The following is a 144,179-nucleotide window of genomic DNA, read 5'->3' on the forward strand; positions in this document are numbered from 1 at the left end:
TTTAGGGAGTGAACCAATGGATGGAATCTCTCTCTTCCTCTGTGTGTGGTGTTGTCTTTCAAATAAATAAGTACATCTTAAAAAAAAAAAAAAAAAAGGAGTAGCCTTTTACTTAGTCCTTCCCTCAGCTGGCAAGCCCAGGAAAGAATAAGGCCTATGGAGGAACTAGGTCCTGAATATCTGTAGCTTATTATTCTGTTCCACTCATGTGACTTATTATAAAATAATATAAAAATTTAAAATAAAAAGGAAGTCTACTAGTAAAATTCTGATTTTTCCTATGGTAACAATTTTGATACTTTGTTAAAAATAAGTTATTTTTTCACACAGTCTTCCTGATGGAAAATCTAGCTAGCATTAAAATCATTTTATAGTGGAATTTAAGAGCCCAACATGGCCTCTGTGAGGGCTAACTTCTCATACCTTGATGGAGGGCCTGTCTGTAGAAAGTGCAACCAATGTTTTAAGCCAGCTGAGTTCAAGACCCACAGAAAGGGTGTCTTCAGATTCACATAAGCCTGGTTCCTACAGTTCAGGGAGAACACACTGGGGTTATAGGTTCTCTGGAAACCTGTTTGATTCTGATTTCCAGACTTTCAACATTAGCTTCGAGGGTCACATTGGTTATGTGAGTTAAGTGATCATGCTTATCCATACATCTTTAATCGGCAGGCTCTGTGCCTTCTTGGGTGGATGCCAGAGATTGTTTAGGAGCTAACTTAGAACTGGCAGTCATCACTGATGAGGCTGCCTCTGGGACATTCCACTTAAGGGCATTCAAAGGAGTTTCCCCAGCCTTCATTCCCTGTCCTGAAGACCACCTGCAAGAGACAAAATGGATGGAACTGGAGGGTACTATGTTAAATGAAATAAGCCAGACATAGAAAGACAAATATTGCATGTTCTGTTCACGTGAGGAAGCTAAAAAATAGTCAGTCTGAACACAGTGTAGTTATTGCTAGGGACTGGAAGAATGAGAGGGCAGAAAGTTGCAAAGAGACTGGATAATAAGTATTAGATAATAGATAAAATGAATAAGTCGTGGAGTTCCACAGCACAGTAAAGAGAGTCTAGCTCAAAATATTGTGTTTTGAACTATTATATATTTTCTGAACAAACACAAGAGAGGAGTCTAAAGGCTCCAATCACAAAGTAGTTTTAATGAGAGGAGATTATTAATTACAGTGACTTGATCCATACCCAATTGAGTTCATTTATTGCAATATCACACCATACCCCATAAACTCATACAACTATTTTAAATTAGAAAGTTACCTGTTTAAAGAGATAGGAATGATAATAACCTAATTTGATTGTTATACATTGACTTATCATGCTATGCCTCATAAATATGTACAATGAAAAAAATAATTTATGGGGCTAGTGGTTAATATGCCTCCATCCCACATCATAGTGCCTGGATTCAATTCCCAGTTTAGGTTTCAGATTGCAACATCCCAACAAAGCAGACCCTGGGAGACAGAAGGTGATAGCTGAAGTAGTTGGGGTTTTGCCACCCACATGGGAGCACTGCAATGAGTTTCTTGATCCTGGCTCTGGCCTGGCCCAGTGCCAGCCATTGTAAGCATTTGGAGAGTTAGTTGGCAGATGGGAGCTATGTCTGTCTCTATTTTTCTCTGCCTCCCAAATATATAAAAGGGAAAAATCTATATAGGGGACAAGATGTAGAATTAGTTGAACTCACAGAATTTGAATTCAGAATTTGGGCTCTTACCCAGTCTTCTGGACCATCTTATGGTGTGCTGGGCTGCCAAGACTGCTTTTCTATATTTCCATTTCCCATTTTTCATTCTCTGTGGCTGTTGTGACATTGGCCTCTCATGACCATATATGATTGATTTAGGCAACTTCATTATCTACCCCTCATCTCCTCACCAATAATTCCTGATTTGATTCTGAATATGTATTTCCTACTTTCCCAGAATATAGAACGATGTTCTACTACAAATTAATGTAGGTACATGAACTGTGACTTGTAGTGAAGTCTTGCTTAAAATACTAACCCCTGACAATCCCACTATGAACACTACATTACAAGGTAGAAATCATGTTTCCAAATTCAGAGGCAATGTTTTCTACATCTTTTTTGTCTTGTAGGGCATTTTAGTGTGTTTTACTATACTCTTTGGTTGTATTTTTTCTAATTAAGATATCTCATATAACACTCTGTAAACTTTCAGAACTTATTATTTGCATTTTAGAGATAAAGAATGAAGACTTGTAAAGATGAGTAATTTCCCCAAGGTCACTCAATTAGTAAATGATTGAATCTATATTTGAATTAAGGTTTGCCTAACTCTAAAGCCTCTGCTCTTCTTCTTACCAATAGACCAAAATATCATTTCTGTGATTTTTCTCAACAATTTCAAATAAATTGCCTCCATGAGACTGTTTATGTACCTTTTGACACTTACTTTAAAAACAGAAAGACAAAAGAAAGCAAAAATGCTTATAGCATTTTATGCTATTTCTTCTCAAAATGTAGTAGAGTGACCAATTTATACTGGAATCTAAGATGCTAGTGTGGAAGGGGAGAGATAGTCAAGCCTTTTAAATCTATAGATTACCTGGGACCCAAACCAAGACTTACTGTATTTGATTCTCTGGTTATAGATATTAGGGATTTGTATCTTGAGCAAACTCTCCAACTGATAAAGAAGGATGGAAATCTTGGGGAAAATCTAATTTCGATACATTTTTCAAGTTTTGAATGGGAAACGATGCATTTTCATGACTATGGAGTACAACTGTGTATGCTCATTAACTGCTTGTTGTAACTGTGGAACAGAGATGGAATGACCCAGCTTTCTGAGTCTTGTTTTGTTTTGGATTTTGTTGTGTTGGCAAGAAGGAAACACAAATAATTCATGGTCCTCAGACCCTGCTAAAAGAGTCAAAAGATCTGGCAAGGTCTCTCCTTGGAAAGACAAGTGAATAGAATTATGCAGATTGAATTGGCAAAGTAATGGCCTCTGAAACAAACCCAAAAGCCACAGTTACCCATCAAGTTGCACCAAATGAATCTGTGGCCCAGAGACATGACATTGCACTTAACAAATGTAGTTGAATAAAACACTACCATTAAGCTGCTGGTATATCAGCATAGCTAGTAAAAGAGTCAGTTACTCCTTCAGGACTGTAAAAGGTCATATGCTATATCAGAAGTACTGTCAACACTATTCTTTCTCAAGGAAACAAATATTAAGGAAAAAGGAACAAAACTGAGTAAGACCTAAGAAGATGAGGCCATAGCTATTAAGTGTTTGAAATGGAGATTTGAGCTTTCTCATTTAAAAAATGGTATAAATTGGGGCTGGCGCCGTCACTCACTTGGTTAATCCTCCACCTGTGGCGCCTGTTTCCCATATGGGCGCCGGGTTCTAGTCCTGGTTGCTCCTCTTCCAGTCCAGCTCTCTGCTGTGGCCCGGGAGTGCAGTGGAGGATGGCACAAGTACTTGGGCCCTGCACCCACATGGGAGACCAGGAGGAAGCACCTGGCTCCTGGCTTGTGATCGGCATAGCGCGCCAGCCGTAGTGGCCATTTTGGGGGTGAACCAACAGAAGGAAGACCTTTCTCCTTTCTCTCTGTCTCTCTCTCTCACTGTCTAACTCTGCCTGTCAAAAAAAAAAAAAAAAAAAGGAAAAGAAGGATTTGGAAAGGTAAGCTGTTTGTCCCTTGCCACATTCCTTTATGAATACTCATTTTAATCAAACTTTCTTTCCACTGTTTTGAAAATGGCCAATAACTAGAATTTTAAAATCCCTTTCAGTTCATTTACCCCATACTTATTTACTTTCTGGTGGAAAAGGAAGGTATCAGGTGTAGATTTCCTTCTTTTTAGTAATGATTGGCATGGTTAGGATAATGTGAGTTTAAAACCTGCTGTCATGAATTCTAACTGTGAGAAGGTGATTTGGGGAAAGTTACTTAACCTCTCTACTCCTCAGTTTCCTAATTTGTAAAATACATCTGAGAGTGATGCTATAATAAATTAATATATGTTTTGAACATTATTGCCAAGTAAACATCTAATGATACTGCATTTGTTGTTATTGTTAAAGATTAATAATTTGGAACTTTGTGAAAATTACATGAAATTTTTGGAGCTCCCTTGTGTATAACATAACTCAAACAATCCACAAAAAATTAAACCAATGGTAACTTTGGGTTACTTGCTTAATTTTCTTTTAAATATATAATTTATTATTTGAAAGGCAGAGTAACAGAGAAGCATAGTCAGAGAGAGAGAGAGAGAGAGGGAGAATGTATTCCATCCGCTGGTTAACTCCCCAAATGGCCACACTGACTGGAGCTGGGCTGATAGAAAGCCAGGAGCCAGGAGTTTCTTCCAGCTCTCCCATGCAAGTGCAGGGGCCCAAGGACTTGAACCATCTTCTACTGTATTCTCAGGCCATAGCAAGGAGCTGGATTGGAAGTGGAGCAGCAGGGTCTCAAACCAGTGCCCATATGGGATGCTGGCACTGCAGGTGGCAGCTGTACTCACTATGCTATAGTTCCAGCCCCTAATTTTTTCTTTGTACCTCAATTTTCTTATGTGAAAACTGGTGATAATAGTAGTATTTACCTCACAGGTAAATGTTAAGATGAAAAAACAAGATAGAATTTTAAAACGTTAAAGGCCTTAGTAGCTCACTTGGTCATACATAAGAGTAAAAATTGATCCTTTGTGAGAAATGGAGGAAAAACTCATGTTTGTGAATTAGTTCTGTGACCATCAAGAATGTATGTAGTGAGGCTGGAGCTGTGACTCAGCAGGTTAAAGCCAAGACTTGCCATGCCGGCATCCGATATGGGCACTGTTTTGAGTCTTGGCGGCTCCACTTCCAATCCAACTCCTTGCTTATGTGCCTGGGAAAGTGGCAGAAGATGGCCCAAGTCCTTGGATCCCTATACCCAAGTGGCAGATGCTGAAGAAGCTGCTGGCTCCTAGCTTCAGCCTGGCCTACCCCGAGTCGTTGTAGTCATTTGAAAAAGTGTATGGAAGATCTCTCTCTCTCTCTGTGTAATTCTGCTTCATATATATATATATATATATATATATTTATTTATATTTATATATTAACGAAAGCATGTAGCTTGACATAGGTCATAGAATACACTTTGAGAAATTCAGGTCTGCGTGAACTTCCTCTGTCTATGTGTAAACACCCCTTGCTATTCTGGGAAGTGTACAAAGAATATGGCAGTATATGCAGCCAATAGTGATGGATATCAGTCACTGCCTGTGGCAACTACAGAGAGAACATCATTTGGCAATGCTTAAACCCAGAAAAATACCCAGTGAGTCTGAGTATTTGTGTGAATGCCTCTCTAGGACACCTCTTTTGGTAAAAAATAGCTTAGATTTTGGAGTCATTCGAGGATGCATTAAATTGCTGACCCATCACTCATAATCCATGGAACCTAGAAAGATTGACTAAGACCATCTGAGCCTCTGTTTCCTCAACCTTAATATGGGAATGATAATGCCTACTTATAACATCATTTTGCTGTTTTAGTAAAAGAATGTGTACAATGCATCTAACACAGTAAATGAAACACAGACTGATTCCCATGATCAACAATAATAGGTACTATTTATTGTGTGCTTTCTAAGTACACAGCACTCTGGTAGGCATTTATGATGCTTTATTTACCTTTCTCTCCATGAGGTCCTATGGGATAGGTTCTATTAACCCTGTTTTTCCATAAATGAAGAAACATAGTCTTGGCAAGGTTAACTTACCTAAACTCCCATGGCCAGGAGCTGGTGAGGATATGATTTGTTCCTGTGTTTGTCTTGTGTCTAAACTCCTACACTTTCCCACACATTCATGCTACCTGCTCCTCTTCATCCCCTCTATCTTGCTCCAATTCCTTTACATCATCAAAGTGACCACAGGCAATGGAGAACACTCACCTTAAAATAAATAAAACAATTACACTATTAGTTTTCATAAACTTAATCCAGGTTAGTTGTTCATTATCAGGACTTCCCTGAACGCCAGGGCAGTATGGCCTGAACCTATCAGAGCCAGGTGACAAACCTGATTGAACACTTTGATGCATTGTCTCCAAAGAATAATGCATTTGGGGGCCTAAACTTCAACTCTCTTCATTTAATAGTTCTGAAACAATATGCTACTGAAAAGGCAGGAGGAGTTTTACTGCCCATCACTGATTTGGAGGTTTCAGATTGTCTTACTCTGAGGTCTCTCATTCAAACTAAAGTAAACAATCATCAGTGATTTTTTCTCTGAATGAGATTCACCAGCACCCTCCAATATCTCTGGGAATGTTAGCACCTCCTTGATTTCTACTTATTAGTAAACACCAGGAAGACCAATGGGCCTCCATGTTTGAAACCTAATGCACATGGCATTCAGTGAAAGATTAGTTTTATAGTTTTGTAAGAGTGACTCATTGGAGCAGTTATTCTTCCTAAGTAATAGAGTCCACTTGCTCTAGCCTAGGAGGGAAATAAAGATGAAATAGCAGCCAACTATCCCCATAGCCTTTGCAATGTTCTCTAATGGGCTTTAAGATTCAAGACATCTTCCCTAAACTTGAAACTAGAAGTAAATTATCAGGGACAGCATATACACATACCTGATTGAGTGAGATGCTTTCATTTATAGTCAGGAGTACCTTTGTATAGAAATAAGAACATTTTCTCCTGAAAGGACTCGGGATACTTAATCTACCATTCTAGAGGTAGGTAGAAATTGCAATTGTAGTCTTACCTTTATAATAGACACACTGCTAAATGTGAATCACCACTTGCTACCCTCACAACCTACCACCTCTCTCCACATTAAATGGATTTAAAACACCAATATAAGCTGGGCAAATCTTTCTAGTGACTACTAGCATCCCTCTTCATAATTGCTTCAAGCCAATTCCCATGAACTTGTTCTGCTCTATTTTATGTTGCCTTTTCCTCTGCTTACAGCATGCTCTGTTTTGACTACATACTATGGCCCCTGCTTTCCTCTTGAACTTTTGGACCCATGACCCAGTTTCAGTTTATTGTTGATGGCAGATTCTGTCAGTGTCTCCCACATCCCCTTGATATTCATTATTACGTTGCATGTAGATACTTCTTACTAACAGCATCACTGCTCTTTCCTGGGTGCTTTCTCATGCAAGGGAGAACCTGAGCCTCCTTCCTTTCAGGCATAAATCCCAGGGAGTGAACATTCCCATGAGAACCATCACCAGTGATATGTGACTTGGATACATTCCCCAGGTTCCTTTCTCTAGAATGAACAGATTCTGACTCGTGTTTTAAAGCCTTGCAGAGGCTCTCTTTGATTCAATTGCTTCATAGCATCACCTCCCTAGTAAACTAATCCTACTGAAGTCGCCTCTCAGGGTTTGCTCTTTTGGATACCCAACCTACAACACTATCCAAACTTTCAACAGGAGCATCCTCTAATACCTGAATTTCTATCTGCCTTCTGAGACCTAGGATAAGAGATAATCAGTCCTTAAGCCCTACCATAGTTTCAGGCCGGGTCAGAGCTGATCTACACACAAATTCCTTGAGGTAAAAGGTGTTTGATCCATTACAAGGGACTAAATTGGTGAGGAATTTCATGATTAATGCAAGTAAGTATGTTAAGCAGACAGTTTATAAGAACTTTCTCAAATTGTTTGGTTGTTTCAGCAATCATTTTGAATAAATCTGGCTTGGTATGCAGAGGCAGTACAATATAGTAGATAAGAGTTTAAGCTCTTGACTCACATAGAACTGGGTTCAAATTCTGCCATTGATAAAACCTTTAGGCAAAGTACTTAAGCACTCTGGGTCACAATTTCCTTATCTATGAAATGTGAATGTTAATAGAACGTATCTTGGAATTGTTGTGAGACCTAAATGCTCCAATACTAAAGTCCTTTTACAGCCTAGCAAGTTGTATGTTTTCAATAAGTTTTAGCAATCATTACCATGCCTGCTATAATATGGACAAGATTAGGCTCCTGAATCACGTAGATATTAATCTCCAAGGTCATAGGAGGGTGGATACATAATCCAATCATGATGTTTAGGAGGAAGGTCTAGTAGGAGGTCCTTGGGTAATTAGGGGTGTGCCCTTGAAAGGCAAATCCTGAGAGTTGGTTATACAAGCTGAGTTGGACCTCACCACTCTTTTCACTTCCTGTCTTGTGATATAATCTCTCTTCCATATATATTACACCATTGCCACCCTCTGACCTTACCAGACAACTGTGAAACTCCAAAATTGTAAGTCAAAGTAACTTGTTTCCTGTCAGGTATTTATAATGACAAAAATGGATTAATATATTCCTTATAATATGCCATAATATGCCTGATAGAGAAAAACAGTTTTGGAATAAATTCATGACTCATGATTTTTTTCTAAAAAGTGTAGCTTTTGAGGGCAAAATATGATGCCTTTGGATTAATACATTGTTCCTTTAATATGATTTTAGGTATCATTTCCTGGAAGCAGAGCCTGATGTGGGAATTGTTATATAAGTGATTTATTTCAGGAGAGCTCTCAGGTGAAACTTTTATGGGAGTGAGGTAAGAAAGATAAGGCAGAAAAGGGTGCTAAGCAAAGAAGTGTATTAATATAAATCTGTAAGTCAGACTAGTCCCTGATTCCAGAGAGCTCTGGAGTTTGAATGGCTCTACAAAGTTATTCTACCTTGAAGCAAAGGGAAGCCCTTTTGTACCTCATACTATCCAGTTTGGCACATTTCTAGGGGAAGGTACCAGCTCCCAAATATTTTCAGGGGAGGGGACTTTCATTACTGAGGATGATTTTCAGCAGGTGGGTGCACCTGCAAGCTGTTAGCAACCAACACTCTCAGAAGTTGGGGGTGGGGTACACTGTTTGCTAAAGAGGATCTAAATGAAACTTCAATAGTTACTATAGCACTCCTCTATTTCCACAAAATATGTCACATGTTTAATAGCACATTTTATAGAAATTTTGTTATAGCAATTATTAAAATGTCAATGCTTATTCTGCTTCTTTATCAATTGGTTATGTGAAGTATACCAATAGTCAGCTTCCTTCACCTCCAGCCCCCAAGGGTGTTACTTTTGTTGGATACAGTGGTCTTAGGCAATTATCAAGGAAGACTTGTATGAGCATCTCTACTTCTTGTATTCTCTATAACTTACTGCAGAGTTTGAGGATTCTGAATTTGCTCTCAGATCTCGTTCGGTTAGTATTTTTGCACTGAAAAAAGTCTTGGAGTGGAGAAGCAATTTCCCTGTCCAACGATCTTATATGAAGCCAACCAGTCTAATTTTAGATGGGATATTTACCTACAATACTCAACAACATGTGTTGGGCACAGGAAATAAAATATTGAACCCATCTCATACTTTCTCTAAAAATAAAATTTCTGGTAATCTTCCCCTTCATGCCAATACCTTCTGACTGTTTATTGATGGCTTACAGAGTTGGTAAGCAAAATAGGATAGTGAGAGATCACTGAATTAAGAATTAGGAGGCATGAGTGTGAGCTATAGTTTTCTACCTACCATTTGTGTGATCCTGAGAACATCAGAATTTATTTATAACTCAAACATTTATTGACTATTTTATGTTTCTTCTAGGCCTTGACCTAGAAGAAAAGAAACAATCCCAGTTTTGAAAGAAATACAATATAGGAAATGTGACTGGAAAGATAAAACATGGGAAGAAGCCAAGATGGTGAGGAGGAAGGAGGAACATGCTGAACAGGGGATTAGGACATGGTTCGTCAGCAGTGACATACCAGATTAGCTAGTGTTCTGCCACACAGAGGCTCCATGGAAATCTTAGTAGGGTAGCATATTAGAACATGAAAATTGTTATCTGGTGTTGAAGAAAAATGGGTGGGTCAAATAAAGGGTTTTATTTCTATTAGCACAGGTCATATGAAGCCTTGTCACTCATAGTGTGGCTCACAGACAAGCAGCCTTGGCATCACTGTTAAATATGCAAGATTCTAGGCCCTACTCCAGAGGCGCTGAGTTGCAATTGTTATAATAAAAAGGCCTCAGGAGGGGTACACATTTGACACAGTAGTTAAAATGTTGCTCAGGATGCTCTCATCCCTTATCAGAGTGCCTGGTCCATGTCCCAGTGTGTCTGCTTCCAATCCAGCTTTTTACCAGTGTGTACCTTGGGATATAGCAGATGATAGCTCTAGTACTTGGGTCCCTGACACCTACATGGGAGACCCAAATTGACCCAAGACACCCAGGCTTTGTCCTGGCCCAGTCCTGGCTGATGCAGGTATACAGGGAATGAGCCAGAGGATGGAAGATTTTTCTCTCTCTCTCTCTCTCTTCTCTTTTTAATTTTCTCCCTGTCTCTCTGCTTTCAAATGGAATAAAATTTTTCGTTTTAAAAAGCAACTACCTGAAGGCTCTGGAGAATTGACAAAAGTAGGCAAATTTCAGATTAAGGACAAAAGAGAGCATCAAAAGTGATTTTTATCTGGACAGCTTTAAACAGGAGGGCAAGTTGTGTCCGGCAATGCTGGAGAAACTAAGTTGATAGAAAACCCATATTATTTTTCCAGCCTGATGAACCACACAATAGCATTCAGGGCAGTCATGGCTATTTAAAAAGTGCAATTACTGGAAAGAAGAATGTGATGGAGATAGGGCCTCAAATTCTTTGTGTAAATTCTTTCACAATCTCAGACTGATGCTTGAGTCACTTACACAGAGAGGAAATTCAAAATACCCAACTAAGATATGATGACTTAGTAGAGATTGGAAATGCTACCCCAAGACAGCTTTCAGTTTAATCCCAGCCAATTTGATTGCCTTTTAAGACAAAAATAGCAGCACAATTGAGAGGGTTATAATAGAATCTGGCATAGTAGCACTGCATCTACAATAGCCAGGATTTAATCCAAAACTACTCAGTATTTGAAGGAATAGGAAAGTTGACTCATCCAATAAGGAAAATACAACCAACAGAGGACATACCCAAGGAAATTTAGAAATTGGAAATAGCAGATAGGGACTCTAAAGCAGCCATTATAGCTATGCTCAATGTAGCAAAGAAAGGCATATTCACAATTATGTAGAAACTATAAAAGAGAGTTATATAGAAAATCTTGAACTAAAATGAAAAATATGTATAGTAAGAAATGTACTTGATAGGCCTAATAGAAGAATGAGGATGACAGATGAAAGTCAATGAACTTGAAAATAGATCAATAAGAATGGACCAATCTGAAGAGACAAATAAAAAGACTATAAAAACAAAACAACAAGTAATAACAACAAAACAGCAAACACTTAGCAGAGACAAGGGATCCAGGGGATAATACAGAAAACAAACATATATGTAATTAGAGTCTCAGAAGAAGGGGAAAGAGAGTAATGGGGCAGAAAAATGTTTAAGTAGTAATGGTTGAATTTGGTGAAACAATTAAGCAGATTCAAGAAGCTCAGTTAATCCTAAGAGCCGGATCTCAAACTGGCGCCCATATGGGATGCCAGCGCTTCAGGCCAGGGAGTTAACCCACTGCACCACAGTGCCAGCCCCTTAACATCATTTTTTCTATATCTGAGAAGAATGCTGTTGATATTTTGATTTGGACTGCATTGAATCTATAAATTGTTTTTGATGATATGGACATTTTGAAGATGTTGATTCTTCCAATACATGAACATGGAAGATTTTTCCACTTTTTTATGTCTTCATCCATTTCTTTCTTTAATGTTTCATAATTTTCATGGTAGAGATCTTTCATGTTCTTAGTTAAGTTTATTCCAAGGTATTTAAATTTTTTGTAGCTATTCTGTGTCTTTTTCTGGTTTAGGAATTAAGGTGATGCAGGCTTCATAGAAGGAGTTTGGGAGGACTCCCTTCTTTTTGATTGTTTTGAGTAGCTTGAGAAGAATTGGGATTAGTACTTATTCATTTTTACAAACTTTTCCCCCTAATTTTGTCCAATCATGGATCTCTGTCCTCCCAAGAACCTATGTCACTGTTTTGTGAGTTTTTCTGGGATTCTGCAGAAAGAAATGGCTTGCATTTCTTCAGAATCTCTTTTTTTTTGAATTGTCTGAGAAATTATTTTATTTCAGAAGTGTAAGCCTTTTACATTTGGCATCAGATTGCGATCTATTGCTGTAAAAATGACCTGGCTGTAGAGGATGACAACATAAGTTGTACACTTAGATAAAGAGTCATTTGTACTGATTAGGTGGTCTAAATGGTGGATTTAGATCCACTTCTTTTTTTTTTTTAACTTTTATTTAATGAATATAAATTTCCAAAGTACGACTTATGGATTACAATGGCTTCCCCCCCATACCGTCCCTCCCACCCACAACCCTCCCCTTTCCCACTCCCTCTCCCCTTCCATTCACATCAAGATTCATTTTCGATTATCTTAATATACAGAAGATCAGCTTAGTATACATTAAGTAAGGATTTCAACAGTTTGCTCCCACACAGAAACATAAAGTGAAAAATAATAGATGATTTTTTTTAAATGATGATGAAATCAGATCAGACCTATTGTCTTGTTTAATCCCAGTGAGAGTCAAGTTGGGAATTGATAATTTCTTTTTTTTTTTTTTTACAGAAGATCAGTTTAGTATGCAGAATCTCTTTTTGTAGGCTCTTGAGCTTTACTTTGTTTATTCTGGCAAATTGGATTCCCTTATTATTTTCACTTTCCTTCTCACAATTAAGCATAAATGTTTTGTTCTACAAGTATTTGTTACATGCCTACCTTAGTCAGTATTTTTAGGTGTTAAGAATATAACAGAGATAAAGCACCTGTAATCTTGAATATTAAATAGATTGAAGGAAGCAATCAAGTCATAAAAGCATTATTTATGGCATGTCCAGTAGTACAAAGAGAGATACATAAGATAATAATGCTACAGTCTATTTTCTATTGACAAAACAAAAGACTCAAGTTTTAGTAGGTTTTAATGAAAGATTTCTTTAGCTCAGTTTTGGAGACTGGAAGTCCAAGATTAGGTGGACCATTGTGAGAACCTCACAGGTGGGTGGCATCACAAAGACAGGGCCATTTGTGAGAGAAATCACATGATGGATTGGGAAGCCAGGGAGAAGGGTAAGAGCCAATCTTGCTTTTTCATGACAACCCATTCTAATAGGAACTAATTGAAGTCCTAAGAGTGTTATGTAATCCTTTCTGAGAGGAGTGACTCCAATGACATAATTACCCTGCACTTTGTCCCACCTCATAAAGGCTGCACGAACACCACCCCACACACAACATTGCCACATTGGTCTGAACTTTAAACACATGAACCTTTGGGGGATACCTTAGAACCATATAAAACCTTAGCATAGAGGCTACTATAGGGTTTGAAGATTTGGGCTGCTGTTTTATTCATGTCGGTCAGAAGTTCTCTCTAATAAGTGTTCTTTCTCAACTGCCATATTTTTCTGTTTAATATTTTGAATGTGCTTTTTTAAAGAAAACTTCCTAATCATTCTAGTGAGATTTTATGAGAACAAAGGTAAATACATACATTTAATCTACTAAGGTTGAAAATCTAGCTGCATTTTCTTACGTAATTATTAATCTCCTTGTCTTCTCTAAATCTGTTTAGCTAAACAGACTTGTGAAATATTTTGATATCACTAACTGGACTTAGTTTTAAATGAGATCCATTACTCAAGGGTTCTTCTGATCCCTCAAGATCCTTGCCATAAACATTAAATTCTATTAGGAGATATTAATCTAAAAACAGAGAATAGCTTCTTCAAATTTAATTTATTTGACTTTGAAATCAATGTTCCAATGGTACTAAGCTCTTCATATTCTCTTAATCTTATAAATATTTCCATATAAAAATTGATATTCAGTCTACCTAGCATTATTATCAAGCCTATTTAAATGCATGAAACTCAAAATTCTATTGTGGAGTTGAAGTTTTTCACCAAGTATTTAGCACTTAAAATTTCTAGGATGAATAGTTTCCTTCTATTACCTTCTCACCATATGCATCCCATGGAATTGTATTCTGTTATATATATGGCAAACACTCATTATTTTTAGCTCTTTCCCAAGGGACATTAACTTGTCATGAAGAAGACACATTAATATGATGTATAAATAAATGGAATAATTATTAATGGGATGATAATGGGGTGTCAGACTTTAGTAGCCTGAAGACCACTTAATATGGAAGTTAACAGCAGGAGAGAAATGGAATCTCATGTCTACTTTTATTCTGAGGAAAAGTAAAAAGTAATGTGTTAAAGCTGTAGCTTCAGAAAGTTAAAACAGCATCATTTTCCCTTTGTGGTGAAACATCCCTTTTTGAAATCATCTTTAAATGATAAGGTTGGTCATTTGGCTTATAGTTAGGACACCAGTTAAGACACTGCCATTCCACATCAGGTACATGGGTTCATTAACTGGCTCCAGTTCTTGACTCCAGCTTCATGCTGATGCAGACCCTGGGATGCAGCAGTGATAGCTCAAGTACTTGGGTTCCTGATACCCACATGGGAGACTTGGAGTCAGATTCTGGCTCCTGGTTTTGGGCCAACCCCAGGTGTTTTGGGCATTTGGGGAATTAATCTGAAGATAGGGCGCTCACTTTTCTCTCTCACTTCCTCTGTGTGTGTGTCTGTCTGTCTGTCTCTCATTCCGTTTCTCTGCCTAGCAAGTAAATAAATAAAATTATAAATTAAAAAATAAAGTACCAGAACACACTATACCATAAATTTTGATAATTGATTGCAAAATATTTACATGTGCTTTTTGGTGGAGTGAGTGCCCTAATGAGCACAGATGGAAGTATTCAGTTCCACAGACACTTGCTTAATTCTGATAATCATTTTCTTATCTACGCAACAACTATTTATTTATTTTTAATTAAAAAAATTTTTTTTGACAGGCAGAGTGGACAGTGAGAGAGAGAGAGAGAGAGAAAGGTCTTCCTTTGCCAAAGGTTCACCCTCCAATGGTTGCTGCGGCCGGCGCACCGTGCTGATCCGATGGCAGGAGCCAGGTACTTATCCTGGTCTCCCTTGGGGTGCAGGGCCCAAGCACTTGGGCCATCCTCCACTGCACTCCCGGGCCACAGCAGAGAGCTGGCCTGGTAGAGGCAACTGGGACAGAATCCGGCACCCCGACTGGGACTAGAACCCGGTGTGCCGGCGCCGCAAGGTGGAGGATTAGCCTAGTGAGCCGCGGGGCAGGCCCTCAACAATTATTTATTTAGTACCCCTTTTCACTAGGCACTGTTTCAGCATTTGGAAACACAAATAAAAGACATCTTGTTTTTCCAGTTCATAGTAAAGTGAAGTGGAGAAATTAGTTGATATTAAACAGTATGATATGTCATGCAGGTATAGATATTCAGTTCTAGAGACATCAGACCTTTCTTTTAGCAGTTAGCAAGAATTCTCAGGAAGGATCAATGAGTTTTCAGAGTTCTCCACCTGTTTGTATAGTACTGATGATAGACATTCTAGGAGAATGAAAATCAGATGGTAGTAGAATCTATTCCATGCCCATTCTATTAATTAGCACAGCATCTACATACTGTAAACTACTAATACTTTTTAAAGGAAGGAACAACATGAGACACAGTAGATTTGAATACAATGTGAAAATAATTTGTATCTGAAGCTACTAATGCTAACTGGCATAGACCCACCTGTGGGGAGCAACCCGGACTGGACTAAGTTACTGGAATTAAGACTTATTCTATGCATCTGCTCTCCCACAATATGGCGCTGGGAGAGGAGGAAACAGCTTCTACGCAGCTGCCTCTTGCCAACTTGAGTGATGACCTCCAGGAGCTGATCCTGCTCCTGATTGGAGGAGAGCAGCGTACTCGGCGTGTGGGCAGCCGAGTTAGGATTGGCGGAGGAGGACTATAAAGGAGGAGAGAGACGGCATGCACCAGGAACATCTAAGGGGAACACCTGTGCAGCCCCCGAGAGAGCCGGCCGGCGGTGTGCCGCTCCCCCGCGGAAGTGGGGAATGTGGCAGGGGGAACCACCCTTCCACGGAGGTGGAAGGGTCGGCAGCCAACCCGGGAAGGACCAGCAGCAAACCCGGGGAGGGCCGAGCAGACAAAAGAACAGCGCAGGGTCCTGTGTCGTTCCTCCACAAAGATGGAGAGCAACACCCACCCCCCTCAGCCCTCTAGGATTTCTTTTTTTTCCTCAACGGCAGTAACTAATTGATACTCCATGCTTAAGTAATGGACTTAAGAGTGAATGCTAACAATTCAAATGGATCATAAAAATAAGTTATCATATTTATTTTTGCTTTTCAGGTGACTAAATAAGGTCACTCTAGCTCACCCATTCCATATTTTCCATACATCACAGTGTTATTAATGAATAGAATATAATTCTGACAAAATTTCAAAATTAAATTATATATTCATCAAATATCTATTGAGACTTTATTAAGTGCCAGATTCTGTGAAAAGTCTATGAGATAAGAAGATGGAAAGTCAGTTTTTGTCCCCAAGAGTACAAAGGGAAAACACAGACTGTAAGGGAGACAGATGCTAAAATAAACCATTATACTGTGGCTTAAGTATGATTTATGATTAAGGTCTGAGAAAGATGCTGAGACTACAGAGGAAGGAAAGCTATCAGAGTATATGAAATAACGGTGGAGTTGGTGATCAGAGGAAGTGATGCCTTGGTTGAACATTATAAAGTTAGGGTTGGGCCAGCACCGTGGCACACTAGGTTAATCCTCTGCCTGTGGCGCTGGCATCCCATATGGGTGCTGGGTTCTAGTCCCGGTTGTTCCTTTTCCAGTCCAGCTCTCTTCTGTGGCCTGGGATGTCAGTGGAGGATGACCCAAGTACTTGCCCCTGAATCCGCGTGGGAGACTGGGAAGAAACTCTTGGCTCCTGGCTTTGGATCCGCTCAGCTCTGGCCGTTGTGTCCATTTGGAGAGTGAACCAACAGAAGATCTTTCTCTCTGTCTCTCTCTTTCACTGTCTGTAAACTATACCTGTCAAATAAATAAATTTAAAAAAATCATAAAGTAAGTTAGGGTTAGACAATGGGAAGGAAAGCTATTTCTTACAAATGGTGGGAGATGGGTGATTATGATATGTATTAGCAATGAAAAGTCATTGTAGTGTACAGGGTACAGGTAAGGAGAGGAAGGAGGCTGGCAAGAGATGGTGGGAAATGGGAGCAGAGAGATAATTGGAGTCAAACCTTAAGGAAGTATGCCATGCAAAAAACATGTTGCATTCTTTGGAGAATGTGCAGGTTTTGAGTAACTAATCTGACCAGCTTTGTATTTTAGCGGTTTGGTACTGGCTGCATAGGCAATCATGCATGGAGATAAGGAAATGACTCAGAAGATTGTTGTAGTCCTCCATAGGATGTGTGATGACGATCAGAAAGTGATGCGTGTGCTGAATAGTGACCATATTTTGAAGAACATTTCAAAAAGAGTGGGAGAATTTGAGGAGGAGATAATTACTGGAGTTCCCAAAGAGTCAGAAGGGAATCGAGTCTAGAATTTTCACAGGAATCAGTTCTGAGTTAAATTTGTCAACTATCAATGAATATAATAATGAGGTAAGAAGTTCATTATTGTGCAATTCTTGATGCAAAATAGCTAGACTATCACAGCCATTCTCACCAAACCATAGTATTCCTGTAAGTAGAATCTATGTCTTCTTATTTTTAATATACTCTTACCTGGTATAGTAAATGTGGCATTGTAGTAATCAGTAGACTTTCTTTCTTTCTTTCTTTCTTTCTTTCTTTCTTTCTTTCTTTCTTTCTTTCTTTCTTTCTTTCTTTCTTTCTTTCTTTCTTTCTTTTTGACAGGCAGAGTTAGTGAGAGAGAGAGAGAGAGAGAGACAGAGAGAAAGGTCTTCCTTTTTCCATTGGTTCACCCCCCGGATGGCTGCTACAGCCGGCACGCTGTGCCAATCCAAAGCCAGGAGCCAGGTGCTTCCTCCTGGTCTCCCATGCCAGTGCAGGGCCCAAGGACCTGGGCCATCCTCCACTGCCTTCCTGGGCCACAGCAGAGAGCTGGACTGGAAGAGGAGCAACTGAGACAGAATCCGGCGCCCCAACTGGGACTAGAACCCGGGGTGCTGGTGCTGCAGGCAGAGGATTAGCCAAGTGAGCCGCAGAGCCGGCCAACACATGCTTTCTTTCTTGAATCAGTATTTGGCCAGTATCTCACCTTGATTTGGTGTGTGAGTAAATGTGTATTTATTCCATAAATAAGTGCAGTAGTGTTTGAGATTATCCACAATCATAACTGTTCTTGAGGCATGATTATATCCAGGTACCACAAATAAAGGAAATATCTTTTTGTGTTATTTTATGCAGATTTGTTCCTTTTCAAAACATGGGTAAAAAGGTAAATAGAGGGAGTTTTTGTTGTTTTGCAGTTGATCTCAAGTAAATCAGGAATATGCACAGGAGTAATCATGAGGATTTTTCCTACTGGAATTTCTATGTCATGTCTTCAGCACTTCAGTATGTGTCTGGAAGGCATAAGACACTCTGCAAGGGTGGGATTACAGTAGAGGTATTTGTGTTCATGTAAAGGATTCTTTCAAAAATCTAATTCAAAGGGCTCCAGAATGCGTTTTTGATCTCCAAGAACCACTATCAAACAGAATGAGAATTTAAAGCTTCCATGGGATTCAATTCAACTTTAAAAAGTATATATGTTGGGCACCTATTAAGTGCGATAGACTACTCAGTATTACTGTGCTTTGGTGGAATTGACAAAAAGGTACTATCTCCAGGAAGATAAATTTTGAGATAAGGCCTTTGGCAGAAAAAAAATAGAAAAAAACTCATGTCATTCTTCAAACCCTGGACCAAGGAACAATGCTTGGCTTATAGACCTAGTGATAATGTTTAACCTTAACTCATCTTCTTAATAAGACATCTAGGTGTAATATATAAACTGCACAGGCCTGACAGTTTTGGAAACCCAGAACACAAAACTGAAAGATACCAGTCCCTGACTTCTTAGTAGTCCCTTCCTAGTGGAAGGAAGCATACCCAGTCAAGCTTTCATAAGTGAGGCTCACACATGGTTGTAGAGATAGTCCTGACACAATAGGAAATCTATCCCCACAGAGGCATGGTGCTTTAAGGAGTCTGTCAAAGGATTTATTCAGCCCAACAACAAATATAGACATCTGACAATGGAGGGGAACCATCTGTGCAATATGAGCAGACCCATTACATGCAAATACTTATTGTATTTTAATTAGAGTTTCACGGCACTGGAAGTACAGAGCTAAAAATATATCTACAGGGAGAGTATAAAGACTGTATAAAATGCTATAGTAAGCATTGGCTAGAATTGTGGACAGAGAAGCCCAGCCACATAACAGCTAATTATGGGGATTAAGAGTTATTTTTCAAAAATAAGTGATGCTTCACACATTGCCTAGTGAACATACAGTAACAATAACCTCTAGACATAGTAAAGTTTATAGATATGTCAAGAAAAATATCTACTACAAAAGTACATATAATAGATATTTAAATGGAGATCAAATTTTTAAAGACTTTTTTTATATGAAAAAGTTACAGAGAGAGAGAAAGAGAGATATTCCATCCATTGGTTCATTTCCCAAATGTCTGCAATGGCCTGGGTTGGCCCAGATTGAAGCCGGGAGCATGGAACTCCATCCAGGTCTCCCATGTGGGTGGCAAGAGCCCAAGTAGTGGGAACCATCATATGCTGCTTTCCCTGGCACATTAGAAGGGAGGTGGATGGCAAGAGGAGCATCTGGGACACAAACTGGTGCCTATGTGGGATACCAGCATTGCAGGCCATGAACTAACCCACAGCATAATGTCAGTCCTGAGATGAGAATTTTATAGCATTGGTGGTTAATGTCAAAATTAACCCTTACTCCTTCTAAGATTTTGGTATAACAATGTTTGAAATCCAAGAACAACTTTTTCATAATATGCATTTTCCATGAACTTTTCGAAGAGTCCTTACATGATATGATATCTGGGCCTTCAATCTGAGATATAATGTTGGAATAGATGGGTTATAGATCTCTTCAAGGATGCATCTCTTCAGTTCTAAAATTGTTTTTGTAGGCAGGAAACACAAGAGACTATCACTCTCACTGTAGCAACCAAGACAATTTGGATAAGCAACAAAATAGCTTTAAAATTTTTAACTCATCACTTAACTAAGGATATGATATGAAGAAACCTAATTGAAGTAGCCTCCAAAAAATTAAAAGTATTTCATAGATGACAAAAGAGCATGACTGCTCTCATCCAAGATCATCTATCGTAAATAGTTAAAATGAGAAATTATTTGACACTTTTAAGAAGCTTACAATCCCACTCATTCTCCAACTCCTTCTCTCATGGGTTAACTAAGTATTCTGAGACAGTACCCTACAGGCTGTAAAAAGAACAGGGCAACTGAGAGTTACCCTCCTTGAATCACACCGGGCTTTTCTCCACATATGCATCATCCACCCTTCATAGAGGAGGAAAGGATGGAAGACCTGAGAGAAACCCTCTTTGAGGCATTAAATGCCTTCATCAAATGCAAAGTGGTTGTGCTATAAACCACTGGCTATGGAGCACTAGGAATGAAAGCGATGTGTAAGGTATAGAAATCTGATGGTGGTACCAGAGAGAAATTAAAACTTTCCAGTTACTTAATAAGCAGATAGACAGCTATAAAAGAAAGAAGGAGATCTATGGTGAACAAAGCTGGAAGATCAACTGTAAATCACAGAGAAAACTCTCCAAAGTCCTTAGTGCTCCTATCTTAAGTCTTACAGAAAAGAAAACCATGATTCTACCATTAGAATATTTGTAGGTAATGGAGAACTGAATTTTGAGTTACATATTTGGGTTACATATTCGTGAGAGTATATGATAAAAATAATAAAAACAAACTCTTCTTCATGGAGTAACATTAAATAACAAATATAAAAGAAGTGAGAGAAATACAAGTTGAGTGTCCCAGATCCAAAATGCTTGGAACAGAAGTCTTTCAGACTTTGGAAGATTTACATGCTGGTCCTCAAAATGTTTTGGATTTGAGAGCACATCAGATTTTGATTTTTGGATTAGGAATTCTCAACATATAAAATAATCATTAGGCAAATATGTTAAAAATAAATGTACACAACATCCACTAATGATGCTGACATCAGCAAAAATTTGAGGAGATTATCGTAGTTTCAAAATGCCTCTTCTGAAAAATAAATCTGCTATAAACATCCATGTAAAGGTTTTTGTGTGAGCATAACTTTTACTTTCTCTGGAACAAATGCATAGCAGTCACTACCCTTAGTGATGGAAGTTAATGAAACTATTAATAAGACACATCAACATTTTTCTCTTCCCTAATAAAATGCATAGGCTGTGAGTAAAGAATTAATATAGCAGATTTGCCTTGCTCAGTTCGTGCTTATCTCTATAATTATAGTGGTGACTATTAGTCAAATTCTGAGAACTACTGCAGTGATCACAAGTTACTGGGTCATGATGTTACTCCATATTCCTAAAGCAATGAGTCAAGATGAATCAGGACACCATAATATTTAATGTGGAGAGTTGTGAATTATGATGTCTAATATGGAGTGCATATTGTATCTAGCCACATCATGGGTGTGTACATATGTCACCAACTCCCTGTAAGAACGTTGGACTTCCTAGTCAAGGACATCTCACACATATGCCTGAACTTCAAAGCTGGAAAGAAAGATATATCTGTGCATCTTTGTTCTGCAGAGGGTAGGAAGACCCCTTATTTGACTTTTATTGCCTATGTCTCTATATATAATTTTGCTGATATTCCTGCACACATCAGTTTATGGGTATTTTTATCAAAAATGCACAATTTCTGTATAATCATAACAGACAAACCTAAACAATGAAATGTTCTGAGAATAACTGACCAGGACTTATAAAAAATTCCAAACTCATGAAAATCAAAACAAATGAATAAACAACAACAAAAAGCAAGAAGCTGTCACTTGTTGTAGGAGACCTATGATCCTAAAAATTGAGTGCAACGTAAGATACTGAATTGAATCCTGAGAAAGCAAAATGACATTGACAAAATTTGAAAAGATATGCAGAGTTTGTATGTGTACACACACACATACACACACACACATAGTACTGTATGAGTTATAACTTCTCAATTTTTGTGATCTCCTGGCTTTCTTGCTATGTAAGTATTAACATTAGGGGAAATTGAGTAAATTGTACATATGAGCCCCCTGCATTATTTTTGAAACTTTCAACTATTTCAAAATCCAAAGTCCAAGCAGAAATAAACATAAAATAAAGATATTTTAAAACAAGCCAAAATTGAGAATTTTTCCCAACAAGCCTGTTTATAAGAGATGTAGAAAAATATTTTTAAATTAAACTTGAAAGGAAATGATACCATATGATACTTTATATCTACCAGTAAGAAGTAATAGCACCAAAAATAATAAATATAAAAAATGTAAAGTGTATGTTAAAAGCCATTGGGTATTTAAAATAAGAAGCAACAACAATATAAAATGGGTTCTATCACACATGAAGAAAACAATAAAGGATTAAATGCAGGGAGAGTAACTCAAAATATAAATTTAGTTTCTTATACTCTACTTAACATAGTATAAAGCTGAAGAAAGGCTGTGATCACTGGAAGATGCCTATAGTAATCTCTATGGCAAGATTAAAAATTGAAATGTCAATAAAAGAAATAAAGCAGAATATAAATTTAAAACATGGGAAATTTGGATGGAGTTCCTGATGCCTGGATTTGGCTTTGTCTAGTCCCCGCCACTACAGGTTTTTGGGGAGTGAATCAGTGGATGAAATCTGAGTCTCAAATTTTAAAATCAATGTAAGCAATAAGAAAAATAATGGGTTATTTAATATATTGAAGAAGAAATCCAGCACCAACCTAGAAATCTATATCCAGCAAAAATATTACAAAATTTTTGTCTAGAAGAAATCCTGTATAGTAGTGAAGACAAGCTAAAAATAAACATATGGAGAAATATGAACTAAGACTAATGCTAACAAGAAAGTTAGATCAACTCCAAGCCAGACAAAACAGGCTTCAGGAAAATGAAAATTACCAGGAATTACAAAATGATAAAGGGCCAATTCTCCATGAAAAATAAACTTTAAAATGTATTTCCTGGCCGGTGCTGTGGCTCACATGGCTAATCCTCTGCTTGCGGTGCCGGCACACTGGGTTTTAGTCCCAGTTGGGGCACTGGGTACTAGTCCCTTCCTCTTCCAGTCCAGCTCTCTGCTGTGGCCTGGGAGGGTGGTGGAGGATGGCCCAAGTCCTTGGGCCCTGCACCCGCATGGGAGACCGGGAGGAAGCACCTGGCTCCTGGCTTCGGACTGGCACAGCACTGGCCGTAGTGGCCTTTAGGGGAGTGAACCAACAGAAGGAAGACCTTTCTCTCTGTCTCTTTCTCACTGTCTACAACTCTACCTGTCAAATAAAAATAAAAATTAAAAAATGTATTTATCTTTTAGCATTGTGCCAAAATACGTGAGACAAAACTGACAGAACTGAAAGCAGAAATATGAAAGTTGGAACTACAAGCACCTCTCTTTCAGTAATTGATCTATCAAGCTGAGAGAAGACTATTAAGAAAGTACTTGACATGGTCAGTGCCATCAATCAACATGATCTAATTGATGTTTTATAGAATACTCTTCCCCAAAACAGAGGAACACACTTTTATCTCAAGCCCACACTGAACATTAATCAAGACAGATCACACAGTTGACCGTAATACAGAAATTTAAATTAATAGGAATCTTACATGATATGTTCTCAGATTATAATGGAGCTCAACTAAAAATCAATGCCAGAAAAATAGCTGGGCTGTTGTCAAATATATGGAAATTAATACCTAACAAAATGTGTCAAATAGGAGGTCTCAAAAGAAATTAAAACAACAATTCGAACTAAAAGTAGAAATGTTACATAATACAACATAGCAAAAATACAACAAAAGCAACGCTTAGAGGCAAATTTATAGTTTTAACGCATTCAAATGAGAAGATCTCAAATGAACAACTTAGCTTTACAACTTAAGAGATCTAGAAAAAGAAAAAACTCAAGGAAGGAAATATAAAGATTAGAGCAGATGAGAAAAAAACAAGACAGAAAATCAATGGGAACTGAGTTGATTTTTTAAAAAAAATAGTCAACAAAATTGAAAACCTTTTAGCTATAACAACAAATCTGAAAGAGAACACACAAATAATGAAAGGCATAAATAAAATAGAGGGCATTACTATCCACCTTACAGAAATAGAGAGGATTAAGAGAGAACATTATGAATCGTCATGTGCTAACAAATCTGATAACCTAGATAATATGGAAAATTTCTTAAAATGTGTAAGTTATTTAAACTTATTAAAGAAGAAAAGTAAAATCTCAGTAGACTTATAACAGGTAATGAGATAAAAATCAGTCATCAAATCTACCACCAAACAAATCCAACAGATTATTTTTTAAAGATTATTTATTTTTTTTTCTTTTTCTTTCTCTCTCTCTCTCTCTCTCTTTTTTTTTTTTTTTTTTTTTTTTTTTTTTTTTTTTTTTTTTTGACTGGCAGAGTGGACATTGAGAGAGAGAGACAGAGAGAAAGGTCTTCCTTTGCCATTGGTTCACCCCCTAGTGGCCGCTGCGGCCGGCACACTGCAGCCAGTGCTTATCTGAAGCCAGGAGCCAGCTGCTTCTCCTGGTCTCCCATGAGGGCGCAGGGCCCAAGCACTTGGGCCAGCCTCCACTGCACTCCCAGGCCACAGCAGAGAGCTGGACTGGAAGAGGGGCAACCGGGACAGAATCCGGCACCCCAACCTGGACTAGAACCCGGTGTGCCAGTGCCGCAAGGCGGAGGATTAGCCTATTGAGCCAGAGCACCAGCCTATTTATTTATTTTTAAATATTTATTTTATTTATTTGAATGACAGAGTTACAGAGAGAGGTAGAGACAGAGAGAGAGGTCTTCCATCTCCTGGTTCACTCCACATGGCCACAATGGCTGGAGCTGCGCCAATCCGAAGCCAGGATCCAGGAGCTTCTTCTAGGCCATCCTCTACTGCTTTCCCGGGCTGTAGCAGAGAGCTGGATTGGAAGAGGAGCAACTGAAAATAGAACTGGTGCCCATATGGGATGCCGGTGCTTCAGGCCAGGGCTTTAACCCCAATTTATTTATTTGAAAGTCTAAGTTACACAAAGAGAGGAGAGGCAGAGAGAGAGAGAGAGAGAGAGAGAGAGAGAGAGATCGTGCATCCACTGGTTCACTCCCCAGTTGGCTGCCAATTAGAAGCCAGGAGCCAGGAGCTTCTTCCAGGTCTCCCATGTGGGTGCAGGGGCCCAAAGACTTGGGCCATCTTCTACAGCTTTCCCAGGCCATAGCAAAGAGCTGGATCAGAAATGGAGAAGCCGGGTCTCAATCCGGCTCCCATATGGGATGATGGCACTGCAGATGGTGGCTTTACCCACTGCACCATAGACCCGTCCCCCAACAGATTACTTTAATGGTGAATGTTACCAAACATATTTTAAAAAATTTATTAAGTGGCAAGTGTTGTGGTACAGCAGGTTATAGCCCCTGCCTGTGGTTCCAGCATCCCATATCGGTGCCAGTTTGAGTCCCAGTTGCTCTACTTCCAATCTAGAGCCCTGCTAATGTGCCTGAGAAAGCAGCAGAGGATGGCCCAAGTCCTTGGGCCCCTGCACCCATGTGGCAAACCCAGAAAAAACTCCTGGCTCCTGGCTTTGGATTGGCTCAGCCTCAGCCATTGTGACCATTTGGGGAATGAATCATCAGATAGGAGACCTCTCACTCTCCCTGTCCCTACCTCTCTCAGTAACACTGTCTTTCAAATAAGTAAAATAGACTTTTTTTTTATTTGAGGTATACAAATTTCACATATTTCATGTATACACATTTAGGAACATAGTTATACATCCCAACCTACCTTCTCTCCTGCAAAAGAAGACTTAGTAAAACTTTTTTGAAATCCCTTCAAAAAATTGAAGAGAAGGGAACATTTCTTAAGTCATTATTGGAGCCCAGCACAACACTGATATCAAAGCTAGATAAAAGCTTAACAAGAAAATAAAATTACTGTTGACTATCCTTTATGTACATAGATTCAGAAAACACTAGTCCAGCAACATATTAAAAAGATTATACACTGTAATCAAGAGGGCTTTTTCTCAGAAATTTAAGGATAGTTCAACATCAGAAAACCAATCAATGCAATAGACTACATTAATAGAAAAAAGAATGAGGAAACAAATAATCGTCTCATTTGATACAAAAAAGTTTACACCCTTTTATAATAAAAGTGCCCTGAAAACTATGACTATAAGTAAAATTCTTCAATATGATAGAGAAAATTTTTGAAGAAATCACAGTTAACATTATGCTTAATGGTAGAAAAACTGTAACCCTAATTGGGAAAAGACAAGGATGGCCACTTTCACCAGTGCTACACAATATCTAACTGGGAGTTCCATCCAAGGCAATTAGCAAAGAAAATAAATAAAACGCATCCAACTGAAAAGAAAAAGTAAAACTATCTTTAGTTACAGATGATGCAATTCTCTATGTAGAAAATTTCAAAGAATTTACAATGAAGCTCTGGATTCTAAAGCTAATAATTTATCAATTTTTTAAGGTTCATGATCAACATACAACAATTGATTGTATAGCTATACATAGCTATACATCTGCAATAACTACTCTAAAAAGAAAGCTAAGAAAGTAATTCCATTTATAGCAGTTATAAACAATAACTAGAGATAAATTTGACCAAGGAGGGAAAAGACATGTACCTGGAAAATGACAAAACATTACTTTAAGAAACTTAAAAGAATCTAAATAAATAGAAAGATATCCTGGGTTCGTGGGCAGGGATACTTAATAATGTTAAGGTATATATATATATATATATATATACACACACACACACACACACACACACATACACACAGATTCAGTGCAATTGCAATACAATTCCAACAGTTTTAAAGCAAACATGCAAAAACCAATCTTCAAATTTATATGAAACTGAAATGGGCCCCAAATATCAAGACTATTTTGAAACATAGGAACAGAATTGGAAGATACACACTTCCTGATATCAAAACTTACTAAAAAACCCAAGTAATCAAATAGTATACTACTGGTATGTAGAGATGCATAGGTAGACCAATGCAATGTAACTGAGGGTCCAGAAACATTTGTGACCAAGTAATTTTTGACATTGAAGCCAAATTTTTTGAAGGGGAGAAAGAATGATTTCTTCAACAGTTGGTGCAGGACAAGTGACCTTTCATATGGAAAAGAATAAATTTGGACCTCTATCTCACACCATATACACAACTTAATTATAACTAGGTAAATGAGCAAAAATATTAAAACCACCAAATTCTTATAAGAAACACAAGAGTAATTCTTAGTGATCTTGGATTTGGCAATGGGTTTTAAGATAAGACAACAAAAGATGAACAACAAAATAAAAATTGGACTTTATTAAAATTAAACACTTTTGTGCTCAAGTGACATCAAGTAAGTAAAAAGACACCCTAAAACTAGGAGAAATTATCTATAAATCGTGTTTCTTATAAGGGCATAATATAACAATGTATAACAATACAATGCAAGCACTCAACACCAGATGAGTGAATGAACAAAATATAGCATATATATAATGGAATATTTTAAGCCACAAAATGGAATGTAGTTCTGTTTTTCCTTTTTAAAAAATTTTATCTGTTTTTTTCTATTCATTTAAAAAACAGAGTGACAGAGGGGGAGAGAGAGAGGGAGAGAGAGGGAGAGAGAAGGGAGAGAGAGAGAGAGAGAAATTCTTTCATCTGCTAATACATTTTCCCAAATGGCCACAATGGATGGGACTGGGCTGGGATGAAGCCAGAAGATAGAAACTCACCTGGGTCAACCACATAGGTGGCAGAGACCCAAGTACTTGAGCCATCACCATCTTCCTCTCAGGGTGTACAGCAGCATGAAACTGGATCAGAAGCAGGGGCAGGACTTGTTCCCAGATACTCCAGTATGGAATATGGGTAATCCAAATAGGAGCTTAACAAGCTACATCCAATATCCACCCCAAGAAAGAAGTTCTGATACATACTATGACCCAGGTAAATCTTGAAGTCATTGTACTACATAAAGTAAGCCAGAGACAAAAGGACAAATATTATATGATTTCACTTATATGAAATATCTAGAATAGGCAAACTTAGAGACAGAAAGTATGGTAGAGATTATCAGGGGCTAGAGGAAGCAGGGATGGGTTGTTAATGCTTAATGATTGTAGATTTTCTGTTTGAAGTTGGTAAAAATGTTTTGGAACTCATGATGATTGCTGAGGAACATTGCTTATGTAATTAGTGCTATGGATTTGTACACTTAAAATAACAAAAACAGCAAATTTTATATACTTCTCAAAAAATTTAAATAACTTTATCAAACTCTTATGCACTTCAATATTCTCTTAGTAGAGTCTTTTGGTCCCCCTATATATAGAATCATGTCACTTGCAAATAGATAATTTGACTTCTTCCTTTCTAATTTATATCCCTTTGAGCTCTTTTTCTTTCCTAATGGCTCTGCCTAAAACTACTAGGACTATACTGAATAGTGATGGTGAAAGTGGGCATTCTGTCTGGTACTGCAACTTAGTGGAAATGCTTCCAACTTTTCCTTATTCAATAGGATGCTGGCTGTGGTTTTGTCATAAATTGCCTTGATTGTGTTGAGGAATGTTCCTTCTATACCCAATTGCTTAATTTTGTAATGAAAGAATGCTGTGTTTTATCAAATGTTTTTTCTGTGTTTATTGAGGTAATCACATAGTTTTATTTCTTCAGTTTTTTGATGTAATGTATCATGTTTATTGATTTGTATGTGTTGAATCACCCCTGCATACCAGAGATAAATCCCACTTGGTCTGGGTGAATGATCTTTCTATATGTTGTTATAGGATGTGATTAGCTAGTATTTTGTTAAGGACTTTGTATCTATGTTTATAATGAAATTTGGTCTGTAGTCCTCTTTCTTTGTTGTATCTCTTTCCGATTTTGTATTTAAGGTGATGCTGGTCTCATAGAAGGAGTTTGGAAGAATTCCCTCCCTTTCAATTATTTTAAGTAGTTTGAGAAGAATTGGAATTAGTTATTTTTAAAAGTATGATAGAATTTAGCAGCAGGATCAAGATCCAGAGCATTTCTTTGAATTATAACAAGAGATGAAATTTGACTTTACTAGTACAGTTCTGCACAAAAAGCACAATCAAAGCAATGGCTGCAAAGAGGTAAAATTGGTCTACTAAAAGTAAAAGTGGATTGAATAAGAGTCAAGGTCATGGCAACATGGTGTTATACTCAAGATATTTTGTTATTGACCTTCTGGAGGTCCAAATAACTACAATATCAGTTTATCAAGAGAGTTTTTGAGAAAGTTAGCCAAAGGTTTAGGAGGAAAATTCCTGGGAAATCTTTAGCAGAGAGTGCTCTTCCACCCAACAATGCACCTGCTCCTTCCTGTCATCAAGCAAGGATAATTTGCCAGAGTTGATGGGACATCATTAGTCATTCAATCTGCAGTCCTGATTTGTCTCCATATGACTTATTTTTGTGTCCTAAGCTTAAAAAATATTTAAAGGGAATCCAGCTTTCTTTAGTCAATAATGTGAAAAAGACCGCATTCACATTGTTAAATACTCGTGCTATTAGTTCTTTAGGGATGGGCTAAAAAACTGGCATCATTGCTTACAAAAGTGTTACAGACTTGATGGAGGTTATGTTGACAAAGTTTACATTCTTGTTGTCTTTTAATTCCATTTTCCCATAAACTTTTTGAAGTTTCATAAATTACACTCATTAAGAATTAAAAATAATTTGGGTTTCAAATTTACATGTAGATTTTGTAAATGTATGACTTTAAACTTTTTGAAGATGCTAAGGAACATGGTTGGACTATTGGCACCATATGTTATTACTCATTACATTTAGATCATATTCACATACTATATAACATCGTCTCAGTCAATGATGGAACACTTTTGAAATGGTGAAACTGCGATAGGCTATAACATATAGGATAGATGTGAGGTAAGTTTTACCATCTAGATTTGTGTAAGTACACTATGATGTATGCACAGCAACAAAAGTGTTTGCTGAGGTAATTCTAAAAATATATCCCTGCTGTTAAGTGATGTGTGACTATATATGTGAATTTTTTATTTTGTTATTTGTTTTACTTAATTAATTGTTTCTTGATAATGATTTTCCATATTCACTTCATATGTTAACACTCTATATACAGATTCATATTTTTGGTAAAATTTATTTTTACCATCAAGCTTAAAATATTCAGCTTTGATTCTTTATAATTTTTTTCTTTTTTTAACTTTTATTTAATGAATATAAATTTCCAAAGTACAGCTTATGGATTACAATGGCTTCCCCCCGTAATGTCCCTCCCACCCGCAACCCTCCCCTTTCCCACTCCCTCTCCCCTTCCATTCACATTAAGATTCATTTTCGATTCTCTTTATATACAGAAGATCAGTTTAGCATACATTAAGTAAAGATTTCAACAGTTTGCTCCCACACAGAAACATAAAGTGAAAAATACTGTTTGAGTACTAGTTATAGCATTAAATCTCAATGTACAGCACACTAAGGACAGAGATCCTACATGAGGAGTAAGTGCACAGTGACTCCTGTTGTTGACTTAACAAATTGACACTCTTGTTTATGGCATCAGTAATCACCCTAGGCTCTTGTCATGAGTTGCCAAGGCTATGGAAGCCCCCTGAGTTCACTGACTCTGATCATATTTAGACAAGGCCATGGTCAAAGTGGAAGTTCTCTCCTCCCTTCAGAGAAAGGTACCTCCTTCTTTGATGACCCGTTCTTTCCACTGGGATCTCACTCACAGAGATCTTTCATTTAGGTTTTTTATTTTTCCCCCAGAGTGTCTTAGCTTTCCATGCCTGAAATACTCTCATGGGCTTTTCAGCCGGATCCGCATGCCTTAAGGGCTGATTCTGAGGCCTGAGTGCTGTTTAGGACATCTGCCATTCTATGGGTCTGCTGTGCATCTCACCTCCCATGTTGGATCGTTCTCTCCCTTTTTTATTCTATCAGCTAGTATTTGCAGACACTATTCTTGTCCATATGATCCCTTTGGTTCTTAGTCCCATCATTATGATCAATTGTGAACAGAAATTGATCACTGGGACCAGTGAGATGGCATTGGTACATGCCACTCTGATGGGATTGAATTGGAATCCCCTGGTATGTTTCCAACTCTACCGTTTGAGGCAAGTCAGCCTGAGCATGTCCCGAATTGCACATCTCTTCCCTCTCTTATTCCCACTCTTATATTTAACAGCGATCACTTTTCAGTTAAGTTTCAGCACTTAAGAAGAATTGTGTATTGATTACAGTATTCAACCAAAAGTATTAAGTAGAACAAACAAACAAAAAATACTAAGAGGGATAACATATTAAGCTTCTCATCAACAATCAGGGTGAGGGCTGATCAAGTCACCATTTCTCATAGTGTTCATTTCACTTTAACAGGTTTCCTTTTTGGTGCTCAGTTAGTTGTCACCTATCAAGGAGAACAAGTGGTATTTGTCCCTTTGGGATTGGCTTATTTCACTCAACATAATGTTTTCCAAATTCCTAACAGGGATCACTTCTCAGTTAGAATTTAAACACCTAAGAATAATTGTGTGTTAATTACAGAGTTCAACCAACGGTATTAGAACAAAAAAAATACTAAAATGGATAAAGTAATAATTAATGTGAAACAGCACCAGAAAAATATCTTCCAAGGAAATGCTATTTATTGTTTTAAATTCTTATTGACATTTTTAGATTATTTAGGAAATATTATACTAAAAATGTAAAAGTGAGGAAAATATTTAGCTTTCTTGTACAGGTCATTGTTCTCTGATGATGTGGCATGGTTGCCATGTAACAGGATTTGGAGTTGAGGTTATTGTATTTTGCTATACTGCTAATTTGTTGGGTAATGAAGCAAATAATGCAGTGTCTTATCCAAGATCATTTCCTCTGGTTGAATGAATTCACCTTCCTTGGAAATAAAACAAGAAATTATCCAAGAGTCACTACTCTAACCTGAAAAACTGAAAGTATTTGTTTATGAGCAGGACTAGGGAATCAATTTCTGTAGAAAATTACTGATGCCTATTGGTCTAACCTTTACTAGTTGGTATAAAGTAGGGAAAATCCATGAATATGATTGCAGTCCTCAGGAACTTACAGTCTTTTTTAGAGTAGACATGTGATGTGAAGTGGTGACAAGTATAAAAAGGTGGGGAATAAAATATGCAAATATGATACAACTAAATGAAAATGCAAAGTAAATATAATGAGGAAGAAGAAAGAAAGGTCATTTGGAGTTAGAAATAGTTTTTGCCCTTGAGAAAGCAAGTGTTTTGATGTGTGTGCATGGGGCATGGGGATGGAGGGGAGGAGGAAGCAGAGTACTACAATAGTCTTACACAGACCCAGTCTGGCAAACAACCCATACTTTGGCTTACATCTTTTTTATTAAATTTATTTTCACTGATTTCTTATAATAATCAATAGTGTGGTTCTCATTGGTAAGTGAGGAAATGCAGTCTAAATGAGTTACCTAACTAAAACTTGTACAAGTGAGATAAGATTTTTTTTTTAAGTTAGATCTGCACAACTATAAATTGTAAGCATTGTATTGTGGTCTTTTTGATTTCTTCCAATTCAAATACTGATAGTCTATGAAATTTTTCACTCCCAGTGACAAACCTAAAATAGTTTCAAAATACTGCATATTTTCCCTGATATGTGAAAGTTAAAATGAAAGGAAGGATAGACAGTAGGAAGAAAGGAAGAAAAAAAAAAGAGGAGAAGAAAAGAGAAAATAAGGGAGAAAGAAATGCCTGAGAATATCAGTTTTACTGCAAATGTAGTGTTTTTTCCAAACTTTGTTTTAAATATTTGTGAAACAAATTGATAGGTATTGTATACTACTATAGTTTTAATTATTTTGTGAATATTTTCAAATTTATTTTATATGAGTGAAGTTGACCATCTTTTCCTTTGATTATTGTATATAGCCCTTGCCTATGTTCCTGCTGGACTAAATCTTTTTACTTTTTATTTGCTGAACACTTTATTTAATGGTGCCGATAAGCCTTTGATTATAATGTAAATTAAAGTATGTTATCTCAAAAAATTAAATAAATATTTAAAATAATATAAAAAGGGAAAAGAGAATTCAAGGCACATGAAATTATCGGGAGTCATTCAAGGATACAAGTGCAGTATATTACTCCATTTATTGTAAAACCTGTTGGTGTGTTGGTCTCAAATAACCATCAGAGAAATCTCTTTTGTGTGCTTTGCCCCTGTGATCACCAAGGCAATGTTGAGCCACAGGAGACTAATGATGTGAGAATCTGATCCACTCAGGTCACAGGGCTTAAAGTAAATTCAGACTTAATAGTTATCTTTAAAAATATCTTGCAGGTCTTAGAGAGGATGAGCCCCTGTATTTGCTAAACTCTCAAATTGTATTTAAATTAATGAAAATCTATCCTATAAAAATGGTACTTGCATAGTGTCTGGAACAACAACAAATCAGTGTTATGTTAAAATGGCTTGAAGAATCCTATCAATCAATTAAAGTTTCAATTTTGCCAGCTGGTTAAACAAAGTCACCATTAAAAATTAAATTATATAAATGTATCACTAAATCTGATATTTTAAATAAAATGACACTCAAAACCTGACATCCCCTAATCACATTTCTCCATTTTACTATTATATGTGCTCTTGAGCTTGTTCAGGTCTACTGAATCTCATGGATGGGAATAATAATGTGCTTTTATTGTGCATCTCTTCACAGCTTTGTGTTGAGTGATATTATTTCAGTAGTTTGAAGTTAGCCAGAGTAGGAGTATTTACACCATAGAAACTGGCAAACATTACATTTCAGGGTAAAATGTATAGTTTTTTTGGTTGTATACATTTAAGAAAGTGGTAGAGAAAATGTTAATGTAGATTAAACTTAATAGTATATCTTACCTGAACTTTTACATTGCATATAGGCCAAAAGATTAAGAAAATATTCTTCCTTTGTTCAAAACCAGTGTCCAAATCAGCAGTCACTAGTAGCACTGAAAAATAAGTTAACTTCTACCATACAGCTACTGTGTTTCACTTTCAACTTGTTAACACAGTGTCAACCACCATTTATGTCAGAAATAACACTTGTTCTGATCCAGCAATTCCACTACTGAGTATATATCCAAGGGAAAAGAAATCAGTATGTCTAGGAGCTATCTACACTACCATGTTTGTTGAGGCAGTATATATTCCCAAGATAGGGAATCAACATAAATGTCTATCATTGGGTGAGTGGCTAAAGAAAGTATGGTATACAATTCATCTTTAAAAAAGAAGGGAATCCTGTTATTTGTGACAGCACAGATGAACCCAGAGCACATTATGGTAAATGGAAAATAAACAGGAATATATAATTTCAGTTTCAAGTGTAATTTTGTGAAGTTGAATACACAAAAGTAGAGAGTGGAATGGTGGAGGGATTGGATAGATCTTGGTAAAAGGATATAAAAGTTCAGTTAGGAGGACCAAGTTTAAGAGATTTATTGTACAAAAAGATTAATAACCAGTGTTACATTCTTGAAAGTTGCTAAGAGAGTGGATTTTAAGTGTTCTCACCAAAAGCAGAAAGGAAAAAGAAAGGAAAAAAAGTGTTAATAAATGGCAAACATAGTTACAGATACAAAATCCATCAAAAACCAAAGTATTTCCTGGGAATTAATTGATAATCTGACATTCACAATAAAGTTATATATTTTATATATATTTTAAATGGGAAAGCAAGACAATTTTAATGTCAATAAAAATTCAATGTTTCACATACTTATTCTTAGAGTGGGATGTTAACCCATTATAGGGCATACTTTATATCAAGGCAATCAATAACAACAAGTAAAAGATAAATGTTCATGCAGTATTATTTTCATTTTGATTGAGTAAGCATTTATTAAGCACCTACAATGTGTTAGACAATGGGAATTGCTAGCATCACAGAAATTCAGGATGCTCACATAAATGACTCGAATACAATCTGATCAGCTTTACAAATGGAGACATAGGCATGTGATGTAAGTCTTATATGAGGAGTTGTTTTCTGATTTGCAAAGGAGAAAAGAATACACCAGACAATTCAGTCTGTAAGCAATTCTGTTTGGGAGAATATGGTGAGAGGTTAGACTAAAATATGAGTAATGGCCCAAAGGAACAAAAAGAGGTATCCAGGAATTGTGGAAAGATGAACTTACGGAAAATTATAACACTAACTTGAGGAAAATAATCCCACAGTTGTGTGGAGGACAGTTTAGAGTCAAGAACAGAGGCAGCAATGCCTACAACAAGGCCATATATCATATTTCCAACCAATATTCCAAAGAAAAGGTAATAAGGGTCTGATCCTTGTTGATGGGCAAGACAAGGAAAAAAAGGAAGGTAAGGATGCAAGAAACGGTGTATACTTGAAAAGATTTGGAAATTTATTGACTGATCGGCTCAGTCAAATTTGATTCTGCAGTTTTGTACCAGGAAGTCAAGAGCCTGCTGTAATGGCTAAATCTATTCTAGGTATGCCTATGTTTCCATATTTGCTCATGGGTTCTCAGAGCTCAACCAATGTTTTATTTATCACAGAACTCAGATCTTTGCCCTTGTACAAACACATTAGCTTCATAAACCTCCGTGTGGTTGTGATCAATTATGTCACATTGCTTTTATGAAGTAGAATAACAGTTTGCTTAGCTGGCTGATTCTGAAAGAGCAGTCCCTCTGTGTTTTCTGCAAGGCTTCATTGACCAGGTTATAGTCTTACCTGATTTGTATACCCAAGTACACTCTATGAAGACCTGCTGTGGGTCTAATCCAATAGGAGCTGATGAGGGCCATCTGGGTTTTGTGATGAATTTCTTTCATATTGTATTTGATATTAGTTCATTTCTCCTAAAACATAAATGGTATGTCCTCTGATAAATGAACTGAAATGTAACCTAATTTAATTGAAATTCAATGAGCAATAACTAACAGGCAGTTCTGGAGTTTTTAACTGTTTGTTTTTCAAATAGCACACATAATAATTCTTTTATAGCTAAGTTACTGTCTTGATGACAGGAAAATATTCTAAAGAGTGTTCCATTGACCTGGGTTTTGAAGAAAATGCAACAGAGAATGAACTCATAGCAAGATAATGATGGCTATGAAGAGTATGTGAAAACCAACATTGATTATAAGTCACTGGATGGGGCCAGCACTGTGGCGTAGAAGGTAAAGCTGCCGCCTGCAGTGCTGGTATTCCAATGGGCGCTAGTTCAAGTCCCAGCTGCTCCACTTTCAATCCAGCTCCCTGTTAATGGCCTTGTAAAGGCAACAGAAGATGGCCCAAGTCCTTGAGCCCCTGCATCCGCATAGGAGACGCGGAAGATGCTCCTGGCTCCTGGCTCCTGGCTTTGGATCGGCGCAGCTCCAGCCGTTGTGGCCAACTGGGGAGTGAACCAGCGAATGGAAGACCTCTCTCTCTCTCTCTCTCTGCCTCTCCTTCTCTTTGTTTAACTTTGACTTTCAAATAAAATAAATAAATCTTTTTAAAAAATGTCACTGGAAACCTAGCTAAGTTACAGCTGTTTCCAATAAAAATTTAATACAGTCATGAGAGGGTTGACTTTTTCCTTTCTCCCATAGATGAAAACCATTGGTACTTTTTTCTCTACGACTAGTTAGGCCATGTAGTTTAAACATAAATATGATGTTTTCATGCCTCACTATTCTATAAATCAATCTATACCTTTCCTTTATTTACTTATTAATTTATTTAAATGTATTGAAGACTCTAGTTTTCTTATAAAACTATATTATTCCTATGAGAATGAACTGATCACAAGACGGCTGTGTCACACAGACTCATAGCCCAGTCACAGCAAGATGAACAAAGAACTGCAGAATAATTATGACAATGGCAAAGATACCAAAACTGTCTTAAACACATAGCATTATAGATACAGTATCCCTACAGAAATTACAGTTAAAACAAGTTCATAGAGACTTTTTTAAAATTTTTTTAATTTATTTATTTATTTATTTTTTCAGAAAATGCAAATATATTTATTATTTGCTGTTAGGAGCCTGACTTCCAAGGAGATTTCAGTTTCACAATGGATTGTTTGTTTCACTCCAATTCAGAGATAATGATTTTTTAAATAGGTTTCCCCTGAGAGGAGAATAAGCCTTATAGTTTTTTTGTTTGTTTGTTTTGTTTTTTTAAACTTTTATTTAATGAATATAAATTTCCAAAGTACGACTTATGGATTACAATGGCTTCCCCCCCATACCGTCCTTCCCACCCACAACCCTCCCCTTTCCCACTCCCTCTCCCCTTCCATTCACATCAAGATTCATTTTCGATTATCTTAGTATACAGAAGATCAGCTTAGTATACATTAAGTATGGATTTCAACAGTTTGCTCCCACACAGAAACATAAAGTGAAAAATAATAGATGATTTTTTTTAAATGATGATGAAATCAGATCAGACTTATTGTCATGTTTAATCCCAGTGAGAGTCAAGTTGGGAATTGATAATTTCTTTTTTTTTTTATTTACAGAGGATCAGTTTAGTATGCATTAAGTAAGGATTTCAACAGTTTGCACCCCCATAGAGACACAAAGTGAAATATATTGTTTGAGTACTCGTTATAGCATTAAATCTCAGTGTACAGCACATTAAGGACAGAGATCCTACATGAGGAGTAAGTGCACAGTGACTCCTGTTGTTGACTTTACAAATTGACACTCCTGTTTATGGCATCAGTAATCTCCCTATGCACCAGTCATGAGTTTCCAAGGCTATGGAAGCCCTCTGAGTTCTCCGACTCTTATCTTGTTTAGACAAGGTCATAGTCAAAGTGGAGGTTCTCTCCTCCCTTCAGGGAAAGGTACCTCCTTCTTTGATGACCTGTTCTTTCCACTGGGATCTCACTCACAGAGATCTTTTGCCAGAGTGTCTTTGCTTTCCATGCCTGAAATACTCTCATGAGCTTTTCAGCCAGCTCCGAATGCCTTTAGGGCTGATTCTGAGGCCAGAGTGCTATTTAGGACATCTGCCATTCTATGAGTCTGCTGAGTATCTCACTTCCCATGTTGGATCACTCTCCCCTTTATTTACTCCATCAGTTAGCGTTAGCAGGTACTAGACTTGTCTATGTGCTCCCTTTGACTCCCAGTCCCTCCACCATGACCAACTGTGAACTGAAATTGATCACCTGGAACAGTGAGATGGCATTGGTACATGCCACCTCGATGGGATTGAATTGGAATCCCCTGGTATGCTTCCAACTCCACCACTTGGGGCAAGTCAGCCTGAGCATGTCCCAAATTATACATCTCTTCCCTCTCCCATTCCCACTCCCATGTTCAACAGGGATCACATTTCATTTAATTTTCAACACTTAAGAATAACTGTGCATCAATTACAGAACTAAACCAGTCATATTAAGTAGAACAGATAAAAAAACTACTAAGAGGGATAATGTATTAAGTTGTTCATTAACAGTCAGGGCTATGCTGATCAAGCCACCGTTTCCCATAGTGTCCACCTCACTCCAACAGGTTTCCCTCTTGGTGTTCAGTCAGTTGTCACCGATCAGGGAGAACATATGGTATTTGTCCCTTTGGGACTGGCTTATTTCACTCAGCATGATGTGTTCCAGATTCCTCCATTTTGTTGCAAATGACTGGATTTCGTTGTTTCTTACTGCGGTATAGTATTCTAAAGAGTACATATCCCATAATTTCTTTATCCAGTCTATCGTTGATGGGCATTTAGGTTGGTTCCAGGTCTTAGCTATTGTGAATTGAGCTGCAATAAACATTAGGGTGCAGACCTCTTTTTTGTTTGCCAATTTAAATTCCTTTGGGTAAATTCCAAGGAGTGGGATGGCTTGGTCGAACGGTAGGGTTATCTTCAGGTTTCTGAGGAATCTCCAGACTGACTTCCATAGTGGCTTGACCAGTTTGCATTCCCACCAACAGTGGGTTAGTGTCCCTTTTTCCCCACATCCACGCCAGCATCTGTTGTTGGTAGATTTCTGAATGTGAGCCATTCTAACCGGGGTGAGGTGAAACCTCATTGTGGTTTTGATTTGCATTTCCCTGATTGCTAATGACCTTGAACATTTTTTCATGTGCCTGTTGGCCATTTGGATTTCTTCTTTTGAAAAATGTCTATTGAGGTCCTTGGCCCATCTCTTAAGTGGGTTGTTGGTTTTGTTTTTGTGGAGTTTCTTGATCTCTTTGTAGATTCTGGTTATTAACCCTTTATCTGTTGCATAGTTTGCAAATATTTTTTCCCATTCTGTCGGTTGTCTCTTCACTTTCCTGACTGTTTCTTTTGCAGTACAGAAACTTCTCAATTGGATGCAATCCCAATAGTTGATTTTGGCTTTGACTGCCTGTGCCTCCCGGGTCTTTTCCATAAATTCTTTGCCTGTGCCAATATCTTGAAGGGTTTCTCCAATGTTCTCTAGTAACTTGATGGTGTCAGGTCGTAGATTTAGGTCTTTAATCCATGTTGAGTGGATTTTTGTGTAAGGTGTAAGGTAGGGGTCTTGCTTCATGCTTCTGCACGTGGAAATCCAATTTTCCCAGCACCATTTATTGAATAGACTGTCCTTGCTCCAGGAATTAGTTTTAGATCCTTGATCAAATATAAGTTGGCTGTAGATGTTTGGGTTGATTTCTGGTGTTTCAATTCTGTTCCATTGGTCTATCCATCTGTTTCTGTACCAGTACCATGCTGTTTTGATTACAACTGCCCTGTAGTAGGTCCTGAAATCTGGTATTGTGATGCCTCCAGCTTTGTTTTTGTTGTACAAGATTGCTTTAGCTATTCGAGGTCTCTTGTGCCTCCATATGAATTTCAGCACCAATTTTTCCAGATCTGAGAAGAAGGTCTTCGGTATCTTGATTGGTATTGCATTGAATCTGTAAATTGCTTTTGGGAGAATGGACATTTTGATGATATTGATTCTTCCAATCCATGAGCATGGAAGATTTTTCCATTTCTTGGTATCCTCTTCTATTTCTTTCTTTAAGGTTTTGTAATTTTCATCTTAGAGATCTTTAACGTCTTTGGTTAAGTTTATTCCAAGGTATTTGATTGTTTTTGTAGCTATTGTGAATGGGATTGATCTTAGAAGTTCTTCCTCAGCCATGGCATTGTCTGTGTATACACCCCAATTCAAGATTATGAAGATGATGACATAGAAGAAATGCAAGAAGCAGATCTCAAAAAATTGATAAGAGCATTAAGAAGTTCTCAAAAACAAATTCTGGTACTACACAAATCCTTAATGGACAAGATAGAAAATCTCTCTCGTGAAAATGAAATATTAAGGAGGAATCAAAATGAAATGAAACAACTAGTACAACAGGAAACTGGGATAGAGACTGAAGTGAAGAATTCAATAGATCAAATGAAAAACACAATAGAGAGCCTTACAAACAGAATGGGTGAAGCAGAAGAGAGAATATCAGACTTAGAAGACAGAGAACAGGAAAGGATACAGTCAGACCAAAGAAAAGAAGAGGAAATTAGAAATCTAAAACATATTGTCGGGAATCTTCAGGATACTATTAAAAAACCCAACATTCGGGTTCTAGGAGTTCCTGAAGGCATGGAGAGGGAGAAAGGATTAGAAGGCCTTTTTAGTGAGATATTAGCAGAAAATTTCCCAGGTTTGGAGAAGGACAGAGAAATCCTAGTACAGGAAGCTCACAGAACCCCTAATAAACACGACCAAAAGAGATCCTCACCAAGACACATTGTAATTAAACTCTCCACAGTGAAACATAAAGAAAAGATCCTAAAATGTGCAAGAGAGAAACGTCAGATTACTCTCAGAGGATCTCCAATTAGACTCACAGCTGACTTCTCATCAGAAACTCTAAAAGCTAGGAGGGAATGGCGAGATATAGCCCAGGTACTAAGAGAGAACAACTGCCAGCCCAGAATATTATATGCTGCAAAGCTCTCATTTGTGAATGAAGGTGAAATAAAGACTTCTCATTGCAAACAGAAATTGAAAGAATTTGTTGCCACTCGTCCAGCCCTGCAAAAGATGCTTAAAGATGTGTTACACACAGAAACACGGTCATCAATATGAAAGAAGGTAAAGGAAGGAAACCAAGGAAAGAAACCTCACAGCAAAAGATCACAGGGAATTCAAAGCATATATTAGAACTTATCTTTGGCAAATGGCAGGGCAAAGTGACCACTTATCATTAGTCACTTTGAACGTGAATGGCCTGAACTGTCCAGTTAAAAGACACCGATTGGCTGATTGGGTTAAGGAACAAAACCCATCTATTTGCTGCTTACAAGAAACACATCTTTCCAACAAAGATCCATACAGACTGAAAGTGAAAGGCTGGAAAAAGATATACCATGCCAACAGAAATGAAAAAAGAGCGGGCGTAGCCATCTTAATATCGGACAACATAAACTTTACCACAAAAACTGTTAAGAGAGACAAAGAGGGACACTATATCATGATTAAGGGATCAATTCAACAGGAAGATATAACAATTATCAATGTATATGCACCTAACTACAGGGCACCAGTTTATCTAAAAGATTTATTAACGGACTTAAAGGGAGACTTAGACCCCAATACAGTAGTACTGGGGGACTTCAATACTCCACTCTCAGAAATAGACAGATCATCCGGTCAGAAGATCAACAAGGATACAGCAGATTTAAATGACACTATAGCCCAAATGGATCTAACAGATATATACAGAACTTTCAATCCTACAGCTAAAGAGTTTACATTCTTCTCAGCAGTACATGGAACCTTCTCTAGGATTGACCACATACTAGGCCATAAAGCAAGTCTCAGCAAATTCAAAAGAATTAGAATCATACCATGCAGCTTCTCAGACCATAAAGGAATGAAGTTGGAAATTAGCAACTCAGGAATCCCTAGAGCATACGCAAACACATGGAAATTGAACAACATGCTCCTGAATGAACAATGGGTCATAGAAGAAATCAAAAGAGAAATCAAAAACTTTCTGGAAGTAAATGAGGATAACAGCACAACATACAAAACTTATGGGACGCAGCAAAAGCAGTGTTAAGAGGAAAGTTTATATCAATAGGTGCCTACATCAAGAAATTGGAAAGACACCAAATAGATGAGCTTTCAATTCACCTCAAGGATCTAGAAAACCTACAGCAAACCAGACCCAAATCTAGTAGGAGAAGAGAAATAATTAAAATCAGAGAAGAAATCAACAGGATTGAATCAAAAAAAAAATTACAAAAAATCAGCCAAACGAGGAGCTGGTTTTTTGAAAAAATAAACAAAATTGACACCCCATTGGCCCAACTAACTAAAAAAAGAAGAGAAAAGACCCAAATCAATAAAATCAGAGATGAAAAAGGAAATGTAACAACAGACACCACAGAAATAAAAAGAATCATCAGAAATTACTACAAGGACTTGTATGCCAGCAAACAGGGAAACCTATCAGAAATGGATAGATTCCTGGACACATGCAACCTGCCTAAATTGAACCAGGAAGACATCAAAAACCTAAACAGACCCATAACTGAGACAGAAATTGAAACAGTAATAAAGGCCCTCCCAACAAAGAAAAGCCCAGGACCAGATGGATTCACTGCTGAATTCTACCAGACGTTTAAAGAAGAACTAACTCCAATTCTTCTCAAACTATTCAGAACAATCGAAGAAGAGGGAGTCCTCCCAAATTATTTCTATGAAGCCAGCATCACCTTAATTCCTAAGCCAGAGAAAGATGCAGCACTGAAAGAGAATTACAGACCAATATCCCTGATGAACATAGATGCAAAAATCCTCAATAAAATTCTCGCCAATAGAATGCAACAACACATCAGAAAGATCATCCACCCAGACCAAGTGGGATTTATCCCTGGTATGCAGGGATGGTTTAATGTGCGCAAGACAATCAATGTGATACACCACATTAACAGACTGCAGAAGAAAAACCATATGATTATCTCAATAGATGCCGAGAAAGCATTTGATAAAATACAACACCCGTTCATGATGAAAACTCTAAGCAAACTGGGTTTGGAAGGAACATTCCTCAATACAATCAAAGCAATCTATGAAAAACCCACAGCCAACATCCTATTGAATGGGGAAAAGTTGGAAGCATTTCCACTGAGATCTGGTACCAGACAGGGATGCCCACTCTCACCACTGCTATTCAATATAGTTCTGGAGGTTCTAGCCAGAGCTATTAGGCAAGAAAAAGAAATTAAAGGGATACAAATTGGGAAGGAAGAACTCAAACTATCCCTCTTTGCAGATGACATGATTCTGTATTTAGGGGACCCAAAGAACTCTACTAAGAGACTATTGGAACTCATAGAAGAGTTTGGCAAAGTAGCAGGGTATAAAATCAATGCACAAAAATCAACAGCCTTTGTATACACAGACAATTTATTTTTTTGACAGGCAGAGTGGACAGTGAGAGAGAGAGACAGAGAGAAAGGTCTTCTTTTTTTATTTTTTTTAACTTTTATTTAATGAATATAAATTTCCAAAGTACGGCTTATGGATTACAATGGCTTCCCCCCCATAACGTCCCTCCCACCCGCAACCCTCCCCTTTCCCACTCCCTCTCCCCTTCCATTCATATAAGGATTCATTTTCAATTCTCTTTATATACAGAAGATCAGTTTAGCATACATTAAGTAAAGATTTCAACCGTTTGCTCCCACACAGAAACATAAAGTGAAAAATAATAGATGATTTTTTAAATGATGATGAAATCAGATCAGACCTATTATCATGTTTAATCCCAGTGAGAGTCAAGTTGGGAATTGATAATTTCTTCTTCTTTTTTTTTTTTTTAACAGAAGATCAGTTTAGTATACATTAAGTAAAGATTTCAACAGTTTGCACCCCCATAGAAACACAAAGTGAAATATACTGTTTGAGTACTCGTTATAGCATTAAACCTCAATGTACAGCACATTAAGGACAGAGATCCTACATGAGGAGTAAGTGCTCAGTGACTCCTGTTGTTGACTTTACAAATTGACACTCCCGTTTATGGCATCAGTAATCTCCCTATGCACCAGTCATGAGTTTCCAAGGCTATGGAAGCCCCTTGAGTTCTCCGACTCTTATCTTGTTTAGACAAGGTCATAGTCAAAGTGGAGGTTCTCTCCTCCCTTCAGAGAAAGGTACCTCCTTCTTTGATCCCATCAAGGTGGCATGTACTAATGCCATCTCACTAGTCCAAGTGATCAATTTCAGTTCACAACTGATCATAATGAAAGGACTAAGAGTCAAAGGGAGCATATAAACAAATCTAGTACCTGCTAATACTAACCGATAGAATAAATAAAGGGGAGAGTGATCCAACATGGGAAGCGAGATACTCAGCAGACTCATAGAATGGCGGATGTCCTAAACAGCACTCTGGCCTCAGAATCAGCCCTAAAGAGAAAGGTCTTCTTTTGCCGTTGGTTCACCCTCCAATGGCCACCGCGGCCAGTGCACTGCGCTGATCCAAAGGCAGGAGCCAGGTGCTTCTCCTGGTCTCCCATGGGGTGCAGGGCAGGGACTTTTTTAAAAGATTTATTTATTGATTGATTACCTCTTTATTTGAAATGTAGAGTTACAGACAGACAGAGGGAGAGACAGAGAGAGAGGTCTTCCATCACTGTTTTACTCCCCAGTTGGCTGCAACAGCTGGATCTGGGTGAATCCAAACTCAGGATCTAGAAGCTTCTTCTGGGCCTCCCACGTGGCTGCATGGGCCCAAAGACTTGGGCCGTCTCCTACTGCTTTCCCATGCCAGAGCACAGACCTAGATTGGAAGTAAAATAGCTGGGACTTGAAAAGGTGCCCATATTTGGTGCTGGCACTGCAGGCGGCAGCTTTACCTGCTTTGCCACAGTGCCGGCTCAAAGGGACTCTCTATTGGGTATTTGCCTAGGATAAAAAGAATATTCTAATAATGACAATGACAGTGAGTGAAACTCCAGCAATGATTCAGTGATTGCCAGACTGATTTTCTCACACTATTTTGATTTATATCTGTGTCATATCTGTCTCACGTACACAGTGTAGCCAAAATTGGGAAAATAATAAGGAAACTACTTGTGTTTAGAAAAATCCATGAAACAACATTGTGGTTTAGTTCTGAGATTATTTTGCCTCCCAACTTAATTCTTTTTTTTTTTTTTACTTCAAAAATTTGGTTCCCAATTGTCACAGTCCATTTATCAAATAGTCCGCTTTTCTCTACTGTTTACCACTGGCCAGTATGTCATATATCCAGTTCCCACTTAAGTGTAAAATATCCCTTTCTCTTTTTTCTGGAAGAGTTGTATAAGGCTAAACTTTTCTTTTTCTTAAGACAGATGGAACATATTTATAAAGCTGCCAAGGCTTGGTGTTTGCTTTGTTGGCAGATTAACAACTACTCATTCAATATCTATAATAGTTATAGGGCTTTTGTCACTTTGATATATTTCCTTTGAGTTTCAATTTTCTAGCTGTTTCTGTCTGTCTCTCTTGTTAGATGTTGCATAAGTTTTTGTTCACATTTCTCCTCTAGCTCTTTACTTCCCTCTTCAGTTTTGTTTCTTCTTTAACATTATTAACAGTGTTTTGTAATTTTTACAATGTAGTTATTAAAATATAACATCATGTCAAAAATTCCACATCTCATAACTGTAGAGCTCAATGAATCTTAAAAGCATGAACTCACCAATGAAACAGAAATCTGTAACAACCACAGCAAGGAATAGATCATTTATAAACTCCTAAGCTTTCTTCATGCTCTTTTTTTTTTAAAGATTTATTTATTTGAAAATCAGAGTTGAGAGAGACAGAGAGAGAGAGAGGGAGAGATATCTGTCAACTAGTTCGTTCCCCAGATGGTGATAATGGCGAGGCCTGAGCCAGGCAGAAATCAGGGACAGGAGATTCATCCAGATCTCCCACTTGGGTGGCACACACCCAAACACTTGGGACATTTTCTGCTGCTTTCCCAACTTATTAGCTGGGAGCTGGATTAGAAGTGGAACAGCCTGGACAGGAACTGGTATTCATATGGAATGTTGTCTTCACTGATGGTAGATTTAGCCACTATGCCAAAATGCCAGCTCCTCATCATGTTTCTTTTTTTTTTAAGATTTATTTATTTATTTGAAAGGTAGAGTTACAGAGAGGCAGAGGCAGAAAAAGAAATCTTCCATCTACTGCTTCACTCACCAAATGACCACAATGACTGGAGCTGGGCCCATCAGAAGCCAGGATCCAGGAGCTTCTTCCAGGTCTCTCATGCAGATGCAGGGGCCCAAGGACTTGACCTGTCTTCTTCTACTTTCTCAGGCCATAACAGAGAGCTGGATCAGAAGTGGAGCAGCCACGATTCGAACCAGCACCCCTATGGGATGCTGGCACTGCAGGCGGTGGCTTTACTCATTATGCCACAGCATCAACCCACTTCCTGCTTCCTTTAATCACTATCCTCCTCCTCTAGAAAGGCAATTATTATCCTTACATCTATCAATAGATTAGTTTAACCTGTTTTGAAAAGTTATGCAAATCATTTCATGTAGCTTAATTTCTTAAGCCTAGCTTCACTGCCAGTTAAAAAAAGAAGTTTCATTGATTTTACTGCTCATTTCCAATAATCAGTTTTTGATTTCTTTTATTTTATTTCCCTTTCGTATTTCCTTGATTTTTTGTATGTGATATTCACATTTTCATTCTTCTTCTCATTGTGGATAAAGCAATGTGGCAACTCTGGATCCTTATTTATATGTGCAGATATTTACAATTACCAGGGAACTTTATTTCTTCATGTAGGATGAAGCTCCCATCTGAAATCTTTTCTTTTCAGCATGAAGGACTTTATTTCTTGAGGAAATGCCACCATAGCACCAAACTGTTTCTGCTTTTCTATCTGTGAATATCTGTGTGACCCACATTTTTGAAGATAATTTTACTAGATATCAAATTATTGCATGATTTTCCCCTTCTATGAGTGCTCTGATTGTCATTCTACTGCCTTTTCACTTTCATTATATCTGATAATACATATTCTACTAATTGTATTGTATTTCTGTATGTGATGTGTCATTCCTTTGATCTGACAATTTTTTCCTTATCTTTGGCATTCATGAATTTGATAATGATGTGTCCAGCTTTGATTGTCATATGATTTTCATACTTGGTGTTTGTTGAACTTAGATTAATAATATTTTATCAAATTTGGAAAGTTTCCAGATTTTTTGGGGTAAGTTTCCAAAGTTTTGAATATTTTTTTCTGTAACTTTTTCTTTCTCCTGGTCTCTTTTTCTGGGCCTCCCGTCATGCAGAAATTGATATGATGATTGGTAAGTTGTCTCAAATGTCTCTGACTCTCATTTCTTTGTCTTCAATCATTTCCTTGTAAGTCTTTATATTGAATTACTTCTGTTTCTTTTCCTTCTTGCATACTGGATTTTTCTTCATCATTTCAAATTTTCTAATGAATCAATTTAGTGTATTTTTATTTCAGCTAATGTACTTATCAACTTCAGAGTTTTTTTAAGTTTTTTAGTTCTGTATTGAGATTCTCTGTGAATCACTATCATCATATTTTCCTTTCACTCACTGAACATGATTTACTTTACTTCTTTGAACATATTTATAGTAGCACTTTTGAATTCTTTGTGTGACAAAGAACCAACATCTGGAACTACTTGACGTCAGTATATAATAACAGCCTTCCCCTTCCTTGAGTATGTATTGTATTTTGTTATTTGCTTGCATGTCTCATTTTCTGTTGCTGAAAATGAGACATTTTAGATGGTACAGTGTATCAACTGAATTCTGATTTGTTTTCCTGAAACTTTAAGTAGATAGACTTCTTCAGTTACACATGAAACATTTTCTAGAATAGACCAAATCTTAGGCCACAAATCGAGTACCAGTAAATTTAAACATATTGAAATCATACGATGTGTCTTCTCAGACCACAAAAGAATAAAAGTTGAAATCAAGAACAAGGACACTAGAACATGCATAAATATATGAAAATTAAACAATGTGCTACAGAATGATAAGTAGCTCATTGTAGAAATTAAACAGAAATCAAAAACTTTCTTTAGACAAATGAAAATGAAAACACAACATATCAAAAACTATAGGATATAGCAGTATTAAGAATGAAGATTATATCATTCAGTGCTTGTGTTAAAAAAGACAAGTGTCTCAAATAAAAGATCTAATCTTTTGTTTCAAAGATCTAGAAAAACAAAAACAAACCAAACTCATAGTCAGTAGGAGATAAGAAATAATGATTGGCGCAGAAATAAATGTACTTGAAACTGAAAAAAAAGAAAAAACTTCAACAAAACAAAAAGCTGTTTTTGAGAAGATAAAATAGATAAACCTTTAGCCAGACTAACAGAGAAAAATGAAGAAAAAATTCTAATAAATAAAATCAGAGATGAAAAAGGATATATTACAACTAACACCACTCAAATACAAAGGATCATAAGAAACTACCATGAAGAACTATATGCTAATAAACTTGGAAACCTTAGAAGAAATAGATAACAAGATTAAATCAAGAAGATAAATACAATCTGAACAGACCCATAAAAAGCAATGAGACTGAAGCAGTAATCAAAAGTCTTCCAGCAAGGGAAAGTCCAGGACCTGACTACTAAATTACTAGTGAAGTCCACAAAGCATTTAAAGAGGAACTAATTCCAAGACTTTTGAAACTATTACAAAATATTGACAGGATGGAATGCTGCCAAACTCTTGTGAAGTCAACATCACTTTGATACCAAAACTGAACAAAGAAAACAACATGAAAAGAAAAACAAAGACCTATATCATTAATGAACACAAATGCAGAGATTCTCAACAAAATGCTAGCAAATGAATCCAAAACCACATCAAAAAGAACATGCATCATGATCAAGTGGAATTTACTCCAGAGCTGCAAGGTGGTTCAACATTATCAAATCAATAAACATTGCAGATCACATCAACAGAATGAAAACAAAAAGCATATGACTATCACAATAGATGAAGAGAGAGCATTTGATGAGGGTCAACACCGCTTCATGATTTTAAAAAAAACCTTCACAAATTATATATAGAAGGAATATACCTCAAAATTATAAAGGCTCTGTGTGTCAGACTAGCAGCCAATATCATACTGAGTGGGGAAAAGCTGAAAGCATGCCCCATCAGACCTAGAACAGGACAAGGATGTCCACTTTCACCACTCTTATTCATATCGTACTGGAAGATTTAACAAGACCAGTTAGGGAGGAGAAAGCATAAAGGGCATCAAAATTGGAAAACAGGAAGTCAAAATATCCATGTTTGCAGATGACATGATGTAGTACATGGAAAAACTTAGACACCCTATCAAAAAGCTATTAGAACAGAAAAACCTAGTTCAGTAAAATTTCAGGTTACAAAATAAATACACAAAAACAGTAGCTTTTTGTGTATGAACACAAAAATGACGAACTCATTGGAAGAGAAATCAAGAAATAAATCACATTCACAATAGCCACAAACATAAAATATTTAGGAATAAATTTAACCAAAGAGATGAAAGATCTCCACAATGAAAATTATCAAACATTGTTGAAAAAATCAGCAATGACTCAAAAAAATTAAAATATTATTTGCTCATTGATTGGAATAATATCTTCAAAATGTCCATGCTATCTAAAGCAATCTACATATTCATTGCAATCCTTATCAAAAATATTCATGACATTCTTTACAGAATTAGAAAAAATACCCTTAAAATTCATATGGAATCACAAAGACTCAGAATAGGCAAAGTAATTCAGAACATAAAGAGAAAATGAATTCAGGCTTTAGGCATCACAATACCTGACTTCAAAGCATACTGCAAAGCTATAGTAATTAAAACAGCATGATACTGGCATAAAAAATGACATAGGTCAATGGAACAGAACAGAGAGCCCAGAAACCAATCCACATACATATAGCCAACCAATTTTTGACAAATGTGCTCAGACCATACAGTGGAGTAAGGATAATCTTTTCAACACGTGGTATTGGCAAAACTGGAAATATGCATGTAGAAGAATAAAATGAGATCTCTACTGCTCTTCACATACAAAAATCAACTCAAAATGGATCAACGACCTAAATCTAAGACCTGATATCATGAAGTTGCTGCAAGAAAATGTAGCTGAAATACCGCAAGATATTGATGTAGGGGATTACTTCTTGGACAACATCCCCAAAGCACAGGCAACAAAGGCAAAACTAAAAAAAATGCGATTATATCAAACTCAGAAGCTTCTGCACAGTAAAGGAAGTTATCAATAGCATGAAGAGATATCCAACAGAATGTGAAAAATATTTGTAAACTACTTATCTGACAAAGATTAATATCCAGAATGTACTACAACTTAAAAAATTCACTAGCAACCACAAGAAATAACCAACTCATTAAGAAATGGACAAAGGACTTCAATAGACAGTTCTCTAAAGAAGAAATACAAATGTCCAAGAAATATATGAAATAAAATGCTCAATATCACTAGTCATCAGGGGATTACAAATAAAAACCACATAAAGATATTACCTCATCCCCATCAGAAGGGCTAAAATCCAAAAGACAGAGTAACAAATGTGGTGGGGATGTAGAGAAAGGGGAGTACTTATACCCCACTGGTGGGAATGTAAAAAAAGAAAAGTGTAAATTTTGTATATACTGCTGTGAAATGTAGTAGCTAGTATTCAGTCACTGACTTAGGAAGAAATTGTGCTCAAGCATCCCATGCTTAAAACGCTTCTATCTCCTGTCCACAGAAGTTTTTGTGGGTGTGGACTCAAATTCTACCCATTTTCATAGCTCTCTTGGCTTCTTTTCTATTACAGTCTCATTCTGGTCCTTTTCTCATGTGTATATGGTTTCCCAGTCAGTAAGGGATGTGGAATATTTGTCCAGCTATTCTGTGGTTCTCTCATTTACAAGATATCATTGTTAATTTTCTTGTTGGTCTGCTTTTTTCCCCAACCGGGACCAATAACTTAGAATAGGAATGAAAATTTTCCTGTTTGTTTATATGAAATTCACTACTTTCATCTGATAAATATCGCACCCACTCATCTTAACCTTCTTCTCAAATAAAGCATGCCTACATTCTTAGTAAAACTTTCAGTTTCCTCAAACACCTACTCTTAAAATTACTGCTCTTATTGTCTTAGCTTAGGGAGTGAGAGTGATAGGAATAGGCCAGACATGAAGGTTATAGATTCTCACTATTTGAAGCCATTAACTGTTTTTCCAACTTTTAATCTGTTGTTGCCCTTTTGTTGATTTTCAGGGTCCTAAATTTGCTGTTTTTAACGCTTTTTACAGTATAATATTTATTTTTTTGGAGAGGCTCACCTAGCCATAACTAGAAGTTTCTGTTTCCTATTTCTCTTCTCAAAAAGATTTGAAAGTAAGAATTATAGAGAAAAAAGAGAGAGAGGTAAAGAGAGAGAGAGAGAAAGTATCTTCCATCTGCTGGTTCACTCCCCAGATGACCACAATGGCCAGTGCTGCGCCAGGCTGAAGGCAGGAGCCAGGAGCTTTATCCGGGTCTCTCATGTGGGTAGTAGGAGCCCAAAAACTTGAGCATCTTTTGCCACATTTCCTAGGCCATTAGTAGGAAACTGGAGCAGCTGGGGCTCAAACCCATGCTCAAACTGAATGCTGGTGTCACAGGCAGCAGCCTTACCCACAACACCACAACACCGGCCCTGGACTTCCTAATTCTTGATACTTCTGCATAACAGTTTTTATGGAACTGTTCCTTCTTTGTTATATTTATTTATTTGTATTTATTTGATAGGGAGAGAGAAGTGGGGAGTGAAGGAGGGGGGAGAAAGAAAGAAAGAAAGAAAGAAAGAAAGAAAGAAAGAAAGAAAGAAAGAAAGAAAGAAAGAAAGAAAGAGAGAAAGAGAGAAAGAGAGAAAGAGAGAAAGAGAGAAAGAGAGAAAGAGAGAAAGAGAGAAAGAGAGAAAGAGAGAAAGAGAGAAAGAGAGAGAGAGAGAGAGAGAGAGAGAAAGAGAGAAAGAGAGAAAGAGAGAAAGAGAGAAAGAGAGAAAGAGAGAGAGAAAGAGAAGAGGGAGGGAGGGAGGGAGGAAGGAAGAAAGGAAGGAAGGAAGGGAGGGAGAGAAAGAGAGAGAGAGGAAGGAAGGAAGGAAGGAAGGGAATTTTGTCTGCTATGTAACTTGCAACAGCTGGAGCTGGGACAGATGGAAACCAGGAGACTGGAATTTCAGCTGGGTGTCCCACATGGGTGGCAGGTCTCAACCATGTGAGTGTCATCTGATACATTTTCTCCCTCCCAGAATCAGATTAACAGGAAGCTGAGTTGGAAGAAGAGTAGCCAGGACTCAAACTAGACACTATGATATGGGAGGCTCACACCACAAACAGTGGGCTTAATCTACTGTACCACAATGCACACCCCAGGAATTATTCATTTTTGATCAATTTCCGGTCTTTTCTATTCGTTGCTTGCTCCTTAAATGTTGAAATTTTCCAAGGAATCATTCTTAACACTTCTTCTGTCATAATACTTAGACTCTGATTATTTATGGAATGAAAGCATGGAATAAGTTCTCTCAACCAGAGCAGGCATTAGCAGGTACAGAACATGTTGAGTAGGTCAAGATGGTGACTTAGAGAGAATTAATAGCATAGGATGTGATGGCATAGGAAGGATACTCAGGTTGTCATACCAAAACTTCAGCATCAGTGACACTCTAAGGTGTCAAATTGAAGTCCTTTCAGCATAATGAACCTCAATAAGTCTGGGAGTGACAATGGAAATGCACTTGGCGGAAAATGAACACTATGGGCTTTTGCGCATAAAGAGCTATACAATGAGACTTAATTGACCTGAAGTCATATATTCTTCCTTCACCTCTGACACAATATCATTACACATGTAATTCAACATTCTACATTACCAGAAACATATCTATAATTACAATCTAAGTAATGCCACTAACACAAGTACAACTCTGACTAAACAGGAGTGAGGAGATGATCAACTTATGTTTAGATTAAATAGTGCATAATGTTATCAAATAATTGAAGAGAGTAAATTTTTTGAGGAATGAGAAATAGTAATTGAAACACAGGATGTGTAAGTATGAGTAACAAGATGATAGATTGAAGGGGATAAAGAGATTGAGATAAGTAGTAATTGAGAGGAGAAAAACAATCAGTAAAATCTGGAAACCCCAACTTAGATCAATATATTTATCTAAGAAAAACATTTTATAGGTTTGGAGAATTTAAGGCATACAAAACAGAATGCAAAAATTAAGTACAACTTTTTGACCATGGTGTCTTCTTCGTGACTATATTCCACTTTTTTCAGATTTTTTTATCTGTGCAAATAAAAAATCAGCAGGGCTAACAGGATGCTTCTAGTTTAATGTAATTAATTACTCATTTCTCAAAGATGTCAGGTTTCTGCTTGTTACATCATTCATTGCTGCCCAGAACACCCCCAGTATCTTTTCCCTACTGCCAGTTTGCATACCTATCCGAAAGAGAGGGGACCAAGCTATCCAACTTGAGGTAACTAATGCCTTAATGCACTATGTGGTAATTGAGAGCATAGTAAGCTATTTTGCACAATTTATTTAATCCTTTATTTTACTTAATAATCTGCTAAAATGTAATTCTTTTTAAATTTATCTAAAGAAAATAGATTTCATATTTATCTATATATATATATATATATAATTTTAAGCTCAAAATGATACTTCCCATCCTAAACACACACACACACACACACACACACACACAATGAGGTTTCATTTCACCTCAGTTACAATGAGTATCATCCAAAAATCAAAACATGACAAATACTGGTGAGGATGTGGAGAAAAAGATACCTTACCACACTATTGGTAGAAATGTAAGCTAGTACAACTGTTATGGAAGACAACATGGAGATTCCTCAAAAAATCTGAAAACTGATCTACCACATGACCCAGCCAACCAACTCCTGGGAATTTATCCAAAGGAAATGAAATCAGCATATGAAAGAGTGATTTAAAATATAATTCTTTATGTGATAAATTTGATTATTCCCAATTATTTGTTGTTCTTAAAAGAGAATGCCATCCGACATCAGGCTTGGTCAATGGACTTTCTCCGTAGCTCATCTCTTTGTGCTATAAAAACAAGGGTATTTCAAAATGTCATGGAAAATTAAAGAATAAGTTAATTATGGGACCTGTGTTGTGACATAGAGGGTAAAGCAGCACCAGCATGCCATATGGATGCTGGTTCAAGTCCTAGCCACTTAACTTATGATCCAGCTCCCTGCTCATGTGCCTGGAAAAGCAGCAAAGGATGGCCCAAATGTTTGGGCCCCTGCCACCCATGCAGAAGACCAAGAAGAAGCTCCTGACTCCTGGCTTCATCCTGGTGCATTTGGGAAGTGAACCAGTAGATGGAAGATCTCTCTGTGCTCTCTTCCCACCCCCACCCCCACCCCCGGAATTCTGACTTTCAAATGAACAAACTAAATCTTAAAAAAAATTGTTTATTCTGGTCTAAAATATTTTTTAAATGCATTTATAATTTATTCATAATGCACATTTTCTACGAATTTTTTGATGATCCTCATTATAGCATTTTCTAGGGAAGATAATATTGAGGAGGTAATGATTCACCTGGAATCTAAAACAATAGAGCATGGAAGAACTACTAGACAAGAGAAATGATTTTGCAGACAAACTGAGAAAGAAATGAATGAATATAAATTTGACTCAAGCGTAGTGAGTTTTGGGGGAATCTAGTGAGATACAGGTTTTGGGAAGCTCAGTTATATAAGCCTCCTAAGACAGGAAGGAGTTAACTACTTTTCTAAGTTGAGTTAAAAATCCTTGGAGAGCTTTACTTGGGGGAACATTACTAACTTTTTTACATTTTTAAAGATTATTTTGATGTCTATGGAGAAAACAGAGAGTAGTGGGTTGAGAAACAGAGAGAACAATGAAGGGAATATTATCATAGTGAAAGTAGGGGATGCTTATGGTCTTGTCTAGAGTTTGGTAGTGGAGATGGAGCAAAGTGGTCAAACTGATACTATGTTCAGCAATGGGTCCAGGGACACATCCCACTGGCTTATATCTGCAGTATGAAGGAAATAAGAACAATAAGGAAATCATTCATTTCCTGTTATCCTTGTTCGCCAGATCTAGAGGGAACACTGTGGATATAGCCTCCTTGGGCATTGCCTAGATTTCTTAGCCTGTTTCTATCCCATGGACAGCTGAGAGCTGATAGGTTTTTTTAAATGCATTTTTTAAGTCTTGGCCAAGAACAGTCTCATTTCTTCAAGGGACTAGGCCAACAATCATCTTGGGAAAGAACTCGCTTATAAACTAGAAAATTGCATGTGTGTGTGTATGTGTGTATGTGTGTGTATTCAAAACCACTCTATTGTTTTGTCAATAATCACACTGAAAAGATCTTTTAATACCCATTCCTATGTCTGGTGTATTTCTTGCCCTGCTCACTCATTTGCCTCTTCATTTGGCAGAAAGTATGTCGAGCTTATGAGGCTTTGTGGGAAAATACTGTTAGTATTTTTCCCTCTGAGTCTTTTTATCTAATTGAAAGAATTTGCTAGTTAGTACCTTCACTCAAAGTTTTCTTGCTTTCTATTTTAAAGGCAGAGAGACAGAGAGGAATACAGAGATCTCCCATCTGCTTGTTCACTCTATAAATGCCTTGGAGCCAACTACTCAATTCAGGACTCCTACATGACAGCCTTTGACCCAACTACCTGAGCCATCACTTGTTGCCTCCTAGTGTGTGAAAGCTGGAATGGGAGTGGAGCCCATTCTGACACTGGATACAAACATCCTGAGTGGTGTCTCAACCACTGTGCCAAAAGCCTGCTCCCATTCCAAACTTGTTTGTTTGTTATTTGTTTTAAAGGCAGAGAGAGAGAGAGAGAGAGAGAGAGAGACTGAGAGAGAGAGAGAAAAAATTACTGGCTCAATTTTCAAATGCCTGCAAGGGCTGGGGCTAGGCCAAATCTAGGATCTGAAATTCAATCTGGGTCCCTCATATGGATAGCAGGGGCCTAAGCACTCGATTCATTACCTGATACTTTCACCTGATACTTTCACATTAGCATGAAGTTGGAATGCAAAGTGGAGTCGAGATTGGAATAGGCACTGTGATATGGAATGTAGGTGTCCCAAGTGGAATCTTATCTGCTGTGCAAATTCCCATCCTTAGAAGTTTTTGATCAGTCAGTATAATAGCCACACCATGTATCTGATGCTTGATGTAAATTTGAATTTAAGTTTTTGCCAAACTTTTCTCAAATTTGTCATTTGTTACTTGAGCCTGAGATGCAATTATTTCCACTATACTTAATAAATTCTAAATTATAAGTCCTCCCTTTCTTCTAAATTCTAAATTGTAAGTCCTTCTTTCTTCTTGAAACCTGAAAGGAATAACATTATATTCTTTGAATTGTATCTGTGAACTATATTTGATCTGTTCTACTTGTATTAATATTACATTAACATGAAAAAATAAAGTATCAGGAAAAATTTTTAAAAATAAACCTGCACAATTATTTTCTCTGCTTTCCCCTCTGATAACTTGCTGAACACACCTACTAGCAACCAGTACATACTAATTACATTCTGTTTTGCTACATCTTCCCCATTGCTAGGATTTCGTCAAGTGCTTGATTGGACTTCCAGGTTGTTGTAGATAGCAGTTTGACCAAAAGTCTTGCCAGTGTACATTATGAAAAATTACTCTTTTAACCCCTCAGAATAGTTTCCTTCCTACCCCACCTGATCCCTAAGCTAATGGACTGTATGTTGAGTTATTTGGGGGGGGGGTCATCACTTCACTTCTAGGTATACAATTATGTTTCAGACAAGAGAGCATAATTTACGCTGCAGTGGGAAACAGCCTCAGTGCCTTAAAATAACAAAGATCTATTCTGTAATGATGCTTACAAATCCATCACAATTTTGCTAACTTTTCTTGGTGTCATCTTGTGCTAATGATGTGCTGATGAGGAAGTTATTGTCTTGCAGTTTGCCACCACAGAGTGAGAATGTACTCTGGAGAGCCTCACACAATCAATTCAATCCTACAATTCCAAACAGACACTTGTCACTTCCTCTCAGCACCCATTGATCATAAATAATAATATGGCACCATCCCATCATAAAAATACTATTATACTTACTTTTCTCTGTGTCTAGAAGAAGAGAAGAACCAAATATTAATTAAGCAGAACATGATTTCCAGAGTCAGTCACCAAGTGTGGAGCCTCAGAAGAAGCTTATACAGTGCTCACTCCCACCTCCTCCTGGGCCTTTGGTAGGAAAGCAATGAGTCTCACCACCTGATCCAGACATATGCTCCTATCTTTTGCCACTGCTAACTACTTGAAAATGTAGGACCTGGAGACCAATGAAGACACAAAATGTTAGTGTTCAGGGAACCATTCAGTATCATATTTGTAATTTCTTATTTTTTAGAGATAAGAAAACTATATATATTGCCATGAACTCCTGACAATTTGTACCATAAATAATGACCTTTTAGGAGCCAGCGCTGTGGTGTAGTGGGTAATGCTACCGCTTGCAGTGCTGGAATCCCATATGGGTGCCAGTTTGAGTCCTAGCTGCTCCACTTCTGATCCTGCTCTCTGCTGTGGCCTAGGAAAGCAGTGGAAGATGGCCAAGTGCTTGGGCCCCTGCATCCATGTGGGAAACCCAGAAGAAACTCCTGGCTTCTGGCTTCAGATTGGCGCAGCTCCAGCTGTTGTGGCCATCTGGGGAGTGAACCAGCAGATGGAAGACTTCTTTCTTTTTCTTACTCTGTCTCCCTCTAACTCTGCCTTTCAAATAAATAAATAAATCTTTAAAAATAAATAATGATCTCTTATTAAGCATTCCAAGAATAATATTCAGCAGTTTACATGTGTTTTCTCATATAATCACCCAAACCAACCAACAAAGAAGAATTACTATTAGTGTTAGTCATTTGTTTTTAAAGATTTTATGTATTTATTGCAAGAGTTAGAGAGAGAGAGAGAGAGAGAGAGAGAGAATTCTTCCGTCCACTGGTTCACTCCTTGAATGGCCACAATGACCAGGGCTGGGCCAGGACAAAGACAAGAGCCAGGAGCTTCATTCTCATCTCCCTTGGCTATTGGGCCATCTTCTGCTGCTTTTCTCAGACCATTAGCAGGGAGCTGGATTGGAAGTAGAGCAACTGGGACATGAACTGGTTCCCATATAGCTACAATGCTGGCCCCAAGCATATTTTATATATTAAAGATAAGAGGCTGAGGGAAGTCCGATAACTTGTTAAAGTAGCACAGAAAACAAGGGCAAGGTCTTGAAGTTCAAATGCAGATTTACTTGAGCCCAATATCCTTGTTGTCAAACATTGGATGACACTTTCTGTTTGACCAGAATTTCATTTGTCATTAGATTCTTATTCTCAGAACTTTCTATTTTTACATCATAATATAATATATTAACACACACATTTTTCCTTATGATATCAAAAAGCAATATCTCTGAATTATGTGATAAGGATAAAAATATACCTTTTTTGAATTGATGCCAATAAAGTCTGGATCCCTGAATCTCAAATCCCCAAGATGGTTAATTACTGTGTCCAGATGCTAGGATGACAAGTGTTATTTACATGTCGCTCATTTGTTTCTATGCTTTGGTTCCTCTTTGCATCTGTCCATGAGGGCATTTCTGTCTAATGGAACAGCAAGGTTAATAAACAGGACTATTTTATTAGCCTCACCAAGTGGCAGAATAACTATTCTGATGGCCATATTTTTGTACATCTAGTACCAACAATTTGGTGCTCTGTATAATAACCAGAAGAAAAGCAGATTGAAGGATGAAAAAAGAGTCTCAATGAAATTATGAAAATCTCTGGATTTGGCAAGTTAGATCACTCTTTTGGTCTTCCTGATAACTTTTATTTTTCACTTAAGGTAGTTTGAGTATGTGTATAATTAGTTATGGTATTACATTGTTGATTTAATTCATGATGGTTAATGTCCGTTAACTTATTTTCTGATCTTCCTTTATTTTCACTTGAATAAATAGCCATTTCTACTCCCAATATAGATGAAGAGGTGCTTTAAAGAACACAGATTAATTCTCCCTTGTAGGCATTAAAACCTAAGTTTTCATTTCTTTTGCAATTTTGGCAACGTTGTGTAACCCTCTACAAAATTATGTTCACTTCAAAATTATCATCAATGTTGTACTTTATCAGTTTTTATTATAAGTCATTAAAATAAAGAAGCCAGCATTAGTTTCCTGTGGCTGACATAACAAATCACCATGATATAGGTTGTTTAAAACCTCACAACGTATTCCTTTAAGGTTCTGACGGTCCAAAATCAGGAATCAGTGGAACTGGGCTACAATCAGGGTACAGGCAGAGCTGTGTGTCCCTGGGTGGCTTTAGGGTAGAACCTTCCTCCTTCTGGTTTCTGAAACTACATTCCTGGCATTACTCTCTCTGTGGCCGCTCTCTCCATCTTCAAGCCCAGCAGCACAAAATCTGCAAAGCTGCTCTCTCTTCTGTTTCATCACCCTTTCCTCGGTAGCCATCTCTCCCTCTGATTCTCTCTTAGAAGAACACTTGTGATTGCACCTAGGGCTCACCCAGATGATCCAGGACAACCTCTCCAATTCAAAATCTTTAATTTAATCTCATCTTTTGGCATAAAAGGTTGTTTGCTCTTTTACCATATAAAATCATAAACACACTTTCCAGGGTTTAGGAAGCAGATATTTTAGCATGCTGTTAGTTTACCAGAGAGCCCTATAGAAACTGTTTCTATGCTTGTTACAAACCCCATTTAAGGACAGGGTCTACTCATATTTGAGGGACCTTTGACAAATTCTTAGAAAAATGGATTTAAAAGATTTAAAAAGTTAACATTTCTCAACACAAGCTCCATCAAGTTCAAGATACTTTTTTTTTTTTTAAGATTTATGTATTTTACTTGAAAGTCAGGTACAGAGAGGCAGAGAAAGAGAGAGGGAGAGAGAGAGAGAAGGAGAGAGAGAGAGAGAGAGGTCTTCCATTCACTGTTTCACTCCCCAAATGGCAGCAACGGACAGAGCTCGGCTGATCTGAAGCCAGGAGCTAGGAGCTTCTTCCTGGTCTCCCATGTGGTTGCAGGGGCCCAAGGGCTTGGGCAAATTTCTACTGCTTTCCCAGGCCATAGCAGGGAGCTGGATAGGAAGAGGAGCAGCCGGGACTCAAAAAGGTGCCCATAAAGGATGCCAGCACTGCTGGTGGTGGCTCTACCCACTATGCCACAGCACTGGCCTCAAGATCCTTTTGTAAGAGGTGATACTAGGGCCAGTGCTGTGATGCAGCGGGTTAAACCCTCTGCCTTCAGCGCCAATATCCCATATGGGTGCCGGTTTGAGTTTGGCTACTCCACTTTGATCTAGCTCTCTGCTATGTCCTGGGAAAGCAGTAGAAGATAGTCCAAGTTCTTGAGCCCCTGCACCCATGTGGGAGACCCGGAAGAAGCTCCTGGCTCCTGACTTTGGATCAGCACAGCTCTGGCTGTTGCAGTCATCTGGGGAGTGAACAAGACCTCTCTCTCTCTCTCTCTGGCTCTACCTCACTCTGTAACTCTTTTAAATAAATAAAATAAATCTTTAAAAAAAGGAGGTGATACCAATCATTTATTCCTTCTCTAAAGAACTGAGAGTCCTGGGAATTGAACCAGGGTGGCACAGTTTGTTTTACATTACAAATTGAAAACAAATGGATATTCTCTCTATATTTTTTAAGGTTAGAAAACAAAATAAAGTGAAAATTCCAAATCAGGAATTTAAGTTAGATGCCTAATGATTTTCCATCAGAACTCTCAGAAAATTACCCTTGTTTCATAAAAAAAAAAAAAAAAATAGCAGGAGCCTTGTCAAGTTGGAGAAGGACTCCCTGGTGAAACTTTTTCTTTAGCCTTTTGCTAAAGTTTTGGTCAGATTGCTCAAATCACTATGCTAACCAGTAGATAATATCATTCTTTGGCAATCCAGAAAGTCAGCAGTCCAGCTGTCATGAACATGCCCAAACACTGTTGCCATGACCTTTGCTCTTTACCAGTTTTTCAGTGACTGGACCACTTCCACCTCTTGGTAGCCATTGCTTTGATTGTTCCTTGTCTTTAGGATCACACTGGTAAAGCCATGTTTCATCTTCTGTTAAAATCCTTTGAAGACAGGTCGGCACCATGGCTCAATAGGCTAATCCTCCGGGTTCTAGTCCCGATCGGGGCGCCAGATTCTGTCCCAGTCGCTCCTCTTCCTGTCCAGCTCTCTGCTGTGGCCTGGGAGTGCAGTGGAGGATGGCCCAAGTGCTTGGGCCCTGCACCCCATGGGAGACCAGGAGAAGCACCTGGCTCCTGGCTCCTGGCTTTGGATCGGCACAGCACACCGGCCATAGCGGCCATTTGGGGGGGTGGTGGTGAACCAACGGAAGGAAGACCTTTCTCTCTGTCTCTCTCTCTCACTGTCTAACTCTGCCTGACAAAAAAAAAGAACATACTGATACTTCTCAGTCTACCCTCTCTCCCACCCATGCTTCCATCATTCCTCTTCCTTGCTCTCTTATTGTATCTCTGCATTTTTACAATGATGTACTTTCAGTTTACTTTATATTCATAAGATTAACCCTACAGTAAATGAAGAGTTCAACAAATAATAATAAGAAAAAAACACCGTTCCTCCACAGTAGAGACAAGGGCTGTAAACAATCATCCAATCTCAAAATGTCAATTTCACTCGTATACATTGAATTTTTGGTACTCTGCTAGTTATTACAGATCAGGGAAAAACATATGGTATTTGCCTTTTTAGGAATGGCTTATTTAACTATAATATAATGGTTTCCAGTTGCATTCTTTTTGTTGTGAAAGACAGGATTTCGTTCTTTTTTATGGCTGAGTAGTATTCCATACCATATATGTGTATATATGTTTGTGTGTGTATAAAATATAATTTTTATCCAGTCCTCAGTTGGACATCTGTGTTGATTCCATATCTTAGCTAGTATAAATTGAATTGCAATAAACATGGGGGTACAGATTACTCTTTCACATGCTGATTTCATTTTGTTTGGGTGAATTCCCAGGAGTGGGATTTCTGGGTCATCTGGTAAGTCTATATTCAGGTTTCTGAGATATCTCCATTCTGTCTTCTACAGTCGCTGTACCAGTTTACATTCCCAACAACAGAGAATTAGGTGCCTTAATGCTCTCACTAGCATTTATTGTTTGTTGATTTATGTATGAGTACCATTCTAACCGGGGTGAAGTGAAACCTCATTGTGGTTTTGATTTGCATTTCTCCTGAAGGCTAGTGATCCTTGGTATTTCATATGTGTCTGTTGGCCATTGGAATTTCCTCTTTTGAAATATGCCTATTCAAGGCAACCAACAGAATGGGAGAATATATTTGCAAAGTATGAAACTAATAAAGAATTAATAACTAGAATCTATAAAGAACTCATGAAACTCAACAACAGCAAAACAAAGAATCCAGTTAAGAAATGGGCAAAGGATTTGAAGAGGCATTTTTCAGACACGTTCTTGATTGAATCATCTGGAGAAATGCTCCAGGCTGCTTGGTGATAGAGGCCTCTGAGGCTGTCAGACATCTTACAAGGCATGTTCCAACTGCTAGAGTCAACATACCAGTAGTTCTGGCCTAGGGCTTAGATGATGAGAGCAAAATTGGAATGATTTAAAATCAATGAGCTTAGCAGATGCCAGCTTATAAGAGCCTGACAGCAGTGGTAACTATTTGGATTTCATTCTCTGTAATGAGAAACCATTGGAAAATTTTGTTCAGGGAAGCTCAGTGATCTGATTTACTTTTTAAATAACTATGTTAGCTGTTGGGTGTAGAATGAATTACAGTTGATTCTACAAGTATCAGAACATTAAAAGACTGTTAAAATAATTTTGCCATTACCAATAATTTCAACTTCTTCATTAAATCAATTTTAGGAAACTTCTAGTTCAAGTTCACATGCTAAAGTACCCCACAGGAGCCATCACTGTGGCGTGGTGGGTTAGACTGCTGCCTGTAGCACTGGCATCCCATTTGGGCACTGGTTCAAGTGCTCCACTTCCTACTCAGCTCCCTGATAATGTGCCTGGGGAAGCAAGGGAAGATGGCCTGATTATTTGGACCCCTGAACATCTGTGGGAGACCCAAAGTAAACTCCTGGTTCAAAGATGGAAGATATTTCTCTCTCTCTCTTTCTGTGTGTGTGTGTGTGTGTCTGTGCCCATCTGTCTCTCCCTCTTATTCTCTGTAACTCTGCCTTGCAAATAAAAAATAAAATAAATAAAATGTCCCACAACCTGTTGTCTCTTAATATCTAGGACTTACAACCCATCTCACAGCTTTTAATTGTCCCCAACATCTTCATTATTTCATTATCTCCCTAACCTAGTTTAAATTCCATGGTTCATCATAAACAGTCTCTTGGATACATTCTTAAGTTTTTTTTTTCCTCAGAATTTATCATACGTGTCTGTCTTTAGTTAAGTCCAATATTCCATCTATTTTGTATTTGTGCCCTAATAACTGAACATGGTTACAGAATGATGATGATTAAATTCATAACTAGTAGCCTCAAAGAAGTCCCTAACATGGGTCTGTAAACCTAATGTATTTCCCTATTTCTTTTACTTCTATTCTTTTAAGCAACAATTTTATGCCATATTCTTAAGCCTCCAACAACTTCCTAAATCTTTGCTTTCCTAAATATCAGCTAATGACCTTGATTCCTGTTTCAATGATAAAGTAGAAGCAAAAGGCAAAAACAAAAAAACAACAACCAAAAAAACACAAAAAACAAAGATCCTCCTGACCACAAGAAACCACAAACTTGCATTTATGCCTGTTTCCTATGTCTTCTTGTTAGTTACTTTGGATAAACTGACACTTCTCCTTAGGACAAGTTCTTCCACTAGTGCAGTGGTACTCATTTTCCTTTACTTATTCCAGCAAATATTTACAGCAAGTCCCTCTTATGCATCACCACTTATCTCTATTTGATCACAACCTCAGTTTACAAATAGGCTGTTATTGCTCCTATCTGAAATAAAGCTATTTTTTGACCCTTGCCTCTCTTCTTCTAACTACCCTATTTCTCTGCTCTATTTTATAGCAAACATTTTCTAATATTTGCTTGTACTTGCTATCTCTAATTCATCTTCTCCCAGTCTAGAACTCACTTCATTTAGGCTTTCAGTTTTCACCTATTATTGAACCTACTCTTTTCAAAATCTCCTTTGACCTCCTTGATGCTGTGTGCAGCATTTAATAAATGAATGGGGGTTCTATCTGCTTCCTATTTCATGGTGTTCTTCTTGAATACTGTTCATTCATGGCTTGGTCTTTGGTCTACCTCATTAGTTACTTTTCGTTTGGTATTGGCTTTTTTTAAATCCTGATTTCCAAACTTTGAAATGAAGTAGGTGTTTCATTTTTCTTTTCTAACCTTATATACACAGTATTATGAGACAGTCAGATGTGTTTGCCTTCCAAGAATGGCCCTGAGGATGAATATTTTCCAACTCTGTAAGAGCATTATGTAAAAATCTGTACTTATTGGATAACATGTTCAAATCAAATTACCCAATGTACAGAAATATATTTTTTACTTCTCCTATCTACCTCAGCAGTACTTTAAATTGCTTATTAGAGTGCTTATGCCTTCAGAATATTAATGAGGACTAGCATACTCATTAAACGACAATGACATGTTAAAATTCAGAAACTTGAAGTCATCTATCTTTTGGAACTTGGTAGCCTAATAAAGGATACAAGGTGTCAAGGTGATTTTCAGATCATTTTAACAGGATAACTAATTTAAAAGAATAATAATTTCTATCCTAGACTGCTTTCCATTTCAAAGTTGATGAGGACACCATTCAGTTGGCAATAAAGATAAAAAATGTATATGGGTATGCAAGGCAGATTATTGGGTGACCTAGCCATTGAATATTTCATCTGTACCACAAACAAAGAAGGATGAGAAACATTTACTCAGCTCTTCAAAGAACTACACATGAAAAGAGACTGTGGAATGGGAAGCTGGAACTACCAAATTTAAGTCTTTAAAATGTCACTGCATTTTAGACATTTCTGTGTGGGTTCTTACTCTTAATTTTTTTATTTTTATCATATTTATAATAAAATTCCCATCACATTTAGAGACCAAGTGACGGCAGAGCAGCAACCAATGAATTATAGATCTTAATTATATTATAGGTTCTAAACTAAATGTCATCCAAGTTTTTCAGTGTAACAGTGATTAATATGAGTTTTTCTTATCTTTTCTATCTGCTTATACTAAAAATAATACAAAACCTAAAAACATTTCTAAATCTAATGTAAGATAAAGAAAGCCTCATCCTGGATGCTGGAAGAAACTTAAAAATTGGAAATCCAAAATAAACTTATAAATTTTAGTGGCTTTGTGTTATTATTATAATAGGTAGTTCCAGAAATATTGGCACATTCTCAAAAGATGGGGAGGAATATTAAAAAATGTCTCTGATAGTAACATCAAGGAACATTTAGAAGACAGAATGTTTATCTCCTTTGATGTCAAACCCTATCACATCAACTGTATCCAACACTGCCCTTATATTAGTACCAGTTCAACAGTTATTAATTTTGTCCAATTCAGGTAAAATTGACTTTAATGTTTCACTTTTTTGCCTTCCCTTACTGCTACTATAAGGTTATCCTATATGCTAAGTTATCTTTTTTTAAAAAAAAATTCTTTATGTGTATTTGTGTATGTGTTTGTACACATTATGGTAAATTTTAGCTCTTTAAACTACTCAGTGTATGCTATTATTCAAGAAAGGGAAATGTCATTAGTTCTATAGATCACTTTGGTTACCAGATGGAATGATTCTTTTTTTATTCAGTTTTAAAATTGACTTTTTATATCCATAATGACTTCTTAGCATATGATAATAAGATATGCACATTCAACAATGTTAAAGAAACCATCTGTGATAAATGTTCATCATTAGGGGTCGAACAAGTGTACTCAGGCTTCTTTCAGACTTTGTTGCTTAGTTTTAATAGAATGAGAGACCTGAAGCCATAAACAAGGCTATCATGCATTAGGATAAGGCAGAGTTTGCAAGCAGGTATCCCACAGAGAGATTTTATTTTGCCAACATGATATGTTACCCTTGTTAGATTTGCCAACATTTAAAAATTGAGTGTTCACAAAGACATGTGAATTTCTTCTTCTTTTAAAATATCACGGATCTGGGAATACTTGGCCTATATTCAGTGGTATGCTGGTAGATGTTTAAAAGTTAGGCTTAAAAAAAGAGTCCTTAGCATTTGTAAATTTCTGTGGTGTAAATTCTACTGCCATTACTGATTTCAAGCTACCAGTGTAATGTTACAGCCATGGAGTTGGAAAGAGCTACACACAATTTGTTCTTGCAAATTGGTATAGCTGGCTCCAGCATATTACTGTCTATTTTATTCCTCAACAAAATTAGCAGAAGTAGTCATGTGCCCCTTTTAGACAGGCACAGTTTCTCTGATACTTTTTATTCCCTATCTCATCTATATCACTTTATTTAGGTTACCTGCTGATTTGCATAGGGATTTTGACTGTGATTTTTTTACCTATGGCATGCAGAATAGTTATTTTTAGAATTACTTGGGACCTTGAAAAATTAAGTAAGTTCAATGTTATTTAAGTGTATACTATGCAGTTAAGGCCCTAAGATGAAAAAGCAAACCCAATCAGACATGATAAATTGGTGACAGGAAGAATAGTATCCATCCATCAATAGGATGTAGCCCCAATCCTTTGCTGGAACACTTGACTTTTGCAAAGATTGGTAGAGAAAGTTTGCAGCTAGGATGGTAATGATGCTAAAATTAAACAGTGCGAGTCATGGGAAACAGCTGGTGTAGGGAGGAGGCAGCTTTCTGGTCTGTGTAGGGCCAGTATCAGTTTTGGTCACTATAACAAATGATCATGGACTGAGTGGCTTAACAATTAACATTTATTTCTTGTAGTCCTAGAGGCTGAGAAGTCCAAGATCAAGGTGCTACAGCTACAGACCTGGTTCCAAGTGAGGATGCAATTATTGGTTTGCAGATAGTCATCTTCTTGTGTCTGTACATGGTGGAGAGCAGAGAGAACAGGTATCTTTCTTTAAATTTTTTTTTATTTTTTACTGTCTTTTTTTATTTGACAGATAAAGTTAGACAGAGAGAGAGAGACAGACAGACAGACAGACAGAGAGAAAAGTCTTCCCTCCGTTGGTTCACCCCCAAAATGGCCACCATGGCCGGAACTACACTGATCCGAAGCCAGGAGCCAGGTGCCTCCTCCCAATCTCCCATGGGGGTGCAGGGGCCCAAGCACTTGGGCCAGCTTCCACTGCTTTCACAGGCCACAGAAGAGAGCTGGACTGGAAGAGGAACAACCGGGACTAGAACCTGGTGCCCAAATGGGATGCCAGCGCCGAAGGCAGAGGATTAACCAAGTGAGCAATGGCGCCGGCCCTGAGGAGGTTTCTTTTTTATAAGGACACTGATCTCTTTTTAGAGGGCTCCACTTTCATGGCCTAGTTACCTTCAAAGTCCCCACCTCTAAATACCCTCACATTGTGGGTTAGGATTTTCATATATGAATTTTCAGGCATATAAGCACTCAGTACGTTGCATCTTGTACCCTGATCAAGCATCTATTTATCTGAAGTGGTACCTCTGGGGAGGTGCGGCCAGATGACTGACTGGTCTACACTAGGGTTGACTTGCCATCTCCACTCTGACCTTCTGTATGCATTGTAGTTCTGCTTCTGTAAACCAAGACTGATCCAGTCCAGAATTGCCACATCTGAGTGTGTGCATTGTATACTGTACCACTCTAGGGGACATCCTTCTCACAGGCTGTGGTTTGGATGATACGCTCTTAGCCCCTCAGAGCAAACCTGTGCAACATACTTGTGTGGAAATAAATGAATAACCGACAAATGAGAATACACAAAGCTATTTATTCAGACCTTGCTAAAGCGAAGAAAGCAGCTACTATCATTTGATGTTTGGCATAGACCCCAAGGCAGAGAAATGAGAAAGCTTTACATGGGTAAAAAGGGAAGGCTCTAAGAATGCTGACTGGAGGTTGTTGGTTAGGGGAAGCTAGTTACATACGGGCTAACTAGCTAACTAGAAGCAGGCATCCTATGAGATTGGTTAGAAGTGTGTATCGGCTTTCTCTAGTTAGTCCTACATTGGAAGTAGAGAAACAAAATTAGAGGAATTGTCTGTTATGGATCAGTTCCTAGTCATTTGGGGCCCACTGTTATAGAAACCACTGTGAGTAGAGATAGCAGTCTGGTTTCCTAGAAGTCTGACGTATAGCTAGCTAGCTTCCTGGACTGCCTATTGTAGATAGCAGGTTGGCTTGCTGGAAAGGTTGCTTCAGGTCCCAGAGTTCTGTGTTTGCATATGCTCTGGTTGTTTGCATATGCAGTCTCTCATCTGGTGTGCCTGACTGACCTTCCAGTTGATGACCCTACTTGGCAAACATTTTCATTTTGAGGGTACTTGAAACTGAGTCATGTCAACAACAAGTCTTCCAAAGAGTAAAAAGACATTATTTTACAAAGGCATGTTATAGGAGATGATGAGGTATTGATGGAAATGAGACAGAAGAGTCCTTGTCTCATAGTGGAAAAGGAAAAGTATGAAAAAAAAAAAAAACAGAGAAAAGCTGTCTCCACCAGCAAATCATATCCAAGACTCCAGCATGTCTTTGGTATAGACTACTTGAATTTTGGTCATGTCCGAGTTTTTAACTTACACCTTTATTGTAGGATCTTCTACCTAAAATGATTGCTGACCTTATGTATACATTCTGAGATATCCAAACCAGGGACGGGGTTAAGTACCTCTCATATGCTCAACTTTTAAGAGTGCAGAAATAACAGCAAAAGAGGCTGTTGTAAAAGAATAAATGACAAAGTTACATAGAAACAAACAGAATAATATAAGTAAGGTTTTACTAGTTATTCTTTCCTGCAGGTAGTGGACCACCATGTACACATTTCTTTCTCTTTCTGGACTGGATTTATCTACAGAATCAGAACAGAAGATGTGTATCTCTGTGTTTGGTAATTACTTCCTGAAAAGAATTGTACAGACTGGTTAATGTCAGCATATTGCTAAACTGGCCAGCTAAACTGTGCAGTTTTTACAAGAGAAGAAATTGTGTAAGATAAGGCCTAAGCAATAAGCTATGTCATGTAAATTCTCAATGAGCATAACTTTTTTTTAAAAAAAGTCAGAGTTACACAAAGAGAGGAGAGAGAGAGAGAGGAAGAAAGAGAGAGAGAAAAGTCTTCCATCCGCTGGTTCACTCCCCTATTGGCCACAATGGCTTGGAGCTGCACTCTAATCGGAAGACAAGAGCCAGGAGCTTCTTCCATGTCTCCCACATGGGTGCAGGGGCCCAAGGACTTGGGCCATCTTCTGCAGCTTTCTCAGGCCATTGCAGAGAGCTGATCAGAAGTGGAGCAGCTGGGACATGAACTGGCACCCATATGGGATGCTGGCACTGCAGGAAGCGGCTTTACCCACTATGCCACAGCACCAGCACCGAGCATAGCTTTTTTGAGAATGCTCTGACCTTGATCAAGCCTGTGTTGGTGTCATGTGGTCAATAGATTCAGTTCCTGTCCTAATCTGTGGTGGCATACACATTACACACTGCCACTTGGCTTGCTAATTAATTTGACTAATGGAGTGTAGAGAGTCCAGTTCCTAAATTCTTTTGCTTTCGTATTAAAATCTAGAGACTTTGAATTTCCAAGAGTCTGCCTTGCATTCCATTCCCAAATTTATTCTCCTATCCCTTCAATATTCTCCTTTTAAAAATTCCCTGGTATTGAAACTAAGCATGATTTCCACCTTTGTCTAAAATTCCACTTGTTAAATATAATTCACTTGCAGTTAGAGGTGATGATGTAATTTCTCTCTAGTTTGCTTTGTCTTGAGGTGCAATATGAAGACATCCCTTCCATTTGGTCTTTTTTTTTGACAGGCAGAGTGGACAGTGAGAGAGAGAGACAGAGAGAAAGGTCTTCCTTTGCCGTTGGTTCACCCTCCAATGGCCACCGAGGCCTGATGGCAGGAGCCAGGTACTCATCCTGGTCTCCCATGGAGTGCAGGGCCCAAGGACCTGGGCCATCCTCCACTGCATTCCCTGGCCACAGCAGAGAGCTGGCCTGGAAGAGGGGCAACCGGGACAGAATCCGGCGCCCCGACCGGGACTAGAACCCGGTGTGCTGGCGCTGCAAGGTGGAGGATTAGCCAAGTGAGCAATGGCGCCGGCCCCATTTGGTCTTAATTTTCTTCTACCTCTATTGTCTTTCTTTCTCCTGCTTTCCCCTTTGTCTGGGTGCTGTTTGGCTCAGCTGTGCCTGGATTTTGAGTTAGCATTGATAGGAGTTTGGAGATCAGGGATATATTTCTCATGTGTGCTTTGCATGGCATCTAATATCACACCATATCCAGCTGTATTTTCTGGGTCAAGAATGATGACACTAGAAAACACATTTTTCCCCCAGATGACACACTGAACTTTTAAACTTCAAACCTTCTGTATGAAGGCTTTAGGAGGGGAAAAAAATCATGTCATTTTGCATTTGTGTCAGTGTCTCTTTAAATAATAGATTAACAGGTACAGAAAGCAAATGAATTAGATTGAGAACTGCAAAGGCATTATTGCTTTCTTCCGAGGTTGTAACAATATTGGGAAGTTGCTGTGTTTTTTTCTACAGGCATATACTCTGAGATGTTGAAAAAACAATTCTTTGGGTTAAGATTTAAATAGTTGGGTGTCCTTATGCTAGTTGTCTGCCTACAAGCATTTTTAAACAGACTTCTGTCTCTTCCCTTTAGATCATATCCTCTCTTTGGAGCACATGACTATAAAGTGAGGAAAGGTGTTTTGCGAACAAAAATAAAAAAGAAATCCCTGTCTCTTCTTGGCAAACCTTCCTCCTAGCAGGGTGGCCCATGACCTAGCAAATGCTGAGAGGGCTGGGCTTCAGCGGCCACCTGCCCCTGTGTTTCTGGGGTGGGTGCAGGTGGTTGGCAGAACATGTTGGTAGATTCCCTCCACTGGGCCGTGTGCTCATCACAAGCTGCCTCTGGTGCTGGCTCAGTCAGGGTTGCACCAGAGAAACAGAACCAGTGAACAGGAAGGGGAGAGGTGGCAGTATTGCAGGGAATTAATGCAAAGGACTAGGAAAGTTGGAAATCCACGGTCTAGGCCATCAGGAAGGGCGGGCTAGTACCCTCCAGCTGGGGCTGAAGCTGCTGTTCAGAGGCAGAATTTTGTCCTCTTCAGGAAGACCTGACACCTGCTGTTAAGGCCTTTCACCTGATGGACTCCGGGCCACACGGATGGTCTGGTAGAACCTTTCTTACTGCAGTCAATAGACGACAGCTTTTTGTTATCTTGAGAAAACGCCGTCACAGCACTACCTAGAATTTGACTGAAAAACTGAGGACTATGGCTTAGCCAAGTAGACACATGAAACCATCACAGACACTAAAGGGCACGGCTGTCCCTTCTCATACCAATTGCCCTCAGTAGATGGGAGTCCCCTGGCCTGGGCAGCCACCATCTCAGGAGCTGGGCCTCTCATCTCAGCCAACGTGTGACTGATATGGGGTTTCAAAAGCCCACTCACTGACCTCCAGGTGTAGACAAGTGGTGCTACGATGCATGCCCCAGGCTCCCAACACCCACTGTGAATAAACCCAAAGCTCGACTTTGCCTTGGGCTACAACCTTGGCTCCTTCCACGTCCCTGCCATGCTTTTTCCTCAGTTGTCTGCAGTTCTTCCCTGAGGAGCACACCTCAGCTGATCACACGGACCCTGCAGAGGGTCTCTGTTTCTGCTTCTGGGAGCCTGATCTGCAGCACCACCTCTGTGCATTGCATGTCCTGTGAGTGGGCCTCTCGTACCTATCTTTGTAAAACCTTCCATCTCTTTCTTTTCTTTCATCTTGTTTAGTTAGAAATATTTCTAAAGATCAGGTTTGGTTATCAACGTAATACTTTTGAGCTTGGACAACTGTAGAGTGGCTGTAGTTGCACTGGGACCCGAGACCGACAATAGGGCCCAGAGCTGTTCAGGTAGTTTTTAATGCTTGTTTTTTTTTTTTTTTTTTTTTTTTTTTTTTTTTTTTTAACTCCTACCTTTATTTTCTGTTAGTATTGTTCCTCTCCTCCTCTCCCTTTGCTCCATTCCTATTTCCTTCTCTGCCTTTCTCGTCTCTATTCCTCTTTGTAATCCCTGGGGACTGCCAGTGGCAGCCTATGGGCATTACGTTAGCCCAGCCAGGAGCCTCCCTGAGTAAGAAGTCTGTCAACCTTTATTCTCCTGTGAAATAAAATAGCAACTGTCTGCCTGACTTGTCATCACAAGAGACAGCCCATTGGAGTGGAAAGAGCAGAGGACCAGGATTCCTCTATGGGATTTAACTTCTGATTTCTGCTTATTTTTAGGGCCTCTGCTCTTCTCCACCCACCTCCCTTCCCCAGTTGATTTATGCTGTCTAGTTCTCTGTATTACATCAACCCAGTGCTAGTGGCTGCCATGCTGCATTCCCACTCATCCCCCTCCCTGGATATGGTGTCTGAGGCAATCAGCGGGCTTTTTCTGCTGCTGTTTGTCTGGGAGAAGTGATACCTGGTTCTTCCCAGATTCCAGAGAGAGAAATGTTAAGAATGAGCCCCAACCAGATGGAAACCTTTTTGAAACCTTCCAAGGACCTCAGGCTTCTTAGGCTGAAAAGGGCCTGAACATTGGGTGAGTCAGTGATGTCCCTATGCCTGATCCCTGGCCTTCTCAAGCCTTCTGTATGGAATCCCCGGGTCACCTGCCATGTAGTGTTCTCAATCTGCTCAGTTCTGCTTCGTAGCCTTCCCCATTGTGGGTGTTCTTCCCACGGGCACTTGAAATGTGTATTTTGAAAAGTGTGTTCTCTGATTTGATCAATCTTTTGGCTCTTTCCATTTCCCTGTACCACCTCTCCAAAGGTGCTACTTGCCTTGTGGTGGACTAAAAGGGAGTTTGCCTTCTCCTGTGTCTTTTTCTTGGAATCTGAAGTACTTCAAAAGGCTCAGAATTCACTGGATTCTCTGTACTATTTTCAGGCTATTGATTTTTTCTTGAGGCAAATGGTTTCTTTTATTGTTGACATCTCACTACCATGGATCCTTCTTGGGCCTTAGTGCTTCTCCTTTGAGATCCCAAACTCTGGTTTATTACTTCCTAGCCATAACTGCTGTTCTTTCAACTTGTACACTCACTATATCTGGGCTTTGATAGGTTAGTGCTTTCCTTCCCTTCAATGAACACTATACCATGATCTACCCTTGCCTATTAGGGAGATCTTTGCATTTTCCCACCTCTATCTGGAGTCCTTAGCCTATCACTTCATCACTTCAACTGCTTTCTACTTGGCACTCTAAAAGTACCTTTTCTCTTCCACCTGTTGAATGAAGGTGGAGAAGCCCACATAATACTTGAAATCATGCCTTATGTATTCTTATACTGAAACCTCAATGTCTTCAACAATCCATTTTACATACGCTTGAGCAAAACTGTTGCTTGTTTTCATTGATACTTCTTTCAACACTGCAGACATTTGCTATTGATAGCTTAAACTAAGTTGTAGGGCTGGCACTGTGGTGTAGTGGGTAAAGCCACCTCCTGCAGTGTCAGCATCCCATATGGGTGCTGGTTTGAGTTCCGGCTGCTCCACTTTCCTCAGGCCCCTGTACCTGCATGGGAGACCCCGAAGAAGCTCTTGGCTCCTGGCTTCGGATTGGCTTAGCTCCAGCCGTATTAGCCATTTGGGGAGTAAACCAACAGATGGAAGACCTCTCTATCACTCTCTCTCGCTCTGACTCTGCCTCTCTGTAACTCTGCCTTCAAAATAAATAAGTAAATCTTAAAAAATAATAAAAAACTAAGTTGTGATTCTAACTGGGAGGATCTATGAAATTATGATGAATATTTTTGCATAACCACGGAGAAAACAGAAACTATAACAACTCTCTAAACTTCGTTCTGCTCCCCACTTAATTGTATCTTTTTTTAAAAAAAGTTTTTATTTATTTTTTTGAGAGGTAGAGTTAGACAATGAGGGAGACAGGTAAAGGTCTTTGATCCTCTGGTTGACTCCCCAGTGACCCCAATGGCTGGAGCTGGGCCCATCCAAATTCAGGAGCCAGGAACTTCTTCCAGGTCTCCCACCCGGGTGCAGGGACCCAGGCACTTGGGCCATCTTCCATTGCTTTCTCGGGCCATAAGTGGAGAGCTGGATCAGAAGTGGAGTAGCCAGGACATGAACCAGTGCCCATATGGAGTGCAGACAATGTTTGCAGAAACTTAGCCCACTATGCCACATTACCAGCCTCTATTTCTTAATTCATATATTTTTACTATATTAATTTTTGTATTTCATTATAATGTTACAACCTTTCATGTTATCATGCATATAACATATAATATGCACACAACCTATAAATGCATAAAATATGCAATAACATGTTATATAATATATGAATTTATACATTATATACTAAATGTATACATTTGTGTACATATTGATTCACTATTGTCTAGTGTGTCAGAAACCATAGTTAGTGTTCACCAGCTCTCTATCCATTTCTCTCCTCCTGAGCATACGTTAGGGTGAATCACATTTTCAGTCCAACAAGTAGCCTGCAGACAGATGTAATGTGTGTAACTTAACAGCCAGAGCACAGAAGAGCAAGCAAAATGCGTTCTCTGTGTCCTCTCTACTTCTGGGGCTCTCTGGATAGTGTAGTGCTGTAAATGCCATGACTGCTCTAAGTGGTGTAGCAGCAGGATTCTAGCAGCTGCACAGATTCCCATGTCCCTGCCTAGCAGGGGACTGCCCCACACAATCACTGCACCTGCCACAGACTTTCATGAGCAAAAATTAAGCCCATGAGCAAGAGTTAAGTACTATGCCCTTGAGACTCAGGGGATTTGTTAATAACCTAAAATATATAAATCCTTTTTTCCGCCTCTCTTAGGGTAAGAAATACGTGTAACTTCTACAGATTTTTTTCTTGAAGATAAAACTTAATGACCATCTACTATATGACAGATACCATAAGAAAATGTCTGAACTAACCAGGCATTTTAATCATTGTGCTCACTTTTTATATTGCTCTCTCAGCTTAGAAAGTTGCCAGATAGACTTGAAATCATATAGTCTTAAGTCAAGTCCTGTTCCCTTACTTATCAGGATGACCTTAGCAAGATTATGTGATTTCTTTATCAATAGAAAAGTTATAATGATACATAGTCCAAGTGTTGGAGGATTGAATAAAATACACAAAAGCCTTTTGGTGCAATTCCTGATTCAGAATTGAAAATGCCTAGCACGTACTCAGTAATGGATTTGCTACCTTTTTCTTTCACTTCTCCTTATTAGAATCCTGGACATCCTTCAAGGCTTAGCTCAAATATGACCTCTTGGTTAAATGTTTCTTTTTCCTTTCTAGTCACCCAGTACAATGTATGTTCCTTTGTTTAGTCTTATTTCATTTTGCCTCATGTTGGAGTTATTTGTTCCCATTTCTTATTGCTTTTGAGTAGCTTTTAAGCTCTTCAGAGGCAGACAGACCCATCTCATTTATCTTAGCACTTTCTTTCCCCCTTCATTCTTCCAGCACCCAGTGAGTACCTAGCAAGTAAGAGGTAATCAACAATGCTTACTAAAATAGAATGAAATGAAACCTAATAGGTTTTTCAAATTAAGTGGACTTGTCTGTCCCTAAACCTCAAAATAGTTTTTTGGAGAGGGGGGAGATGAGGTAGGCAGAATGCACACAATCTAAGTTTGAATTATTAGCAAGGTTAAAACTAAAGGTTCCGGTTGTCTTGAAGCTACAGCAAAGAATATTTGCAGTTAAGTATGTGTTATAAGGAAGTCACTCTACATGGCTTTAGGATAGCTTCGATTAATAACAAAGACATGCCACAGAGATATTTGAGGTTTTTCTTTACAGAGCTCATTCCACATCTGGCTCTGAATTTGCAGCTTAATTCAGCTTGCAGAGAAGGGAAGAAGACTGGAACTTCAAAGTCAGAAAACACAGTGAAGGAGAGAAGGTGACATATAAAGGCATTGTGACTTTCATTATCTTTTCACAGTTTTGACCACACAGCTTAAAAATAATTTCAATGTCAAATATTTCAATATTTTCAGAAAAACTGAAAATGGTGGGTTGTTTAATAACTTCCTGTTCTTTTCAAATAAGTCATAATTATATGTAAGATAGTTAATGGGAATTGTGGTTAGGATGATTTTCAAAATTAGATTGCCTTATTTATCTATTTCATTTATTTGAGACAGACAGAGACAGAGAGAACTCTCATCTGACTGTGCACTCCTCTGTAGCCTGCAGCAACTAGGAATGGGATAGGCTAGAACCTGGAGCCAGAAACTCAGTCCAAGGCTCCCACAGAGGTGGTGGGACTCAACCATTTGAGCCATCTGCTGCCTCCCAGAGTGCACAACTGAAATCAGGAGTGGAGCTCGTACTTGAACCCAGGAATAGCAAATTACTCTGTGGGCCACCAATACGAAAGAATATTATAAGAATTTTTAAAAACTTACTTATTTGTAGACTACTGAGAAAAGATAACAAAAATAGGCTACCAAAATAAGTAACTCAATTAAATATACATGTATGCACACATGCACAGAAAAAGCCTAGACAGAAATACATTAAAACATTAATAATATATATTCTTTTAAGTTTTTAGCGAACAGTCATATGGATAATTTTCATTTTTTACATGTACTTTTCTGTATCTCACTTTAAATTTCTGTAGGATTTCCTCATTATTTTTGCTGTAATAGCAGAAAAAAAATCAGAAAACAAAAGACAACTTACACTGAGTTAATGGACTAGCTAAGATTAGGTACTTAGTATGAGTGAAATAAACTGTAAGCATTTTTCATAAGTGATTTCATTCCAGCATTATAATAATACTGCTATTATTTATATTCATTTCCAGAAGAGGGAATCAACCATGGAAATGTTCAGGAAAACGCTCATGCAAACTCAAGTAGTAAGTGACAGAGCTTGTATTTAACATCAGCTAACTTACTCCAGAACCTGAACTCACAGCAGAAAACTCTAGGCAACTCCCAATATATAGAGAGGTGAGCTCTTCAGTGACCTGTGCTTGCACCATTTGAAGGAAATTACATTCTCATGCCCAGCCCGTTGAGAGCAGTAAAGGAAATTGGGCATTGATACTGGAAAGGAGAAATAAGACCTATACATTGAGAGGGCAGCCAGGTTGCCTGGAAATGCCAACCAAAACTCTGAACACTGGTTTCACCTAGAACCAGCTCCCAGGGCTTGAAGATCCAAATGGTGGCTACACAGTGAGAAGGTCTCTGAGGGTTTTGTTATTCATCTGTTCTATTCACCATCCTTTCCATAGGAATATTCCATGGGAATGAGATTCAGTGTAGGTGGTTTTTCAGCCTGGATTGGAGTGACAGGAGGCAGAAGATAGGTGATCATGATGGATTGAGATAAGGTCCTAGCACCTAGGGAAGAGATCAGCTTAGCACACTGATGACACTGTAACTCATAGCTACATGCTGCTTTCCAATCCCCCAGTGATTTCTTATACTTTTTTTTTTTCGTTGTATCCACCTATGAACATTGTAAAATAGACAAGCACCATTTGTCAAGTATTCACCATGTTCTAGCTCTGTGGTAAAATTTTGTTCACTCTAGCTATTCTAACATCCTTGAAAGCTCCTATCAGGAGGTCTTCAATAGCTGAGTAAATTAATTTCTATGTAGTCACACATGACCTGTGGAGACTTCCATCCTAATTGTATGTGCAGAGCCCTTGCCACTGAACCATACATGACAGGCTCTGAGTCACCTAGGCTGGAGATGTTGGGACAGATGCACTTCTGTAAGAAAGATCATCTTACCAAATTTATATCCCTGTTGGCTCCTCATCCACCAATAAACGAAGTTGCAATCTAGCAGATTCTTAGAATGCGTCTCCAGTTCGGCTCATTCATTATTCACCATTTGCGTTAAGATCCACTTGATACACTTGTAGCTGCTGCCTACAGGCAGTATGACTTGGATTTAATTTTTCCTTTTTATTTATCCTCCACTGGACTCCATGCTCAGCAAAATTCAGGGCACAGCCTGCTACCTGCTTTTATAGATGAAGCTTTCTGAGAATATAGCATGTTCATTTGTCTATGGCTGCTCTCACACTACAGTGGCAGAATTTGAATACCTGCTGCAGAGACTGGTCTGCAAGGCCGCAAATACTACATGGCCCTTTTTTCCCCAAAAGCTAATCGCTAGATGTTTTGTCATATTGTCTGTCTGAGTGCCATGTTACTGTTCCTGTTGAATGTGGTCAACATTAGTCAGTCCTGTCCACTACCTGCCCTCATCTTATACTTTGCTGGGACTTGAATTTGAAGATAAGACAGTGCCAACATTGAGTTTGGAGAATAACCACAGTGATAAGAAAGCAAATAGAACTGTCAGAAAATGATACCATAACCTAAAAGTATAAACCAATTAACAGATTTCAAAAAATAGCAGCATTTACTGGAATTGCAAAAAAAAAATTGAGAAAACTAAAAAATGAGAAAAGGCTACTGAATTTCACCATCAGCAAGACACTGGTGGCCATTGGAACTGAAGTCTCAGTATAGTGACAAGGGTGGAAACCAAATTTCAGACAGTGAAGTAGATAATGATTTGGATTTTCTGGAATAGACTTGAATTATTTGCTAAGGATGTTAGTGCTTCCTGTCTGCCTAATTTCTCATGGGCAATTTTGTGATTCTGTTTCCTTATTTAACCTCTCTACACATTAAGAAGAGCTAGTTACGCTCATCATTTGTAATCAAGCAGCTGTTGCATCTGGAGACTCTCTTGATAGCCAAAATCCACATGCTTATACAGTATCTCTAATTGATTGCTTGGTTTATTTTATTTACATTTTTGCAGTTCCTTTTTTGAGTCCGGAAATACAGCATTTGCCCTGATCTGTGCTCCCAGAATCCCTGATAGCTGAAGCTGTGGAATGTTAATGAGGACAGGTCTTTGCGGGTAGACAGATCAATGGCTTTCAGGTGTTAATGAGATATCCTCAAAATTTATTTCCATTGTTAGACAGCTTCTGCTGGACTATCAGACCTTGCTCAAATGGACAACAAAAGGCATTATCCAGCCATGCATTAATTCCTGTGTTCAGGCTATATTCAGCAAATGTACAAAAATTCTAGCCATCTCAATCATGAACATCTTCCCCTCCACCTTCAAACTTTCATGTGTCTGTTCTCAAAGAGAATTGTTCCTTTTCCTTCCGGAGGTTAACCTGCCCAACTGTGCCTTTGATCCCAGTTCCTATCACCTCCTCTAGGCATTCATCCATCATTTATCTCTGTGCTATTTTTAACTTCTTCTCTTCTACTGCTTCTTCTCTTCACTTTACACATATATTTAAACGTCTAGCCTCTAAAGAAAAGAAATTTCAATTGATCCTGCTTTTCTCATTATTGGACTCTACTCCCCCTACCTCCTCTAAGCGTCAAACTTTTTGAAAGAGAAAACTATTTTTTCATCATGTTTCTCACTTTCATTGAAGTTGGGCACAAGCCCCACCTTACAATGGGAAATATTTTTAAAGATTTATTTATTTATTTATTAGAAAAGTGGAGTGACACAGATAGAGGAAGAGGAGGAGAGAGAGAGAGAGAGACAGAGAGAGAGAGAGAGAATCTTTTATCTGCTGATTTACTTCCCAAATGGCCACAACAGCCACGTCTGGGGCCAGGACAATGCCAGGATCCAGGAACTCCATCTTCAACTCCCACACAGGCGATGGGGCTCAATAGTACTTGGGTCATCCTTTGCTGCCTATCCAGGCACATTAGTAGAGAAGTAGATCAAAACTGAGCAACTAGACTCAAACTGGGACTCCAATATGGGATACAAGCTTAACCCTTTGTGTCACTTGCCAGTCCCCAAGGAAAATACTCTTGGGGAGGTCACTCATGACATACCAAGTACTAAATCCACTGCCCTCGTATCTGTCCCCTCTATTTGACCTCTCAAACCCTCTGTTGTCTTCCTGACACTCTCTTTTGTCCTGGGGATGTAATGTTATATTGCTCTTCTCTGAGCTCTTGCTTCTGAATTTTGTTTTGAGGATTTCTGTTCCTCTGTCTATTCCTTATTGCTGGGGTTTCTCAGGTTTCTATTTCACGAATTCTTCCTGGAATCCTTCATCCTCATTAAGGAACATAGTCATCTTCCAAATGCCCCAGTAACTCCCCATTCTGTATCTGTAGTCTTTTCCTTTCCAGTGGTGTCCAGTAGAACTTTATGCATTGTACAGCATGGTAGCCACTAACTATATGTATCTACATAGTACATGAAAGGTGATTGATTGAATTTTTTGTTTAACTAAATTAAATTTAAGTGCTAGTTTTAATAGCTATATGTAGTCAAGGATTCCTGTATTAGCACAGATTAAGATATTCTGATATTGAGGCTGGCATTGCAGCATAATAAGCTGCCACCTGGAATGCCGGCATCCCTATGGCTGCCTGTTCAATACCCTGCTGCTCCACTTCCAATTCAGATCCCTACTGATGGCCTAGGAAAAGCAAGAGTTGATGGCACAGGTATTTGGGCCCCTGCCACCCATGAGGGAGACCTGGATGAAGTTCCTGGCTCCTGGCTTTGGATTGGCCCAGCCCTGGCCTCTGTGGCCATTTGGGGAGTGAACAAATGGATGGAAGATCTCTCTGTCTTTATCTGTCCCTCTCTCTCAGTTACTCTTTCAAATAAATAAATAAATCTTATTTTTAAAAAAAGATACTCTGGTATTTAAATTGTTTTAATTTGTCTAAGATATATAGACAGAAATCCCATATGCTTATTTACTCCCCAAATGCTTATACAGCTGGGACTGGGCTGAGGCCAAAGTCAGAAGCCCAGGACTCAATCCAGGTCTACAACACGGGTTGTAGGAACCCAAGTACTTGAGCTATCACTGCTGCTTCCCAACAAGATTCTCTGATTTAACCTCACTGTAACAGATCTTCCTTTATCTTTTCCCCTTGATATATTTCAAACTAAACTCATTACCTAATCCCCCAAAATATCCTCCACCTATATTCTGCATTTTGTTAAATAGGATCATCAACTAAGTATTTACTTAAATGGCTGTCATTTTTTACTTTTTTCTCTTCCTCACACAGAAAGCCAACTGGATGTTTCTATTTCCAAAGTATCTCCCAGATCTGATCTCTCCATCAATTACCAATGGCTCTGTTTTCCTCTCAGCATTCATTATTGATGATTTGCAATTCATTATCTAGTAACTCCATTTCCACAGACATACAACACATACACACACACACACACTCATACAGAAGTGCTTTGTATGCATATAACATTTTTAAATTCTTTGACATCCACTTTTTATGACATTCTATGCATTCAACATTAGGGAATTTAATTTGCTAACGTAAAATTTATGAAATGATTCTCCACTGACACCTTATTTGTCTTCTTTTAACACCACAGGCAGAAGGTAAAAATCCAATAGTATTTTCTCATACAATGTAATACTAAGTTCATATTTTAAATGAGAAAGGAATGGGTTCCATGCCATGCAACGTCTTGTGTTTCAATTTTACCGCTATTTTTACAAAATCTTATCCATTGTTTAAAAAAAAAAAAACCTTTGTGCTTATGTTTTTCTTACTGTCTTTTTTGTATGGTTCCAAATAAAAATTATTTTTTCTTTGTCAGGTTAGTTGATATAAAAAAAAAATACTGTTCATTACCTTACTTGTTTCAGATCCATTAACTGTCATGATTTAAAAAAAAATGACTTCAGGGAAAATTTTCCAAGCCTACACTGTTTGAGTCCTCAATTTTCTTATCTGTGAAACAGAGATAACAGTAAATTTCTGGGAGGCGTAAATGAAGTTACCTCATTTAATGTGCTCAGAAATATACATACCATGCAATGGACACTCTGTAAATGTTAGTGATGGTTATACCAGCCCAGGAGCATTGCAGAAGTACCATCATGGTTTTAACAGAAAAGTCATATACCACATACCATGTAAGTGGAATTTATAGGAAGACAGGAAGCTCGTCATTGCTAACAACTATCTTGAAAATGTCATCTTTTCTAATTTTCAAAGTAAATACAGGTAAATTGCATTTATAATTTTTAAAGCATTTGCATCCAATGTTAGCCTTTATTTATCATACACATTTATATATCTGGTTCTGTTTCACAGACAACAAAGCTATACTCAAAAAAATAGAGCAATGTTCTCAAGTTCAAATGCTCAAAAGTAGAGGAGCTTAAACTGGAATTGTGATTCTACATATTTCCATCACATATCATTTATTTTGTCTGCATCAAGAATTCATGTTCTTTGAAAATGAAGAATCTTAGTCTAACAAAACCATTTCCATTTTTCAATGACTTCATTTTTCTATGATTCACCAGAGAGTGGTAATATATGATCTGTGTCTCTAAAGATTTGTGCTGGTCAAACCTTTCTAAGACAGATTCCCTCTTTTGTACAAGCAGCCCAGCTGTTCTTTTAAGACACAGTTTGGTTTCATGTTTTCCATAAAGGACTCCTCAACTATCTTAGTCTGAAAAGCTCTACTGTGGTTCTGTCTACCCAACTCCCTGGGCACTGATCCTATACTTCCTTTTACTGTCATTAACTTTTTTTTTTAAATTTTATTTAATGAATATAAATTTCCAAAGTACGGCTTATGGATTACAACGGCTTCCCCCCCATATCGTCTCTCCCACCCGCATCCCTCCCCTTTCCCACTCCCTCTCCCCTTCCATTCACGTGAGGATTCATTTTCGATTCTCTTTATATACAGAAGATCAGTTTAGCATACATTAAGTAAAGATTTCAACAGTTTGCTCCCACACAAACATAAAGTGAAAAATAATAGATGATTTTTTAAATGATGATGAAATCAGATCAGACCTATTTTCATGTTTAATCCCAGTGAGAGTCAAGTTGGGAATTGATAATTTCTTCTTTTTTTTTTTTTTACAGAAGATCAGTTTAGTATACATTAAGTAAAGATTTCAACAGTTTGCACCCCCATAGAAACACAAAGCGAAATATACTGTTTGAGTACTCATTATAGCATTAAGTCTCAATGTACAGCACATTAAGGACAGAGATCCTACATGAGGAGTAAGTGCACAGTGACTCCTGTTGTTGACTTTACAAATTGACACTCCTGTTTATGGCATTAGTAATCTCCCTATGCACCAGTCATGAGTTTCCACATGACTCATGTCATTAACTTTTTCATGATCACGCTTGTCTTTTCAGTTGGATGGTTAATATCCTTACTCAGAAGGACCATTGTCTAGCACAGTATCTGATTCAAAGTTATTTGAACCATAGTTGTTTTATGATGTTGTTGTTGTTGATGATGATGATGATGGTGATGCTGGTGGTCATACTGAGCATAACATCTCCAGTTATCCTCTTTGGTGTTTTCTCCATGACTGTGACCCTGGCAAGGAATGCTTAATCAATTGGTCATTGATCATTCATTTATTCACTAATGTTCCTTCATTTGACCAATTTTTTGAGACTTATTTTAGTTGTATATCAGGCCTGATCTAGGCACCAGGTTGTTAAGAGATCTGAACTCAAAGACTCACAATATAATGGAAGATATAGACTTAAAGGAGAATTAAGTACAATAACATATTTCAGGTGCTCTGACAGGAATAAAATTGGGATGGCTAAAATGAGGGAAACAGTCCTGTGTTATTTGTGGGAAGAGAAATAGGTTCAAGAAAAGTTTGAGAGAAGAGGTAGGATTCAATCCAAGTGAAACAAGTCTACATATATCTGCTTTTTTCTGCTCTTGGAAGCAAAAGTAGCCCAGGGCTTGATGAGACCACTAGTTTAAAGTACCCAGATCCAAAATAGAACTGGAGATTTTGACCTTCAAAGATTGGAGTAGGAGGTAATGACATGATCCAATTTAAGGAAACAAATTACCTGTTATTTGGAGAAGTTACTGTGAAATGACCTGGAATTATACTGAGATCACTGTGGCCTGCTCTTTCAGAGAAGAAGTCTCATTCATCCTGCTGTTTGAGATTGTAAAGACATCATGAAGAAAGGCAAACAAACAAGTGTTCTGCATTTGAGACAGCCAAATGCATAGTGTTTCGTACACTGGTAGACCAAAATCTCTCCATAACTATTATTTTAGTCAGCACACACTTACTGAGCACCTACTCTGTGCCAGGAATATTACAGCATTGGAAGCTGTAGCAATAACCAAAACAGACAAATAGCATTGCCTCCTAGGGCTTCTTTTATAGTTGGAGCTTATAGTCAGTAAATGAATATGTAAGTGAATCACATAATACATTAGAAAGCAAAAATTCAATGAAGAAAACTAAAATGTAGAGGAAGTACATAGGGAGTTTAGGGTAGGGAGTAAGCAAGTTGAATTTTTAAATAGACTTAATAGGAAAGGCCTTGCTCAGAAAAGGGCAATCAAGCTACAATGGAAAAAAGATGAAAGCTCAAGCAATATAAGTATCTGGAAGAGGAAAATTCTAGGCTGAGTAATCTGCCTCTTCAAATGCCCTGAAACATCAGTGCATTGGACCAGTTAAAGAAGAACAATGAGGATAACGTGGTAGAATGGAGTAAATGAGGAGAAAACATGAGGCTTCAAAGTAAGTAAGGAGCAGATTGTGTAGAGGTTTTCCTGTTGTAGAAGTGTGTTGGATTTTATTTTGAGTGACATGGGGAACCATCAGAACTTTAAAGCTTGATCTGTCATCCATTTCAAGGGGCAACTCATGATGCTATATTGCATATAATCTCTAGGAGAGTGAACATGGAACCAGAACAGTGAAGAGTGTCAATTTGTTAAGTCAACAACAGGAGTCACTGTGCACTTACTCCTCATGTAGGATCTCTGTCCTTAGTGTGCTGTACATTGAGATTTAATGCTATAACTAGTACTCAAACAGTATTTTTCACTTTATGTTTCTGTGTGGGAGAAAACTGTTGAAATCTTTACTTAATGTATGCTAAACTGATCTTCTGTATATAAAGAGAATCGAAAATGAATCCTCATGTGAATGGAAGGGGAGAGGGAGTGGGAAAGGGGAGGGTTGCAGGTGGGAGGGATGTTATGGGGGGGAAGCCATTGTAATCCATAAGCTGTACTTTGGAAATTTATATTCATTAAATAAAAGTTAAAAAAATATGCACACATTTGTCGCTCCCCCTCTTCGTGGAGGAATGACACAGGACCCTGTGCTGTTCTTTTGTCTGCTCGGCCCTTCCTGGGTTTGCTGCTGGTCCTTCCCGGGTTGGCTGCCGTCCCTTCCACCTCCGTGGAAGGGCGGCTCCCCCTGCCACTTTCCCCACTTCCGCGGGGGAGTGGCACACCGCCGGCCAGCTCTCTTGGGGGCTTCCCGGCGCCCCGCACTGCAGCGGCTTCCCTACTCTGCGCGGCTTCAGCCCGTGCTTCTCTCATCTGCGCAGCTTCCCGGCTTCCTGCATGCTCGGCGGTCTCTGCGCCCTTCGCTCCCGCACCACGGCCTCTGCGCCAGCCCCGCACTTCCTATCTACTCGCGCCCTGTGCGCTCTCTCCACTTGTGCCCCTCGTGCTTTCTCTGCACGCGGAGGCTTCCGCGAATGAATCAGGGCCTAGCTCACGTTTCCGCTTCTCAGTTTTCAGTCTAAGTTCCCCGGGCTAACCTGACGAATTCCAACCTATCTTACGTCTCCGCTTCTGGTTTTAGTTTTTCACCTTTTGCACCCCAGGCTGACTTGACGAATCCCAACCTAGCTTACGTCTCCGCTTCGGCCTACCCCCGCGGCTTCATTTTCCCTAACATTTTTCTCTACCCGGTATGTTTCCTAACTTTTCTTCCAAAAATATTTCTCTCATTTCTCCTGGCTTCTCCCCACAGTCCGTATCCCAGTCTGTTTCTTCTAGCTTTCACTTTCAACCCTAGATTTCTCCCGGCACTTTTTCCATCTGGCTTTTCTCTAGGCTCTTTGCTAGTCTCTCTCTCCAGTATTTTCCCGCTTCTTCCCTCTTCTTCCCTCCTAGGTTTCCTATCCGAGTCACGGCACCATTATGTCGCTCCCCCTCTTCGTGGAGGAATGACACAGGACCCTGCGCTGTTCTTTTGTCTGCTCGGCCCTTCCCGGGTTTGCTGCTGGTCCTTCCCGGGTTGGCTGCCAATCCTTCCACCTCTGTGGAAGGGCAGCTCCCCCTGCCACTTTCCCCACTTCCGCGGGGGAGTGGCACACCGCCGGCTGGCTCTCTCGGGGGCTGCTCAGATGTTATCCGGATGTTCCCCTTAGATGTTCCTGGTGCATGTTGTCTCTCTCCTCCTTTATAGTCCTCTTCCACCAATCCCAACTCTGCTACCCACACGCCGAGTACGCTGCTCTCCTCCAATCAGGAGCAGGATCAGCTCCTGCAGGTTATTGATCGAACTGGAGGCAGCTGTGTAAAAGTTGTTTACTCCTCTCCCAGCACCATATTGTGGGAGAGCAGATGCATAGAATAAGTCTTAATTCCAGTAACTTAGTCTAGTCCGAGTTGCTCCCCACACACATTAAATTATCAAGTAGTAACTTAAACCCCTAAGACAAAATGATGTACCTGGACTGACAAAGCTAACTAAACAGGACCACAGCTAGAATTTAGTTTTACAGTGCCCAGGATGAACCTGTTCTACTAGGTCTCAGGTTAGTTCCAAACCAGGTAAAGACTGATAGTGCTTACGAGCCATGGTACACACGTCAGATTTTTCATGAAGTACAAACATGGTAAGAAAAATGCTGCTAACTTGGTAAACATTGAAGTCAACACTGTTGAATGCGTCCTCTTCACTCTGCATCTGAGGTGAGGAATTAATGAAAGCTCTCAGGTTCTTTATCTACATGCAGAACACCTTCTTAGTGCTGAGTATCACAGAGACAGCTAATAGGAAAATGGTGAGTTCTCTGCTTGCCCCAGCTTATGTTACTTATAGAGAGAGGAAGGGGACTGACAGTTATGGGACCCTCCACCTTCATGTGCAATCTCTCCTTAAATCTTACTGCAGTGATGTGGAGCAGGGTTGGTTAGTCCTTTTCACACATAAGGAAACTGGGGAAGTTGATCCAAAAGTCAAAGTCATACAGTACAGGCCTTACTGAATGTAGGGATAATAGTCTTTGAACAAATCCCAGGGGAGAACTGGAGCTTCACACGCTATCTACAAGATCCTGGTAGGAGATTCTATCATCCGGTAAATGTCAGTTTTGAGGGACCGTGCATGTGTCTTAATCCTGTAGCTCAAAGAAGGGTTGTATGTTTTTTGTCCTCTACGTGTATTGGCAGGGGAGGAAGGAGGAGAAGAGGGAAGTGGGGAGGCCAGTTAGTTACTCAGGTAGCTCTGATTCAGGCAACCAAAGTAATTTTTCCGACACCACAACACTTGTGTGTATGTTTGTGTAGACACAAGGTGATGAATTTTATACTGAGCAGTTAGAATGTGGCAATCAATCTTGCTCCATCTTTGAAAAATTAGATTTCAATAATGTGAGTAGCAATTGATTAAAATAAATTAATTTCAATTATAGTGGTGGAAATGCATAGATTTTGAATCGGGATACCTGATTTCAGTCCTATTACTTACTAGCCCTGGGACTAGTGGTAAATCACTAAAGTTTGACTCTCTGCATCCTGTTTCCTCATTTTTAAAATGAACTTAATTGTACTTCACAAGGTCCTTGAATTTTACCTTATACAGTTTCTGAAAGGGCCAAGTGAGATAATATATACAAAAGTGATTTGAGAATGGTTGGTTTCCATGCAAGTCTTACTTATCATAATTCCTACACATTTTATTTCTGAGTGCTATATGAGGTACTTTGAACATACCAGAGTTATTCCAAAGTTTTTAGTCACTTTCCTTGGATTGGGTGATCTACAATCATGAAGTCTAGTTACATCTCATGGGCCACTTCCAAGAATCTCTGACTCAGAGGGTTTTTTTTTTCTTTTTTCTATCTTTTTTTTCCACAGGCAGAGTTAGACAGTGAGAGAGAGAGAGAGACAGAGAGAAAGGTCTTCCTTTTTCCATTGTTTCACCCCCCAAAGGGCCGCTACGGCCAGCGCGCTGCACCAATCTGAAGCCAGGAGTCAGATTCTTCCTCCTGGTCTCCCACGTGGGTGCAGGGCCCAAGCATTGGGCCATCCTTCACTGCACTCCCGGGCCACAGGAGAGAGCTGGACTGGAAGAGGAGCAACTGGGACAAAATCCGGCGCCCCCACCAGGACTAGAACCCGGGGTACTGGTGCTGCAGGCAGAGGATTAGTCTAGTGAGCCGTGGTGCCAGCACAGAGGGGTTCTACAACCCATGGAGTAAACTATGAATCTTGAAGTACCCTAAAAAGTAAAATTGAGTACTCTAATCTTAGGGTACCCGAGACTAAAATTGCATTCCCAAGCATAACCCAGTGCTAGACTTAATAATGAGTATAGATTATATAGGCTTTTGAAAATGAGTTAATATTTTTGGAGTATTGTGTGATGATTGTCAGTATTGCACTGAAAATGGAACGTTTGGGCCATTTGAATGAAAATATGCATATGCATATATCAGTGTGTTGAGCCTGGAACACAGAGTTGCTGTATTTGATTACACACTGCTGGTCTTTTAAAAAGTTGGAATTTTCAATGTGCCAGCTAAGCAATGGATGCTTATTGGAACAACATGGAAGAAGTGGTCAGTATAAATATCCTCAACATATTGAGATCTTGCATGGATTTCCAAATCATGTGCTTATTTGCTATGGAAATTTCATGTAAAATCTACAATATACAAGGTCAAAAGTAAATTTTTATACTAGGGGGTGTCAGATTTAGTTAGAGTTCTGGCTTTTTCTTTGAAATTAAATTATTGTCTTATTTTTCACCTCAAAATTGCCCTCATGACTGTAATGGATGAAAGTTAAATTGTGCTGATTTAATGAGTTGAAGTCTGCTGGGGGATTTGATAATAGTTTAAGTTCTCTTTTGCTTTTTCAATTGAAATAGACTTTCACTAAATCTATATTGTTAGCAATTGAAATGAAATGCCTTTATTTAAGCTGAAAGGAAAGCAATTTTCATGGGACAAAGTTGAGTCTGTACCTTTCTGACTTTCTAGGCAAAGGATTTGTTTAAAATTGACTGGCTAAGTGTGTCTGCCCTTCAGAGCAATGGAATATTCTAATGAAATATTCTGCTGGTGAGCTGCAGCTATCTAGAGCCAGCTGTGTGATTTTTACTGAGGGGATACTTCTCTGTGTAGGAAGTAAAATAAGCAAGCAGAAAGAACCTCCATAGGCCCAAGTTAGCCAAAGGAGACTGTGGTTGCTTTCTTCAGGAATTTCTTGGCCACAAGCAAAAGAAGCCTACTTAAAGTTACTCACATTTAAATATTACTAACTTATAATATAAATAATATATAATCTGATTATAAGTATAATCAGTCTCACATGGTGCTGGAACCAAACACTGGACAAAAGATAGGAGTTGAGACAGCTTCTTGTCACTCTCTCTCCATGTTAATCTGTGGATATATCTGGTCTCTTTTAAATTTTTGCTTTGCCTTTCTATCTTCATTTTCTTTTTCTCTCTGGTCATTTCCACATGGGTCTAATACAGTCACCCAAACTAGAGGTGAGGGAGCCAGTAGCTAAAATCTTTTGTGTTGTGATTACAAATTTCCAGGAGTTTGATATCCACTTAATTATATTGGGAGGTGGTAGTATTGTTCTTATTTTCAGAATCCCTAAAATTCTGACTGAGTCCTAAAACTCTATGAAACAGAGAAATTGAGCTGGATCACAAGATGTTGGCATGACTTAGCTAAGAAAAATCCTGGGAAAGTTGGGAGCTCTGAAGATATTCCTGGCTTCTTCCTGTTTCTCCATTTGGAAGCAATCTTCCGTTATTGGGGCATCTGCTGATCTCGGTCTTCCCAGAGCTTCTTCCTCTGAGTCCCAGCTTCTCCCTTCATCAGCAGTGGGCTTTTCTTCAGACTTCCTTAAACTGTCTCTATTGCCATTTGTACCTCCTTAGCTCTGACTACCCCCCCCATCAACCCTATTTCTTCCACTATTTTCTAAATCACATAATCTAGTCAACAGGGGAGCTCCACAGTCAACGCAGAATAATTGCTTTCAAAATGCCTGTGAATACTAAGCCAAGTGATTGGAACGTAAGTAAGATACAATGCATGGAGCCTTCGGGATAAAAGGTTCTTTCTGGGTCAGCCTTATATAATGTAAAGGGTATCAGAAAGATAGGAATTTGAATCCCAGCACCATTACTTTTAGTAGAGAACTTAGTAATCTGCTTTACATTACTGCCCCAGAATTTTCAGTAGTCTCAGACCACATAGAATAGCCATGTACAATAAATGAAATAAGATATGCAAATATGTAACATACTCAAGGTAGAACTCCAACAAATGATTATCTCTTTAAAAAAAAGATTTTATTTATTTGAAAGGTAGAGTTACGGGGGGGAGAGAGAGAGAGAGAGTGAGAGAGAGAGGTCTTCTATTTGGTAGTTCACTTCCCAAATGGCCACAAAGCCTGGAGCTGAATTGATCTAAAGCCAGGAGCCAGTAACTTCTTCTGGGTCACCAGAAGAAAATGGCACTTGGGCCATTTCCACTGCTATCCCAGGCTATAATCAGAAAGCTGGATCAGAAGAGGAGCAGCCAGGACATGAAGCGGTACCCATATGGGATGCTGGTGCTGCAGGCAGAGACTTAGCCTACTGTTCCACCGTACTGCCCCCAGATGTTATCTCTTAATTTCCACCCCCATACCTTTCACCATCTCTCATTATAAAGACAGTAACTTTATAGTAAGACCCACACACTGTGGGCCCTTTAAAATACTACTTGGCTGCTCTCTCCAGAGCATGTACTTACTACTCCCTCATGCACAATCTAGGCACAATCTAGACTTAATATAGAAGCAGGATTTAACATTCTCCTAATAAAAAAAGCATAGTTGGTTACAACTTCCAAGACAATAAAAGATGCCTACTGGTCTATGGACCAAGGAAAAACTGGGGGCACATTTCTAGCATAACCATCTCTTAACCCTGAAAGCCTATATTATATAGCCAAGTCCTCATAGGTGGCCATAATCATAAAGACAATGATCATAATATCGACTGCTACATTTTTCTCCACTCGTTCTGCATTTACTACATAAAGTATTTCATGTTTTATCCCTCACAGAAACTCGTGATACCATTTTACAGATAAGTAACTGAACACTTAGATGCACACAGGAAAACACCTATGATGCACCTATGATCTTTCTATTGAAAGATGTAAGGGGGGGCGGAGCCAAGATGGCGGAATAGTGAGGGCGCACACCGATAGTCCGGGAAAATTTAGTTTAATAAAAGTGGAGTTACGGTAGCCTCAGAAAAAGGATCAGGAAAAAATTGCAGAGGAAACTCTTCCGGATCTAGTGGCTGTGACTCGGAGGACCTACAGGGAGAACAAGGTCGCCCACCGCTCGGAAGCCGAGCTGCGGGAGCTGCAGGGTCTGCGCGCCAGTGCAGGAAGGGGAGTGGATGTCACACAGACACCAGTGGGGAGAGCAGGGACGCCCAGGGCTCCGAGTCCACACATCGGCGCTGGAAGGGGAGGTGAGCTCAGTAACCCGAGACATTGGCAGGGAAACGGCTGTCAGAATCTAGAGGGGAGCAGGAAAGTTCACCAGACTGACTACAGGAGAGAAGGAAAAAAGGTGTGGGGGGGTACTGGTACAGACGAGTTTCTCTCTCGGCCAACCTTGCAAAGGTTGCAAGGTTGCAAGGTTTGCAAGAGTTTGCAAGAGTTTCCAAGGTTTGCAAGAGACAAAGAGCAGGCCCCCACTCTGGATTTACATAACAACAGGGGAGAGCTAAGGAACTGAGTCACTACAATTCAGTAGCCTAGGCAACCCAGTGGGAGTCCAGAGGAGAAACAGAGCCTGCACAGACTCTTTGGGTAGAAGCCGGAGATCGAAAGCTAAATACCATCAATTCTGCACAGTCGTGTGGGGCGGTATTACTTACCTCCTGAATAAATAAATAAAATAAATAAATAAATAGAGAGAGAGAGAGATTTACCACGCATTCCCTGAGGGTGAAACCTTTGCACACCCGTAACCCTGAAGAACCAAGCAGAGCTCTCAGGCTGCACCCATCTCAAGCCTCCAAGGCTCCTCCAACAGCAGGCAGTCCACTTAACACAGACATAGTATTAAAAAAAAAAAAAAACGCACAGTGACGAAAGAAGAATTAACTATGCCAAGCAACAAACACAGAAATCGAGGGAACAAGATCAACGATGACACTATGATGCCTCCAAATAAACAAAACACCCCAAGCCAAGATTATGAAGATGATGAGATAGAAGAAACTCAAGATACGGATTTCAAAAAATTTATGATAAGAACATTTAGAAGTTTTCAAAAGCAAATCCTTGAACTACAGAAATCCTTATTGGACAGGATTGAAAATCTCTCGTGAAAATGAAATTTTAAGGAAGAATCAAAATGAAACGCAGAAACTAGTAGAACAGGAAAGTGTGATAGTGAAGAGAAATCAAAATGAAATGAAGAGCTCAATAGATCAAATGACAAACACATTAGAGAGCCTTAAAAACAGAATGGGTGAAGCAGAAGAGAGAATATCGGACTTAGAAGACAGAGCACAGGAAAACATACGGTCAAACCAAAGAAAAGAAGAGGAAATTAGAAATCTAAAACATATTGTTGGGAATCTAGAGGATACTATTAAAAAAACCAACATTCGAGTTCTAGGAGTTCCTGAAGGCATGGAGAGAAAGAAAGGATTAGAAGGCCTTTTTAGTGAGATACTAGCAGAAAACTTTCCAGGTTTGGAGAAGGACAGAGACATCCCAGTACAGGAAGCTCATAGAACCCCCAATAAACATGACCAAAAGAGATCCTCACCACGACACGTGGTAATTAAACTTACCACAGTGAAACATAAAGAAAAGATCCTAAAATGTGCAAGAGAGAAACGTCAGATTACTCTCAGAGGATCTCCAATTAGACTCACAGCAGACTTCTCATCAGAAACACTACAGGATAGGAGGGAATGGCGAGACATAGCCCAGGTACTAAGAGAGAAAAATTGCCAGCCCAGAATATTATATCCTGCTAAGCTCTCATTTGTGAATGAAGGTGAAATAAAGACCTTTCATAGCAAACAGAAATTGAAAGACTTTGTGGCCACTCATCCGGCCCTGCAAAAGATACTTAAAGATGTGCTACACTCAGAAACACAGAAACACGGCCATCAATATGAAAGAAGGTAAAGGAAGAAAAACCACCAGTAAAAGAGCATGGGAAGCTCAAAGCATATACTAGAAAATATCTCTGGGAAAATGGCAGGGCAAATTCACTACGTATCAATAGACACATTAAACATTAATGGTCTTAACTCTTCAGTTAAAAGACACCGATTGGCTGATTGGCTCAAGGAACACAACCCAACTATTTGTTGCCTACAAGAAACACATCTCTCTAACAAAGATGCATGCAGACTGAAAGTGAAAGGTTGGAAAAAGATATTCCATGCCAACAGAAACCAAAAAAAAGCAGGTGTAGCCATATTAATGTCAGACAAAATAAACTTTAACACAAAAAGTGTTAAGAGAGACAAAGAGGGACACTTTATAATGATTAAGTGTTCAATTCAACAGGAAGATGTAACTATTATAAATGTATATGCACCTAATTACAGGGCACCGGTCTATTTAAAAGATATGTTAAGGGACTTAAAGGGAGATTTAGATTTCAATACAATAGTACTGGGGGACTTCAATACTCCACTCTCAGAAATAGACAGATCATCCGGACAGAAGATCAACAAGGAAACAGCAGATTTAATCAACACTATTGCCCAAATGGATCTAACAGATATCTACAGAACTTTCAATCCTACATCTAAAGACTTTACATTCTTCTCAGCAGTGCATGGAACCTTCTCTAGGATTGATCACATACTAGGCCATAAAGCAAGTCTCAGCAAATTTAAAAGAATTAGAATCATACCATGGAGCTTCTCAGACCACAGCAGAATGAAGCTGGAAATTAGCAACTCAGGAAACCCTAGAAAGTATGCAAACACATGGAGACTGAACAACATGCTCCTGAATGAACACTGGGTCATTCAAGAAATCAAAAACTTTCTGGAAGTAAATGAGGATAACAACACAACATATCAAAACTTATGGGATACAGCAAAAGCAGTATTGAGAGGAAAGTTTATAGCAATAGGTGCCTATATCAAGAAATTGGAAAGGTACCAAATAAATGAGCTTTCAGCGCATCTCAAGGACCTAGAAAAACTGCAGCAAACAAAACCCAAATCTAGTAGAAGAGAAATAATTAAAATCGGAGAAGAAATCAACAGGATTGAATAAAAAAATTACAAAAAAAATCAGCCAAGCGAGAAGCTGGTTTTTTGAAAAAATAAACAAAATTGACACCCCATTGGCCCAACTAACTAAAAAAAGAAGAGAAAAGACCCAAATCAATAAAATCAGAGATGTAAAAGGAAACATAACAACAGACACCACAGAAATAAAAAGAATCATCAGAAATTACTACAAGGACTTGTATGCCAGCAAACAGGAAAATCTATCAGAAATGGATAGATTCCTGGACACATGCAATCTACCAAAATTGAACCATGAAGACATAGAAAACCTAAATAGACCTATAACTTAAACAGAAATTGAAGCAGTAATAAAGGCCCTCTCAACAAAGAAAAGCCCAGGACCAGATGGATTCACTGCTGAATTCTACCAGACATTTAAAGAATAACTAATCCCATTTCTTCTCAAACTTTTCAGAACAATCGAAAAAGATGGAATCCTCCCCAATTCTTTCTATGAAGCCAGCATCACCTTAATTCCTAAGCCGGAAAAAGATGCAGCACTGAAAGAAAATTACAGGCCAATATCCCTGATGAACATAGACGCAAAAATCCTCAATAAAATTCTCGCCAATAGAATACAACAACACATCAGAAAAATCATCCACCCAGATCAAGTGGGATTTATCCCTGGTATTCAGGGATGGTTCAACATTCGCAAATCAATCAATGTGATTCACCACATTAACAGACTGCAAAAGAAAAACCATATGATTATCTCAATAGATGCAGAGAATGCATTCGATAAAATTCAACACCCTTTCATGATGAAAACTCTAAGCAAATTGGGTATAGAAGGAACATTCCTCAATATAATCAAAGCAATTTATGAAAAACCCACAGCCAGCATCCTATTGAATGGGGAAAAGTTGGAAGCATTTCCACTGAGATCTGGTACCAGACAGGGATGCCCACTCTCACCACTGCTATTTAACATAGTTCTGGAAGTTTTAGCCAGAACCATCAGACAAGAAAAAGAAATTAAAGCAATACAAATTGAGAAGGAAGAACTCAAACTATCCCTCTTTGCAGATGATATGATTCTTTACTTAGAGGATCCAAAGAACTCTACTAAGAGACTATTGGAACTCATAGAGGAGTTTGGCAAAGTGGCAGGATATAAATCAATGCACAAAAATCAACAGCCTTTGTATACACAAGCAATGCCACATCTGAGAAAGAACTGCTAAGATCAATCCCATTCACAATAGCTACAAAAACAATCAAATACCTTGGAATAAACTTAACCAAGGACGTTAAAGATCTCTACGATGAGAATTACAAAATCTTAAGGAAAGAAATAGAAGAGGATACCAAAAAATGGAAAAATCTTCCATGCTCATGGATTGGAAGAATCAACATCATCAAAATGTCCATTCTCCCAAAAGCAATTTATAGATATAATGCAATTCCAATCAGGATACCAAAGGCATTCTTCTCAGATCAAGAAAAAATGATGCTGAAATTCATATGGAGGCAAAAGAGACCTTGAATAGCTAAAGCAATCTTGTACAACAAAAACAAAGCCAGAGGCATCACAATACCAGATTTCAGGACATACTACAGGGCAGTTGTAATCAAAACAGCATGGTACTGGTACAGAAACAGATGGATAGACCAATGGAACAGAATTGAAACACCAGAAATCAACCCAAACATCTACAGCCAACTTATATTTGATCAAGGATCTAAAACCAATTCCTGGAGCAAGCACAGTTTATTCAATAAATGGTGCTGGGAAAACTGGATTTCCATGTGCAGAAGCATGAAGCAAGACCCCTACCTTACACCTTACACAAAAATCCACTCAACGTGGATTAAAGACCTAAATCTATGACACCATCAAGTTATTAGAGAACATTGGAGAAACCCTTCAAGATATTGGCACAGGAAAAGAGTTTCTGGAAAAGACCCGGGAGGCACAGGCAGTCAAAGCCAAAATCAACTATTGGGATTGCATCAAATTGAGAAGTTTCTGTACTGCAAAAGAAACAGTCAGGAGAGTGAAGAGACAACCGACAGAATGGGAAAAAATATTTGCAAACTATGCAACAGATAAAGGGTTAATAACCAGAATCTACAAAGAGATCAAGAAACTCCACAAAAACAAAACCAACAACCCACTTAAGAGATGGGCCAAGGACCTCAATAGACATTTTTCAAAAGAGGAAATCCAAATGGCCAACAGGCACATGAAAAAATGTTCAAGGTCACTGGCAACCAGGGAAATGCAAATCAAAACCACAATGAGGTTTCACCTCACCGTGGTTAGAATGGCTCACATACAGAAATCTACCAACAACAGATGCTGGCGAGGATGTGGGGAAAAAGGGACACTAACCCACTGTTGGTGGGAATGCAAACTGGTCAAGCCACTATGGAAGTCAGTCTGGAGATTCCTCAGAAACCTGAAGATAACCCTACCGTTCGACCCAGCCATCCCACTCCTTGGAATTTACCCAAAGGAATTTAAATTGGCAAACAAAAAAGCGGTCTGCACCCTAATGTTTATTGCAGCACAATTCACAATAGCCAAGACCTGGAACCAACCTAAATGCCCATCAACGGTGGACTGGATAAAGAAATTATGGGATATGTACTCTTTAGAATACTATACCGCAGTAAGAAACAACGAAATCCAGTCATTTGCAGCAAAATGGAGGAATCTGGAACACATCATGCTGAGTGAAATAAGCCATTCCCAAAGGGACAAATACCATATGTTCTCCCTGATCAGTGACAACTGACTGAACACCAAAAAGGAAACCTGTTGAAGTGAAATGGACACTATGAGAAACGGTGACTTGATCAGCATAGCCCTGACTGTTAATGAACAACTTAATACATTATCCCTTTTAGTATTTTTTTTGTCTGTTCTGCTTAATACAACTGGTTTAATTCTGTAATTAATACAATTATTCTTAAGTGTTGAAAATTAACTGAAATGTGATCCCTGTTAAACATAAGAGTGGGAATAAGAGAGGGAAGAGATGTACAATTTGGGACATGCTCAAGCTGACGTGCCCCAAATGGTAGAGTTAGAAACATACCAGGGGACTCCAATTCAATCCCATCAAGGTGGCATGTACCAATGCCATCTCACTAGTCCAAGTGATCAATTTCAGTTCACAATTGATCATAATGAAAGGACTAAGAGTTAAAGGGAGCACATAAACAAGTCTAGTACCTGCTAATACTAACCAATAGAATAAATAAAGGGGAGAGAGATCCAACATGGGAAGCGAGATACACAGCAGACTCATAGAATGGTGGATGTCTTAAACAGCACTCTGGCCTCAGAATCAGCCTTTAAGGCATGCGGATCTGGCTGAAAAGCCCATGAGAGTATTTCAGGCATGGAAAGCCAAGACACTCTGGAAAAAAAAAACCCTAAATGAAAGATCTCTGTGAGTGAGATCCCAGTGGAAAGAACAGGTCTTCAAAGTAGGAGGTATCTTTCTCTGAAGGGAGGAGAGAACCTCCACTTTGACTATGACCTTGTCTGAACAAGATAAGAGTCAGAGAACTCAAAAGGCTTCCATAGCCTTGGAAACTCATGACTGGTGCATAGGGAGATTACTGATGCCATAAACAGGAGTGTCAATTTGTAAAGTCAACAACAGGAGTCACTGTGCACTTACTCCTCATGTAGGATCTCTGTCCTTAATGTGCTGTACATTGAGATTTAATGCTATAACGAGTACTCAAACAGTATATTTCACTTTGTGTTTCTATGGGGGTGCAAACTGTTGAAATCTTTACTTAATGTATACTAAACTGATCTTCTGTAAAAAAAAAAAAAAAAAAGAAATTATCAGTTCCCAACTTGACTCTCACTGGGATTAAACATGAAAATAGGTCTGATCTGATTTCATCATCATTTAAAAAATCATCTATTATTTTTCACTTTATGTTTCTGTGTGGGAGCAAATGGTTGAAATCTTTACTTAATGTATGCTAAACTGATCTTCTGTATATAAAGAGAAACGAAAGTGAATCTTCATGTGAATGGTAGGGGAGAGGGAATGGGAAAGGGGAGGGTTGTGGGTGAGAGGGCCGTTATGGGGGGGAAGCCATTATAATCCATAAGCTGTACTTTGGAAATTTATATTCATTAAATAAAAGTTAAAAAAAAGAAAGATTAGGGTTTCCTGCTGTGCTATGCTCTCCTGCTTTCTCTGTGCCTTTATTGGCCCTCTCTCCTATCACTCTGAAAAATCTTCCTGGAGATTCCAGCTCCTCTTAAACCTAAGCCCTTCTTGGTTCTATGGAGAAACTACAATCCCACAGTTTAGTTCCAGGCCTCACTCTCCTATCAGGTCTAGAATCACTAGTCTTGCAGCAGTATCACCTGGGAACTTGTTAGAGCTACAGCATCTCACCCAGACCTTCTGCATAGGATCTTGTAGTTTAAAAATCTCCCCAGGTGCCTTCTATGCACATGAAAGTTTGAGAAACGCTGATCTGTGAATCCCAGTGAATGCAGATTATCCTAATTGCTTGGGTATTTTTCAGCATGTTAATCTCCTTTCCACATTAACCAAGTTTGATCCCTGTGAGCAATCTCCACTTTGGAGATTGTTTCTCAGTTTTTTTTTTTTTCAGTAGTAGTTTCTTCCTTGACTATAATACAACTTAGTAATCAAGAAAGAATTTAGCCTTGGAGGCAGTTCTTTGCCTCACCCCCAATAGGAGGTACTGCTCAGGTCTTCACTTTAGAGGTCAGGCTTTCTGATGGACAAAGACTTGCCAGCTCAAGGAGTAAGGAGTGCTTTTTTCTATTTGCTGGACCTGACCTGTCTTCCATCTTTTTCACATTGGACTTGAACACATCACAACCGCATGGATGACAACTCTTTGTCTCTGCAGTGAAACATGCTCAAGACATCGGCCATTCGGTCCCCACAGAAATTCCTTTCAACTTGTTGCTTAGCATATCATTCTCCTCCAGTTTTTTAGAGACCAAATGGATTTATAGGGGGAATTCATACTTTAAAAAGTAACAGAGGGACACTGAGCTTTTAACTGCAAAACAAAGGTCACAAGTAATTTTTTTAAGATTTATTTATTTATTTATTTGAAAGTCAGAGTTACACAGAGAGAAGGAGAGGCAGAGAAGGGGAGGGGAGTGAGAGAGGGAGAGAGAGGGAGAGGGAGATCTTCCATCTGCTGGTTCACTCCCCAACTGGCTGAAAAGGCCAGAGGTGCGCCAATCTGAAGCAAGGAGCTTCTTCTGGGTCTCCCAAGTAGGTGCAGGGACCCAAGGACTTGGGCCATCTTCCACTGCCTTCCCAGGCCATAGCAGAGAGCTGGATCGGAAGTGGAGAAGCTGGGAGCTGAACCAGCACCCATATAGGATGCTGGCATTGCAGGCAGCGGCTTTACCCGCTATGCCACAGTGCCAGCCCCATAAGTAATTCTTTACTATAAGCTTTGAAGTTGCATTGAGATTGGTGAAAATAGGAGGTCAAGCAGTCCTCGGAGCTGGTAAATCAACTATGATGGATCACTCTTAAGTCTTCAAGAACTCCAGATTTAATGATGCTGTTAATGGTCAGCAGGGCAGCGGGAGCTCCCCAGGACACCCTAAGTCTCTCTTTCCTTCCATCACATCCCTGATTAGAAGATAGCAGAGAGGAAGCTGAGGTAAGATCGCTGGCCTGGGAGCAGAAAGGAGGACTGCTGAGAACATTGACTTCATATCTCCACTGTAGCAGTCTAGAAACCCTGGAAAGGTGAATCCCGTCTGGTTTGACGGTTGCCTCTCTGGATTCCTTTATGGAACCCTGGAATAGTGAAAGAGCATTTACTTGGGAAGAGATAGCCTCTGGGAAAGATAAAAAAGATATACGGTTCAGTTTTTTTTCTTGATTATGAAAGCATTAAATGCTAATTATGGAGAATTTGATAAACCACAGGAAGGCCCATAGAGAGCAATAGAGGTTGCCTATAATCCCACTAGCCAGAATAATTATTTCATTTTGGATTGTACTTCTTTTCATATATACATTTCTTTCATTATCATTCATAAATATAAAAGCACAATTTAATGACTGCTCTATATTTGTATAAATGTGTCCAATTTTGCTTATGTAAGATTATTAAAATGATCATTAAGGGCATTTCTAATTTCTAGTTATTAAAAGCAGCTGTTGTGAATATTTTCAACACTATCTCTGATCATCTCCTTAGGATAAACTCCTAGAAGCAGGGTTACAGAGATAAAGGTGTGATTATCTTTAATGTTTTGATATGCTCATAAATATTGCTAATTATCCCTGAAAATGTTGCTTCCAATTTGTATCTCCAGCAGTTGAGGTTGTTAGTATCCAGTGCAGCCTCATTAGATGAAGTAGTCAGTGTTCTCACAGGTTCAATCAGTAATAATAATGATTTTTAAAACCTGACTCAATGTGGTATAGGCAAAAAGATGATTTATTAGTTTGTGTAACTGGAGGGTCACAGCTTCATTAATTTCTCTCTGTCCTAATTTCATCCTCAATTCAATGTCTTAGTTGTTATAAGATAGATGCAAGTGGTGTACTTCCTTTATATCTAGAGGAGAGCAAGTTCAGTCTAAAACCATTGATAACAGCCATTGGAATTGGCTGTGTTACGCCAGGATCACCAAACACTGGGGTTAAGAAAACCTGAGAGCCTGATGGAAATTAGCAGTCAGGGAGTGTCCTAGTAGCAGGGCGAAGATCAAGACCAGCTTTGCCATCATGTTTTGCACATCAGCAAAGAAATGTAATTGGTGTCTGTGGGATAATCACCACATCCTTTACATCTTATAAAGTTTTATAACTTTACCTACATTATATACAACAGTGTTATTTCACTATTATTTTACTTTGCATTTTATTGGTTATGTTGAAGTTTAACATATTTTTAAAATCAACTGACAACTTGCACATCCTTTTTAGCCCACTCTTTCTTCAGGCCCCCTTCCCAATGAAATCCATTCTATTACAGGTTGCAGATTGTATTTTGGAGCTTAAATATGTAGAATAGGGGCAGGCATTTGGTACAGCAGTCAAGACACCATTTGGGATTCCTGCATTCCATATCTAGGTGCCTGGTTTTGAGTCCTGGCACCACTCCAGATTCCACCTTTGAACCAATGCACATTCTGGGAGCAGCAGGTGATGGCCCAGTAGTTGAGTCCCTGCCTGTCATGTGGGAGACCTAGATTCAGTTTTGGGTTCCTCGCTTTAGCCTCCAGCTCTAGTTGTTGCAGGCATTTGAGAAGTGAACCAGGAGATGGACGATTCTATCAATCGATCGATCGATTTGTGTGTGTGCTGTATGTCTGCTTTCAAATAAAATTTAAAAAACAAACATATAGAACATCACTTTCATTCTGGTTGCATGTTAAACCTCATGTAGGGAGTTTAAACAAATAATACCATTATCCACCTCCAAAGCTTCTGATTTAATTTGTGCTGAGTGTGTTTTAGAATTGCCTCTGGAGATTTTAGTTGCTTCCAAGACTGAGAAGGCTAACCTTTTTTATTTATTTATTTATTTTTTGCTGACCTTTTTAAATGTCCCCCTCAAACCTACCTATACCCCTTTCACTTAGTACCTCAACTTCACTTCTTGTTCAGATTACTCTGGAATCATCTGAGATATCATAAATAGCTCTAGTAAATGAAGCAGTAATTTAAGCTCTGGAAAAAACCAGAATGAGATGAATATTCATGACTACTTAGTATGAGTTAAGTCAAGCAATCAGCATGTTCCCCAGCAGGGTCAGTGCAACAACACTTAGACTCACTGAAATGGTGCTCAGCCCAATCCATTCTGATCAAGAGAGAAAGGCAATGATGTTCCTGAGAAACCGAACCTGGCGAAACTGTAAACAATGAGCTAAACACAAATATGTTCTTGTTTAAAAGCAGAGAAAAAATATTTACGTCCACTTTGGTTGTTTACTGCTGCTGTGCTACAGAAACAAATGGAGTTATGCTTGACTTACTCCCACTCCTAAAGAGCCCAAGGAAATGTAAGCAGACATTGCTTTTAGCAAACGACAAGTCTTCTGTTAAGTAGCTATTCTGCATGCATCTGCCTTCTCCATGTTTGGGAACTAGTAGGGTACTTGTTATTCCCAGGATGTGTTAAGTCAGTGAAGTCAAATGAGAAACTTTGCTCCTTCCAACATAGTACTGACAAATTGATTGGGTATTTTTTTTTTCCAAATTAGAAACACCTCAATGCCTTGAATCATCAATCAGAAGAAATTGCTTCATAAATGTTCCTTTTCTTGGCCATAGCTGAGATGTGCTTCCTCTTTCAGTGTCCTGGAGGATGAGTAAGGCTTTTGAAATAAAAACAGACAGTTAGCATCCCAATCCAAAAGTCCCAGCCTTGTCTCAACTGTTTGTTTGGCAAAACACCATGTATGTTTCATGTCCTCCTTTATAAATACATCACTGATTGATCATCTTACCTATCTCACTCAGTCTTCTTACAGATACATCCATAGGCTGTTGGCTAACATTTTGCGATGAAGTATAAAAATACTTAGCAGTTTAAACAAACACATAAACATCATTTGTATAAAATACAGCTATTACAAGATAGAAGTTAACTATCATGGAAGGGTGGTGGCTGATTGACACTTGACATGTAATTTTGTCATCCTCAGGAAAAGTGAGAAGAGAAATATATTTTAGGGGTAGTCAAGACAAATACAGGGCATTAGGAAAGCCTTCCCTGTAAAACACGGAACCTTCTACTTTCTGCTTTTTTAACTCATGCTTGTTCCCCTCCTTGTCCAAAAAATGTGAGTGCTCAAAGGACTATATTATTCCAGCAGCTTAATTTGACCTATCAGCCCAGAGTACTAGCCAGTTAAAAAGGGATACTTTTTTCCTTCTTGAGAGTTATAATACAAAAATGCAGATTTTTGAAAAATGTAATCAGTCCCCAAGGAGTTTACTTCTACTTTCCTAATTTGCAAATCTAGCAAAATACAGCAAAATGTGGAGTTCAGGAGTGAGGGAAAACTCTCAGCTTTCAAAGAAGCAGCTAGTTTATTACTGTCAGAAAATTCAAACGTCAAAGCACTGGGAAAGATATGGCTGAGATCTTTCTCATCTGGTAGACAAGAAAGAAAAGTAAGCAAGCTCTGATATTTTCTGGAAGTGGAAGGCAAAAGTAAACAACCTTCTATAGCAGGCTAGTGCAACTATGACCCAAAAGTCACTGGGTGCTCACTCAGGGGATGAATGGAGGCACTTTTACTTCTACCCTGCCTTTCTGAAGGGAAGCCTCTCCCGTGTTCAATCAGCCTTTTAGCTTCTTCAGGGTAGAGTATAACAGCAAGGGCTCCTGAACCAAAGAGAACCTTGCACAATCTCAATCACATCTATAACATGTGGACTATAATGAATGATGTTATATTATATTTAGGACTTTCGCTAAAAGAATAGATTTTATGTACTTTTGCCACTAAAAATGGAGGTGGTGACTATGTGAGATGATGAATATGTTAATTTTCTTGAATATAGCTGTTCTTCCATTATGTAATATGTATGCTGCAGTGTCATCTTGCATACAGTAAGTATATATCTTTTTTAAAAATTGCATCAGAAACATAAGATGTGACCTTCAGCAACTTAACTGTTTCCTAAACAGCAACATGGTATAAATAAGCCAGGAGCTAGGACAATGTAAATGGAGGAAGGAAAGAAGAGAGAGAGGAAAAGAGAGAATGAGGGGACATGGAGAGGGATGAGGACAGAGAATAAGGTAGGGAGAAAGGAAAAAATGGAGAGAGGGAGAGGAAGGAGAAGCAAAATGGATGCTATCATTTGAGTCAGATAAAAGACTTTCTCAACCAACCTTGGTTTCCCATCTGTTCCCCTTTCCTTAGGCTCTCACCCCCTCTCCCTTCTCCTTCTCCCTCAAAGCTTTGGCAACACCCCGAGTCCTCCATACAGGAATACCTACCAGCTGCAGAACTGGCAGAAAAGGCCAGTGACCCATCCAAGGCACAGCTTGAATATGACAAGTGGCACTCATCTGCATGAAACAGGTTAACTTTACCAGTGGCTATTTTCCTTGAAGGGAAGGTTGAACATCAAAATGTTGGGGAAGCTTGAGAGGTAGCCCCCTCTACTGGTAGACTTTTATTTAGTCCCCCCCCACAGACCCAATCAAATAACAATTATTTTGAATTTACCATAATTATGCTCTATAGAAAGAACAGTAAAATCTAAAACAAAATGAGAGCTGAGTTGCTTTATTTTTTGGCAGGGCAGAAGGGAAAATGAAGACAATAAGGAAAATAACAAGTAATGCTTAACTGAGCACAGAAAATACCACTTTGTCTTTTAAGCGACATATGTAAAGGACTTCCAAACGTTTGTGGAAAATGCACACTCTTTTAATTCCATTGTTTTGAAGTCTTCATTTATTTTATTTCATTTAATCTTCATTTTAACTTTAGAAGGCAGGTACAATTACAGAAAATCTTTCTTTTACAGAGACAATGGAGGTACAGAGATTAAGAAATGTTCTCAACTAGACCTTGAGATAAAATACAGAGCTAGAACTGAAACCCAGATATACTGACTATAGAATCCCTGAGAACAATGCGAGTGAGCATGGGCTTGGAGTTGGACAGAACCAGATTAAAGTATTTGCCTGCCACATAAAGGCTGAAGGGCCTTGAGTATGCTGCTGTTAACTCTGAATTTTCGTTCTTTCCTTTGCAAAATGGGAATGTTAATAGAACTTTGCAGCAAAGGCCTGATTGAGTGTTAAACAAAAAAATTATTTAAAAGACCCTTTACTATGGGGCTTGGAATGGAGCTACCTTTCAATAAATGTTAGCTGTGAATAGTGTCATTTTATTATAGAGATAACATAATGGAAACACTACTTTGTTTTAATATGCTAATTGCTAGTTTGTATACATTCAACACAACAGGAATAACTGACTTTGGTGCAATTCTTTATATTTCTTTTGAACTTTAGTTCTTAATTTGGAAAAAAATGAATTGAATTCTGAAAGCTTCATGAATTTGAATGAAATGGTTTCTGCTGTTAGGATAAATTCCTGAATAGGATTTAAAAATCATCCTGGGGAGAAGTGGACTGTGTACAATAACAAATTGCTACCCCATTATCCTGCTTTCTTAATACTATCTAATCCTTGTTTTTTGTCTAGGTCATTAAGAAACTATCGGAAGGGCTCAAAGAAAAGCAATGTTGTAGGAAAAATAGAGTTCAAAATTCGGATACCAAAATTCTTTTTGCTTACGTATTTGAAGCAAATGTATGCTTTGGTTCTCCTTGTTGGATGTACTTGAATATACACAGATACTTTTTTGAGTTTTCTTTCAAAAGTGATCTGTTATAAAATAATAGCTCCATGAGAAAGCAACCTTAAAATGGTGCCAAGTCTATCAAATCTAGTTTAATAAATGAGTACTATTTATTGAGCTAGCAAGTTGAGTAAAATGAGAGAAACAATTTAAGCACCTTTATCATTAAAAATTGATAAGCATTTCCAATTTTCTCAAATACCCTTAATTATTATGCCTGAATAGTATTTCAACTCTGCAATTTGAACTGTTTCCTAAGGTGTTTCTATCATGTATATTGTTTTCACATCAACTAATTCTAATTCTTTACCAGTACACCTGTAGGTGGGAATAACTGACTTCCAGCAGTGAAATACAGATAGCGAGGAGAGCCATGAAAAGGGAATAGAAAGCAGAGAGGTTCAGGGGAAGTGAGGATGGGAGGGAACAGTAGGGCGGCTCCTGGATTCTATAGCCCCTTTCACTCTCTTTGAAGGGCCCATGACCCCAAGGAAGAAAGCAAATGGTCTCTCTCCACTCAAAATTATGTGAAAGCTAACGAGATTCTTTTCATTTAAAAAAATGACCATGGTTTTGAATATCCTGGTTCACTTTATAGTATTAACAACTAACCAGAAAAGTAATACTAATAAAAAAAGGACTACAAAGAATGAGAAGTGGAGGAGGGGAGGAGAAAATACACTACTAGATCTTTTTCCTGCTTGTTGACAAACTCTTCAAATTTGATTTCAGTACTCATCAAACATAGAAGGCAGTGAGAGATGCAAAGGGGATGAAGGTGCAAATGAGAGAGGGAGAGAAAAAATAAAGGAGAGCGGCAAGGGAAATAGATATGGTAGCCAGGAGCAATTGAGAGACTGGCTTCCTATCATGCCTGAGTTTTCAGATCTTTTATTTCACACATTAAATAAGCCTCCATAAGGCCACCCAGTGGGGATGCCAGTCATGACAGCTCTGGGCTAGTCTAGGATCCAGCCACATGGCATTAGTGTACTGCCAAGGAAATGGGATTCACAAATGACACCCCTGGCCATTTTAGGATTGGAAATTTAAGAAACGATTTTAGGAGCCAGTGGTTGCTTTCTGCTTCAGCAAGGCATATGCATTATGGATATGTGTTCAGAGGAAGAGAGGCTGAAAATGGATGACTTGTCCACCGATTTTCAATCATTACCATAAGTGGCTCAAGTCACTTCTGCTCACATTTCATTAGCCAAAAATACTTACACACAGCTGTGCCTGATCTGAGGAAGCAAGGAAATGCAATACTACTGTACCTTGGTGGAAGAGAGAGCCAGAATACTGGTAAATAACCTCTGTGACTACTGTGAGGGTACAGCCATTTGGAAAATGTTATAGGGAAAAAGAGTGGCTGGCTCAAAGTCCCAGAGATAAGAGATGGCAGAGACTGTTCTGGGCTCTACTAGATGTTCACGGTAACTAGAGCATGGATTTCAAAGGGGGAAATTGTAGAAGGTAAAGCTTAAAGTTTGTTCTTGAGAAAATCCCTTGGCATCATTTAAATTATATTAAACAACTTGGAAATTTCACCTAAAAACAGTTTTAAAACATACATTGAAAGATTTCAGGTTTGGCATAACGCAACTAGATCACTTTTGAGACCACCACCTGGTCAACAAGGATTCATTCATTCATTCATTCACTAAGTACTCTTCAGTGTGTCAGGCCCTGTGTGGAATTGATCAAGAAACAGAAACAGACCCAGTCCCTGACTTTGGAGCTTCAAATAGAATGGATCAGGGAGAGCAGTCAGGATGATATTTCAGTATCCAGGAAAGAAATGTGAGTGTGCGAGACTAAGGTATTAATGTATTGGAACTAGGGATACAGAGAAGGTGGTATATTTGAGAAAAAGTTATCAGGTATGGGGAATGAGGAGGAAACTTCCATAAAAATACTCTTTGATCTGGACTGCCGGGTGAGTGGTGGTAGCATTTGCTCAGGTAGAGAATGATGTTGAAGGAGCAGATGTGAGCAGGCGGGAAGTTGAAAGAATTCCTTCTTGGCCCAGTATTGAGGCTTATAACTGGGTTTGTGTTTTCTGTTTATTTTTATCTGTTGTATTTGATGATGAATTTATTTAGCTGTCTTAAACATTGCTTTTTAAGCTAACCTCTGGGGTTTGGTGATTGGATATTTGAAGTATTCTCTGATGTGGACCCTGGCATGTTCCAGCTCTGCCTTCTGTAGTCTCAGCCTCGTCTCCTCTCCTGTACTTCTGACTGCCAAAGGGAGAGATGGGGAAATTTGAAATGTGCTTGCCTCACCTCACTAAGGAGAGGATAAACTTGTTCAGACAAGTTCATCTGGTGATCATTAGTACAGCGGCCTTCATGCCATCTGTAATATACATGTACATTCATACCCCATTCTGCAGTGTTGGAAGGCAAGAGCTCCATTGATATTTTAATGGTTTTGGACAGTTAAATGAAGCTGAAGATGTGAAGAAAAATTTCTTCAATGTTCTTGAGAGTTTAAATTAAATGTGGATCCTTTGACATGATTAATCCATTCCTTGGTAAATACCCTAGAGAAATGCATGAAATATGTCCAAGGAACCATAAATAGGAATACATAATGCAGACTACTTTGTCATGGCTAAAATAGGAATAATCTAAATGTAAAGAAAAGGTAAAGTGTAAAGTTTCATCTGTTTACAAGAGTATTGTAGGGAGTAATGAGTATGATCAAATCACAGCTTCGATCAACATAGGAGATGCTTTTTGTACACATCATGAGTGAAACAAACAATACAAAAAACAGTATTAAATATAAAATGTGATTCCATTTAAGTAAGGTTAAATATAGGTAAAGCTGCCATATTGTCATATATTTATGAATAAGAAACCATAAAGAAAAACGAGAGTAAGATTATTGAAAAACATCAGGGTCATTGTCAATTATGGAAGGACAGTTTGAGTTGGGTGAGTTGGGACAAGAAAAGGCACTCATCTGGAGCTTCCAGAGAACTGTCAAGGTTGTTTATTTGTTTTTAGTTAAACATTTATATATTGATGGTGTGTGTGTGTGTGTGTGTGTATGTGAGAGAGACAGAGAAGGGAGAGAGGGGAGGGAGGGAGAGAGAGAGGGGAGGGAGGGAGAGAGTGAGAGGGGAGGGAGGGGGGAGGGAGAGAGAGAAGGGGGAAGGGAGAGAGAAAGAAGGGGGAGGGGGGGAGAGAGAGAGGATAAGAAAAGGCATTCATCTGGAGCTTCCAGAGAACTGTCAAGGTTGTTTATTTGTTTTTAGTTAAACATTTATATATTGATGTTGTGTGTGTGTGTGTATATGTGAAAGAGACAGAGAAGAGAAAGGGAGGAGGGAGAGAGAGGGGGGAGGGGGAGATGAGGGGGGAGAGAGAGGGGGAGGGAGAGAGAGGAGAGGGGAAGAGAGAGAAGTGGGGCAGAGAGGGGGAGGGGGAAAGAGGAGAGGGGAAGAGAGAGAAGGGGGGCAGAGAGAGAGGGGGAGGGGGAGAGAGGGAGGGAGGGGGAGAGAGGGAGGGAGGGAGAGAGAGAGGGGAGGGAGAGGAGGGAGAGGGGGGAGGGAGAGAGGGGAGAGGAGGGAGAGGAGGGAGGGAGAGGAGGGAGAGGGGGGAGGGAGAGGGGGAGGGAGGGGGAGATAGAGATCTTCCATCTCGTCATTCACTCTCTAAAGGGCCACAGCATCTGGTGGTTGGGCCAGGCAAAAGCCTTGAGCCATGAAGACCTTTTGGGTCTCCCACATGGATAGCAGGGGCCTAAGCTCTCAGGCCATCTTCCACTACTTTCCCAGACACATTAGCAAAGATGGTGGCTTAACCTGCTGCATTACAGAACTGGTCCCAAGGCTGTTCGTTAAGGAAGAAGTTGACTATTCTACTTTTTGGAATGTGAATCAACTTGGTCTGGATTCTTAAGCTATGATTCTGGACTCAATGGTTAATACTACGATAACTGGGTCATGACATCCCTACACTGGTCTACAAAGGAGGTATATAGTTGCAGATGTAGATGGAGAAAGGGGGACAAAGGAACCATTGGTCCTGGGTCACAGCAACTGGAGAGAAGAAATTATTGCAGAATTCTTTGACTACTTTGTTTTGGGTACTGGCAGCTGCTGCCCCTGGAATCCTTGTATTACATCATTTTTCTTCTCAGATTCTTTATAGATAGGGCTTTGTATTATTCTTTTCTTTTGGTTCTCCATCACTGTGGCTTTCAGGTGTTCTTTTTTCATTGGAGAGTGAAACAAACCTCAGAATTACCTTTTGCACTATATTCAGATACAGTGAAGATTCCTAAAGGTCTTTGTCTGGGCTATGATTGCATACATTTCTTCTCTGTATATTTTTATTATATTTCTTTGATTTCCCAGGTTTTTTTTTTCACTGCAACATTACTTTTTATTTACATTCTCTATTGGTTCATACATCTTTCTCCAGCTTTCCTTAATGTTTTGTCAATGATTTCATTTAGGCCATTGAGAATTCATAGGTTATTTAAATGTTTAGAAAAATTTTTTTTATTTCCCTACCACTCACACCCCTCCCATCTCCCGCTCCTTCTCCCATTCCATTCACATCAAGATTCATTTTCAATTAAGGAGGTACCTTTCTCTGAAGGGAGAACTTCCACTTTGACTATGACCCTGTCGGAATAAGATCGAAGTCGACGAACTCAAAAGGCTTCCATAGCCTTGGCAACTCATGAGTAGAGCTTAGGGAGATTACTGACGCCATAAACAAGAGTGTCAAATTGTTAAGTCAACAACAGGAGTCACTGTGTACTTACTTCTCATGTGGGATCTGTCCTTAGTGTGTTGACCAATGTGAAGTAATGCTATAACTAGTACTGAAACAGTATTTGTACACTTTGTGTTTCTGTGTGGATGCAAACTGATGAAATCTTTACTTAATATATACTGAATTGTTCTTCTGTATATAAAGATAATTGATTTCCCAGTTATTAATATAGTATATAAGATACAAACGCATTAGCTGAAAAAGGTGCAATACTTAACATTGAGTAAAGTTGTAAATGTGAACACAATAATATCATTTCTTGTTAATGACATATTTCTTTTTTGATAGACAATTTTGGCTTATTTTTTTAATTTTTAAATTTTAATTTTTAATTAGTTTTAAACAAGTTCAATGTGATTTGAAGATACAATTCTAATAACATAATGATATTCCCTTCCTAACCTCCCTCTCTCTGTCTCCCTCCCAACCTCTATCTTTCTTCATTTTTTTGTTTTTGAAATAACATATTTTAAATTTACAGGAAAAAAAAGATTAATATTTCACCAAATAAGAAGTTTAACAAGTAAAAAGCAAAAATACCCTAGTTTAGTGGGAATATAGAAATGGCTGTAAACTAGGCCTGGCACTGTGGTACACTGGATTAAAGCCCTGGCCTGCGGCACCAGCATGCCTTATGGGCACTGGTTTAGGTCCCAGCTGCTCTACTTCCAATCCATCTCCCTGCTAATGAACCTGGGAGGGCAGCAGAGGCTGGTCCAAATCCTTGGGCCCCTGTATCCACATGGGAGACCCAGAGGATGCTCCTGGATCCTGGCTTTGGATTTACTCATCTCCAGGCACTGCAGCCATTTGGGGAGTCAACCAGTGGATGGAAGACCCCCCTTCTCCTCTCAAATAAAAAAAGGAAATGAAACAATAATTGAATGGAAAAAAAACATTTCTCCCATATACAGTAAATTTTAAAGTCACTATAGATTAATCATTGGTTTGATGAAGGTATAATACAAAGTTTTCTTAAACTATACTTGTAGCAATACCAATACACACATTTTTTCCTGTTTTTATTTTTTAAACTTTAGCTCCCACATATAAGGGAGATTATGTGATATTTTTCTTTGTGGGTCCAGCTTATTTCACTCAAGATGATGTCTTCCAGTTGTGTCCATTTTGCTGCAAATGATAGAATCTCATTTTTATGGCTGAATAATATTCCATTGTGTGTGTGTGTGTATATCACATTTTATTTGTTCATCTGATGATGGATACCCTGGTTGATTCCAAATTTTGGCTATTGTGAACAGTGCTGTATAAACATGGTGGTACAGGTATCTCTTTCATGCCTTGTGTTCAAGTCTATTGGGTATGCACCCAGTAGTGGGATTACTGGATCATACGGCAAGTCTATATCTAGTTGTTTAAGAAATCTCAACACTGTTTTCTACAGTGGCTGCACTAATTTGCATTACATCAACATGTATAAGTATTCCCCTTTCTCCATATCCTCACTAGTATTTGTTATTTGCAGTGTTTTGGATTCCAGCCATTCTGATAGGAGTGAGGTGATATCTCATTGTGGTTTTGGTTTGCATTTCCCTGATGGCTAGTGATGCTGAGAATTTTTTCATGTATTTATTGGTCATTTGGTATTTCTTCTTTTGAGAGTTGTCTATTGAGGCTCTTTGCCCATTTTTTTTTTTCATTTTCGATTCTCTTTATATACAGAAGATCAGTTTAGCATACATTAAGTAAAGATTTCAACAGTTTGCTCCCACACAGAAACATAAAGTGAAAAATACTGTTTGAGTACTAGTTATAGCATTAAATCTCAATGTACAGCACACTAAGGACAAAGATTCTACATGAGGAGTAAGTGCACAGTGACTCCTGTTGTTGACTTAACAATTTGACACTCTTGTTTATGGCATCAGTAATCACCCTAGGCTCTTGTCATGAGTTGCCAAGGCTATGGAAGCCCCCTGAGTTCACTGACTCTGATCATATTTAGACAAGGCCATGGTCAAAGTGGAAGTTCTCTCCTCCCTTCAGAGAAAGGTACCTCCTTCTTTGAAGACCTGTTCTTTCCACTGGGATCTCACTCACAGAGATCTTTCATTTAGGTTTTTTGTTTTTTCCCCCAGAGTGTCTTGGCTTTCCATGCCTGAAATACTCTCATGGGCATTTCAGCCGGATCTGCATGCCTTAAGGGCTGATTATGAGGCCAGAGTGCTGTTAGGACATTTGCCATTCTATGGGTCTGCTGTGTATCTCACTTCCCATGTTGGATCATTCTCTCTCTTTTTGATTCTATCAGCTAGTATTTGCAGATACTATTCTTGTTTATGTGCTTCCTTTGACTCTTAGTCCTTTCATTATGATCAATTGTGAACAGAAATTGATCACTGGGACTAGTGAGATGGCATTGGTACATGCCACCTCGATGGGATTGAATTCGAATCCCCTGGTATGTTTCTAACTCTACCGTTTGAGGTAAGTCAGCTTGAGCATGTCCCGAATTGCACATCTCTTCCCTCTCTTATTCCCACTCTTATATTTAACAGCGATCAGTTAAGTTTTCAGTTAAGTTTCAGCACTTAAGAAGAATTGTGTATTGATTACAGTATTCAACCAAAAGTATTAAGTAGAACAAACAAACAAACAAATTACTAAGAGGGATAACATATTAAGTTGCTCATCAACAGTCAGGGTGAGGGCTGATCAAGTCACCATTTCTCATAGTGTTCATTTCACTTTAACAGGTTTCCTTTTTGGTGCTCAGTTAGTTGTCACCTATCAAGGAGAACAAGTGGTATTTGACCCTTTGGGATTGGCTTATTTCACTCAACATAATGTTTTGCAAATTCCTAACAGGGATCACTTTTCAGTTAAAATTTAAACACCTAAGAATAATTGTGTGTTAATTACAGAGTTCAACCAATGGTACTAGAACAAAAAAAAAATACTAAAATGGATAAAGTATTATATTGTACATCAACCGTAACTATGGGACATGTACTCTATAGAATACTATACAGCAGTCAAAAACAACGAAACCCAGTCATTTGCAACAAGATGGAGGAATTTGGAAAACATCATGCTGAGTGAATTAAGCCAGTCCCAAAGGGTCAAATATCATATGTTCTCCCTGATTGGCGACAACTAACTGAGCACCAAAGGGGAAACTTGTTGAAGTGAAATGGACACTATGAGAAACAGAGACTTGCTCTTTGCCCATTTTTCAACTGGATTGATTACTTTTTTTGTTGGAATTTTTTTAGTTGCTGACAAATTTGGGATATTAAGCCTTTTTAAGATAGAAGGTTTGCAAATATTTTTTCCCACTCTGTTGGATGTCTTTTCACTGTATTGATCATTTCCTTTTCTATGAAAACGCTTCTGAGTTTGCTATAGTCTCATTTTTTTAGTTTTGCTTTTGTTGCTTATGCTTTGGTGGTCTTGTCCAAGACATCATCCTCTACATCAGTGCCTTGACGTGTTTCCCCTATATTTTCTTCCAGCAGCTTCTTAGTTTCAGGTCTTAAATTTAGGCCAATGATCCATCTTAAGTTGAATTTAATACATGTTGAGAATTTCATTCTTCTACAGTTTTGCCAGCACCATTTGTTGGGAAGTATCCTTATTCCACTGTATGTCTGAGCACTTTTGTCAAAAATTGGTTGGCTTTATGTATATGTATTAGTTTCTGAGCTCTCTGTTCTGTTCCACTGATCTATGCATTGTTTTTTGTGCCAGAACCATGCTGTTTTAATGATGATAGCTTTGTAGTATGCTTTGAAGTCAGGTATTGTGATGGCTCCAGCTTGATTTTCTGGCTCAGGATTGTTTTGGCTAATCTGCGTCTTTTATGATTCCATGAGTTTTAGGATTGCTTTTTAGAATTCTGTAAAGAATGCCATTGGTATTTTGATAAATATTGTATTGAATCTGTAGATTGCTTTAAGTAGTATAGACATTTTATTGATATTGATTCTTCTGATACATGAACAAGGAATATCTTTCCATTTTTTTGTATGTCCTTGGTGATTCTTTCATGTTTGCTAATTTTCATGGTAGATATCTTTCACTTCTTTGGCTAAATTTATTCCTAAATATTTGATTTTTTTGTAGCTATTGTGAATGAGATTTCTTTCTTGATTTTCTTTTCTGTGAGTTCAGCATTAGCATACACAAAGCTACTGATTTTTATATGTTTATTTTGTAATGTACAACTTGACTGAATTGATTTATCAATTCTTTGGTTGAGTGTTTAGGTTTTTCCATGTACAACATCATGTCATTTGCAAGCATGAATAATTTGACTTCCTCTTTTCCAATTTTGATGCCCCTATTTTTTTCTCATCCCAAACTGATTTTGCTAAAACTTCCAGTACTAAGAGTGGTGAAAGTGAAAGTGTATATCCTTGTCCTGTTCCAGATCTGGGAGGACGTGCTTTCAGCTTTTCTTCATTCAGTATGATATTGGGTGTGTTTTTGTCATATATAGACTTTAAAATTTTGAGGCACGTTCATTCTATACCTAATTTGTGGATGATTTTTAAAAATTTTTTTAAAGATTTATTTTATTTATTTGAAAGACATAGTTACAGAGAGAGGTAGAGACAGAGAGAGAGTCTTCCAACCGGTGGTTCACTCCCCAGATGGCCGCAACAGCCGAAGGTGGAGCCAGGAGCTTCCTCTGGGTCTGCCATGCAGGTGCAGTACCCAAGGACTTGGGCCATCTTCTACTGCTTTCTCAGGCCATAGCAGAGAGCTGGACTGTAAGTGGAGCAGCTGGGACGCAAACTGGCACCCATATGGGATGCCGACACTTCAGGCCAGGGCTTTAACCCATTGTGCCCCAGTGCCCTCCCCCATGGATGATTTTTTTTTAACATAAAGAGGTGTTGGATTTTATCAAATGCTTTCTTTGCCTCTACTTAGTCAACCATATGTTTTTTCTTCTTCATTCTATTGATGTGATTTATGATGTTTATTTATTTGTGAATTTTGAATCACCCTTGCATTTCTGGGATTAATCTCTGATTATAACATATGATCTTTTTGATGTGGTTTTGGATTCTATTTGCTAATATTTTGTTGAGAATCTCTGCATCTATGTTTATTAAGGACATAGGTTTGCAGTTTTCTTTTTGTGTCATGTCCTTTGTTGTGCTATCAAAGTAATGCTGGCCTCATAGGAAGAGCTTGGCAGGTGCAGGCACCATGATGTAGTAGGCTAAACATGGACCTGTGGTGACAGAATCCCATTTGGGCACTGGTTTGGGTCGTGGCTACTCCACTTCTTATCCAGCTTCCTGCTGGATGCCTGGGAAAGCAGTAGAAGATGGCCCAAGTGTTTGGACCCCTGCACCACACTTGGGAGACCCAGAATAAGCTCCTGGCTCTTGGCTTTGGATCAGCCCTGCTCCAGACATTTTGCCCATTTGAGGAGTGAACCAGCCAATAGAAGATTTTTCTCTCTCTATGTCTGTAACAACACTGCCTTTCAAATAAATAAACCTTTTTAAAAAAAGAGCTTGGCAGGATTCCATCCTGTTCAATATTTTGCAATAGTTTGAAGACTATTAGAGTTACTTCCCCTTTGAATGTTTCATACTGTTCAGCAGTAAAACCATCAGGTCCCAGACTTCTCCTTGATGGAAGGCATTTGAGTACTGCTTCAATCTCATTGCTTGTTGGGGGTCTGTTTAGGTTGTCTATAGCTTCTTCATTTAATCTTGGTAAGTTATATGAATCCAGAAATTTATGTATTTCTCCAGGGTTTTCCAGTTTATTAGCATGTAGTTCTGCACAGTAGTTTCTTTTTTATATTTCAGTGGTGTCAGTTGTCTCTCCTTTTTCATCTCTAGTTTCATTTATTTGAGTTTTTTTCTCTATTTATTTGTTAGCCTGGCTAGAGCTTTATCAATTTTATTTATCTTCTCAAAAAACCAACTTTTTGTTATCTCATATTTCTTTCAGTTTGAATTTCAGTTATTTCTGCTCTAATCCTCATTATTTCTTACCTCCTGCTGATTTTAAGTTTGGTGTGTTATTATTTTTATAAGTCTTCAAGATGCATCATTAGATCTTTGAGACATCTCTCTTTTTTTCATGTAAGCAGCTAATGTTATACACCTCTCTCAATACTACTTTTGCTGTACTCACAGGTTTTGTTGTGTTTCCATTTTCATTTATTTCAAGAAAGCTTTTGATTTCTTACTTAATTTCTTCAATGATTCATGATCATGTAGTGGCATGTTTAATTTCCAAGTACTTACGAGCGTTCTGTTGTTCTTGTTGATTGCTAGTTTTATGGTCTGAGAAGATACACGGTATGATTTTTAAATTTGCTAATATTTGATATTTGGTCTAATATATGGTCTACCCTAGCAAATGTTCCACGTGCTGATGAAAAGAATGTGTATTTGGTAGCTGTGGGTGGAATGTCAGTCTATTGGGTCCATTTGCTGGATAGTAGGGTTCAAATGTGATGTATCTTCCTTGATTTTGTTTTTTTTTTATCGGGATAATCTGTCCATTGATGAAAGTGGGGTGTAGAATTCATCTACAATTATTGTATTAGAGTCTCTCTCTCTTTAGGTCTAATAGTATTTTCTGTATATATCTGGGTGGTCTTTTGCTGGGTGCATATGTATTTATGATTATTATAACTTCTTGCTGAATTGATACTGTTATCAAGATATGTCTTATCTCTTTTTGCACTTGTTGATTTAAAGCCTATTTTATCTGATATTAGGGTAGCTACACTTGTTTGCTTTTGGTTTCCATTTGCCTGGAATACCTTTTCCCAACTCTTCACTTTCAGTCTATGTGTATTTATGTTTGTGAAGTGAGTTTCTTGTAGGTGGCATATAGTGGGGTCACGCTTTTTTACCCATTCAGCCATTCTAAGTCTTTTGGTTGGTGAGTTTAATCCATTTACATTCAAGATTAGTATTGATAGATAAGTACTAAGACCTGTCATTTTCTGATTAGATACTGATTCTATCTGCTCTGACAGTGAATTTTGTGGTGTCATGTGTTTTCATGTTTATTTCTAATGTAGGATATCCCTCAGAATTTTTTGTAATGCTGGTGTTGTGGTGGCAAATTTTCAGTTTTTGCTTAATTGGAAAATATGTGATTTCCCCTTCCCTTTAAAGGACAGCTTCAATGGATATAATGTTCTTTTTTTTTTTTTAAATGTTCTTTTTTTATTTTTTTCATTTTTTTGACAGGCAGAGTGGACAGTGAGAGAGAGAGACAGAGAGAAAGGTCTTCCTTTTGCCGTTGGTTCACCCTCCAATGGCTGCTGCGGCCAGCGCGCTGCGGCCGGCGCACCGCGCTGATCCGATGGCAGGAGCCAGGAGCCAGGTGCTTTTCCTGGTCTCCCATGGGGTGCAGGGCCCAAGCACCTGGGCCATCCTCCACTGCACTCCCTGGCCACAGCAGAGAGCTGGCCTGGAAGAGGGGCAACCGGGACAGAATCTGGCGCCCCGACCAGGACTAGAATCTGGTGTGCCGGCGCTGCTAGGCAGAGGATTAGCCTAGTGAGCCGCGGCGCCGGCGGATATAATGTTCTTGATTTGAAGTTTTTCTTTTTTTCCTTTTAAGACCTTGAATATATCATGCCAGTACCTTCTGTCCGAAGGTTTCTGCTGAGAAGTCTGATGTTAATTACTTTTTCCTTTATATGTAACTTGATGCTTTTCTCTTACTGTCTTTAGGATTCTTTCCTTTTTTTTTTTTTTTTTTTTTTGACAGGCAGAGTGGACAGTGAGAGAGAGACAGAGAGAAAGGTCTTCCTTTACCATTGGCTCACCCTCCAGTGGCCACTGCAGCCAGCGCACCGTGCTGATCCAAAGCCTGGAGCTAGGTGCTTCTCCTGGTCTCCCATGCAGGTACAGGGGCCAAGAACTTGGGCCATCCTCCACTGCACTCCCAGGCCACAGCAGAGAGCTGGACTGGAAGAGGGGCAACCGTGACAGAATCTGGTGCCCCGACGGGGACTAGAACCCGGTGTGCAGGCGCCACAAGGTGGAGGATTAGCCTATTGAGCCATGGCACCAGCCTCTTTCCTTTTCTTTAACCTTGGACAATTTGACAATGTGAGATGGATAAAAGCTTTTTTGGTTGAAACTGCCTAAGGTTATTTGAGATCCTTGTATCTGGATGTTCATATCTATTTCAAGACATGGAACTTTTTCAACTATTTTATTTAGCAAGTTCTCAACCCCTTTTTCCTTTCTTCTTCATGAACACCTATAATATGAACATTTGATCATTTAATGGTATCTTGTATTTCATGTACATTTTATTCATTCTTTTTAATTCATTTCTCTTTATTTTGGTCTCATTGGGTTACTTCAAAATTCTTGTGCTCAAGGTAAAATTCTTTTCCCCTCACTTGATCTATTCTGCTGTTAAAGATCTCAATCATATTTTTTATTTCACTGATTGAAGATTTCATCTCCAAAATTTCTATTTGTTCTTAATGAGCTCTATCTCCTTAGTAATATTTTCATTCATGTCACTCATTGATTTCCTCATTTTTTAAAATCCATCTATATGTATTCCTTCACATCTCCTTGAGTTTCTTTTTTTTTAACTTTTATTTAATGAATATAAATTTCCAAAGTATGGCTTATGGATTACAATGGCTTCCCCCCCATATCGTCTCTCCCACCCGCATCCCTCCTCTTTCCCACTCCCTCTCCCCTTCCATTCACATCAAGATTCATTTTCGATTCTCTTTATATACAGAAGATCAGTTTAGCATACATTAAGTAAAGACTTCAACAGTTTGCTCCCACACAAACATAAAGTGAAAAATAATAGATGATTTTTTAAATGATGATGAAATCAGATCAGACCTATTGTTATGTTTAATCCCAGTGAGATTCAAGTTGGGAATTGATAATTTCTTCTTCTTCTTTTTTTAACAGAAGATCAGTTTAGTATACATTAAGTAGATTTCAACAGTTTGCACCCCCATAGAAACACAAAGTGAAATATACTGTTTGAGTACTCATTATAGCATTAAGTCTCAATGTACAGCACATTAAGGACAGAGATCCTACATGAGGAGTAAGTGCACAGTGACTCCTGTTGTTGACTTTACAAATTGACACTCCTGTTTATGGCATCAGTAATCTCCCTATGCACCAGTCATGAGTTTCCAAGGCTATGGAAGCCTTTTGAGTTCACCGACTCTTATCTTATTTAGACAAGGTCAGAGTCAAAGTGGAGGTTCTCTCCTCCCTTCAGAGAAAGGTACCTCCTTCTTTGAAGACCTGTTCTTTCCACTGGGATCTCACTCACAGAGATCTTTCATTTAGGGTTTTTTTTTTTTCCAGAGTGTCTTGGCTTTCCATGCCTGAAATACTCTCATGGGCTTTTCAGCCAGATCGGAATGCCTTTAGGGCTGATTCTCAGGCCAGAGTGCTGTTTAGGACATCCACCATTCTATGAGTCTGCTGAGTATCTCACTTCCCATGTTGGATCACTCTCCCCTTTATTTATTCTATCAGTTAGTATTAGCAGGTACTAGACTTGTTTATGTGCTTCCTTTGACTCTTAGTCCTTTCATTATGATCAATTGTGAACTGAAATTGATCACTTGGACTGGTGAGATGGCATTGGTATATGCCATCTTGATGGGATTGAATTGGAGTCCCCTGGTATGTTTCTAACTCTACCATTTGGGGCAAGTCAGCTTGAGCATGTCCCAAATTGTACACCTCTTCCCTCTCTTATCCCCACTCTTATGTTTAACAGGGATTACATTTCAGTTAAATTTCAACACTTAAGAATAACTGTGTATTAATTACAGAATTAAACCTTGAGTTTCTATACAATCATTTTGAAATCCATATCTGTCATTTCGTAGATTTCCTTCCGTTCAGAATTTTATTCTGGAAGGTTATTGTGTTCTTTTGGAGGCATCATGCTACCTTGCTTCTCTGCTCTGTAACTATGTTGATGCCTGCTCATCTGTTGCTCCTTCTTTTACATTGAGTCACTTTTACTTTGTAAAAGGGTTTATCGTTTAGCTACAATGAAGGGTGTCATTTGGCTTGTTGCTTTTGACTTTTGGTTCTAGGTGAGCCTAGACATATTCTAGTCTCTGAGTGATTTCTTTTGTTTTAATTAGTGTAAGGTATGTCTGTAAGTGACATAGTGGTCAAATTGCTGCAGTTCATAGGGATAGGAGTATGGCTTTGAGATGAATAAGCGTTTCTTTGGGTGTGTGTCTATGGTCCACTGAGAGGTTGGCATCAATATCCTTGGCAAATGTGATAGTCGGGACCTTTTTCTTGGTACTGAGGGAGACAGGGGTGGCTGCCCCCTTGTCCAGTCGATGAGCTGAGTGATCCTGGGGCTTGTGGCACCAGTTGCTATGGCTATAGGCTATGTGATATGAATGGACAATTCCTCAGGTCCTGCTAGGAGAGTCCAACAGGTGCTATGGCTTATAATACCAACAGCCCTAGTCCTAGGACTTGGAGAAGTGAACTGAATCCTTTTACAGCCCTGCAAGATAACTACAAGGTATACAGAACATTTTACTCTAGAGGGTATGAGTACAGAGAGGTGGAATACAGGTAGGTTCTTCCCTATGTCTACCAGGTGGATTCCAATGGCACTGAGAAATTTAGAACAAATTGTTTCAGTCCTGGTGTTGTAGGGTTGTTGCCAGATCTCCCAAGGTGAAAGCAGATTTTTTGTTAATTCCCTCTGTTATTAGCCCCAGAAACTAAGGTGCATCCTCCTGGCTCATGTAGAGTGCATGGGCATAGCTCTAGGGCTAATGTCCAAAAGCTACCACAGTTATAGGATGAGGGGATCTGTCCTATGCCCTACACATTGACCTGACTATGGCTTTGATGCTGATAAGAGCAGAATGGAGGCTCACGGAGTCTTGTTGCTGCTGAGTAGCATGTTCTGCAGGATTTCATGGAAGGAAGGAAGCAAGGTAGCTTCCCTGCTGCAACCCTGGCAAGTTGCTCAGACCCAGGCAGGGCACACAGCAATGTCTTCCTACCTTGACATGGTAAGATGGTGGCTCACAGCCAGCAGAGGCTGACCGTGTGGCTGACTGCGGTGGTGGCTGTGTTCTGTCTCCTCTTGTCCCACAGTCTTTGGTTTTGGTTCTGGTTTCTTTGTTTTTCACTTCTTTGCTGAAAATTTCCATCAGACCCCTGGAAACGTAGTTCTTTGTTCTTTTCCTATCCCCGAACAGCTTAACTTATGTGGATATACCCTATTCAGCCATCTTGGATCTCCCATAATAGTATTTTTCTATATGATATGCCAAAGCAGAGAATAAGCCCAGGAAGGCTGAACACCAGTGATTCCTAATTGGGGTGATTTTACATTGCTCTACCCTAGGGACATTTGGCAGCGCTTGGCCATATTTTTCATTGTCAGAACTAAGAGATAACATGAGGGAATCTGGTGGATAGAGACTCTGGGTAGCAAAAAAGCAGCTCCTCACAAACCCAAAGATTTTTCCTGCCCAAAAATGTTCCTAGTTAAAAAAAAGATGAGAATCAGAGCAATACACCAAAATTAGTAACCATGCTAATCTCTGGGTAAGTGACCAAAGTGGTAAGATATTTAAAGAGTGTCTCAGCTCTACCTATAGTGTTTAAGTTTTATAAATGACATTTTTCTTGTATTCTACAGAATATTAAAAATCAAAGTAAAATTTGCAGATGAAGGTTTACCATAGCAATTCAGACACTATTTGAGTGCATGGGTCAGGTCCTAGAAAATTTAGAAAGAAATCAATTAAAATTACCCAAATTCCACTATCCACAAATATCTAATATTTTGCTTATCACTGTTTCCTATGTGTCTATTTGTGCATATATGGATGCATTTACAGAATGATGGTCCTACTTCACATTATTAGATTTAACATATGTTTTCCACTCTTAAACATCTTCCCATGTCAATAAGTGTTCTTTAAAAAAAAGAATTCTAAGTGATTGTGAAGCATTCACTGTACATGGAGAATCTAAGGCAATATTTATATGTGTAGAATATATGAAAGTAGAGAAAAATGTCTGAAGCAAATAAGCTTATGAGAATAAGCTATGTTACAAAATACCAAATTTGGATTTCAGTTCAACAGTGACTTTTCTATTTTCAATACTGAACAAAATTAACAGAAATTAATACATGAGCACACATGTTTGAAAATAGAAATTTGAAAGTTGGATGCTAACTTGGAAAAAATATTACTTAATAATTTTGCTCTAGCAAGAAGCCTACTAAAATACAAGTAATTGCCACTTGTGGTTTAATTATTCCATTTTCTCAAGAACATAGTTTGCAGCTCAAGTATGCATATTGGGTAGCGATTAACCTTCAATAGTTATGTAGAGGACACCAAATAGCTTGTTTAAGCATCTCCCTTCTCCAAATGCCACTAAAATGATTTAAATTCCAATTTCAATTCATGGATTAGAGCAAATTGCTCATTATGGTCAGGCAAATGGAGACCTTGTGACAAGTGGGAGGACATGGGCATTAGAAATGATTGCCTGCAAGGAGGCTTGTGACAAAGAAGAGATGAAGGTGAAAGTGCAAAGGCCTTTCCTGACTGTCAGGCTCCCTGCCTTCCAGAGCTCATCCTATCCCGCACTTGGCAGCCCATTAGTTCAGCCCTGGCTGCTTGGCTGATGCTTTGAGGTCACCACCAGATTCTTAGATGCTCCACCTCTGCCTCATGCACTTGATTTTACATGTCCTTGGAATAACTTGAGGACATAGTAGAACAATTGGAATTTGTTTTCTAAGGCACCATCAAGTCAGAAAATATTTTTGTTCCCCTTGGACAACAAAATGATGAGGTCATGAGTCTGTTGAGATAAGGTAAAATTGTGATGAACCAATTTCTTCTGAGGAGGTCTTGAGAATCAGAATCCCTACTAATGAATTGTAAATATGAACAGGTCAGGTCTATACCTCAGTTTCCTCTATCCACTCAATGTTAATAGAAATAGCTTCCAGTTTTCATGATTTCTTGAGGATCAATGAAATTGTCTTAGTCTGATTATGCTGCTATAACAGGATAGCACAGATGGGGTAACTCATAAACAACAGATATTTATTTTTTCACTATCCTGGAGACTGGGAAGGACTCACCTCTACTTCCGAGATGGCACCTTGAATTCTGTGTTCTCCAGAGGGGTGGGACACTGTGTCTCACATGGTAAAAGGCAGAAAAGTAAAGACTCTGTCAAGCTATTTAATCATAGCATTATTCATTTACATGGAAGGAGTTTTTAATGGCTTGATCACCCCTTGAAGGCCCTGCCTCTTAATAGTAAGACATTGACAATATTTGGATTTTGGAGGAACCATTTAAATTGCAGCAGCAGTAATATACATAATAGCGTGCTAGAGGTCAGACTCAGCCCTACAAAGTGTTACAGTCCTCTATTCTCACTCCCCTTTTCCAAGAGTCCACAGTTTCCAGTTCTCTGAATGAGAAAAGAATATAATATACCTGTTTCTGAGAGGCATTGCTCTCAGCATGGCAGAAATAAATAAATCTACACCATTTTTTTCATGTCTCTCTCATTTAGGAAAGGAAAAATAGATCTCTGACCCAGAGCTTTTGGGGAAATTGCACAATGGTTCTTTCAGTTATTCAATTTTTCAACAAATATTTATTTTATACTTGCTGTCTAAAGCAAGCATGAGATGAGTAGGTGAGTAACAAGCAGACCCTGATCCAAGAAAGCTTGCAGTTTAATGAAAAGGGAAATATTTGAACAGACTTCAACATAAGAATGAAGGCTATTAGCAAGCAAAACAATAACAAAGAAAATCACTGACCTCTTTCTCTATGTAGCCTTTGCTACTTTCTTTTGTAAAAAACATTTTCTTCTTATAGTTGCTGGTCAAGATACAAAACATCAACATTCAACAAAACTGTGGCTTACACTGAAATTGTGGGACATACAGCAAAACTTCCTTTTGGAATTTATCTTTTACTGTCCCAGTCTCTCAGAATGCACTGGTACTTGTTCCTTTCTTACAGAAAGAAAAATATGTCAATATTAAGGAAAAAAAAATAATGAAAAGTGACATGGATCCAGCCCTAGGACTTACATCCAATGTGACATAGTACTGATTTCTGAAGAAAAAAATAAAACAAAAAATAAAACTCTATAAGATTTTAACAAAGAATTCCCTACTTTTACAGTTTAGACTGTATTTTTTATTGTAGGACCTATTTTCACTTAAGGTTGAGACCTTTTCTATGGTCTTATTGCATTACAAAGATTGCTTTCTGCTTTATCCATGCAGCTTTGTTGCAGAGGCTGGGACTTGAGAGCTTGGCAGGGATGATAGACTCCAGAACTGTATTTAGTAAGGTATGACCAAGTCCTACCCTGCTGGGATTTTTTTACACTATGGAGTGACTCCCCTAACAGTGTGAGACTCAGACTGAATCTGACATGGAAAATACCTTAAAGAGTGTTACTGAGCAAGAACACCAATAGGCAGCTTTAAGAAGGACTAAAGTTCTTTGCAAATACTTTTTTCTCAGGGCAAGTAAGGCATTCTCCAAGGGAACAATAAATGTATGCACACTTCAGATTTGAGAGTCTGTTCCTACCTCGCCAGCTTCCTTGTAGATTGCCCATATGGATAGTCAATGCAAATTAACCTCTAGCAGCATGCAGACGACTCAAATCAGTTTGGCTTTCTTAATGACTGAATTGCCTAAGAGAGGTAATGACTTCCTTGAGCCTCGTCTTCCATTCTCTAATTACCATAATTGGAGCCCCTCAGTTCCATCTGCAGCCCCAGCTTTCTCTGGGTTTTGGAATGAATTGTTTCCCTGAGTTTGAGGGGAATCCAGAGATTCCCTAGGTTCTACATCACTGCTTTCTTCTGGCATTACTCTGATCTGCAGATCGGACAGCAGTGTTCGTGCCTTGTTCTTGATACGCACACACTTACATTATACACTAATTAAAGGAATTTGGTCTCTGATCCAGACAGCTTTGTTAGGGACTGGACTTAGTCCTTGCATGAGGTAGCATTCCTAAGGATAAGAATCTGGGGGGCTAAATGCTAATCCTGTCCTATGTACTTGGAATTTAAAGCCAGTCCTTAAATGCGAGTTTCACTTGTCTCCAGAACTCTTACCTGTGGTTGACAGCTGGCACTATAATGTATCTACCTAATTTGAGAGAATTTAAAAATTCATGGAAAACAAAATTTTAAAAAGTTTATTTTGGTGCAAAAATTGCTTGAAATCCATTCATTTTTAAAAATATTTATTTATTTGAGAGGCAGAGTTACAGTCAGAGAGAGTGAGAGACTGAGAGAGGTATTCATCTACTAGTTCACTCCTCAAATAGCCTCAACAGCTGGAACTGCACTTATCTGAAGCCAGGAGCCACGAGCTCCTCGCAAACCTCCCATGTGGGTACAGGGATCCAAGCACTTGGGCCATCTTCCACTGCTTTCTCATCCCATTAAAAGATAGCTGGATCAGAAGAGGAGCAGCTGGGACTTGAACCAATGTCCATACAGTATGCTGGCGACACAGAGGCTTAACCTACTACATACACCACAGCACCAACCCAGCATGTTTTTGTTCATGATATGTCTTTTCCATGAACTTTTTGAAGACCTTTAATATACACAATATACAGAACCATCTGTACTGTATTTCATCTTTTTTGACATCTCACTTGTCTATTCAATTGTTTTTCTAATTCCCTGATAGTAACATCTCCTCACATGATCTGAAATTTCTTCATATAAAACATGTTCATTTGTGTACCTGTGGTTAGCACTTTGGACAGAATGGTGTACAAGTTAGAGGACATCAGCTTTACAGGGCTGCTCAAGTGTTAGAGGATGCAGAGGAAGAAATGGGCAGTTAGAATGGCATGAAAATGTGGTAGAGGAAGTGTTGGGTGCTATAAAACCACTGAGAGAAAAACTGATATGGACTTCAGATATTAGAGGAGTCATCTTGAAGGAAATGATATATAAACCAGCACTAGAAGGCTAAACTGCACAACGGGTAAGAATTAACAGGAGCATAAGGTATTATAGCAGACAGAGAACTTACATAATTGACCACCAAGGGATGAGAAAAGGGGTCATGCCATGTTTAAACATTGAAAAAAAAATATGTTTCAAAACTGAGTGGTTAGAGGCGAAGCTGGTTGGGTCGTGTATCACACAAGTAATCACCCTGGTCTCTATCCTAACATCAATGGGGAACCCTCATGGCATTTTTAGGTGAGAAAGTGGCACATCTTGTGAGTATGTAGCCTCCAAGGGCTGGTCCCCTGGTCTGGTGCAAATCTGCAGTTAAAATCAGGATTCTGACTGCCAGTTATATCAATTTACCATTGAAGGTCTTATCAAAATGGACAAGGAAAGATTTATTCATGTCATATTGACAATTCATATTGTCATCTTGATATTTGATGTAGACAGTGTCCCTAAAAATAATTGTCTTTCATTTAATGACAATAGGCATCTTAGGGGACTGCTAACTGTGCTGTTCTTTCTAATGCCTGTGGGGTCTATTTTGAAATAGAAGTCCGTGAAAGGAATTTTATTGTGGGAAATGCAGCCAGATTGTTCTCCAGATGCCATCCACAGGAAGAAACCACTGAAGTCTCATTAACATGCAGCTTAGGTTATATTTCACAAAGGCTTTATAATAATTATTTCTAATAGCTAGAGGAGAAAAGACTTTTCCTGATAATCTATGCCCACACCTTTCTAGTCAGCCTTATGTTTATTTTTAAATATTGAGAAGTGAGAAAGTGAATTTGGAAAAATCTAGTCATATCGTCTTTAAAGACACAATAGCCACTAATGAACTCTTAATAAATCTAGCAGCAAAGCATGTTAACTCAGAAGTAGACTATGAAATTGAAAGGATGATTTTTTTTGTCCTTCTCGAAAAAAGCAACCAAAGCATCAACACAGCTCTAAGTAAGAAGGATTTACTACAATGCTCCAGTCACATGCCATCTGCAGTGTCACAACTGTAACTTCTCTTCACCTTTCTACTCTTTACTGGAAGCTAAAACAGATGGGTGAGATGGAAATTACTGCTATCTTCTGAATGAAATATGTATTTTCTGGTCTTACCTTTACTCTATCTTCCCCCATTTCACACACCCACACCCACACACACCCACACTCAATGTGAGTATGCACATGTGTGAACAACCAGGTACTACATAGATGACAGTTAAAATTCCTTGGGCCATTTTTAGTTACAGAGAAATTTTAAAAATTTCCTTTATATATCTTAAAAGTTTTAAAACCATTCAAGTTTGAGTGGGCATTTAGCTTAGAGGTTGAGAGGGTTACCTATGTCCCACAGTGGAGTACCTGAGTTACATTCTCATCTCTGACTTCTGATTCCAGATTCTTACTAATGCAGAGTTTGGGAGGCAGCAGTGATAGCTCAAGTAATTAGGTTCTTTCCATCCACATGGGAGACCAGGATTGAGTTCCCTTTTCCTGGGTTTTGTCCCAGCCCATTCCCTGACTGCCAGAAGTTCAGGGAATTTGGGTAGTGAATAAGTGGATAGCAGTGTTTCTCTCTCTCTCTCTCTCTCTCTCTTATTCTCTCTTATTCTTTATACCTTTAAAATGAAAACAATTCAAGAAACATAAAATATACTTAAGAAATCACATTATTCAGGAAATACAAAATATACTTATCACAGTACCTGGTGTGTGGTAAGCACCAAGCAAGTATTTTAGGTATAGGAAATAAGTAAGGAGGTATACTTTTGTTCCTAATAGAAACAAACTGAACAATTTTTCAAATGTCTTTAATACTTAGTCAATCCTATTAATATGATTTTTCTCAACTAGAACTCCCTGTGTTGTCTTATGTTGATTGGATCTTGAGTTCTGCTTAGATTTAGGACATTTGCTTTTCCCAAATATTTTTCAAGGCCTAATTTGGTTATTCAGGAATATGATTTCACTTTGTTCTCTAAATACTTTTAACACATTCTCACTTTAAAATCAGAATGCTTGATTATCCTGTCCTGGCAAAAGAAAACTTTACTTAAAAAGCTCAATCTGGGCTTTCAGAAGTAACTTTTGTTCTATGTGAATCTGCAAATATATTCCCCGAGCCCTTGATATGAAAGTAAGGACACTGGAAGACAAACTGAAAATATTTCCATCTCAGGACTCTCCACAACCTAAAATGTATTAGTGGCCCTTGGTTCCAGTTTCAAGCTTCAGTGCAACTCATCATGGCAAGGAATTTTATATAATATTTTTTCTTCTTTCTCTGAAAGCTTTTCTAATATAAAATATAAGATTGAAGTGTAGCAATGGCCTTCACTGCTTTTTATTTTTTTTTTTTATTTTTCCTTCTCAGTCATGAGCATCCACATAGGAGATTAAGGAATGAACTGGAAAGAGGCCAGCACACATCCTTTTCATTCTTCTCACCTCCCCTGCCTTTCTGTTCTCTCACCTCTTTTCAACTTTGAAGGTGAAATGAGTGCAGGAGGAGAGTAGGTGAATAGTGTGGGTGTGGCCCTAGTCAGATGGCTGTAGAACTCAGAAGACCACAATCCACTGATCTCTGTTTAATAAGGTATAATTAATCCTTGTCAGGATTTTTGTGGTTTTGACAGGAATCCCTGGATTTTTAAAAAATCCACTTGATCATATCATATAATCCTAAATCCAACCTTGAAATACAGATGTAAGTGGGGCAGCAATGTAGCGTAGCTGGTAAAGCTACTGCCTGCAGTGCCAGCATCCCATATGGGCACCCATTCGAGTTCCAGCTGCTCCACTTCTGATCCAGCTCCCTGCTATGGCCTGCGAAAGCAATAGAAGATGGCCCAAGTCCTTGGGACCCTGAACCCATGTGGGAGACCCTGAATAGGCTCCTGGCTCCTGGCTCCTGGCTCCTGGCTTCAGACCAGCCCAGCTCCAGCCATTGCGGCCAATTGGGGAGTAAAGTAGTGGATGGAAGACTCTCTCTCTCTCTCTCTCTCTCTCTCTCTCTCTCTCTCTGTGTGTGTGTGTAACTTGGACTTTGAAATAAATAAATCTTAAAAAAAAAATCCACTGGGCCAATTATTCTCTAACTCTTCCTCCTCGGGCTATAAATCAGGAACTTTTGAACATGGCAGAATTCTCGTAAGTTTTGGGAAATGGCTTTGGTTCTTTACTCTTTCTCTTATTCATTGCTTTGTATGGTTTAAGAATCCCCTGCCTAATTTGTGATGTGACTGGAGCCTGATGTCCCCAGTGCAGGGTTTTCCCTTCTACTGAGTTCATGTGTTTATAGTTTGCACAAAAGTGGCCTCAGAATCTTGATCTGTCTGATTTGCTCTTTGGACTCTGTGTAATTCAGTAAGTGATAGGTTGCCAAGGGTTTTTGTGATACTGATTTAGATGGTGTTTACATAGTTATCTAAACTCACGTAAGATTCTAGGATTTTTAGTTCCTTCAAACAACTCCTGCCCCCTCCACAAAACAACAACAGCAAAGTTTTATCATCTCCATTTTCAGATGCAGAATATGTCCCAGAGAGGTTGATAACTTGGCCAAACCTGTAAAATTAGTGAATAGTTGAAGATTTGAACTCAGGCTTACCTGACTCCAAGCAGAATTTTTTAGTCTTACTGTTTTATAACACACACTCTGTAATTTCTGGGCCAGCAGAGTAGTTGGGAGGTACCAGATTCATTTTTTCTGTTTTACAGGTCAGCCTGTTTCTATACCTGAGCATGGAGACAGGAGAGAAAACAATGCCCTGAATTCCATTTCTGCCTTCCCTCTATACCTACTCCTAGGGACATTTAGGCCATCATTCGTGTCTGAATGTTTCCTTCAGACATCTCAGATAATTTTATATTGTGGGGCTCTTTCTGATCTGCACTGGTGACCCCCCAATTGTAGGAGATTTTGTCTAATACTCATTTTTAATAAATTATACTGGTTCACTGGATGTATAAATGACAAATCTCAACCCTTAGCGGCTTTACATAAAAAAGTATAGATCACCAAGAAATATAACATGAAGGGTGACAGTTGCAAGTAGGTAGAGTCACCCCATTCTGTGATATTCAGGACCTGAGTTATTTCTAGCTTTCTTCTCTGGCACCCTTCTTTTGTCTCTTGTTCATGCATATTGGCCACTGGAGCCCCAGCCATCATGTCTATAGTACAGGCAGAAGGAAAGAAGAAAGCTGGGAAAGAAAAGAAATTTCCCCTGATGCTCTGTCTGTAACTTCTGCTTATAACCCTTTGAAGCAAAGCCATTGAAGACATGTAATTTTTAGCTAGCATACTATAACCCAGAGTAAAACTAGCATTCTATTTTAAGGAAGAAAGGGAAAATGGATATTGGGAGGCACTTGCACTCTCTACCACATTTGTAGCCTTCACTCATACCACAACACGCACAAGGCATCTGTGTTTCGCAATTCCAGTAGTGATTCACATTGTATTCTATGGGTATAAAAATGGAAAGATCTGTGCCGGCACTGTGGCGCAGTGGGTTAATGCCCTGGCCTAAAGTACCAGCATCCCATACGGGCGCCAGTTTGAGACCCAGCTGCTCCACTTCCAACCCAGCTCTCTGCTATGGCCTAGGAAGGCAGTACAAGATGGCCCAAGTCCTTGTGCCCCTGAACCTGCGTGGGAGACCCAGAGGAAGCACCTTGCTCCTCGCTTTGGATTGGCACAGCTCCGGCTGTTGCCGCCAATTGGGGTATGAACCATTGGATCATCAGATGGAAGACACGCTCCCCCCCCCCCCCCCGGCGTCTCCTCTCTGTGTGTATCTCTGACTTTCAAATAAATAAATAAATCTTTTTTCTTTTTAAAAAAAGTAAAGATCAGATGCATTCACCTGGTTCATATAAATTTCCTCAAGACCTTTATTTAATTTTTACACTTATACATTAATATCAGAATTAACTAAGAATTACTGGCTTCGTGCTGTGAAAGAATTATTTACAAAGTGGATAATTTAGGTTTCTGTTTGTTTGTTTTTTGCAGCCAGACTGAATTTATTCAGAGAAAATAGACTCACAGAGGTCAACCAACTGCCAGCATGTACATAGAACAAGTGGCAGAGGGTCCTGACCCAGGAGCTGGGCTTTTTTATATCTTAGGTGGTCCAGGAGTGGAAGCAGGTGGAGGTCAATTCCTCCACACAGGTTTCAAGTTTGGCCTGCCAGCTTGGAAACCTGGGGAAGAATGTGGGGGGGTGGGATAGGGAACAATGCAGGATGAGAGATGGAAGATGGAATTGATTTCTTGAATGACAACGGGGTAACAAGAACCTAAAATGGATGAGCCTTCTGTCCTTGTTCCATCAGTCCTGACTCCAAGTATAGATAAGGAGATGGGGTGCTAGTTTCTCTCTGGCTCCTTCCTGCTTATATGGGGCATTGCCGCAGGACGGGGTGTCTATACTCTGGTTTGGATTGATTGAAGAAGAGCAGTGTTGTGTTGTTTCTGCATGATGGCTTGGGATATAGCAGTCATTCTTTCCTGTAAGGACTTTTCAAATACGTTAATTATACATGATAGGAATAGGAGCACTATGATAATGAGGATAAAAGAAAAACGTTGCTCACGTGGAAAAGATAGCCAAAATGAGGACAAGGGGAAAAATGAAAACAAGAGTCTGTCCATTTGACTGGTTGCCAAAGAGAAACAACGCTCCTGTTTTGTTTAGTGTGTATGTGCTGGCAAGGAGTCTGGCCTGCTTCTAGTCCTGGGCTCCTGCGTCTCTTCCCTCTGCTTACAGAAACCCTGGTTGCTGCCGGAAGTTTGGGTGAGGGTTGGGTTCTTCAATCTGAGTAGGGGTGGAGTAGGAACCTGTGGTCCAGACAGGGTTCCATCTGGTGGTCTCTTGAGGGGGCTGCAGCACTAGCCGACAGAAACTGTATTTGAGGTTTCATGGGCATGACCATCTAGATTTTTATTGCCTGCAACAAATCTAACAAGCAGATTAAATACAAAGGGTCTAAAACTAAGGGCAGAGTCACTAATAGAGGATCTAAGAAAGGTGTTGTCCAAACCAAGAGGGAGTTTCCCATTGAGAGGCAAACAGAAACTGACAGGAGGGGCTTGGAAATAATTAGATGGCATTTAGGCCGGCAGGTTTATGTGAGGTCCAGAACTGTCTATCTCTTCACATGGGGTACTGGAAGAGATGTCACAAGGGAGGTGTGAACCTCCTTCTTTTTTTTTTAACTTTTATTTAATGAATATAAATTTCCAAAGTACAGCTTATGGATTACAATGGCTTCCCCCCCGTAACATCCCTCCCACCCGCAACCCTCCCCTTTCCTACTCCCTCTCCCCTTCCATTCACATCAAGATTCATTTTCGTTTCTCTTTATATACAGAAGATCAGTTTAGCATACATTAAGTAAAGATTTCAACAGTTTGCTCCCACACAGAAACATAAAGTGAAAAATACTGTTTGAGGACTAGTTATAGCATTAAATCTCAATGTACAGCACACTAAGGACAAAGATCCTACATGAGGAGTAAGTACACAGTGACTCCTGTTGTTGACTTAACAAACTGACACTCTTGTTTATGGCATCAGTAATCACCCTAGGCTCTTGTCATGAGCTGCCAAGGCTATGGAAGCCCCCTGAGTTCACTGACTCTGATCATATTTAGACAAGGCCATGGTCAAAGTGGAAGTTCTTTCCTCCCTTCTTATATACAGTTAAAGAACAAACAGTACATCCTGATGGAGAGTCCTTCAGAATAGAATCAGTTTCCCATCTTTAAGAGAATAGAGAAATGAGGGAACAAATCTGGCTTCCCAGATCACTTAATATCAAGTGAAAACTTAGTAAACAATTTTACCTGTCAAATAACTTAGAAAAACATTCACTGAAAGGTCCGATGCCTTCTGTTAAGTTTAAGAGTACATGTGGTTGGAAATATTTCTTGAATATCTAACACACATGTAAGCCAATTAGAACTGTTAATATATTTTCCATGTAGACATATGTATATATATACACACACACACACACATATATATATATATATATACATGTTTATCACATTACAGGAGAGAACAAAATGGTTTCAGTTATTAGCAGAGATCTTAGCTGCCACTACACAGGCAGGAGAAAAGATTAAAGAAGGCTAGGCATGGAACATTCTTTGGAGTGAAGTTGCTCAGGACTTACCTCTGTTCTTGAATTTTTCTTTGCTAGATCTGCTAAACATATTACTGGAGATGGCAGGAGCAGAAGTTTCATCTTCATGTGAGAGAGAATTTAGTTATTTATTTTTTGGACAGGCAGAGTTAGATAGAGAGAGAGAGACAGAGAGAAAGGTCTTCCTTTTCTGTTGGTTCACCCCTCAAATGGCCGCTATGGCCAGTTCGCTGTGCTGATCCAAAGCCAGGAGCCAGGTGCTTCCTCCTGGTCTCCCATGGGGTGCAGGGCCCAAGCATTTGGGCCATCCTCCACTGCACTCCAGGGCCACAGCGAAGAGCTGGACTGGAAGAGGAGTAACCGGGACAGAATCTGGTGCCCCGACCGGGACTAGAACCCAGGGTGCCGGTGCTGCAGGTGGAGAATTAGCCAAGTGAGCCACGGCACCAACCAAGAGAGAGAATTTAGATGTGAGACAGAGTAGTAGTGTGAAATGTGGCTCCATTATGTTATTTTTGGTTTGTAGGGCAGGTGGGAAGGGACGGAATGAGGGGTAGAAAGCAGGGGCTGACCTCATCTGGACAGAGGGTGGAGGTGGGAGATGGGGGTGTTGAAATCAGGCTTCATTGCATTTTTTTTTTGACAGGCAGAGTTAGAGACAGAGAGAAAGGTCTTCCTTCTGTTGGTTCACCCCCCAAATAGCTGCTGTGGCCGGTGAACTGCTACGATCCAAAGCCTGGAGCCAGGTGCTTCTCCTGGTCTCCCACGTGGGTGCAGGGCCCAAGCACTGGGCCATCCCCTACTGCACTCCCGGGCCACAGCAGAGAGCTGGACTGGAAGAGGAGCGACCAGGACAGAATCTGGCTCCCCAACCGGGAATAGAACCAGGGGCGCTGCAGAGGATTAGCCAAGTGAGCCATTGTGCCTGCAGAGGCTTCATTGCATTTGAACAGCAGGCAGGGTCTTTTCCTGGGCTGTTTGTTGGGGAGATGCAGAATGCTGCAGGGACCCTGATTAAGTGGGCAGGAAGATGTGAGAAAGGCTCCTGGGTGAAGTTTCCAGTGCATCGCCTTAGGAGTTTGGAATGTCTCAGGTGCAGGGCTTTCTGGAGCAATAAATATTCTGCTAGCATTTACACCATTTAGAGTGGCAAGACAGAGAGGCAAAAGAGGAGAGAGTCAGTTTCTGCTGCAGGTGAGGGGGAGTGGGGACAGGATGAGTACAGGGTCCTGTTCTCGAGGAGGCAGCACCCAGAAAAAAAGAACAAGAGTAGAAGGAGGTAAATTCGAGGGTTCAAGAGGAGGCACAAGCTTTTCTCCTGCCCGAGGGCTTGGAAGGAGGAAAGTTGACCTTGGAGGAGGACAGAGGCTTAGATGCAGGGGAATCCCGTGGGTCTGCCAGAGAGGAATCACCAAATGGAGGCTGGGGGAGGCTCAGAATTAGAGAGAGAGGGGGATGAGGGAGAGAATGGTGGGGTGGAGGGCCTACAGGGAGGTTTTTCTTCCTTGGGAAGAACTGAATAAAGAGTTCAGGGGAGAGTTCAGGGGTGTGGCTGGCAACTGCCCTGCTGCTAGTGGTGAGAGGGGAGAGGAGGTGCTAGAGAGGGCGGGGAGATGGAGTGCGTGGAGGGCTCTGTGTGCCTGAGATGCCGGCTTCTCAGGTGCAGAGGGAGAAGGCAGAGGTGGGGAGGTAGAAGATTTAAGGGGAGCTCCAGGCCTTCTTCTTCCATGAGAACTTGGAGTGTGGAAATGAAGTAGACAGATTAGGTTTGTGAGCTGGAAGACCACGCCTTTGCCACGCCCCTGTGTGACCTCACATCCTATCTGATACCCTCACCATGCCCCCATGTGACATCAGGCTCTACCTGACCATACCTGAGCGCCCACCTGCCCACAAGCCACTCCCCTGTGAAAAATATATGAAAGGCGAGGAGAGTCCCAAAAGGCTCTCCGCCTCTGCTGTGGGTGATAAGAGGTGGATAGCAGCTCAAGGCGCTTGCTGCACATCGCTTCTGGCCTGCTCTCCGCTTGGTATGGATGCTACCCTAGTTTCCAGATTTTCCCTTCTCTTTAAATTGAACTAAAGCCCTCACTTTCCTATGCATATTTCGCACTAAATAAAAGCCTAAAATGTACCATGCTGCCCCGTTTATTGATGCCAGTATTTAGAATTCTTCTCTAAATATTAGGCAAGAACCCTCTCAGGCTTATTCATATTGGGGATTTGTTAATAAGCATATGGTGATATTGTATGGCACCCCAAATTCTGGTAGCATATGTGGCACCCCAGATGCGCTTCTGGGGAACTTTAAGAGGCCACATTTTTGTATAGATTTTAGGGGGTCATCTCCGATATCAGAAAGTTGACCCTGGAGGAAGGCAAAAGGCTTGGAATAGCGGATCTCTGACCATTTCTCTGTGTAAAGTTATTACAATCTTAGAGAATTTTGAGGTGAAAATGCTGAATTAGAATCATTGTCCAATTTATATTCAGGCCAAATTTTAGTGTGGAGATGGATTAATCATCTCCATTTTACCACCCCCTTCTGGCCCAGCTTGTGCAAGTCTTTGAAGAGGCAGGCCAGAGGCGAGTCGATTAAAACCATGCATTAAGCAAAATGCAGTCTGAGGGAGGAGGGTCCTTTCACAGAGCATCTCCTGGCAAAGAATCACCCCACCTGAGAACCTAAGTTCTGGGTCCTCTAAGAGGAGAGAGTGAGAATCCCCATGCTTAAACCAGCATCCCGTTCTAAGCTGTGGTGGCTTTTTGTCACAAGACTGTGGAGAGGAGACCTAGATTAAACTTATAATACGACTGGTATAATGTATGAGGGAACTCTGGCACACATTGGTGTTGTTTTCACTCTTCTGTGAATAGATTTTTTTCAACCTAAAACATAGCAATGTGAAGTCTAACCAAATTTGAAAATATGGTCCCGTTCTGAATGCTAATGAGTTTCCTGAGCCTTATGTAGCGGGACCACATGTCTGAGGCTGTGGGAAGGGAATGTATTCTTTGCTCAGTGTATGTCCAGAAAGTCACAAGTTATCTGGAACTCCTAAAAACACAGACAATTCCAGCCTCTTCTCTCCTTGATGCCATTTTCACTGAGAAGTTGAATACTTGCTACCTTGTCTTTCATCCCCTTTTATGTTTGCCTCCTTGCTTCACAGCCTGTTGCTAATAGGGAATAAAATGAGCAAAGGCAAGCAACAGGAAGGAGAAGCAGAGAAGCAAATGACGCAGATAACCCCAAACAACACAGACTTACCCTTAATAATCAAGAGCTGCCAGTTTGAAAAATTATAGGCTTCCTAGAGAGCTTCTAGCTCTCCAAGAGCGGCAAATTCTACAGTAATTACCTAATCAATAAGCACTATCGCTTGCATTGAGCAGATTTGCAATTTTCAAGCAGCGAAATGAGAAATAGTCAGTAAGGGAATTACTTTATTAAGAAATCCTCGCATGTGTTTTATAGTTCACAGTGCACATGTACATTTATTACCTTGTATCAACTAGTAAGTTATTTAGAAAAATACGTAAGTATTCATTTAATGGATGAACAACTTCAGATTCATACATGTTCTATAGATAGCCCAAACTCATACCCCTAGAAAGTCTTAGAGGGAGGACTTCAAACCAGAGCTTACATTCCTAGCTCAGGAGTCTTTTATTATTATCATTATTATTATTATTATTATTATTATTAAATTGTCTAGGCTGGGGATCAGGCGCATTTGGCCTTGTTGGACCAATCCATTTTGTTGGAATATTGGCCCCCTGCTGATTATTTAATGCATAGCATTCAAATTTATAACACAAAATAAACCAGAGATTGAATGCTGAAAATAGTTTAGCATGAATTTTCCAAAATTTTTGTTTCATAGCCAATAATAATAATTGTTAACACAATAAATGTGTTGGGCACAACTCTAAATGCTTTACATTTATTGACTTAGTTCTTAAAATAACCCTTTGAAGGAGATGTTTTTTATTTTATTTTTTTTATTTGACAGGTAGAGTTACAGAGAGAGACAGAAAGGTCTTCCTTCCATTGGTTCACCCCCTAAATGGCTGCTATGGCCGGAGCTGCGCCAATCTGAAGCCAGGAGCCAGTAGCTTCCTCCTGGTCTCCCATGCGGGTGCAGGGGCCCAAGCACTTGGGCCATCCTCTTCTGCCTTCCTGGGCCACAGCAGAGACCTGGACTGAAAGAGGAGCAGCCGGGACTAGAACCTGGTGCCCATATGGGATGCCCGCACTGCAGGCGGAGGATTAACCAAGTGAGCCACAGTGCCAGCCCTGTAGATACTGTTTTTAAGAAACACATACACATACCCTTACCCACAGCCCACCCCCAGAGAGAGAGACAAGAGAGAGGGAGAAGGAGGAGAGAAAGGAGAGAGAAATATCTTCTATCTGTTGGTTCAGTTCCCTAACGTAGATTCACTCTCCAAATGCCCTCAACAGCCAGGACAGGGCAAGCCAAAGCCAGGAACAGAAATTTAATCTGGGTGCCCCATTTGGGTGGCAGGGACCCAACTGCTAAGACCATCACCTGATACCTCCTGGGGTGCACTTCATCAGGAAGCTGGAATTGGAGGCAGAACTGGGGCTCACAGCCAGTCACTCAGGTGTGAGATGTAAGCATCTCAAGTGGCATCTTAAGGGCTGTGCCTAATGCCCGGTCTGGAGGTACTGTTACTATCCTCATTTTGTGAATGAAGAAACTGAGACAGGCAGGATTAATGTAAAACACAAAAGGGGGAATGTTAATAAAATGGTGCTCTCTTATCTGTGGTGCCATCTATGCCCCTGTCACCACCTTGGACAGTAAGCTTCAGTCCTAAGCCCCATGGCCCAACCACAGGTGTCAGCTCTACCCCCACCCTAATGGGATTCACTGCTCCTACTTCCCTGCCCCCACTCCCCACCCCTGGCAAAGGTATAACAGGACCTGCTTCTAGCACATGTGCTTTCTCTCCTGCTCCTTCTCTCACTTTCTCTCGCCCTCCCCCCAGCTTCCCTCTCCTAACAATCTTACTCTTAAAAAAAAAAAAAAAGAAACTTGCCCTGTGTTACTTAGCTACTCTGTGTTACTCCTGAGTTTATATCCTTAGTTACCATGATATATAAATACCTCCATGACCATTATATATACACCCACACACAAGCACGAATAAATAAATTTGAGATAATGGTCTATAATTCTTTGGAAATTTCTATTTACTTACATACATTTCTATATATTCTGCATTAAGAATCTTCAATAAAGCACTAACTTTTCTTATATTTGCTATAATTTTTCTGACCTTTCCTTATTCATAGGTATCTGATTGCTCCTACCCTTTTTCATTTAGAAACGAGAGGGAACATTCTTAAACCTAACCCATTTTATCCACTTTTGAGTATTTTCTTAAGTTCAATTCTTATCCCTTGATTGGGTTACATTTCTTCCAGTAACTTTTCTTTGCATAGCTACATTGTGGAGGTCAAACTGTTCTTGCAATTTTGTGTCCTGCTTTTTCATTTAGTGGCATATTATAATCATTTCCTGTGTCATTTCAAAGCTCTATGTAAGTGTTAATATGACAATAAATCCAATTTTGAAAGTAAAGGAGGCAATGAGACACAAAGAGATGTTTATGAAAATGACCTGCTTTCTATTTTACCCCCTCCATACATCCTCCACACCAGAGCTAGGTTTTTCTCTCTAAAATGAACAGTAACCATACTGTCCCACTTCATCCGCTCTCACTGACTCTATTACCTGCAGGCCATTACCCCAATTATTCTGTAGGACTTTCAAGGCTTTTAGCAACCCTATCCTCACTCACATGTGAACTCCAGTCACACACAAAGGAACATTTTAAGATCACTCATTATGTTATTTCCCATATCCTAGATTTTGCTAATTCGTGTTCCTGGAATGGCTTCTCTTTTCTCTGCCTCAGATTAGCCTCTGTTACCAACCCCCCACCCCCATTTTATTGAGTTATACTTGACAAAGTTATATGTATTGAAGATATACAATGTAATTTTTGGTGAAATAATTGCCACCCTCAAGCTAGTTAATCTGGCCATCACTTCCCTTAGTTACCATAAAATGCCATTTGTCTTTGCTGCCACTGAAGCTCAACGCTGCAGTGAACAGTCTGCTAGATGAGGCATGGACAGGATGAGTGAGAAGTTTGGGGTACCATTGCCATGAGTTGAAAGAAGAGGACAGCACAGAGGAAAGGCAGTGCAGGGTTTGGTATATATGACTTTGGCTTAGAAATTTCAGAGAGCACGAGCTATTGGGCAGTAAGTTGTCCTCCACCAGGAAGAATTTCTTGTGCAACTCCATTATATTCTGAACTGAAATGACTGAGCTGGATCTATGCTATCTATGTGGTCTCCTGGATACAAGGATAAAGGTTGGGGATCCCTTAGGTGTTTGGAATCAATCCATTCAGGGGCAAGGCTCACTTGACATTGCATATGTGTATTCCCAAGGCTCACTTTATGAAGTCTAATTCCACTGGTGAATGATCGTGTAGAGTCCCAAAGGAAATCTTCAAATAGAATTTGACTGGTTAGGGAACTATCTGTTGGGGTGGGGAGCTGGGGATGACCCCTCTTTGCCATCTCCTTCTTCTATCTGCCATGTTTCCTGGTATAGGAGCCAGTCTATGTCTTAGAACTTTTCAGAGGTCTAATTCTCCAGTGCTATGACTGTCAATAATTCTTTTTAGCTTCTGACTTAAATCTGTGAGAAATACAAATGTCCTGCAGGGTAATGCAGTTTTTACTAGTTTCCCATACTTAGTTATCAATGAAGAGTCTGGAAGAAGAATTCAGAATAGGAAGGGAAAAAGGTTTAGAAATTTGGATATGAGCAGTCTTCAAATTGCTCATGTAAAATGTGTATAATGAAAAGTAATACATACAGATTTCAAAATTTTTTTGCACCTAAGTAAATGTATCTTCTAATTCCAATTCCATTTCCATAGACTTTTTGAAGTATGCTTATATCTGTCACACTCATGATTTCTTGGCAGATAATTTTGGTCACATACTTAAGCAATGGCTCCTTTTTTAAAATAGAACCATTTGTTGCAATGTTTTATCATAATGTTTGGTGAAAGATTAACGTAACCTTGTTGCAGAGATTACTTAACATGTCCCTCTTCTGCATATCTTTATTGCAAGTCCCTTCAATGAGGCAGCTTGCAGAAACCAGCATCCAAAATAGCTTAACCCACAGTGCAAATATGGTTCCATTAATGAAAGGGCCTTGGACCAGAGGTCAGAGTGGGAATTAAGGAAGCTGAGTTGCTTTTCAGCTTTCTTCTACAGACACCAATGATCTGAATCGAATCATTTCATCTCTGAGTTACAATTTCCTCCTAAATCAGAAACACGGTACCTCCATTCTATATCCAAGTGCTGATGGAGAGCAGCTGACAAATGTCCCCACGGCGCTGGAGGAAGGCAGTTGCCTTTTCTAGCAGCAACTCTTTCTTAGTAAAGGTTCTCAGGGGCTCAGCGTGGCTCAGGTAAAAATTGCCTTTCATCTATTGCTTCCTTCTTTCCAGATAATCCGGGCTAAAATTAGCAATGCTTAGTTCAGTAAAAAATATTGTTACAGTGGGCAGCCATAGAGACGGTGTTGGAGCAGCTTCCCCTTCAGGGAGCTGCCTTTTGCAGGCTATGCCTTATCCCTGATTAAATGAAACAACTCGCTGCTTTTGAAGCCAGGTTTAAAATTAGCTAAGGGCACAAGCAAAGATCTCTGAAGAAATAGCCTCCTCATGGTTTTTGTTTGTTTTGTTTTGTTTTCCTTTTCCTTTCATTCTATAAGGGAAAGAGAAATATATCTCAAATGTTGGGTTTTGCTCTGAAAGAGTATGGGGAGATGAATCTGCTGATTCACACCCTACTGCAGATGAGGTGTCCTGTCGGTTGATGTAGTGGGTAATTAATGTGCCTTATTGCCTTCCTCTGTATAGTTTAGAAAAAAAAAATCTGTGTGCATTGCCACTGAAATCTTTTTTTTTAAGATTTTATTTATTTATTTGAGAGGTAGAGTTACAGACAGTGAGAGGGAGAGACAGAGAGAAAGGTCTTCCTTACCTTGGTTCACTCCCCAAATGGCCACTATGGCCGGCACCGTGCCGATCGAAGCCAGAAGCCAGGAGCTTCTGGGTCTCCCATGTGGGTTCTGGGGCCCAAGGACTTGGGCCATCTTGTACTGCTTCCCAGACCGTAGCAGAGAGCTGGATTGGAAGAGGAGCAGCCGGGACTCGAACCGGCGCCCATATGGGATAGCGGCCCCAGCCACTGAAGTCTTAAGATAGGTCTGAGAGGTAGAGAGCTGATGAGGAACTTGCTGATCAGGTAAGGAAACTGCGGCTCAGCCAGGTGTGCCAATTCCCTAGCAACGGGAGGAGATGCAGAAGAGTTCACATCTCACCTGATTCCATTGTTCTTTCCTACTCCCTGATCTGTCTGCTTGGGCCTGGAGAACAAAGCTGAAGTGACTGGAGCTGGGAAACCTTCAAAGAAGTAGAATGAACTCTCCTACGAACATTCAACATTTGGCAAACTCTCAGCTTTGCCTCAAACTCTCAGCTTTGCCTCAAACTCCCCGACTCTGCCAGTGTTTCCTGTACTTTGCAGAGCAGAACCCTCTTGATGTCCCCCCCGCCCCCCCGGAATGGAGCCAGTCTTTGGATGTCACATTCTTATCCATCAGTCCTTCCTCCAAAGGACTCTGTCTGGGTGCTTATGTCCCACCAGTTCCCTCCATCCCAATTCATCTACTCTCACCCTTTTCCTTTCAGTCTCTGTTGTCCTGCAAAAATATCTAAGAAGTTAGTTCATTTCAATCGGCTACAGAACCTAATGGATTAATGGATTCCAGGACTGGGGCTTTCACATTTTAGCAGGGACATGTTAACAGGGACTCTAATTGCTTTGGCCTCAGTAAATGGTCTCTTAATGCAAGTTTGGTCAGCTGAACAAGGTCAGGTGTGTCAAAATGTAAAATTCAGTTAGAAATTTTTTAAGTTTAATGTGCATACAAAAGAATAGTTCAAGAACGGAGAGACCTCAAACTAAAAGGCCCCACTTACAGAGGTTACAGCAGTTTAAAAGATGAAAGGATGGGAATATTTTAAACTTTTTTTTTATCATTTCTGAATTTTCAACTGGCAAAAAACATTGCACTTATTTTGGGGGTATGTTGTGATATTTTGATTCATTTATACATTATATAGACTCCAGTCAGGCTAAACACTGACATTTCTTTGTGGTGAAAACATTTAAAATCCTTTCTGTTATTTTTTAAAGATACATGCAATACATTATCATTCTCCATAGTCACCTCTCTATGCATTGCAACGTGAACTTCTTACCTTATCTAATTACTACTGTTAAATAGCCTTTCCTGTCCCTCCCTCCCCACTGTTCTCTTGATTAGCTATTTATTATATAGTAATTTTTTAAGGTAAGCAGAGTTGTTCAAACTGATTTGTCTATGATTTATTGGTTTAATTTCCTTATATTATTCTGTCAAGACTTCTGAGGGTTTTATTTATTATTAGGGCTAGCATTTGGGGGAAATCAAAATAACCTGAGATTTGGCAATATGGCCTTGTAGTATGTCCAAACTGTGGCTTCATTTGTATTTTCCTTTAATGGAAGCCAGACTCCAGTGTCCTCCACGAAAGGCCACAGTCAGGATTGGAGGGTGATGATGTTAGTTTGCATAAGCATAATAAATGATTCCTGTGGAAAATGTTTGTCTTTTGCAGGAAATTGCAGAAGGTATTAGTTAGAAGATTTAATATTATTTTAAAACTCAGCATCACTAAGATTTTTCAGG

The sequence above is a fragment of the Oryctolagus cuniculus genome, chromosome 1, assembly GCF_051225735.1.
Source record: "Oryctolagus cuniculus isolate XC-2025 breed Fujian yellow rabbit chromosome 1, ASM5122573v1, whole genome shotgun sequence".
Classification (NCBI taxonomy): domain Eukaryota; kingdom Metazoa; phylum Chordata; class Mammalia; order Lagomorpha; family Leporidae; genus Oryctolagus; species Oryctolagus cuniculus.